Genomic DNA, 128,873 nt, shown 5'->3' with positions numbered 1-128,873 from the left:
ATAGATAAAAGTTGACATATTTTTTTATACCCCACCATACCATGAGGCATCCATGTCTTCATCACTGTAAACGACAAATGGTTGAGACTGATATCATTTAAAAGCTTACAAACAGGGCTGTCAGCCTATTCAATCATTTCTTGTCATTTTCTAACCATATATGTCAATTATCTAAAAACGTGTAAACTCAGATTTTTTTTTCATATTCAGATAGATTATGTAAAATAGGGTCTAAACTACAACCTGAGGTTCTTGTGTTGTGCCCACCATCGGTTGAGACACAACATGCTCTTGAATACAGGGTGGGTGTCATGTTTTGGCTGATAAATGTACTAAAATGGGAATAAAATTACATTTTCAACTTTCAAATGGTGCAAAAAGATAGTCGAAAGTCCACACATCAGAGAATTAAAATTGTATTTGTCACATGCGCCGAATACAACTGGTGTAGAACTTACAGTGAAATGCTTATTTACAAGCCCTTAACCAACATTGCAGTTAAGAAAAATACCTAAAAATGTTTTTATAAAAGTAACAAATAATTAAAGAGCAGCAGTAAAATAACAATAGAGAGGCTATATACAGGGGGTACCGGTACATAGTCAATGTGCGGGAGAACCGGTTAGTTGAGGTAATATGTACATGTAGGTAGAGTTATTAAAGTAGATAGTAACAGAGAGTAGCAGCAGTGTAAAAGGGAGGGGGGGGGGGGGGCGGCAATGCAACCATTTGATTAGATGTTCAGGAGTCTTTTTGGCCTATGACTAGGGTGGCTGGAGTCTTTGACAATTTTTAGGGCCTTCCTCTGACACTGCCTGGTATAGAGGTCCTGGATGGCAGGAAGCTTTTCCCCAGTGATGTACTGGGCCGTACACACTACCCTCTGTAGTGCCTTACAGTCGGAGGCCGAGCAGTTGCCAGACCAGGCAGTGATGCTCTTGATGGTGCAGCTGTAGAACCTTGAGGATCTGAGGATCCATGCCAAATCTTTTCAGACTCCTGAGGGGGAATAGGTTTTGTCGTGCCCTCTTCACGACTGTATTGTTGTGCTTGGACCACGTTAGTTTGTTGGTGATGTGGACACCAAGGAACTTGAAGCTCTCAACCTGCTCCACTACAGCTCCATCAATGAGAATGGTGGCGTGCTTGGTTCTCCTTTTTCTTGTAGTCCACAATCATCTCCTTTGTCTTGAATGGGAATATGTTTTTTAAATGATACTGTCAATCTTCCATAGGAAACCTATTGAAATCATAGAACTATAGATAATATAATAAAAATGTAAGTTTACATTCAACAGTAGGTGGACCGGTGACTATCTTTGTAGTAGTAATTAGAAGTAAAAATGTCAATTTAATTAAAATGTCAATGGTGTACCAGCTAAATTGCAGTGGTCTGAAGGGATATGTCAATTCTATGAATAATATTTCTATGATTGAAATGACACCCACCCTGTAGTCAAGAGCATGTTGTGTCTCAACGGATGGCGAGCACAACACAAGAACCTCAAACGTTTTGAGTTTGAATGCAGAAACTCAGATTTTTTCCCCCATAAATTGTAGTTTAGACCCTATTTTACATGATCTATATTTTCCGGTGATGAAGACATGGATGTTTCATGGTATGGTGACATACATGCATGAACATTTTTGTTGAAATCAAAAGGGATGCTGTCAAAAAGCGACTGAATTAAAATGGATTTACCCTAAGAAAAATACTTTGAAGCACTACATTTTTTTGCAGTGGGCTAAATCAGGGTCACAGAGTGTTCTTGGTAGTCTTAAACAAATCTACTTTGAAACCAAAGCATACACCTCACACACATTGGTTATGGTCTTTAAAAAAAAAAAAGACACCTGCACCATGTCAGATCTGGTTTAAATGTATTCAATTTTGAGTTTGCATCCCAATATTACACTTTATATACATCACAGAAGAGTGAAAAATAACAAAACCATTTGACATGGAAACATCGGGTTTTCAGCAGTTTTTTTATTTTTATAATGTTGATCACTTTACCATTTCAAAATGTTTTTAACACTTTTACTCCACTACATTCCTAAAGAAAATATGTACTTTTTACTCCCATACATTTTCCCTGACACCCAAAAGTACATTTCGGATGCGGAACAGGAAAGGAACGATTGGAGCAATTACAGAGCGATTTCAATGACAACAGAAACTATATTTGAATTCAACATTTTTTAAATTTGCATTAATTAAGATACTGAATTCAAATGCAATATTTTTACATTTGTAATGCACACATTTAATCATATAATTAATCAATTGAACTTGTATTTCATGATATGAAAAAGTAATTGAATGAATATTGCCTTCAGATTTAAAATTATATTACAACTTAATTGAATATTCGAATTCAATATTTATATATTCTGTTTCAATGTGGTGGATATTGCATTCATTGTCTGCATATCACGTTTGCAAACTATCAAATTTACCATAGCTTCACATATTCAACATGTCAAATGCATTTAGAATCAGTTTTAAAATTCAGTTCTCTTTCACATTTACTTGAGTCATTTTCTATTAAGGTATCTTTACTTTTATTCAAGTATGACAGTACAGACAAAGAGAAGGTGACAGAACCACTATCATCCCTGTGGCGAGGAACTATAGGCTAGTAAGGCTACAGATGAGTCAGGCACAACATTGACAGATGTGGGTGGCATGTGATTTCCCACACATATTTATAGGTCAGTGTCAGTGGGTTCCACAGGTACAAAAACATGACAGGGAGTTTTCTTCATGGTTTCATAAACCAGCTGGCAGCCACAGTGACTCAATCTGACTTTACATACATAGGGCATGGAAATAGCCAGTGTCATGCCCTGATCTGTTTCACCGGTCCTTGTGCTGGTCTCCACCACCTCCAGGTGTCGCCCATCTTCCCCATTATCCCCTGGGTACTTATACCTGTGTTCTCTGTTTGTCTGCTGCCAGGTCGTCTTGTTTGTCAAGAGAACCAGCGTTTTGTTTCTCAGCTCCTGATTTTCCCCAGTCTCTTTTCTCACCCTCCTGGTTTTGACCATTGCCTGTCCTGACTCTGAGCCCGTCTGCCTGCCCCTTACCCTGAGCCTGCCTGCCGTCCTGTACCTTGGCTCCCACTCTGGATTATCGACCCGTGCCTGCCTTGACCTGTCATTAAACATGGTTACTTCACACAGTCTGCACTTAGGTCTTACCTTGATTCCTGATACATAGGGTATGCAAATAGCCATAGGGTATGGAAATGCAGATGCGTGAAGTTGAACACTGTTGATTTCATAAACAGGACTGAAAGTAACTTTTAGAAAGTGGAGAGAGCGAAAGTGAGAGCGAGAGAAGGAGAGAGCGTTTGTTGGTAGATTTCTATGTAACTTTCCTGCTCTTGGTTTCTTGCTCCATGGGGCATCCCCAATCAACCTGTGCTTTTCTTGACATGCCACAGACGGTTTAGGTGCTTACCCAATGCAGGCAAAGTTCTCAGACAAGGCCTTCAATCATGTTAGCCTTTAAGTCTTTTCCCCATCTTCCTGAAATGCAGAAGTTCAGGCACTGCTGTTGTTGAAAGCAGAAACCTTCTGGCATCAATCTAATCATGTTCTATTCTGTTTCTGTTCTGTTTTAGATCATTGATCAGTTTCTGTCCAGTTTTAGATCATTGATCCGTTTCTGTCCAGTTTTAGATCATTGATGTCAATCTGTACAGCATCGTAGAATGTGTTCGGCTCAATATTGGTATATACACCAGCGGTCACCATTCCTGGTCAGGGAGAACTAACTGCTCAACAACAATCCGCTGTGTTAGAGGTGGGCTGGAAGAACCATCGTTTGACAGTAATGACATTTTATGCAGGGGAGTTTGACTGCCTATTCTTGGGCTTAACGAGATATGTTTTCATATACTGTAAATGGCATTGATATTTGAGAAACTATACTGAAATCAAGAGGAACACACTGGGAATAGAATCTCAGCCGTACTGTGACTATGTTAACTTATTGAAACAAGTCCTACTGAGACTGAAAGATGTCCTGCTGAGATTGAGGCTGTCCTATTATGGACATCGTACAGGTGAGAGAAAGGTAAGAATCTAAAGTCATTCTGACAGAGACAGGAAGTAAATTCTTACACTGTACTTTCTGTCGGTCAACAAGTTGTTTCATGACAAAGTGCATCTGGGAAGTCAAGTGTCTTCATGTTGGTGCGTCACAAGTCTTTGAAAGTGCGTAAATCAGAGAGATAAGTGGAGAGGGGGAGGGAGAGAGACAAGGATTTCATCATGGTTTCCGGATATTTTCTGACATTCATATTAGCCTCGGGCATAGTTGAAACACAGAGGTACTTGAATGGTGACATTGTTAGCTACATGTTGACTTTGTCTAACTCAGCCATCGATTGTCTCCCGTCACTGGTAGCAACCCCTGGTACGTCAATCATTTCTAACCAGGGCCCTTATTCATAAAGCTTCTCAGAGTAGAAGTGCTGATAGGATCAGGTTCCCTCTCTATGTAATCTTATTCATTATCTGAAAGGCGAAACTGATCCTAGATCAGCACTCCTGCTCTGCTTTATGAATACGAGTCCAGAGCTACAGCATAGGATTCAAATGGTTACATAAGCAAAAGGACACCACTGTTGTTTGACCTTTCCTTGAGGCTACAAGTAAAAACCCACATCACCTGATGTCAAATATATTGACTGGACATTGTGCTTTGTTACTGATGACAGTGCAGATGAAAGTCTCGCTATTTTACATCAATCAATGGTGTTGACATAATGTTGAGAAACTATTAACTCAAAGAATTCTCTATTTCAATGCCCTCTTATATAGGAAAAGGTTTATTACCAATGTAGTGTATACTGTAGGTGTTTTTATAGGACCAGACATGGGAGTCTGGTCTCAAATGTTATTGTATTTAAGCCATAGAAATGACATGTACAATGTATCCAATGCACCCCAAATCCCTAGTCTACCCCTTCATATACCCATATTTTCTTGATTTCGAACTGCAGGTCAAAGAAATAACCTTACAAGAAATAAAAGGACAGGTGAAAGCAAATTTCACCGTTTCTGCTTTCAGTCACCCTGTGTATTTTACATTAGAGCTAATGAAGAAGAGAACTGTGGATGACCACTCTAGTTGTGAACGACAGTGTGCTCTGAGCCTCTGCTCTGTCAGCAGCATCATGGGAATTTCCCTGCATTGTAAGTGTAACTACGTGGGAGGCTACTCCCCCGGTAAACTAGCCCTGGATTATTTTCTAAATTGATGAATGGTATTTAGATAGAGGTCAGTGGAGGCTGCTGAGGGGAGGACTGCTCATAATAATGGCTGGAATGGAGTCAATGGTGTTTCATACCATTCCATTGACTCCATTCCAGACATTATTATGAGCCATCCTCCACTCAGCAGCCTCCACTGATGGGGGTAGGCAAAAAGAGTGGAACAATGCAGTTCAGTGAACCATGACAGTTAAGTCATCCCTCACAAAAAGAGAAATGCGTGAAATTTAAATATTTGCCTGGAAATAGGCCCTTCTTCGAAAACTTGATAACTGTGTGCCATGTCACTGCAAGTTTAAATGAGCGATGGAAAATGCTGAGACGTCTACGCCTGGGTCATTAGTGCTATTCTAAACATTCTGAGACTTTGGAATAGACTTGGAGTAGCTGTTCTGTTTATTTGTTTTTACTATTACACATGGGAAATGAGAGGAGAGTTCTTCATTTGAATTAGTTCCACGTTTCTGAGTTAGATCAAAGTTAGAGTGGGCAATACGCTAATAATAAACTCTCAAAAGGAAACCTATTTCGATGCATAGCATGATCTTGATGGAAGACTCCAACACATAGCAGGCAGCCTGTAATAGATTGTGGCGATGGATGAGCAAATGTAATCTAATAACCACAAAATGGAAGAGCAGTAGTGATAAGTGCATAAACATAAAAGTGAATGAATAATTTAGATTCTTACCTCAGTGCTACGCCTTGTTTAAATGACAGCTCTGAAAGAAACATACACACACACATATATATATATATATATCTGAAAGAAACACACACATATATAATATATATATATAAATAAAACAGTTCAATGAGACATATGCTATTTTAGATATTAGAAAATATATATTTTCTCTGGTGGTCCAAGTCCATTTGTTCTATAGTTAGGTTAGATTATGTACCAAAACCACAAACCTTTCTCTTGAGGGAGATGGACAAATCTGTCCATGTTTATATACAAGCCGTTTGGGTCCGAAACGCCTTCCCCACTTTATTATCCAATAAGGCACTGTCACGATTTTCATTGAGGACCATAGTGCAAACATGCAAATATTCTTTGCATCTCTAAGCACATTAACCCTTTGTGCAGCTATACCATGTACTTGTTATACAATTTAAAACACATCAAATGTAATATGTACATTGTATGCATGCAATAATTAATTAAACAGCAGTGTGATGTATTAATAATAGTTTGTATCTCAATTCTTAGATTCTCAGCTTTGCTTCGATTCCTGGTATTCCATCACAGTATGGAATCATTGATGACTCCTTTGCTGACCGTAAAGAATGAATCTGTTGAGGGTGTTGTGTGTCTCTAGTGGATCCAAGTGACGCTCCATCTCCTGCAGCAGGATACACTGGTTGCAGTTCAGCCACTCTCCACTCCACACTAGAGTTTGCAGCTCAGGCCTGCCTGTGTCAAACCAACAGGGAATGAATTATTCAATGGGCTAACATAATTTTGCTCAAGTTTTGTTCACACATACAGTGAGCTCCAAAAGTATTGGGACAGTGGATTTTTTTGTTGTTGTTTTGGCTCTGTATGAAGTGCAGACTGCCAGCTTTAATTTGAGGGCATTTTGATCCATATCCGGTTAACCGTTTAGAAAGTACAGCACTTTTTGAGTGAGTGAGAAAGTTTGTTAAGCCTCTATCATACACCCCCCAAAAACGCTAACCTCTCCTGACATTGTAATGGTGAGAGGTTATCATGTTTTGGGGGTATGATATTTGCGTGTCTAACTTTGGGACCAAATACTAAACTTTTGCACTACTTCAATACACATAAGTGAATTTGTCCCAATACTTTTGGTCCCCTAAAATGGGGAAACGATGTACAAAATGTGCTGTAATTTCTAAACGGTTCACACGATATGGATCAAAATACCCTCAAATTAAAGCTGACAGTCTGCACTCACTTTAAATTCACAGTCATTGTATCATTTAAAATCCAAAGTGCTGGAGTACAGAGCCAAAACAACAAAAAAACATGTCACTGTCCCAATACTTTTTCTATGGGCCGAGATACTCATTGACCCATTCAAAGTCTGAGATAAGAAAAGAAAACTCTAATTAAAAGTTGCACCTAAGTTAGTGGGAGTGGTTGTGAGTTACCTTGTGATGTCAAATAATCTTTTCCAGACTGAATAGTATAGGTCCAGTTTTTCATAACGCAATAACCACCCCTAAAATGGAAAGATATGTGCATTATCACACAGACAGCTTCTACTGTAATTTTGTAAACAACACTGACGTTCTCCTATACTTTGAAAATGTTAGTCAGGGTAGAATAGTCCACGAGCATTGCAACGCCATATAGGCTGTAATTAAGCCTGTTGAACTGTGTACAACTGGGTCAAATCTGGGTCAGAAACAGACCAAGGACGTGTTCCAAATAATCCCTCTCTTCTTCCGTTTCTCATTACTGTTAAAAGAAACTCCCTTTAGCCCATGCATATCCAAATCCAATGCTTTTATATTCCTGGGGAGTAGTGAACAAGTGCACACTTCAGGAAGGAGAGATTATTGGGACATTGCCCAAGTGGGCTTCTCTGCCAGTATGATTGTGTGTCAGCTATCCTTGGTCTCTTACACGCGCATGGCTCAGGTCAACAGTAGTGCCTTATCAGAGGTCTCATTCAGGTGAAACACAGTGCTGTCCATCTGTCTAAACATCTGTACATCCGACTCCTTCACACCAGCCGCTGCAATGAAGTACCATTTGCCAAGATACTGTGAGCGAGAGAGAGAGAGAGAAAGGAAGGAAGAAAAGAGAGAAGGGCAGAATTATAGGAAAGAAAACATCTATTTTAAGACATTACTGACAAAAAAATGACCACCAGAGTGAGAAAACAGTGGGTGGGGAAAGTGTACGATGACAAGGGAAAGGCCAAGGCGATAAATGTGAAATAATTCAAAAACTACATCTGAAACTGAGAAACCATTTGTTGAGGTGCTGTCCATATCCAGCCATTACAGAAAAAATAAATGAATTGTGAAATCATGTGGATTTTCTGTAAACCATATACTGAATGCTTGTAAGACTCCAATTACAACACTTTCAAGTCAAACCACATATGGTGGGAAGTCTGTACAGCAAACTGCATTTTGTATGATGTTTGCAGGGCTCACTTGTAAAAGTGACTCATTGTCTGTTTTTACTCAAAGTTGACTCCTTGTACAGTGGGGCAAAAAAGTATTTAGTCAGCCACCAATTGTGCAAGTTCTCCCACTTAAAAAGATGAGAGGCTTGTAATTTTCATCATAGGTACACTTCAACTATGACAGACAAAATGAGAAAAAAAATGAGAAAAAAAATCCAGAAAATCACATTGTAGGATTTTTAATGAATTTATTTGCAAATGATGGTGGAAAATAAGTATTTGGTCAATAACAAAAGTTTATCTCAATACTTTGTTATATACCCTTCGTTGGCAATGACAGAGGTCAAACGTTTTCTGTAAGTCTTCACAAGGTTTTCACACACTGTTGCTGGTATTTTGGCCCATTCCTCCAAGCAGATCTCCTCTAGAGCAGTGATGTTTTTGGGCTGTTGCTGGGCAACACGGAATTTCAACTCCCTCCAAAGATTTTCTATGGGGTTGAGATCTGGAGACTGGCTAGGCCACTCCAGGACCTTGAAATGCTTCTTACGAAGCCACTGCTTCGTTGCCCGGGCGGTGTGTTTGGGATCATTGTCATGCTGAAAGACCCAGCCACGTTTCATCTTCAATGCCCTTGCTAATGGAAGGAGGTTTTCACTAAAATCTAACGATACATGGCCCCATTCATTCTTTCCTTTACACGGATCAGTCGTCCTGGTCCCTTTGCAGAAAAACAGCCCCAAAGCATGATGTTTCCACCCCCATGCTTCACAGTAGGTATGGTGTTCTTTGGATGCAACTCAGCATTCTTTGTCCTCCGAACACGACGAGTTGAGATTTTACCAAAAAGTTATATTTTGGCTTCATCTGACCATATGACATTCTCCCAATCTTCTTCTGGATCATCCAAATGCTCTCTAGCAAACTTCAGACGGGCCTGGACATGTACTGGCTTAAGCAGGGGGACACGTCTGGCACTGCAGGATTTGAGTCCCTGGAGGCGTAGTGCGTTACTGATGGTAGGCTTTGTTACTTTGGTCTCAGCTCTCTGCAGGTCATTCACTAGGTCTCCCCATGTGGTTCTGGGATTTTTGCTCACCATTCTTGTGATCATTTTGACCCCACGGGGTGAGATCTTGCGTGGAGCCCCAGATCGAGGAAGATTATCAGTGGTCTTGTATGTCTTCCATTTCCTAATAATTGCTCCCACAGTTGATTTCTTCAAACCAAGCTGCTTACCTATTGCAGATTCAGTCTTCCCAGCCTGGTGCAGGTCTACAATTTTGTTTCTGGTGTCCTTTGACAGCTCTTTGGTCTTGGCCATAGTGGAGTTTGGAGTGTGACTGTTTGAGGTTGTGGACAGGTGTCTTTTATACTGATAACAAGTTCAAACAGGTTCCATTAATACAGGTAACGAGTGGAGGACAGAGGAGCATCTTAAAGAAGAAGTTACAGGTCTGTGAGAGCCAGAAATCTTGCTTGTTTGTAGGTGACCAAATACTTATTTTCCACCATAATTTGCAAATAAATTCATTAAAAAATCCTACAATTTTCTGGATTTTTTTTCTCATTTTGTCTGTCATAGTTGAAGTGTACCTATGAAAAAAATTACAGGCCTCTCATCTTTTTAAGTGGGAGAACTTGCACAATTGGTGGCTGACTAAATACTTTTTTGCCCCACTGTATGTGTGTGTAACCCAATGACTCCCTTTAAAAATGAAGGTTAAATATAATAAAACTTAATTATGGGTCACATATTTTTTGTAAATAAATTAAAGACCAAAATAATATTTTGAGAATCATGAAGGGCTCATGAGGTTTTGATATATCATCGCTTGTGCATAGTAACCTAATTAATAGGTCAATAGTACTAAAAACAGATATCGCATCTGCATCTCTCTCTTACCTGTCGGGTATTGAGACTGCTTGTAGATAGGAAGACTGGTTGGGAGCAGGGGGTGAAGAGCTGACCCAACTACCCATTCACAAAGAGCAAGAATGAATACACTTCCTTGGCCTCTAACATACCTGAACTACTTCAAATCAACTTGTGGCCTAAAAGAAACCTGGTAATTGAGTGCTTTTTCTAGGCTTGATCTTTCTGTGTCCGGACTGAGCTTTAAACGTTTTAGGATTGTGGTAATCATAAACCACTTTTTTGTTAGCACAACTTTCCACCATCCCACATAGTCCAAAGGCCCACATACCAAAACGGTTTTGTACCATGGCTTATGAAGCGGGACCGAATAATGTCAATATTATTACCTATAAGTCTTTTTGGGTGGGTGGCCTTTAAAGTAAGAAGTGTTTAAGCTTTTACCCAATTTTAGGAAATAGGCCTGCTTCTACACCTATTCTCCTCACCCTCCATCAGCCCCCATGTTGGTGGATGGGTTTCAATATGACTGTCATTTCTGCAGTCTAGACTGGTAATGCACATCCCACAGGTTCTTGTTTTGTAAGACAGTATCACAGTGCTAGAGTAACTACCAAGCAGTGTCAATGTAATGAATTATCCTTGTTGTAAGCATTAGGGCCAGGAGTTTTCCTGAATATGTGAGCCTGAACAGGAAAAACCCCTGGCACAATACCACACGCAAACTCAACTTTTGGAGTGTTTCATAGGTAGACCTTCATAGGATGTCCTTGTTTTCTGATTTGTGAATAACAATATTGTGCATATTCATTTGACTCGTGTTAACGTTTTGAGGAGAACAAAGAGAACACTGCTTCCAATTGGTGTAGTCGGATCAACTTTTCAGGGGTTGTTTGTCTCTTAATGGAATATGCCTGACATTATTTAATTCTCTCTCTCTATACATACCAGCAACGTCACACCGATAAAGTTCAAAATTTAATGCTGAAAAGCACATCTGATCATTAGGCACAAACTGGTTGAATCAACATTGTTTCAACGTAACTTGTCAATGTAATCGTGACGTGGAACCTATGTGGAAAATACATTAGATATGAAAAAAAGTAATCAAGCTTAAACGGTTGTTCTGAGGGTGAAATTTCAACCACCGGATGATGTTATCATGGTCACTGTAGTGTTATGCTTTATGAGAAGAATCTTGAGGTGAATATCCCTTTGGTTGACTTTAATGAAACAATAAGTAACGTAACACAGGAGACTGTCTTCAATGTTACGACGGATGCACGCGGACCGACTTTCCCAATCACCTTTAATATGACGTCATGAGCATACCTGTGCCATGCACTATAATAAAATAGTTCCAATACAACACATCACGCTTTCAAGACATATGTTTCTAAAATGTCAACACAACACAATGTTTATAGTTCATCACTCTGTAATTAACTTGCCTCAACATATGAATTCATAAACAAACTGTTCTGTCTTTAAAGTTCAACAACTCATGAAACCAACTCATTTTCTGTCTTTAACATTCCATAAAAACAGTTGTTGTTTCTTCAACACTAACTATATATTACCCTACGGTGAGCTGGGTGGACTGCCAGTCACATTCATAGCTGCAGTGGGGTTCTTCTGTCACATTATGCAGGCTGTGCGTTATGCTCTCCGTATCTGTCTGGTGGTTTGACAACTGTACCACAAGAAGTCCTGTGTACTGGAGTCTTTGGTTCTGTGACAGGAGGTGGGCATCTGGAATAGGTAAGTGCAACTCCGTGTCACACTCTGGGTGTTCCTCTCCACCCTTTTGACAAGTCTCTGAAGCACTGCGGAGTGGTTTCAGGTGGCGCGGATTCCTGCGCAGCACTCCCGTATCTGTCGGGACCATGTATGACCTGGGTGTGTCACACTGTTGGAAGCACTGAAGCAGTCGAATTGACAATTGTTTAATATTCCAACAGGGGCAAGCAAAAGACAGGTCAAGGCAGGCAGGCAGGGGCCAGTAAACCAGAGGTGGGGCAACGGTACTGGACAGCAGGCAGGCACAGGGCAGGCAGAGGTCAACAATGCAGAGGTGGGACAAAGGTACAGGTCGGCAGGCAGGCTCAGGGGCTGGCAGAGTGGTCAGACAGGCTGGCTCAGAGTCAGGACAGGCAAGGGTCAAAACCAGGAGGGTGAGAAAAAGAGACTGGGAAAAGCAGGAGCTGACAACAAAACACACTGATTGACTTGACAAACAAGACAAACTGGCAACAGACAAACAGAGAACACAGGTATAAATACACAGGGGATAATGGGGAAGATGGGTGACACCTGGAGGGGGAGTGGAGACAAGCACAAAGACAGGTGAAACAGATCAGGGTGTGACAGTGCTGGAGTTCTGGAAGGGGTTCTGACTTTATACCTGTTGTTGTAGACACGCATGAAGCTCTGCTTTGCTCTATAGGTCGACACGTCTCACCTGCTGGAGGTCTGGCCACGCTGGTTGTAGGTTAACCTCCAGGGTGGGGACTGTGGTGCGGAGCTGTGCTGGGCTGTGGTGTTGCTCTGTAGGTCATGAGCCCTAGGAATGGGTCAGCCTGTTTCAGGATCCCTTTGGCTGTCTGCACTGCTCTCTCTGCTTCACCATTTGCTTGGGCGTAGGGAGGGTTGGTGGTAATGTGTCTGAAATCATAGTCCTTAGAGAATTGCGTGAAAGCTCTAGCTGAGAACTGTGGAGCAATGTCTGTAATTAGAATATTTGGGCATCCTAAACAGGCGAAGATGTTCTTCAGTTTAGCTCTTGTAGTTTCTCCTGACACGTCTTTGAGGTAAGATATTTCTAGATACATCTAGAAAAATACTCGTTTGTTTGCTTGTTGAGCTCACATATGTCAGCTGCTACTCTTTCCCATGGGCGACTGGGGAGTGGAGTGGTGATCAGAGGCTCCCTCCTCTGAGTAGGTTCGGACTCGTGGCAGTCTTTGCATGTACTGACTATTTCCTGACCATTTCCTGTTTTTACTTATTCAAGGCCACCACACACTACCTCTAGCTCGCTCCCGGCACTTCACAACGCCCTGATGGCTGTTGAGTATGCGCTTTAACATTTCAGTTCTCATATTTTGTGGTACTAATATTCTATCTCCATACAACATTAGTCCTTGTGTCATTGAGAGGTTCTGTCGGGGGGTGTAGTAGGCTTGCACCTTGTCTGGCACTTTGGCTGCATACTTAGGCCATCCTGTTGTCACATAGTGTTTCACCATCTGCAGCTCTGCATCTTGTTGCTTCTTGACGACGTCCAGCTTGTTGGTTGAGATAGGCCATGCTGTATGAACTGCATCCTTATGAACTGCATCCTTATAAGCCTCGATTTCACTGGTCAGCCCTGCGATATCTTGTGTAACGGCTGACTGGGGATGTCTGGAAAGGGTGTATGCTATAACAAGCCGTTTCCCCGGCACATACTTGGCTGTAGGGTTATAACACATCACGCGCATGAACCGTCTCTGAGGTCTTCACAGTTTATTAGTGGAATAAGAAGTTTGATCACTCTGCAGTGTGAATGTATCTAGGCCATACAGATATCTGGTAAACTTCTCATATGCCCAGTCACTCCTTTTCTATCTGTGCATGGCGCTTATTTGCATGTGTGAGAGTCCTGGAGCAATAAGCTACTGGCTTTAACTGTCCACCTTGTTTCTGTAGTAGGTCCATCCTAACCGATAACTACTGGCGTCTGCACTGACCATGGTAGGCTTTGTCATATCATAGTCAGGATCAAGGGAAAGATGAACCGAGCAAAGTACAGAGAGATCCTTAATGAAAACCTTCTCTAGAGTCCTCAGGACCTCCGAAGGTGAACATTCGCCCCAGTCTAACAGGGACAACACAGCCAAGACAACGCATGAGTGGTTTCGGGATAAGTCTCAGAATGTCCTTGAGTGGCCCAGTCAGTGCCCGGACTTGAACCCGATCGAAAATTTCTGGAGAGACCTGAAAATAGCTGTGCAGCAACGGTCCACATCCAACCTGACAGAGCTTGAGAGGATCTGCAGAGAAGAATGGGAGAAACTCACCAAATACAGGTGTGCCAAGCTTGTAGCGTCAGACCCAAGAAGAGTCAAAGCTGTAATCGCTACCAAAGTGCTTCAACAAAGGGTCTGAATACTTATGTAAATGTGATATTTCAGTTTTATTTTAATAAATTTGCTAACACGTCTAAAAATCAGTTTTTGCTTTGTCATTATGGGGTATTGTGTGTAGATTGGCTTTTTCCTCATCAATTTAAGAATAAGGCTGTAACATAACAAAATGTGGAAAGGTCAAGGGTTCTGAATACTTTCCGTATGTTAGATTCACATCTCTAAATAAAAGTTAAAGAACAGGATTCAGCCAGTGGCTCAAATGGAACTATCCAAGCTGTAGATAAATCTTCTTTAGGTTGTTGATATTTGGTTGCATTGTCAACCAAAAACAATTCAATACTGCTTTTGTAACAGTAAATAGCCTAAAGTTAAGGCGCTTACAAACTAACTTAACATTCAACCTTAAAATGAGTAACATTCCTGTCCACATTGAGGTTACTTTAACTTTAAATGTCTTATGTAGGTTAATCATAATAGGTGTTTATGTTCACGATAGCATGCATAAAATAGCATTCACAATTGCAGTAATAATCAGCGTAACATCTCAAACGGAATTGATCACTTGCCCCATGTCTTTTTTAATGTAATCTAAACTGCAATCCCAGGTCATTTGGTTCTGCTATTAGATCAAGCACAGTGATAACACAATCTGTTGTATAAATAAACAACATTTCTGACATTGTATTCCCATTTGAACTTTGCTGTGCTTTTAAAACCTGCTAGATGGTTAGGGGACCTGCATGGTTCTGGTACCGACCGACATTTTCGCTTATAAATCGATCTGTGGATACCGTAGATCGAAAATGGCTTCCACTGAGCAACAGCCATGGTTCACACCAACACATTAGTATTACTGAGCCTGTGTGACATCGCTTTTCGGACTGCTCATCAACTCCTGGCTGAACACCACATCACAGCAACTGAGCCACGGACAAAGCACATGCCTGCAGTCATTACATGCAACCAACATCCTAGCGCAGCAGGAGAAAATGATTTCATCACAGTAACGCATTCAGAGATTGAATTATTTTACATCAATGGCTATAAATCGAAGGCTTTAAACAAAAAAAACAATTTTTGGTCATAGATGGAGAATATTAATATGTTATGAAAGGTAAGTTCCTAACGAGTTCAGGAAGCCGAGCTAAAGCTCTGTGAGACGTTCACAGTGATTGGGGCAGACGTTTTGATCAAGAGAGACCTTCAGAAAACATGCCCATTTTCTCTAACACTAAACATACAAATATGCATTTCACAGTTAAAAGGAAGGTGAAATCTTAGTAATTTTATAATTTGATTATGCTATATTTATAAAGCATATAAGTCATTTCAAGCTATATTCATGCAGTTTTGTTGAGTAAGAAATACATCAAAAAATATTTTATTTGTATCATATTTGTACTGTGTACTTGAGCTTGTGTTCTCAAAAGTGACGACACCTCAACAACTTATAATATTTTTTTACCAGAAAGGTGGAATATTAACCTTTTTTTGATTATACAGTATTACTAGTTATTGTTTATGGCCCAGTCATGATGAATAATTACTTTTGGGGGTTAAGTCATGGGTGACAACTAAACCAATAATCTGACATTGTTTTCAAAATGGAATTAGGCTGTGCTCTTCAAATGGTTGAAAGCATAGTGATAACATATTGGAAATTCAACTAACCTTTGGCTGTCTTTTTGAGTGAGTGAATATAGGTCGTAATCTCATTGATCAACATCTCAACCAAATATTACCCAAGTTGAATTTTATTTTATTTATCCGTTATTTTACTAGGTAAGTTGACTGAGAACACGTTCTCATTTACATCAACGACCTGGGGAATACAGGGGAGAGGAGGGGGATGAATGAGCCAATTGTAAACTGGGGATTATTAGGTGCCCGTGATGGATTGAGTGCCAGATTGGGAATTTAGCCAGGACACCAGGGTTAACATCCCTAATCTTACGATAAGTGCCATGGGATCTTTAATGACCTCAGAGAGCCAGGACAACCGTTTAACATCCCATCCGAAAGACAGCACCCTACACAGGGCAGTGTCCCCAATCTCTGCCCTGGGGCATTGGGATATTTTTTAGAGTGTGCCTCCTACTGGCCTCCCAACACCAGCAGCATCTGGTCTCCCATCCAGGGACTGACTAGGACCAACCCTGCTTAGCTTCAGAAGCAAGCCAGCAAGGTGGTATGCTGCTGGCTATACCACGTGGTGTGCCCAGTGGGTAGGCTAAATGTGGTGTGCCCAGTGGGTAGGCTAAATGCTTAAATAATGATGCCCATACCATCATACGATGACAAAATCATACAAAAGTATTCACTGAAAGCCATGAGGTCATCTTTTTCCATGTTAGAAGAGGAAAATGACACATCTTGTAAAATTATACAACAATATCACTAGAGGCTGCTGAGGGGAGGACGGCTCATAATAATGGCTGGAATGTAGTGAATGGAATGGCATCAAACACATGGAAAACATGTGTTTGATGTGTCGATACCATTCCATTGATTCCATTCCAACCATTACTATGAGCACGTCCACCCCAATTAAGGTGCCAAGGGCCGCCGGTGAACCATATATTATATTCTGTTGCTCATTGATTACGGTGTATTTAGAGGACACTGGTGCTTCATCAATCTATCAGGTGATCTGCAAAGCAGCCAAACGGCTTACAGCAATTACATGATGGATACTCAAGTTCTGATGGTGTGCAGTTGTATAATAGGCTTACATCTGTGCATTACTGGCCTTGAAAGTCATGGAATAAGGGAATAGGAGAGTTATTCTATATATCACATATAGACAAAGATATCTGACTGTTTGCTGCGTTTCTGTTCTGTGTTGACAGATGCTCCGCTGCAGCTGTGTGCTGCTCCAGATAAAACTGTCTGGACTAATTTCATGTTTATTAGCATGTGGCCGTTTTGTATTGATTCCAGGAAACTCCACAGACAGCATTACTCACTGTACTCTGTCAGGGTCCTCTCATCCTGCAGAACTCAGCCCTGGTAGATCAGCCTGTTTGTCAACTGAAGTGGCAATGTTCTCCTTGAACTCTTTCACTGTCAACTGAGAAAAAGACACCGGTGTGAGGATTAGGCCTATATCCAGTATATGTAAGGCTACTGTAAAAGCGCTCCGTTGGATATGAGAACGTACCTGTCCGCCTACAGTGTAACTTCGACTCTGGGAGTCCAAAGTTTGACAGTCACCTCTATATCAGCACCTGGTTCCTCCATGGTTATGTTTACCCTGTGTGTCAAGTAACAGAGGCAATATAATAGAGTATCAAATCAATGCTGTCATGAATAGCATTATGTAAGGGTTAAGCAATGAGGGGCTAAACGCTAGCAGAACTAATCTTCCACAGAGTTGGGTATAGAGTCCTGAGCTGCGAACTGACCAAATTCACATAGAAATGTGAGTTATAGATCTGTTGTTCTCATTGAAAGCAAGTGTATGTGGTAAATATGTTCTATGTGCGCTATTTCTATGCTTCCGCTCTTAAGTTTGATTTTTGCATCTTTTACTCTCCGTTTAGTACACCAGCTTCAAACAGCTGAAAATACAATATGTTTGGTTATGGAAAATATACTTCACAGCAGTTTAGATGATACAATGATTCACGAAACTGTTTTGTCATTAAACTTAAATTAGGCAAACTATTAGAATTTTAGCAAACAGGAAATGGCAGTTATTTCTGCATAGTGCACCTTTAACACATTTGCCGCTAGAAATGTGTTCATTTGCAGGTAGAAAGAAATGTGTTCCACATCCACTGAAGTAGCAAGAAAATGTACTATATTGCTGTAGTAGTTGCCTTGGCAACCAAACCGAGTTACTAGTTAAGCTAACCAAGCCAACAGTCCGAAATTGCTAGTATGAAAATTCGAATTCAATAATGTTTTCAATTCGACATTTGCTATCAAAAATCAGCTCAAACGTAGAATATGTAAGAACGAACTATAAGCCATTGAATTCTACCATGCTGATGTACCCGTGCATGATATAAAATGCTCTTGAAGCCAATCATAAACGAATATAAAACAATATCCTTGTTATAATGTGGCTAATATAACTTTCATTGGGTAGTTAGCTAGCTACTGCCTAAACAAAGATACTATGTGGTCTAACGTTCATGGAAGCTGCCACAGCTATCTAGCGAAAATAGCTAGCTAGCTGAATGGCTAACATCCTTGCCTTGAAGCAAACACGGTCAAACAAAAACTTTTCATGTCAGCGTTCTCTTGATAGAAATCAATTTTAATTGTAGATGGAACTTATACAAAAGTAATGGTCCAATCAATTTCACACGAATATTGACAAAATACGACAGTGAAACTTGTAGCTAGGTATCTCACAGCTACGTTAGCTTTTAGCTAACGTTACCATTAGCTGTATGAAGTTAGCGAGCTATCTACCGACCACCTAGCTAGTTACTTACTTAATTACTTTATCGCTCCTATCTGTGAAGTTAAATCTTCCGATTTCACCAGTGTTTACCGATTATTCAGTGTGGCATGTAAAGCTAACTAGTTCCTCCTATGATGATAACAACTGCGGTTCAAGTAACGTGACATATGATTAGCTACCAGAACAGCTGTGACGTTTCAAACATACAGTAACAAATGGGACGTGCTCATCAAGTCAGTTCAACTTGTTTAGCTTATATCTGCTAAATGGATCTGCTAGCCAGATAGATAATATCCCCAGTACAGTTACAGTAGTAGATGAAGGTAAAGTGTGGATGTTTTTGTTAAACCAGGCCTGTATGAAAGTAGGGGAAACCAAGAGGTCCAAGACCTCATTAACAAGGTGAGACATGATTTCCTTTCTTTACAAGGCATCCCATCAAAGTGAACAGGGCTTCCAGTTCCAACAAAGGCCTGAGACCGCTGGGATTATCAATTCACAGCTATGTAGTGATTGAGAGAGGAAGAAGAGCCTGAGTGGGGCTTGGAACAGCAATTATATATTCATATTACTGGAAGTTGACAGTATAATAAAAGGGAAACAGAGGAAGAAGAGCCCGAGTGGGGCGTGAACCAGCAATCCTATGTTCATATTACTGGAAGGTGACAGTATAATAAAAGGGAAACAAAGTGCTCCTTTTTACATTTGTTTGAGTCTTGTTTGTTGTTTGAGAAATGCAAGATACGTATGGGGTTGAAAAGCAGAAAGATGTGCCTGTCCTATACAAAATACTATGCAAACAAAAATAGAATCTGTAATATTTTTTTTAACCTTTATTTAACTAGGCAAGTCAGTTAAGAACAAATTATTATTTTCAATGATGGCCTAGGAACAGTGGGTTAACTGCCTGTTCAGGGGCAGAAGGACAGATTTGTACCATGTCAGCTCGGGGGTTTGAACTTGCAACCTTCCGGTCCAACGCTCTAACCACTAGGCTACCCTGCCGCCCCTGGATGACTACCAGGAACTAGTTTAGAGAACTGAAATTGGGACTTGAACAGTGGCTCCTACAGCACAGGTGGGCATCTAATAGACACTGCCACAAAAAACAGCTCTGTGCAGAACCATACATTTAAAAACATCCTTGTGCATCCAGAGATCAGAGCTGCAATAGGGCAGGCCACAAAAAGCCTGGGCCTCTGGGCAGAGGCAGTACAACATACACAGGGGGTCAAAACCTGGGGTGTATTCATTAAACATGTTCTGTTTCAAAACGTTATACAACAGAAAACGTTTATTCGAAACAAAAAACGAGAGTTTCTATTGGACAGATTCTGGTATGTCCCGCCCCGTTTCGTTTGCTTCCGTTGGGTTCTTCAACGGTAAACCGTTTCCGTTGCAAGACGCAATGAATACACCCCTACTGCTCAGGGAAATCGGAAAATACATGAATGAAGTCACTTTGGACTTGGACTGAAATGCACCCTTCCATTCTGTTTGTTTTCCTCTGGATTTGGAGAGTGGCCTAGCCAGGAGCCCAACCCGATGTAACGTTAATGGATTCCAGTCTACTTGGAGAGTGAACTGATCAGAACATAGATATAGCCTAAACATAAGGTGGATGTAATATGGTAAACTACCTTGGTGGGTCTGTGACTGGAACCCGCTCCCCCTGTCTTTCTTCCTCGGACTCTTCGGTGTCGTAATCTCATGTCTTTTCCGATTGCCCTGACGTCTTGCAACGGTTTACCGTTTAAGAACCCAACGGAAGCAAACGAAACGGGGTGGGACATACCAGAATTTGTCCAATAGAAACTCTCGTTTTTTGTTTCGAATAAACGTTTTCTGTTGTATAACATTTTGAAACAGAACATGTTTAATGAATACACCCCAGGTTTTGACCCCCTGTGTATGTTGTACTGCCTCTGCCCAGAGGCCCAGGCTTTTTGTGGCACGCCCTATTGCAGCTCTGATCTCTGGATGCACAAGGATATTTTTAAATGTATGGTTCTGCACAGAGCTGGCTTTTGTGGCAGTGTCTATTAGATGCTCACCTGTGCTGAAGGAGCCACTGTTCAAGTCCCAATTTCAGTTCTCTAAACTAGTTCCTGGTAGTCATCCACCATATTACATACTAGAAAATGCTCTAGTGGTTAGTCTCTTGATTATAGTTTCTGTTCAATTAGGAGAAGAAGCCAGTATGCACACAGCAACAGGCTCTTCTCCCAGAAGTGTACCATGCCTATTTTGGCTTTAGCCAAAACATGCAAACTCAGACAGCATTTATTTATCAGCAGATTCTATTTTTGTTTGCATAGTATCCATTTTTTTTGTATAGGACAGGCACATCTTTCTGCTTTTCAACCCCTACTTATCTTGCATTTATCAAACAACAAACGAGAAAGGTAAAAAGGAACACTTTGTTTCCCTTTTATTATACTGTCACCTTCCAGTAATATGAACATAGGATTGCTGGTTCACGCCCCACTCGGGCTCTTCTTCCTCTGTTTCCCTTTTATTATACTGTCAACTTCCAGTAATATGAATATATAATTGCTGTTCCAAGCCCCACTCAGGCTCTTCTTCCTCTCTCAATCACTACATAGCTGTGAATTGATAATCCCAGCGGTCCCAGGCCTTTGTTGGAACTGGAAGCCCTGTTCACTTTGATGGGATGCCTTGTAAAGAAAGAGGAAATCATGTCTCACTTTGTTAATGAGGTCTTGGACCTCTTGGTTTCCCCTAATTTCATACAGGCCTGGTTTAACAAAAACATCCACACTTTACCTTCATCTACTACTGTAACTGTACTGGGGATATTATCTATCTGGCTAGCAGATCCATTTAGCAGATATAAGCTAAACAAGTTGAACTGACTTGATGAGCACGTCCCATTTGTTACTGTATGTTTGAAACGTCACAGCTGTTCTGGTAGCTAATCATATGTCACGTTACTTGAACCGCAGTTGCTATCATTATAGGAGGAACTAGTTAGCTTTACATGCCACACTGAATAATCGGTGAAGAATTGGCAAACATTCAGTTGAAATCGGAATATTTAATTTCACAGATAGGAGCTATCAAGTAAGTAAATAACTAGCTAGCTAACGTTAGCTGATTTCATACAGCTAATGGTAACGTTAGCTCAAGGCTAGCTCGCTAACTGCTGGCTAAAAGCTAGCGTAGATGTGAGATACCTAGCTACACGTTTCACTGTCGTTTTTTGTCAATATTCGTGAGAAATTGATTGGACCATCACATTTGTATAAGTTCCATCTACAGTTAATATCAAGAGAACGCGGACGTAAATGTTTTGTTTGACCGTGTTTGCTTCAAGGCAAGGATGTTAGCCATTCAGCTAGCTAGCCATTTTACCTAGATAACTATGGCAGCTTCCATGAGCGTTAACGTTAGACCACACAGTATCTTTGTTTAGGCAGTAGCTAGCTAACGTTAAAGTTAGCTATGTAATTGCCCAATTGAAATTATATTAGCCACATTATACCATGGATATTGTTGAATACTCGTTTCTGATTGGCTTCAAGAGCATTCTAGGCCGTACAGTATTCCCTATAACGCACGGCACATCAGCATGGTAGAATAGTAGCTGATTTTTGATAGTAAAAGTCGAATTGAAAATTTTTTATTCGATTTTCATAATAGCAATTTAGGACTGATGGCTTGGTTAGCTTAACTAGTAACTCTGTTGGTTTGGTTACCAAGGCAACTACTACAGCACTATAGTACATTTGCTTGCTACTTCAGTGGATGTGGAACACATTTCTACCTGCAAATTAACACATTTCTAGCGGCAAATGTGTTAAAGGTGCACTATGCAGAAATCACTGTGCCATTTCCTGTTTGCTAAAATTCTAATACGTTTGCCTAATTTAAGGTTAATGACGAAACCGTTGAGAATCATTCTCTCATCTAAACTGCTGTGAAATATATTTTCCATAACCAAGCATATTGTATTTCCCTCATTGATTAACCCTTACATAATGCTATTCATGACAGCATTGATATGATACTTTATTCTATTGCCTCTGTTACTTGACACACAGGGTAAGCGTAACCATGGAGGAACCAGGTGCTGATATAGAGGTGACTGTCAAAACTTTGGACTCCCAGAGCCGAAGTTACACTGTAGGCGGACAGGTACGTTCTCATATCCAACGGAGCGCTTTTACAGTAGCCTTACATATACTGGATATAGGCCTAATCCTCACACCGGTGTCTTTTTCTCAGTTGACAGTGAAAGAGTTCAAGGAGCACATTGCCACTTCAGTTGGGATTCCTGTGGACAAACAGAGGCTGATCTACCAGGGCAGAGTCCTGCAGGATGAGAGGACCCTGACAGAGTACAGTGAGTAATGCTGTCTGTGGAGTTGCCTGGAACCAATAGAAAACGGCCATATGCTAATAAACATGAAAATTAGTCCAGACAATTTTATCTGGAGCAGCACACAGCTGCAGTGATGCATCTGTCAACACAGAACAGAAACGCAGCAAACAGTCATATCTTTGTCTATATGTGATCTATAGAATAAGTCTTATTCACTTATTCCATGACTTTCAAGGCCAGTAATGCACAGATATTATACAACTGCACACCATCAGAACTTGAGTATCCATCATGTAATTGCTGTAAGCCGTTTGGCTGCTTTGCACATCACCTGATAGATTGATGAAGCACCAGTGTCCTCTAACATGAATAGAGATGATATTCCTTGCTCTCTGTTTCCTCTGTCTCAGACGTCGATGGAAAAGTCATCCACCTGGTGGAGCGGGCCCCCCCTCAGCCCTCCCAGCCAGGCTCGGGGTCAGGGGGAGCGGAGGCCGGAGCGCCACCCTCCTCTACCACCTCCCAGGGAACGTCCCAAGTGCCCCCACACGACCGCAACGCCAACAGCTATGTCATGCTGGGGACCTTCAACCTCCCCGTTAACGTCATGGACCCTCAGCAGATCCAGGTACAGCTTTTTTTGTGTGTGTGTGTTACCCTTTTTTGGATCAAATTTGTCTTGGTTCTATGGTTTATAATGATATCCTGAGCGCCTGGTGTGGATCAGCACTGATATCTAGCCTGTACTGTCTACTACACTCTTACTAGATGTCAGTCCAGCAAATGATGTCAGGTTTGGGTGAGAATGCTAGGAATGCCAGAGTCAGCACCAGCACCGGGGTAAGAAATCAAATATATGATTTATAACATAAAATCCATAAATGAGGATGTATACTATCTATCAATTTCTATATATACACACAATGCTATGAACAAACATGTTGAGTAGCTGTCAACTAATACTCTTGCTGTCACAGAGCAATGGGTCCATGAATGTGCACATTGATATGGACCAATCGGTGCAGAGTGAGCCCAGGCTGAGACTGCTATTGGCTGAGAACCTGCTGAGGGACACCACTGCTCTCATTGAGAGGATGGAGGTGAGGTGTTAAGTTATAAAGATTAGAACAACTAGGAATACCCACAGTACAGACCTATTTTTAATGAATACACTGGCTCAAACGTGAAACATAAGTATTTGGAGAAACTGTTACTTGAAGATATTCTTGGCAGTCTCAGGAAGCAGGTCTATTTGAGTTCGAAGTAATTCAATTAAGATGACTGAGCAACGTCCTCCCCTTGCCTGCTACCTTGTTGCTCCATCTCAGGATCAACCAAGCGGAACCTCAACCCAACCGGATTCTGCTGCTGCACCTCCTCCCTCTTCCTCCTCCTCCACTCCCTCTCCCTCCACCCAGCCCATGGACACATCTCCACCTTCATCTACTCCCCCTCCATCCTTCTCTTCCTCCACTCAAACAGAGGGAGCTGCCCAAGCTGGACCCAAGTAAGACATTATTGCTAACTATCGCTGTCCTGCATGTTTTTTTTGTTGCTCTATACTGAATAAAAAGGATGCTGGATTAATTCAAAAGTTATCAAACTGGGCATTTTAATGTGAATTAAGAAGAATAGGGCTTAATCCAGAACTTGAGACCTGCATGCAAAATGTTCACTTTCGCACAGAATCTCCCATTGACATCAGCACATGAGGCTTGACTTTAGACATCGTGGTTGTTATTAGAAGACCTGTGATGCATGTAAGGATAACTCATCCCCTCTCCCCTTGACAGTCACCCCAGCCCAGCAGAGCTGGTAGAGATGCTGTCAGAGCTGAGGAGGGTGGAGGAGAGGCTTCAGCCATTCGTCCAGAGAACACACTCTATCCTAGAGTCTGCTACCACTGCAGAATACGCCAACACCGTAAGCTTTTCACCACTGCATTCCTCATAACTTAGTGCTTTGTGGTTAGGTACAATTCACATGCACTGATCAGACATAGAAAGTAATGAGCGTTTGCTGTTTTGCCTTGTACTGTAGTTGGACTCTTACAATACTTGTCACTTTCCCCACATGACTACCTGAAAAAAATATCAAAACACACATTCTCAGAAAATGGCTTAAGCCCTTTTCTTGTCACACACAGGAAAGAGAGGAGGATCAGCGGATTCTCAACCTGGTGGGGGAGGCCCTCCGTCTCCTGGGCAATGCCCTGGTTGCCCTTAGTGACCTGCGCTGCAACCTGTTGAGTCCCGCCCCACGCCACTTACACGTGATCCGGCCAATGTCTCACTACACCTCCCCAGTGTCCATGCCTGGAGCCGTGCACCATCACATCCCACTACATGTTAGTTGGCGTTGTATCCCATTGTCAAACTTGTTTTGTTGTGACCTGGCAGACACTTACACCTATTACATTATTTCTGTCTTATGTACATTACCGGTCAAATGTTTTAGAACACCTACTCATTCAAGGGATTTTCTTTGTTTTTAGTATTTTTTACATTGTAGAATAATAGTGAAGACATCAAAACTCTGAAATAACACACATGGAATCATGTGGTAACCAAACATCCTTCACTCCTTAATTTTGGGGCGGCAGGGTAGCCTAGTGGTTAGCGTTGGACTAGTAACCGAAAGGTTGCAAGTTCAAATCCCCGAGCTGACAAGGTTCAAATCTGTCGTTCTGCCCCTGAACAGGCAGTTAGGCCGTCATTGAAAATAAGAATTTGCTCTTAACTGACTTGCCTAGTTAAATAAAGGTAAAATAAAAAACTCTGCAGCCCGACTCATCTCAAACCATCTCTATTTGGTTGAGGTCGGGGGATTGTGGAGGCCAGGTCATCTGATACAGCACTCCATCACTCTCCCTCTTGGTAAAGTAGCATTTACACAGCCTGGAGGTGTGTTGGGTCATTGTCCTGTTGAAAAACAAATTATAAATCCACTTAGCCCAAACCAGATGGGATGGTGTATCGCTGCAGAATGCTGTGGTAGCCATGCTGGTTAAGTGTGCCTTGAATTCTAAATAAATCACAGACAGTGTCACCAGCAAAGCACCCCCACACCATAACACCACCTCCTCCATTCTTTACATTGGGAAATACACATGCGGAGATCATCCGTTCAGCCACACCGCGTCTCACAAAGACACAACATCGCTCATGTTTCTTGGCCCAAGCAAGTCTCTTCGTATTATTGGTGTCCTTTAGTAGTGATTTCTTTGCAGGCCTCCTCTGAACAGTTGATGTTGAGATGTGTCTGTTACTTGAACTCTGAAGCATTTATTTGGGCTGCAATTTCTGAAGCTGGTAAATCTAATTAACTTATTCTCTGCAGAGGTAACTCTGGGTCTTCCTTTCCTGTGGCGGTCCTCATGAGAGCCAGTTTCATCATAGTGTTTGATGGTTTTTGCGACTGCACTTGAAGAAACTTTAAAAGTTCTTGACATTTTCCGTATTGACTGACCGTCATGTCTTAAAGTAATGATGGAAGGTCATTTTTCTGTGCTTATTTGAGCTGTTCTGTCCATAACATGAACTTGGTCTTTTACCAAATAGGGCTATCTTCTGTATACCACCCCTACCTTGTCACCACACAACTGATTGGCTCAAATGCATTCAGAAGGCAGGAAATCCCACAAATTAACTTTTAACAAGGCACACCTGTTAATTGAAATGCATTCCAGGTGACTACCTCATGAAGCTGGTTGGGAGAATGCCAAGTGTGTGCAAAGCTGTCATCAAGGCAAAGGGTGGAAACTTTGAAGAAACCCAAATATTAAATGTATTTTGATTTGTTTAACACTTCTTTTGGTTACTACATGATTCCATGTGTTATTTCATAGTTTTGATGTCTTCACTATTATTCTACAATGTCGGAAATTGTACAAATAAAGACCCTTGAATGAGTAGGTGTTCTAAATCTTCTGACCGGTAGTGTATTTAGTTACAGTTGGAGGTTTACATACACTTAGGTTGGAGTCATTAACTCGTTTTTCAACCACTCCACCAAATTCTTGTTAACAAACTATAGTTTTGGCAAGTCGGTTAGGACATCTACTTTGTGCATGACACAAGTAATTTTTCCAACAATTGTTGGATTAATTGTTGATTATTTCACTTATAATTCACTGTATCACAATTCCAGTGGGTCAGAAGTTTACATATACTAAGTTGTGTGCCTTTTAAACAACTTGGACAATTCCAGAAAATATCATGGCTTTAGAAGCTTCTGATAGGCTAATTGACATCATTTGAGTCAATTGGAGGTATACCTGTGGATGTATTTCAAGGCCCACCTTCAAACTCAGTGCCTCTTTGCTTGACATCATGGGGAAATCAGCCAAGACCTCAGAAAATAAACATTTGTAAACCACAAGACTGGTTCATCCTTGGGAGCGATTTCCAAACGCCTGAAGGTACCACGTTCATCAATAGTACGCAAGTCGAAACATGCAACCGCGCAGGAGTCATACCGCTCAGGAAGGAGACGCGTTCTGTCTCCTAGAGATGAACGTACTTTGGTGCGAAAAGTGCAAATCAATCCCAGAACAACAGCAAAGGTGAATATGCTGGAGGAAACCGATACAAAAGTATCTATATCCACAGTAAAACGAGTCCTATAACGACATAACCTGAAAGGCCGCTCAGCAAGGAAGAAGCCACTGCTCCAAAACCGCCAAAAAAAAGCCACTGCAACTGCACATGGGGACAAAGATTGTACTTTTTTGAGAAATGTCCTCTGGTCTGATGAAACAAAAATGGAACTGTTTGGCCATAATGACCATCGTTATGTTTGGAGGAAAAAGGGGGAGGCTTGCAAGCCGAAGAACACCATCCCAACCGTGAAGCACGGAAGTGACGGCATCATGTTGTGGGGCTGCTTTGCTGCAGGAGGGACTGGTGCACTTCACAAAATAGATGGCATCATGAGGGAGGACAATTATGTGGATATATTCAAGCAACATCTCAAGACATTAGTCAGGAAGTTAAAGCTTGGTCGCAAATGGGTCTTCCAAATGGACAATGACCCCAAGCATACTTCCAAAGTTGTGGAAAAGGACAACAAAGTCCAGGTATTGGAGTGGCCTTCACAAAGCCCTGGACAGAACTAAAAAAGTGTGTGTGAGCAAGGAGGCCTACAAACCTGACTCAGTTACACCAGCTCTGTCAGGGGAATGGGCCAAAATTCACCCAACTTATTGTGGGAAGCTTGTGGAAGGCTACCCAAACGTTTGACCCAAGTTAAACAATTTAAAGGCAATGGTTCCAATACTAATTGAGTGTATGTGAACTTCTGACCCACTGGGAATGTGATGAAAGAAATAAAAGCTGAAATAAATCATAACTCTCTACTATTATTCTGACATTTCACATTCTTAAAATAAAGTGATCCTAACTGACCTAAGGCAGGGAATTTTTACTGGGATTAAATGTCAGGAATTGTGAAAGACTGAGTTTAAATGTATTTGGATAAGGTGTATGTAAACTTTGGTTAGTTTTAACTTTATTTGATATCGTTTGCCAATGGAACACAGTACTTCAATGACATTTTGAAACTCATCTGCAGATGAACCTGGGAGCCACGGTCACAATGGCGTCCAATGGCAGACCAGCTACAGACGGACAGGCCCAGCCCAGTCAGACCCCCGGCCAGTCGGACCAGCCAGGTCAGGGACAGACTTCCCCCTCACAGCCTCTCCCGTCCAATCAGCAGGCTGGACAGGGACAGCCCGGCCCCCGGGTCATCAGGATCAGCCACCAGACAATGCCGGTGGTCATGATGCAGATGAACACGGACGGTGTGTTGTCCCCTACCCGCCACTGATTGAATGCTTTCCCACAACTTGTCCATCCGTTTCTCGTCCACAAATGGCCCATTGGAAGTGAATAGCTCTACCGTTGCATTTATTCTCTATTGCCAAATGGTGTTTTCTGAGAGAAAGTTTACTTTCTTTGACTGAAAGTCAGGTCCCTGTACTGCTCAAATCGATAGGTCTCGTTCAATTTTGGGTGTTATTTTTTAAGTGTTTGTTAAACCATAGTGTCCATTTGTTTTTACACACGGTTTACAGTTCAAACATTGTCTGTGTGTGTTTACAGACTCTGGTGTTCCTCAAGCAGCTGGACAGCCAAATGTTGCAGGAATGGGTCAGCCAGGTGAGTGTTGGTAACACTTCATGATGATGTTTTAGTACCTCTGGTTGTATCTCCGAATAACTGCGGACTAGAGTAAAGCCCCGTAAACCAGAGATCCTGAATCCAATATTAAAGGCACAAAGAAAGAAACCTTTTCTTATACTCTCTCCCCAGGCTTCCAGATGCCTCCCGGTGTTCAGATGAATCCAGACTTCATGCAGTCCATCGTGCAGCAGATCGCTCAGTACACCGAGGCTGTAGCTGCTGCCACCGGGGGCGCCATCCCTGGCCAACCCCCCCAGCCTACCCCCCCAGGCTCCACTGCTACCTCTTCCACAACCACCACCGGCCCTAACACCCCCACCACCACCCCCACAGCCCCCCCTCCGCCTTCTCCCGGGGCCCCCCAGGCCAGGGTGGTGTTCACCCGGCCCGCCTTTGCTCCCAGGATCCCTCCACCCGTCTTTGGCACCCGGGGGGCCACCATCAACCTGAGGACTAGTGTGCCGCCCATGATGGGTCAGCAACCAGGACAGGTGAGCATGTTTGTTATAGGGGGTTTGGTGCCCTATGGGTTTAGTGCAGGACTGAGATTAATGTCTTGTAGATTTCAGTCAAGTTTTGACAAGAAGTTGTCAGACTTGGAATTTCAGCAGGAGGCATTCGTGTTTGCTAGTCGTTGTGGGCATTTCCATCGACAGTACCAATTGTCTTAAGCTGTAGTGCTCTGAAATCTTAATGACATCGCCATGTTTGCATTATATGCTAACGTTAACTGTTGACCTATGACCTCTCCCCCACAGCCCTTCCCTCCTGCTGCCCTCAATCAGATGATCAGTGGACTGGTGGGACAACTGCTGATACCTGGACAGATGGGTATACACCCCACCTTTCAAACCTCTTATTTGTATTTTTTTTTTTAGGGGGTGGTGGGTGGTTTTACATAGTTACCAATCACACTAAAAGTGAATCCTCTGTTTGAAGTGTTAAGTGTACTGTTAGCCGACTCTAATTTTGTTCCATTCTTCCTTTCCCCCCCAGCTGGTCAAACAGCCACCTCCTCTGCCTCTCATACCTTCTCCTCATCCTCCTCCAACTCTTCTTCTTCCTCCTCATCCTCCTCTGGCCCTATCCCCGCTCCTGCTCCTGCCCCTGGCACCACTGTTCCCCCAGGCCAGCCCGGAGCCATCCCCACCATGCCCCAGGGAGCTCCGCCTGACCTGGCCCAGCTCCTGGGCTCTCTCCTGGGGACCGCAGGGGCAGTTCCTGGGGCCATGGGACCCTCCATCACTGTGACTATGCCTGGAGTGCCTGCCTTCGTCCAAGGAGTGTCTGACTTCATGCAGGTCAGTGTCTGGATCGGAGTTTGTTCCAAGGGTATTCTGTGGATTAGGACATATAGAGCCTGTTACAACAGAATGGTTGAAACCAAGATTACATAATCCCCCAGTTAACTGACGTGTTAGTTGTAAGAATACCTTAATGGCATCTTAACAACATATCTTTCATATGATAAATTTTTATTTTCTCCCTGTCCATCATCTCGCTCTCCATCTCAGGCCTCCGGACCAGTCTTCCCACCACCCCCCAACGGTGCCCCCCAGCCCCCTGCCTCTGGCACCCCCCCCCCTCCACCCGGGACCACCCCTAACCCTCCCACGGGGGACGGTGCCGGGGCCCAGGGAGAGGCCCTGAATCCGGAGTTGTTCACTGGGATTGTACAGGGGGTCCTGTCCACCATGATGGGCTCCCTGGGCTCTCCCCAGAGCAACACTGAGAGCATCGCCCAGTTCATCCAGAGGCTCTCTGAGACCAGCAACATCTTCACACCCGGCACAGGGGACGCCATGGGTAAGAGTTCCTGTCTTGTTTGCTTTATTTTTTCTCTCTGTCCCTTTTCTTGAACCTTGCTCTCTCTTCCTGTTTCTGTCTATGAAGTGTAATCTCTTTCTCCCACGTTCCCTCTTTTTCTCCCATGCTCTCTCTCTTCCTCAAATGTTTTTGTTCCATGTCCACACAGTTGTCTCTCTCCCTCAGGTTTCTTTGGAGACCTACTGACCCTGGTGTGTCAGAACTTCTCCATGGTGGACCTGGTCTTGCTGCTCCATGGCCAGAACCAGCCCCTGGGTCGCATCCAGACCCAGCTGTCTCAGTTCTTCACCCAGCACTATCTCAACGGGAGCGAGCCCACCGACCACAACATTGCTGTGAGTGGGCCACCGTCTATATAACCGCCTCTGTCACCGTTCATTACTGTCACCTGTCATTAGTGTCACTGCACATGGGGCAGCACAAGCTACTTGATGAGTCTCATTATCTCTCCCCCTCTCTCTCTTTGGTTCTTTTTCTTTGTTATTTTCACTGTGATCATAGGCTGCTGCTGATGGTCTCATCAATGAACTTGAGGAGTACATTACCGAGAGCTTTGTAAGTACCGTAGTTCACTTACGCTGCCCCCTTTTATAGTCCGTGGTCTTCAAATTGCTCAATAATACCAGTCACTTAAATTCTCCCCGTGGCCAGTTGGTCAGAGGTGAATCAGTTGCTCACATTTCTCTCTTTGTCTTGGTCCTTCAGTCTTCAGTGGCAGTGTTGGAGGGTGTCAACGTCACTCAGACCAACCTGTCCTTCTTCAGACATCAGTTAACGCGTATCGCCACACACATACTCCGCTGCACAGGTAACATTCTGTCTTCATTGTGCCAAATTATTTTACTTGACGCAATTCATCTGACCTGGCCTATGAATGTCTGTGCTTTTGTCACTTATTGCTGGGGTTTTTTCACCTCCTGCAGACAACACGTTTGGGCCGCAGCTGCTGCAGATGTGCAACCAGGGGCTGTTTGAGTGTCTGGCCCTTAACCTGTACTGTCTGAGAGGAGAGCAGAGTGCCCTCACTTCTGTCATCAACCACCGCATAGTTAGTACATGCACGCACACACACACAATGTTCCTTATGATATGATATACAACCTCCCACTCCATGTCTCTCCTCCTTCCATCCAGGTTCTCTCTGTCTGTCAGATGATTTATAATACTCTTTCTATAGATTTGAAAAAAAGAGCTAAATGGAGGTGAAATAGGTGTGTTGACCCCTCTCCTGTTACAGAGGACGTTGTCGGCTGACATGAACCCCAGCCTGGTGAACTGGCTGACCAGTATGCTGACCATGAGACTCCAGGTCATCCTGGAGCACATCCCCGTCACAGAGGACCAGATACTACATTATGCCGTCCACACACAGCAGGTAATTAACACACACACCATCTCGCAAACAGGTCATAGTGTTTAAAAAAATTATAATTTAAGCACACTGTTAGTGTTCTAGAAGGCTCATTTACTGGACTACTATCTAACAATGCACATGGATACCATCATTTCCTAATCAACTGTCAGTTACGATAGCTGTCATAGATTCCATTACCTCATTCCATTCAAGCAATATATGTTAAATGGTTTCTTTTCAAGGGGGAGGCTTCTAATGCACAGGAGCCTCAACGTGCCCAGATCATGGAGGTAAGGTTTTAAAATGTATTTGTAAAATTAATTATATTGTCCTCGATATACCTTGGTGTGTTGTTTCTTACCATAACTCTCTTTTCTCTATCACCATCCCACCTTAGATGGAGGCCACCCACTCCCCAGCCCCGGCCACCACAGCTGAGGAAGCCATGGCGTCGTCACAGGAGACTAGGGCAGAACCCAGGGAAACTGGAGCCACCGGAGGGGCTGCGCCATTGGGTGGCGCCATGGCAGCAGCTGAAGCCAGCGGGAGGGAGGAGCCTGGTAGAGAGACTGAGGCCTGGACTGCTGCCGTCCCTGCTGTAAGAACACTGTTCAGCTCTCTCCCACTACTTGTCCAATCTTTCTCTCGTCCACTTTAGTTTCTTTGCCATTCTCTGTCTTCCACTCTGTCCACATGCTGTTTACTCTTTAAAAAAATATATTTTATTTTATTTTTTTAACATACAGGCTTCTAGTTGAATTTATACTGAATTTTTGCAAAACTGTCATTGACTTGTAGTTTGGATACTTGGAGAAAGAAAATAAGAAAGAAAATTATCCAGCAATGGAAGTGTTTCGCCTAATCAGATCTGCATCCAAACCCATTCAAGTCTTAAAATCCAGTGTGCAGTTATATGGCTCTCGAGTGAGTTTAATTGTCTGTCTGTTATTCTGATCATGTCCGTCACTGTGTGATAGGAGTGGGTACCCATCATCAGACATGACCTGATCACCCAGAGGAAGATGAAGGCCCAGCCTCCCATGTCTGACGCCTATTTACATGGGATGCCTGCCAAACGCAGGAAGGTAAATAGAGGCCCTGTGAATGAAACTAACTTATGTGCAAAAGACAAGCCCTGATCTCACAGGTCTTCCGTTATAGGAGGCATCCTGCAAGCTTTGTTGGTAGAATGCTTCCAGGCCGTATTTGTAGTTGACCCTCCATGGCTAAAACATGGGAGACTTGCTATATCAGGGCTAACATAAACTCTGATCATTGTAGTATCAGCATGCTATGTTCAACATTGAGTGCAAGGGCTTATTGTTGCACTAAAAGTTGGATTAGGGTATGACCAGGGTGTGTGTTTTCAGACCGGACAAGGGGACGGCGCTCTTCTCTCCCTCTCCGACGCCGTTAGCAGGGCGGCCAGGACGGCCGGAGTCAGGCCAGTCACTTCCCCAGACAACCTGCAGGAGGAGCTTGACAGCCCTGAGCTCCAAGAGGCCTATGCAGAGCAGGTACAGTCCTCCACCAACACTCACTGACAGAAAAACAAGCTGTTTCATTCCATGGCTTCGCTTATTAATATTAGATGTCACACATAAGTTAAATGCAGTGGTGGAAAAGGTACCAAAAAGTACCCATTTTCTAGTCAAGATAACTTAATAGAAAATGACTCAAGTGAAAGTCACCCATTAAAATACTTGAGTAAAAGTCTTTGTTTTTAAATATAAATTCCTTATATATTTGGCAAACCAGACGGCACTATGTGTTTTTCATTTGCGGATAGCCAGGGGCACTCTCCAACACCCAGACATAATTTACAAACAAAGCATGTGTTTAGTGAGTCCACCAGATCAGAGGCAATAGAGTTGACCAGAGATGTTCTCTTGATAAGTGTGCGAATTGGACCATTTCTGTCCTGCTAAGCATTCAAAATCAAATGAGTACTTTTTGGTGTCAGGGAAAATGTATGGAGTAAAAAGTACATTATTTTCTTTAGGAATGTAGTGAAGTAGTTTGCTTTACTATTTATATTGAAGTGTTTTGCACCACTGTGATTTTCAATATTGAACGATGATAGCTGATGCATTTTATATATTGAACCACCTTTTTTGTAATTGCCACCTTTGTCCTCTGTATCAGGTGAAGAAAGACATAAAGAAGCGAGTGAGAGAGGACCCGGACTTCAGCTCTCAGCAGTTCCCCAACACACACAGAGCTTTTTCATCCGACTCATAACCCAAACACAACTTGTTTTGCAACCCGATTCAATTTAAAAACATAACCAACCTGTATACATCATCACCATCCTTCAGTTTTACTTTTGGATTGCTCAGTATCACAACTGAATGCAGTTAAACCTACCATTTTTTTGTTGTACCATAGACACCTTGCATCTCCTTTTGACTAATTTACTGATTTTATTTTTCCAGCGCCTGTTTTTCCCCCACCCTCCCCATGATGGAACACACCTGATTTGACAAGTTTGTTTGGACTTTATTTTATGGATGACTTTTACCGTAACATCTGCAATGCTCCGTTTTGTTTAGCATTACCATGTCAATATTATCGTGCCTATACATCTAACCTGTTTTGTGTTTTTCATTAGCTTCCCTGAAAATAGAAATGGCTTATTTCAAGAGTATGCTTTCATGGGATGAAAGTAAATGCTGTTTTGGTACATGAATGTAAGTGTGCTGAATAAATTACTTGGTACACAATGTTGTTTAATGGTGCTTGTGGAGAAACAATAAGTACCGGCCTTTGTTGTCTAGGCCAGTTATCAACATATTTGATTTTTTACATTACCCTAATAAAAACAGTTCTGTAAGAATGAGGTTTGTGCAATGGGCCTAATACATTATCACAGCATATTGGCTATATTGAACCTTTATTTTAACTAGGTGTGAGTTAAGAACAAATTCTTATTTTACAGTGACAGCCTACCCCAGCCAAACCCTCCCCTCCCCTATATGCCTGCCCTGACAATATTGTTCTTAGAACAGATATTTAATTTAAGCTTTGAATACAAAAATAGATCACCCATAGATTGGTGTAGCATTTGGAAGGCACCGCTGAGCATAGATTTAAATCATTTGCAAGTCATTTTTTAAAATTTTACTGGACTGATTGTACCTGCGTCTGATGGTCATGGTGCTTTCAAGAGACATGGGAACTTGGGAAAAAACTAGGTCAAATCATGACGCCAGTGATCTTCAGGTCGGAGGTCTAGAAAGATGTCAGTTTCTAAATTGGGATTCAGAGTTGGATGGCCGTTCAAAACGATCTTTCCCAGTCGGATCTATTTTTCCCCCCCGAGTTCCCAATGGTCTTGGACGCACTGAAGTCGGACATTTACGAGTAGTTTTGAACACGGCATTCATCTCGGCTGAAGTAGAGCGTAGCAGACGGTGGTCCACTCACTGTCCTTGCGCTCTCCTTTTCTTCTGGTGAGACTGACCCGAGGGGACACCGTCTTCCACCTGATGGCGAAACTCGAGTCCCACCACATCTAAATCGTTCACAAATTCGTGTTGTTCCTATGACCGGAGAAAGTTAAATATTTATAAATATTAAAAATAGACGACCTGCTAATAATAAAAAGCAGGGCTGTCGATCCACTTGGCTACTCATTCATCACAGCGGGAGTGGAAGCATGGAGAAGCGCGTTTCGTTTTGCAAATGTTGAATAAAGATTGTTGACATTGCCGAATCAAAAATGTCACATTAATTCAGTCATAAAACAGCAGATATTTGCTGTATTCTTTGACAGTCTCTGTAGTCATGGTTTTAAACGTTAAATCTTACGTCGGCTAGTATTAAACTGTCGTTGAAGCGCTATAAACGCCGTGATTTGAGCTATCCGATTGGCCAGCCCAATCGGAGAGCTGGCACCAGATCTCCCGGTCAGGTGGCGTTTCTCTTTTTAGACAAATGAAAACGGTTCGAAATGGGAACACTTTGCCTCCCTGTGCGCAGGGCTTCTGAAAAAGTGCACATACCAACATCACAACACAAAAAAAACTAAAAAGGAACACAAGCCATTATCACAGCTTTTATAGTTGGCTTTTCTACAGAAATGTTTGATGATCAACTATGAATGCCTTGAAGATCGACAGGTTGGTGACCAACGGTCATTTGCATGGTGAAGCATGTTACCACTGACAGCTTGTGGCACTATACACTAGCAACACATTACCATCACAGAACAGCTCACATTTGTTCCACATGTGCTAAGTTGATCATTCAAATATAAAAAGCCAGTTTGTTTAACTTTAACATTGTGTTAAGACTGATTTAGGTATGGTGATGCCTTCATGAACAGGTTGGGCAGCCTATAGAAGAACGAAAGGGAATACACAGTTGGGTCCTTGTTCCTATCCTGTTTGGAAGGCAGGAATGTAGCCTTAGGCGTAACTAACACAGCACCGAGTTACCTATTTTTACTTGGTCATAAGACTGCATTGCAACTCACTGTGCTCTGTATCTAATGTAGATCTCAGGGAGGGAGGGGGTTGGCCAAATTAGGAAAGGTAAGTCTAAGCAAACCCTAATGTTCGCTGGAGAACAGTTAAACTGTGATTTGGAGGAAGAAATGAAGTCACACTACACCAGTGCCAGTGAAGAAATCACAGACGTAAACTTTCTTCCTGAATCTAATTTTGAGAATTATATTTTTGGTTGTGACATTGAATGATAGCCTACACCAGATGTTTAGAAATAGGTTGTAATATGAACTGATACCAAATCAGTTTGTGTAATGCTTGAAGCTTTCAGATGAATAGGACAATATAGCTTAACTGTTTAAAAGTCAAAAAAAGCTTAATGTCTGGATTAGTACATCTCCTGTGTAGTGAGCGACTATTTAAAACTTTAGTAGGGCTGAATCTGAAAAAAAGGCTGAATCTGTTGGCATCCGTGTGACATCTAATACACTGCAACAAAGAGAGCACTGTGTAGGTACCCAAAGAAAGCCAGGTTTGAAACTGACAGCTTACCAGGAAACATTGCTCTCTGCCTTTACCCTATATCTGTGCTCTGTTTGCATAAGGTGTATGACATTTGCTCACGACTCCGATCAGTGACCTCAGTCTGATTAAACCTTAAAGTAACTGCTCTCAATTTCAGTGTCCATCACTCAAGATTCAAATTGATTGGAATTGTTTCACAAACTTTGTCAAAAAACAGCCAATAGTATTAGATATATCAACGCATAGTTATATTATCACAGCAATGAAAATATCCAAATAGGAAACATATAATAATCGTAAGATAAAAGTCACACAGGATCTAAATACAAATGCATGACAGTGCAAAGTTGAGTTTATGAACAAGCTAGTTATAGAAATGCACCAGAGTTTGGACGGGAATCCTTCTGATTTCTGTATCTGTGCGTTAGCCACACTCCCAGGATCTGAAATTAGATGGGGGAAAAAAAATAGCTGAATGTGATTCAATTAATACTAAAGCACAATATACTCTGTGTACAAAACATTAGAACACCTTCCTAGTATCTGTGTTGCATTTCCTTTTGCCCTCAAAAGCCACAATTCGTTAGGGAATGGACTTTACAAGGTGTGACGTGTTCCACAGCGATGCTGGCCCATGTTGACGACAATGTGTCAAGTTGACTGGATGTCCTGGTGGACCATTCTTGATACCCATGGGAAAGTGTTGAGCATGAAAACACCAGCAGCATTGCAGTTCTTGACACACTCAAACTGGTGAGCCTGGCACCTACTACCATACCCTGTTGAAATCTTGTCTTGCCCATTCTCCCTCTGAATGGCGCACATACACAATTCATGTATCAAGACTTGAAATCCTCCTTTAACCTGGCTCCTCCCTGTCATCTACACTGATTGAAGTGGATTTAACAAGTGACATCAATAAGGCATCATAGCGTTCACCTGGTCAGTCTCATGGAAAGAGCAGGTGTTCTTAATGTTTTGTACACTCAGTTGAGATCAATCGATTTAGAATCGTTGAATTCATTCCTGAAGTCAAAATCAAAAGTCTAAAATGTAGAGTGTGTTGATGACATAATATAAAAATGCAGACAGTAAAAGTCCCCACTACAAAGTGTTCTGTTTTCAGTTCCAATTACATAGGAATCCCACAGCCTTTTACTCTGTTACACAGCAAATGCCACCCATTGCCAGTGCATTGCTATGAGGCTACAGCAGGTTGCTAACCTCTGTGAAGCTGAAGAAGCATCCAATCCCACCCACAAAGCGTAAAACCTCCTCAGCATGACTTTGGATGATTGGACCACAAGGGTTGCAGGATAATGGGTTGGAGAAACAGTCCTGTAGTGTGAGGAAGCAAGTAGACAGGACAAAATTTAAGTAATGTGTCCATCACTCAAGACACTATCTGACAAACATGTTGCTGGTTGTTACTGCTAACAAGCAAGCGTCTTTACCGCGTCACAGGTGCCATTATAGTTCGGATGGAAGAAGCCACAGCAGTTTAGACTTTTCTCCACATCCTTCTGAGTGGCCTCGGACTTGTTCCAGCCCACCTCTAGAAGTTCTTTCTACAGTGGGGGAAATGGATGAAGCGGTGCAGGGAGATGAGGCTCTGGTCACAGAATTCAATCAGCATGTCATCAACCAGAGTGCTTCTTTGAGATCAACTGGAAATCATTCACACTTTCCATTTATGTTGTGCATTAGCCATTTGTCAACTAGCTAATACAGGACATAGAAGGAAAGTATGAATGATTTCCAGTATTTATTTAAGGTGTTCTACAGATTAAGTGGTCATGAGTCACATCATACATTGTCACGTACCTGCTGCTCTTTATTGATAGCCAGACATGCGGCAGACACTGACAGCTGAACCATGAACACCAGGAACAGGATAATCATGTACTGAGGCCAACTAAGGAAGCTCACATGTGACAACCAACTAGGCAACACTAGGCTGTGTATTTGAAAGAATTGTTCATAAAGTGAGAAAATAGCAGTTAAGTGTAGTCTGGATAGAGCAGTTAAAAACACATTGCGACTAAGATCCGACTAACAGTCCTCTGTGTTCGTTATCAATATGTCTTGTGCTGTAGTAGTTTGTATTCACTTAACTATGTAATGATATGTGGCATGAATAAAACACATTACAATTACACCCAACCCTGTGCAATCATATCACATCATGGTGATGAAAGGTGAACATATCTAGGATCAGCTTCCCTTCCCCCAATCCTAACCATTAGTTGGAAAAATGGAGAAAAAAAAAAACATGACCCAAGTTCTGTGTCTAGGGGCAACTTCACCCTACTCCTGATTGAAGGATACAAAGAACAGCAGGACCTGGTGGTGCTTCAGGGCACCACAGAGGCCCACGAAGGCCACAAATAACAGGAAGATGCCCACACCAATGATTCCAGCCACCACCCGAAAACTTGAGACCAGGCCAAACCATTTCCCCCAAGCAGCTACTCCAATCAGCAGCAAGCTCACCATCTGAAGACCAAGCACAATACAACGTCATGACAGAAATCCACTGGGAACGGAAAAGCACTCAAAAAGGACACTTGATGCTGATTTCTTTGATGTGGGCAAAGTAAACACCATCTCTTATTCAGGCTACCACCTTCAGGCTGATTAAAGTCTGTTTAGACATGTTTATATGAAATAAATACAGAATACAAGACATTTACAAAGTATCACATTGAGTATTTTGATTATATATATTAAATTGCAAGAACTGTATGACGATAATGTATCACACTTTACAGATATGGTTTAGACAAGTGGTTCCCAACCTTTTTCGGTTACTGTACCACCAACAAAATGTTGTTCTGCCCCGTGTAACCCTGAAGTAATCCCATAAATACATTTTCCCAGTAGGTTTATGGTATCATGAGGCTTCTTAAGTACCCCCAGTGGATCGGCCAAGTACCCCTGGTTGGGAACCAACACTGTCGACTTTGCATTAACTGAGAGACATTTGTGCAACTGTTTGGAATGTAGCCTACTATCATTTTGATTGGTGTCACAACGACTTAATTTGCACGACAGCCTTCTTGCCCTGGCTATATTATTCTTGGCTAGAATCATGTTGGCTTTTGCACTTATTATTATTATTGCACTCATTAAAAGCCTATCATCAAAAACAATACGGTCGCATATGGAAACATCTGTGCGTGGTACTTACAACATAAAGTATGTTCAGAGCGCATAGGGAATTCTTCGTGCAAACAAATCCTCCGCAAACCATTGTCGATATTCGTTTTTTATCCTCTCGAACAAAGCAATTCTCAGACTCAAACGTCTCCGAGTTGAAAAGTAATTAAGTCTTATCATAGAATGACCAACAGTGCCTGTGGCGTTTTACAGGTGGGTAGGATTGCAAGGAGGGCCCAGTCCAGGGAAATAGCTTTTCAACTTACCTGATTGGTCGTCTTGAAATTATGACTTCACATATGCAAATATTGCAAAAACAATTGCATGACGGCTGAGCCAAGTGATTACCAAGGTGCTATTTTAATCCTCAGATACTGTGTATGTTTATGTATTTATCATTTATTTAACTAGGTAAGTCAGCTAAAAACTAATTATTATTTACAATGACGGTCTACCCGGGTCAAACCCTAATCCGGACGACACTGGGGCAATTGTGCGCCGCCCAATGGGACTCCCAAACGCGGCCGGTTGTGATACAGCCTGGAATCGAATCAGGGTCTGTATTGACGTCTCTAGCACCGAGTGTCTTAGGCCGCTGCGCCACTAGGGAGGTTAACTTGGACTAGACTGCAATGTAAGACATTTCACATGAAATATTCCCGAACGAAAAATAGAGTGCAGTATGCTGCAAATACTGCATCCAAAAACTTTACTGCAATAATTTTGCAGTGTAACTGCAGTTAGAGTGCAGTTCAACTAGTTATTATGCAATTACTGCTTCAAAATACCACGGTGGACTGCAGTTACTGCACTTTTACTGCAGTTTCAAAACTGCAATCTTTTTTGTAGGGGTTTAACCTACAGTGATGATTAAAATGACTTTTGAAACAATGGGAGCATATAATGACTGGTTATGACACTAATGTATCTCTAACCTTTATCTTTTAATTTTGACATTGATAAACAACACTATTGCTTTTCAATAAAACACAGTATTTATTATTCAAGTTATGAAAGTGTGCTAGTGCTTATGGACAAATGTGATGAATTATACCCCACTAAAACATATTGAAGAACACCGACTGCTAGAGCAACAATGTATCAAATGTGTACAGTCTAAACGCTTCAACATATCAATAATTAACTTTCTAAACTTCTGTGGAATTGCTAACAAATGTTGAAAAAGGGGGGAGAATGGGCTTTGAAAGCAGTTCGTATTATGCTAAATAATTAAGGTGTTGCAATTTTGTATACTGCAATAATATCTGTGCATATTATTTACTTTCTGTGTTAATGTCTTCAACGGAAGAGAAACATTTGAATGAGTTAATATGAATTCCAATGCCCACCCCTGTACTGTAGAACGTGGTACAGTCTGACCACCAGTTTAACCCCAACAGCCAGCTAGCAAGACTCGCAAGCTTCAGAATGAAAACCAAACGTCGTGATAGTCTATAATTTAGTGTCACTCACAATTATCCATATTTGTCTTATTTAATTCACTGATTTTTATTTTTTTACACACAATTCTAGCCAAGATGTCAGCTCCGAAGAAGGGAGATCTATCTTCCACCGAGAGGGAATTGTTCGTAGTTATTGCTGCAGGTAAAGCGTCTTTACTTTAATGCTAATGCTAGCTAGCTAGACAATACGCTTGCTACTGTAGTCTAGATAATATATCTGAGATTGCTGTACCATTTTTCATTTAGCTAGTACGTAATGTAATGGGTTAAATTATGTTTCTAATGATGGTGGCTATATGGCTAACTTGATAGCTCAATCCAGCAAGTTGCATTGGAAGGAAACTTGCTAACTACTGTAGCTAGCTAGCCAAGCTAATACTACAGATAGTTATAACTCTGATAACGTTCGTACTGTACTAGAGGTTATGTTAGCTAGCTAGCCAGTTCATGAAATTGCTGAAACAGTTTTCTAGACAAGACAACTGTTGGTTGTTTCAAGCCTTGGTTAGCTTGAGGCAGTGTTCATGGCTTTCAATGCATTGATGCTTTTTCTCAGGAAATGTTCAAGAAGCCTCAAGATTATTGGGTTGCAAGGATGTCAGAGTCAACTGTTTGGATGAGGTAAAGGCAGATTTTTTTCAACGATATTCTATTATAACATTAGTTTTTAAGTTATTGATTTATGCTCTTCATAATTTGTCAGCAAACTGGACAGTAAGGAAATGACAGGCAGCATGTCTCTTTTTGTTTGATAACATTGCCTGTCTTCTCCTCAAGAGGCAGGCAGTGCAGTACAGGCACTCCACAGTTTAGCAAAGGCTATTTTCCATAATCTCATTGTCCTGTATTGTGCATTCTACAATGTTGTACAATGGAAAATATCTCTGCGTAGATTTAATTCCGCATCATTTGTCTGTAATAGGCTACTTAAATGATGCCTAAATTTACAATATACACTACTGACAGTTCTGTTTCTCCTCCTCAGAATGGGATGACTCCCCTCATGCACGCTGCATACAAGGGCAAGGCGGACATGTGCAAGCTGCTACTGCAACACGGGGCAGATGTGAACTGTAATGAACACGAGCATGGCTACACGGCACTGATGTTCGCTGGGCTATCAGGTAGACACATTTTCTCAAAGTTTGTATCGCTGAGAAAGGATATCCCTGTGTAGATCAGGGTGCACCATGGTGAATTTGTTGATTTGACTGTGTGCGTTAACTCTTTTCTCCCCGCCTTGCCATATAGGTAAGACTGATATCACCTGGATGATGTTAGATGCAGGAGCGGAGACCGATGTGGTCAACTCCGTCGGGCGAACAGCATCTCAGATGGCTGCGTTTGTCGGTATGTACAGTAAGGATTTTACACATAATAAAACATCAAATCACATTTTATTGGTCACATACACATGGTTAGCAGATGTTAATGCGAGTGTAGCGAAATGCTTGTGCTTCTAGTTCCGACCGTGCAGTAATATCTAACAAGTAATCTAACAATTTCACAACAACTACCTTATACACACAAGTGTAAAGGAATTAATAAGAATATGTACATGTAAATATATGGATGAGCGATGGCCGTGTGGCATAGGCAAGATGCAGTAGATGGTATAGAGTACTGTAGATACCCTACATTACTCATCTCATATGTATGTAAACATGATTATAAAGTGGCATTGTTTAAAGTGACTAGTGATAACATTTAACATTTTTATTATTAAAGTAGCTAGAGATTTGAGTCAGTATGTTGGCAGCAGCCACTCAATGTTAGTGATGGCTGTTTAACAGTCTGATGGGCTTGAGATAGAGGCTGTTTTTCAATCTCTCTGTCCTAGCTTTGATGCACCTGTACTGACCTCGCGTTCTGGATGATAGCGATTGAGATTGATTGAATATGTCTGTAAACACACCAGCCAGCTGGTCTGCGCATGCTCTGAGGACGCGGCTAGGGATGCCGTCTGGGCCGGCAGCCTTGCGAGGGTTAACACGTTTAAATGTTTTCCTCACGTTGGCTGCGGTGAAGGAGAGCTCGCAGGTTTTGGTTGTGTGCCTTGTCAGTGGCACTGTATTGTCCTCAAAGCGAGCAAAGAAGTTGTTTAGTTTGTCTGGGAGCAAGACGTCGGTGTCCGCGACGGGGCTGGTTTTCTTTTTGTAATCCGTGATTGACTGTAGACCTTGCCACATATGGACACCGATGGAAATGTGTTTGATGTCTGTGACGTATAATAAACTAGAATGACTCTGTATTGGCATTGCCCCCCTTTATTCTGATTGTGTTCATTAGGGCACATTCTGTTTGGAGCCTTATGAATGGAACCTCTGTCACAGTGAGACTTCGGTACTTGTTTCTCACCCAGGTGTATCTCCTCTCCCTCTCCCCAGGGCAACACGACTGTGTGACGGTGATCAACAACTTCTTCTCGCGGGCCAAGCTGGAGTATTACACCAAACGCCAGGGGCTGGAGAAGGAGCCCAAGCTGCCCCCCAAACTGACAGGGCCCCTCCACAAGATCATCATGAGCACCAACCTCAACCCCGTCAAGGTAAAATACCATCACTGCTGTCTCTGGGCCACATTATGGAATAGTGGTTTTGGAGTGAGATATTAGGTGATGCATAAAAGCAATGTGTACACCGGACCACTCAAGACCAGCAAGGATATCAGGAAAAAAAAGAAAGCAGACCTTTTCTGTGGGAGATCTGTAAAAGATAAAACACAAAGACCACCAATATAACCCTATCTGGGCATTATGTCACCTTTTATAAAGCATATCTTTTTGGGGAATAGTGGTTTATGTGGCAGTTGGCAATGCATCCTACATAGGGAGCTGTAATGTCATCCTTTATAGTGTATGAGACACCCCCCCCCCCCCCCCCCCCCCCCTTCTCTCTTTGTCTCTCCCAGATGGTGCTTCTGGTGAAGGAGAACCCGGTGCTGGCCGAGGCAGGGGCCCTGGAGAAGTGCCGGCGGGTGATGGAGCTGATCTGTGAGAAGTGTGTGAAGCAGCAGGACATGAACGAGGTGCTGGCCATGAAGATGCACTACATTAGCTGTGTGCTGCAGAAGTGTGCCTCCTTCCTCAAGGAGCACGACGACAAGCTGGAAGGACTCATCAAGAGGTGGGCGAGGGTTTTGGACTGTATGGGCTGGTTTCCCGGACATGTATAGAGTATACACATATGAACATGTAAATACATATGAGGCCGGTTTCCCGGACACTGTTATTACTATTTATTTTTTTATTAAACTGGACGGACAGAGGAAAGAGTCAATGGAAAAAGTTGGAAAGATGAGGAAGAAATTGGTATGAAATGCATATCTGGCTGCACTGATGATGTGTAGAAACACTCTGACATACTAAATATTTTTGATTGTTATATATACTGTATTGCAATGTATATAACCCCAGACGTCATTGCTGTCTCCATGCAGCTTGTTGAAGGGACGGGACAGTGACGGCTTTCCGCTGTTCCAGGAGAAGTTCATCAGAGAGTGCATCCGCAAGTTCCCCTACCGCGACGCCACACTGCTGCAGCAGCTGGTACGAAGTATCGCTCCCGTGGAGATCGTGAGTTCATCAGTCATCAATCAAATTGATTTATGAAGCCCCTTTTCCATTAGTAGTTGTCACAAAGGGCTTTTACATTCTCTCTCTCTCTATCTCGTGTGATGTCTGTGTATTTAGTAATGACTCATTTTGCAACGTCAGTTTGAGTGAAGCGCCACTCGTAATAGTTTCCTGTTGTGGGCTTAATAACCTTTTTAAGCTTTTATACTGTTAGGCCCGGTTTCCCGGACAATGATTAAGCTTAGTCATGGGCTAAAAAGCATGCTCAATGGGAATTCCCATGTTAAAATAGCTTTTTTAGTTTATGACTAGGCTTAATCTTTGACCCTTATTGTCATTTTCAATTGTTTGTACTGTACATCTTGTGTATATGTAACAGTATAACTATAGACCGTCCCCTCGCCCATACCCGGGCGCGAACCAGGGACCCTGTGCACACATCAACAACAGTCACCCACGAAGCATCGTTACCCATCACTCCACAAAAGCTGCGGCCCTTGCAGAGCAAGGGGAACCACTACTTCAAGGTCTCAGAGCAAGTGACGTCACCGATTGAAACGCTATTTAGCGCGCACCACCGCTAACTAAGCTAGCCATTTCACATCCGTTACACTCACCCCCCTTTTGACCTCCTCCTTTTCCGCAGCAACCAGTAATCCGGGTCACGGCACCAATGTAACAGTATAACTTTAGACCGTCCCCTCGCCCATACCTGGGCGCGAACCAGGGACCCTCTGCACACATCAACAACAGTCACCCACGAAGCATCGTTACCCATCACTCCACAAAAGCCGCGGCCCTTGCAGAGCAAGGGGAACCACTATTTCAAGGTCTCAGAGCAAGTGACGTCACCGATTGAAACGCTATTTAGCGCGCACCACCGCTAACTAAGCTAGCTGTTTCAAATCCGTTACATATATTTAGAATTGTCTTTCCCATTTCCCTTTTCTGTCCTGGTCAGGGTAATGATCCGACAGCCATCTCAGTTTTGACCCAGGCTATAACAGGACAGGTGGGCTTCATGGACGCAGAGTTCTGTACCACCTGTGGGGAGAAGGGAGCAGAGAAGAGATGCTCCATCTGTAAAATGGTAGGCACAATGCGCATTTCTACAGTATCTTATATCAATACAATCAAATGCTATATTCATATATCCACTGTCCTCATTCATAGACCTGCAATAGCAATGGTCAATCTGTCATTATGTATCCTTGCATCCGACGCATGGGCCTCTATTCTTCCACCAACACGTCCAACGCTTTTGTGTTCCAATAGGTGATATACTGTGCCCCAGCCTGCCAGAAAATGCACTGGTTCACCCATAAGAAGGTCTGCAAGCAGCTTCAGGAGCAGAGAGAAAAGCACGAGGCAGAGTCAGCCAAGCTGATGGAGCGACAGAGGAAAGGTATTGAAGAAATATTATTGGGCTGTACATTTTCATGTCACCTTGTTTATTAATGTGTATATGTCTCATTGTAATTTTAAGTGACCAAGGATTACATTAAACACCTACTGTACATTGATTACGAAAGGATTCTTGGTTTTGAATAGGACGCCTCCGCTTCAAACGTGGTAGTTAGCTTGAATAGTCTTTCCATTGCGTTGTGTTACAAGGCATCATGCTAACAGTGGGCTCCTTATGTGTTTCTCAGAGCAGAGCCAGGTGGTAGAGTCGGCAACAGGCTCCATGCAGGACCTCTCAGTGGGACCCAATGAAGACTCTCCGTCTTCCCCGTCCCCCTCTGACAACCAAGCAGACCCCCCTCCCCCCAGCCCTGTCTCCACCACTCCAGACACAGAGAACTGAAGGGGGGGCCTGTAAGTGACGTCCCACACAGGTGCACAATGCCTATACACCCTGCTGTCTCCCCTACTCCAGGTCTACACTGTTGTCCTAGAAGGTCTAAGGGAGGCCTGCCGTGTAAGGCCCAACAGTTAACCTGGGGATGAAGTAAGCAGGAGTTTCACATAAGCTTAAGGCCCAAACCCATGGGAAAGGATCCCTTATTTATTGATGATCTGACATTGTTTTCCATCAACGCAACATTATTGCACACAATGGAAGAAGGGTTAGGGTCACGAGTGTCTATGTTTTTTTATATATATATATATATGTGTGTGTGTGTGTGTGTGTGTGTATGTTTTTTGTTTTTTCATCATTCAATGTTAAATGTCTTTGTAGACTAATATAATTATGTTGATGGTTTTTGTTCAAGAATAATGGAAAGGGCTTCAGGGAGTGTGATGTAAAGAAGTAGTAGTAGATTTAATTGCTATTCTATTTGTTCATGTCCTTATAAAACAAATACTTCTGTGTCTAGTCATTTCCCTAGTTAATAGATAAAGGACATTGTTTCCAAACATACAGGAAAGTGGCTTGAATTGGCCAAGAACAACATTATTTTGAAGTGACTATAACCTCCTGAAAAAGCAACTTGGCAAATCCCTCTAACAATGTTGCTGTTTTGTTGAATACTGATGTTTCAAAGATGTCAAATGTCTGATTGTAATACAACAGAATAAACACCACAGTACTGTCTATGTGCTTTTGATCGTATGACAGAGTAGACTCGCCTGGGTATCAGTCTGTTTGTATCAGTGATCATGCCAATCTCTTGCCACTCCTTAACATGCCAAACACTGTTTCGTATGACACTGCGTTGACATGATAGCACAAACAGATCTGGGATCAGGCTAAGACTCCACTCACATGGGAAAGGTGCTTAACGTAGACCAGTGAGGATTCTGACTCCCAGAGTTCTTCCTCAAGTTCATCCTGTACTGTGTAACATTGAACTGGGGTGTCTGTTTGTAGTGTGGTAGTAATGAGGAAACTGTGATTCATTTGACAGGTTTAATTCAGCTAGAGCTCCCTCTACAGGCACAGCATCACACCACAGTGGTATGACCTTCAGGTGAGAATATCAATTGTATTTCCTCACGTCCTCCTCCTCTTCTCAAAGCATAGTGGAGCAGAAGAACTGAGGTTCCTCCCCTGGGATATTCTCTCCTTGACTTCTTCTCAAAATGCATTAGAGGAGAGGACATGAAGAATCTGTTAAATACAATTGAGATTCCCCCCTCGTGTTGCTGGAGCTGAACATGACAGTGAGGATGTTGGTCCCTGGCTGGTTCCATTCCCCTAGCTTTCTCTGTTTGGCGGTGGAAATTGTACTCTAGTCCACAGTGGAGAACTGCATGATGGATCTCTGCATAGCCCTGCGCACACTGGGATCTGCTGTCTCATCCAATGGGCTCCTCGGCAGAGATAAGCATCACAGAGAAGCACATATAAATAGACATTGAAAATATTCAATACTTTAGGAGTCATACATACAATTGTAACATTGTAGAATCTGTATCATGAGATAGTCACCCATATCCCTTATTTGTGACTTACTTCAAATGTTGTCTTGAGCCATAGTGACCTGTAAGTCAGATGAAAATTATCAAATTGACTGCATATTATCTCCATTTTCAAGTCCAATATATTCAAAAACCTGGTGAATTGCAATATAAGGTGAATGCTCGTCTCCTTTGGTACAGTACCATGTTTTACCTTGAGCAAGGTGTCATCCCTCCCCATAGATGCCAGTCTCTACTGGCAGAAGTCTCTGCCCACCTGCCAAATGTCAGTGACTGGGGGACACAATGGCGTTCTATACTAAACGGCTGTAATGAACTGTTCCTCTCCTGCTTCACCCCTTGTCAACCGGGCATCACTTTAGGTTCAACAAGGATCCCAGACTTGACACAGCTATGTGTTGTAACAGTTTCTCTAGTAAGTTGCTTATTTTCCAATTTTTGAAATATGATTTCAATATTTGTTGACATACCTCTTCTATCCAATAACTGCACTGAAGGCAAGTTATGGACCACATATTGACATGATATTGTTGTGAGTAGCGATTCAGGAAAAAAGCTGCAAAAGCTTTCATCTACAATACTGTATCAAATCCAAAGGAGGCTGGTGGGGGGAGATAAAAGAGGACGGGCTCATTGTAATGGCTGGAATGGAATTAATGGAATGGTATCAAACATATGGAATCCACATTTGACTCTGTTCCATTCCAACCATTAAAATTTGCCCGTCTTCTTATACCTCCACCCACCAGCCTCCACTGGTCCGATCTGTTTCTTCCTCACATAACCATGTCAAATGTGAAGGCCTTGGACTGTGCAGTATCAGTGGAATCCCTATTCGCTCACTGACAGTGTGGAGATGCTGCAAGTTCCTCAGCTCAGCCACGCAGTCCTCCAGCCTCTTCATCTGGTGTTTGTGCAGAAGAAGAACCCAATGACAGGTTAGGTGTCCCAGGGTGCCAAAGGATGGAAAACATACGGTAAAGACAGTAGCCTGAGTGCTAGCTTGTTTCTGCTCTCTTAACAACTCCATGTGAAATTGTCATGCCGAACTTGGCTTGACAATGACAGCAATGGACTTTGCAAGAGCACAAACAGATCTGGGAGCAGGCTATAAAGACAGGATAGGTATGTTGCTCTTGGGGATGGAAAACATAGATCCACAACAAGACAAACTCACACAGAGAACATGCAATGTTATAGCATATGCTTAGGAAAATACAGATTGTAACATTTACCTGAAATATATATTTTATTGTTTTGGAGATAAAGTTCGGTCATGCAACAGTTGAGGGAATGGTAGACGAGTTCGTTAATTTGAAACATTTACAGAGCATTATGAAGTGGATATGGGGAAATGATATTTTTCCTTTCTTGGCTATTCTGACATGATATGCCGAGTGTTTGAGTGTCACACATTCCCACATTTAATATAACTGTATTACAGTATCATTATCTGTTTGTGATGTTGGCTACAGTATCTTGTTGTTATTCAGCCATAAGTATCTCAGCATGGAGAACCTTTGACAAGTCTGGAATATTGACAAGTATAATATGATTTAGTTAATTTGCAAAAAAGCATTTTATGTAACATATTACTGGCATATACTGACATGATTGATATTTTCCAACTAATTATAATTGACAGGTCACATCACAGCCACAGCCTTGCAATGAATAGGGCCTCATTTGACATTCTCAAGTTATAGATTCCATAGCTAGAAGTTATGATAAGACTACTATTTGGCAAGGTAAAGTTGACAGACATCAATGCCCCTCCTGATTCCATACTTCGGGAGAGCATCATCAATGTCCTGTAAGTATATGCAGTACAGTTCTAAATATCATTACATCTTCAAAATACTTGAGCAATCTTTTAGGTAAGATAAATTAAGTATAGTAATTCAGACACACCTCCATGTCTATCACCCTATGAAGGACAAACCAAACCTGACCAACCGCCCTACTACAGTAGGTCTACCTGCAACCAGGAAACCCCTGTTTTCATTTTGAATCATAACAATCAAAGAAAGCTGTTCTCTTGTTCATCCTCAGATTGCACAGGTTTCAGAAATGTATTTATTCCCATGCTATTTGTTTTTTTGGGGGGTACAGGAAGCAATAATATATATATTTTGTTATGTGAGGCTAAATGATAACATTCATCATATGACATTATTAATCACGCTGCAATTCAATTCCTTCAACAATGGCAACAACTGGTCAGTAGATGGCATACTATCTCTACCCAGTGTATTGACTGTAGGGTGACAAAGGTTCAGAATGACAGGTTTTCCCTATATCGCATGCATTTATTTCATTACATTATCGTGGGCCTGTTATTGAACTGTGGCTCAAGTTCACAATTCTATTCTTCACAGTTCATTGGGATATTTCACAATTTTGACATAATTAATATCAATAATAATACACAATTGGGAAAATGAAATCAGTACCTTGAATCTGGTGGTTAAAGGCAACTCGAGAACAGCTCTGTCTAGAATAAGATACAAATCCATTGTCTGCATTTATAGACTGGGCTTCCTTGGGGATTCATAGTGAATTCTACGCACCCATTAACTTTTATTTATTGGCTTTGTTCCCATGTTATGCATTCCTTTTGTCCCTCTCTAGTCCCCCCGTCCCCCCTCCTATTACCACATGAGGGTCCTTCCTGCTAATACACACACTCCTGACATGTTAATAACTCACTCTGTGTGTGTGTGTGTGTGTGTGTGTGTGTGTGTGTGTGTGTGTGTGTGTGTGTGTGTGTGTGCTTGTTTGTGCATGCAGGACTGTGTGTGGGATTGTGTGCCTGTCCCTTTACTTCCCACAGGATTCTGTCACCTGATCTACTCCTATATGTCACCGTCTCCATGGTCTGGACACATACAGACGGTGCTGTCTCAGCTTTCTGCTCCTTTAGATGGGAGAAACATGACAGTGGCATATCGTACGAACTTCTGCATCATTCACCCCATCACCTAAAGGACTGTAGATGGGAAAGCCATCCATGTATTACTTGTCTCCTGGGATAAAATGGTGGTATTGTCTTTATTTTGTGGTCGAAAGTGAGGTAGGTGAAATACCTATTTAGTGAAATATGCCTTGTATGTAAGTAAAAAGAGACAAGGCCATCAGTTACAAAACCAACAATAGTATAAAAATATATTATGGCTTCACCTTTACATGTATTCAGGCAGATATGATATCACAAGATACAGTACATCTGATTTGCTTTCAATGCTTTGTGGTATTCTACACAGGAGGAAGGAGGCCCCTACATTTAAGGTTCATATGATAATGACACTGAACGAAAGTGTATCAGATTTCCTTCACATGAGCAACAATTAGTGTCTATGTGTGACACTTCTTCTTTCAAATCTGGAAGACAAGGCTGAAGTGAATGCTCCCACAGAAGTAATTATATCTCTCCTTGCCATGAGTGGCACACACACAAAGACTCCAGTTAGTCTAGGCACTCCAATCATTAGGTGTAAAAATGACAGGGGATTGAGAGATCGAGAGGAAGAGAACGACAGAGACCGAAAGCAAATTACACAGACCATATCCGCTTTCATTTTTTAATTAAGAGAGTAGATGAGACTGCATGTCAGAACATGGACGATGATTAAATGAGGGAATATAAAAAATAACATTTAACAGAAGAACATATTATTGCAGAGTGCAAAAGTGGAGGCTCTTCTAATATTTTGAATAGATTAAATGTGATGAATAGATTGCGATCTGAAGAAGCACAAATGACGCAATAGCTCTAAATCCCATCAATTGGAGAGACAGGAACAGGATCACTCCAGATGTTGTACAGGCACTGGCTCTGTAGCGCACAGACAAATGGGCGTGGTTATCCAGTTACGCCCAGCCTTCAGTCAAGAGACCCCATGATGTGCACCTGAGCGGTTGCCAAAACAAGACTCGGACAGGCCTATATAAAAACAAGCTCAGAACGTAGTATCTCTGCCGCAGACATCAGAGGCACAGAATCAATTTACATGACACGGGATCTGCTTATTCCCTACCTCCCCAGAAGCAATATGCACTTGAGCGCATGCAAGTCGTGCCACCTGCTATTCTTGTTTTGTATTCTTGTGAGGAGTTGCCAGGCGTTCAAGAATGATGCTACGGAGATCCTATACTCGCACGTGGGTACTCCTGTGCAGGATGCCCCGAGCAATGTCTCTTTAAATCGGGCAAGAAACGGCGGGAGAGGCGCGGGAAATACTGCTGGGAACGATAGAGTTGGTGAGTATTGTCCAGTTTTCTTTCTCAAAACAATGCGAAGTTGTGCTTTAAGGTTTTTAACTATTTTCCTTGGTTTTTAACTTTGTAAAAGTTTTTTAAAACTTCAAGACAAGTGCATAGACATATTTATTCCAGCACAAGCAGGTTTATAGAGGCTTCTACAATTAGGTTGTTGAGATTGGGTTCTCTAAATGATAAATTATAATATACTACAGTCTTAATGTAAAAAAATATAACTGCTAAAACTTCAACCAGCTGTTTTATATATACATAGTGGGCATATATATTATATATATATATATATATTTAAAGTTTTAGCAGTTATATTTTTTACATTAAGACTGTAGTATATTATAATTTATCATATATATATATATAATTACAATAGGTATGGATATATAATTACAATAGGCATGGATATATCATTACAATAGGCATGGATATGATCAGCAGCTAAGTAGTGACAGTATCAGATGCCCCCACTGAGTGAGACCAGGCAAAGCTTGGCACTATGATCTTCAATACACACACACACACACACACACACACACACACACACACACTCCTGGCAGGCGTCCAAGCAGGGCAGTAGAGATGAGTCACCCAGGGCAGCCAGGCTAGTGTTTGGGGAGTGATCGTGTGTCAGCGCCACTGAATGGAGGTGTGTTCCTATACACAGGAAGTCTGTGATTCTGGCGCTCTTTGACTTGAGCTTTCTAAGGACCCCAAGTATGAAGGAGAGAAAGGGAGCCTCTCCTCTCTTCATTCATCAAACTCTGTCATAGAGAAGGGGGCACATTGTCACAGAGGTGTATGGCAGTCTGTGAATGGTGCCCTGGCTTGGATTACAGGGTGAGTGAGGAGCTGTAGCCTGGAGCAGAACATTGCTGGTTGACCGCTGATAATCCTATAGGAAAGCCAGGTCCATTGACATAGCTCAGAACACTAAAGCCCTTCCTCTCATGCAAGAGCAATGCACCATTTCCTCTCTACAAGCCAGTAATCGGTATAGGCTTATAGTCTGTGCCAAAAACCTCAAAATTAACCAAATAGACGGCTGTGTTTGTAAAGTTTTCCGATCGAAAACCCTTTATGTTTGCTGCAGTAGAATTTTAAAGTGAAACCAAATAGTTTTGGGCCACAAAAGGACATTTTAATCTTCACTAGATGTTCAAAGTTGTTTGATTCTCATCGTTTTTCTGTTTCTCTCTTTCATAGACCAGAGAAGCCAAGTTGGTTGTAGAGAGCTGAGGTCCACCAAGTACATCTCTGATGGCCAATGCACAAGCATCAACCCCATAAAGGAGCTAGTATGTGCTGGTGAGTGCCTCCCCGCTCAGATGCTTCCCAACTGGATCGGCGGCGGCTATGGCAGAAAGTTCTGGAGTCGGAGGAACAGTCAGGACTGGCGCTGCGTCAACGACAAGACGCGCACCCAACGCATCCAGCTGCAGTGTCAGGACGGCAGCACAAGAACATACAAAATCACTGTGGTCACCTCGTGCAAGTGTAAGAGGTACTCCCGGCAACACAACGAGTCGAGCCATATGAAGTTTGAGGAGCCTGCCTTGCCTCAGCCCCAGCATCTCCACAGGCACAAAGCCAAAGCCAAAAGGAGGCTAGGGAAGATCAAGCTAAACGAGAATTGGCATGAAGCAGAGCCCTAAGGCAGGATTGCAGAATGCCTCAGTGACTGTGGTCTTGGATTATCTTTTATTGGGACTGGCTTGTTATGAGGAGGACCACTGAAAGTGACTTTGTAAAAGCGAATGGCATTGGTTGCTTGCTACATCTGAGGACCAATGAGCACCATTGAATCATTAGCTAATAAGATGAAATGAACCTAAATGGGGTCATCATGACCAATAGAACTGTCTGGAACTCTAAGATAATTCGCATCATTCAAGTTCTTGTATGACAATGTAAACCTGCACTTCACTCCCTTATACAAACACAGTTTTACAGCCAATATAATGTAAAAAAATAAGCTTTGCATGAAAAGGGGTTTCCCATCACAAAAGCACCACAAATACACAATGTAAATATGTGTACATATATAGTATGATATCACATGTCCTCTGAAGTATGGTAACATATGTATAAACGTTTTCTATAAGATGTATATGATGTAATATATATGTTGTATTGCTATTCATTTGATAAACCTTTTTAACATGCATCGTACACATTTAGCAAGAAGCTGTCATTGCTCAAATTTTCATTTGAAAAAAAAAAAGAATAAATGTTAAAACAAATTTCACCTTATTGTATGTTGATTCTTACATTAGAGATCTAATTTGCCACTTTTTCCCCCCTGCAATTATTTTATGGCCTAAGGGCCGTTTTCAAGTTCTTATTTCATTGATGTAAATCCATGTTCTGTGGTAGGCTACTTACACATAGTAATTTAGTTTTAATCATAACTTGGGTGGCAGCGCATGTCGACCACCTACAACTATGTAGGCCTACCCCCAAATTGTTCTATGGACCATTAGATGGTATTTCAGTGTTGAAGCATGTAGGTCAAGTCATCCCATATAGTATAAACCTACACATACAATTCTCACACTAGTTATACTTCTGCACCAGATCAAGCAAGCTTGAATAAATAAATTAATATAGCAGGTAGCCTGGCGGTGAAGAGCGTTGGGCCAGTAACTGAAATGTTGCTGGTTCGAAACCCTGAGCCGACTAGATGAAAAATCTGTCACTGTGCCCTTGGGGAAGACACTTAACCCTAATTGCTCTGGATAAGAGCATCTGCTAAATGACCAAAATGTAAATGTATGCAAAATTGCATCAAGCAGTCAAAATTAAAAAGGCATGAAAGCATGCAGGATTAGCAAAATTGTCACAAATAACCACAAATACATAGATATGATAGGGGATATTAAAATCTTGGGACATCAGCAAAGACCCCACAGATAACATCAGTGACGTGGAGCTGGTATTGACAGCGCGCATGTGCAGCACTGTGGCTACAATGTAGCAGGATACAAATCGAATCAATCACTGGTCTACGCGACTCCGCCCATAAAGGAATGAATGAAACTGTATATGGGGATACCGATAGGACGTATTCGTGACCTCAGATGTTAGTCCGTTTTAACTTCAAATCACTCAATTGCCCTGAAGCACGTAAAAGGATACGGGCGACATGGACAGGCCTGTTGAACCAGGACATTTCTCAGCATGCGAAGCCCGGTTGGACAAGCACATTGCGGGACGTTGCAGCGTGGATTTCCCGGTAGCTGTGGTTCTTCCAGCCGGTGGCAGTGGAGAAAGAACCGGGCTACTGACACCCAAACAGTTCTGCACGTTTCTCAACAGACCTCTGATAAGCTACACAATTCAAACTTTCGAGAGGTAACACTTGACGTGTCGAATGTTTGCATGCAAAAACACATGTCCCGTTTGGACGTTTGGAATACTGTAGTTTTATGGCCCTGCCCCTTAATCTTGTCACTGCGCAAGAGAGTAGCCACATGTAAACAAACCATTTCACTGGGGGTTTTAAGCTCTTTTATGTTATCGTTGAATAAATGTATGGTTTTGTAATGTCTCATTACATTTAATAGATCTTTACTGAATCCATCAGGTCACACATTACACTTTTGAGTCTTTCTACAAGTTCCAACAACGTCCAAAATACCCTACTTGTTCTTGATACCGCCAGGTATATTTGTTTCATACTGTGGAATTCTGTTGAAATAATGTATGCAAATAATTGCACCCAAATGTGTTATGCATGGTAATATAACAAGTAATGAAACAAATATACTCAACAAGAATGACATGTTCTAACCACAATGTGAAAGCTGTTGACTTATGACTATACACACTGTTTCTTTGACAGAGTGCCATGGATCCAAAGCATCGTTGTGGTGGTTGCCAAGGAGAGCTTAGATTTGATGATGGACATTATCCATCGCTTCCACCACAGAAATGTCCTAGTGGTACATGGCGGATCTACTCGCCACAGATCTATCTTCAATGGGGTCCGAGCCCTCAGTGAGGGAGAGGGTGGTACGGACCGCGTCAAACCAAAGGTGGTCATCATCCATGATGCAGTGCGGCCCTTTGTGGAAGAGGACTTCCTCCTCAAGATAACAATGGCTGCCAAAGAACAAGGGGTTTGTACATATTCAAAGTCCTCTATCTCTTCCTACGCAACACAGTCAGTGGAGCTCAGACGGAGCGATTCATTGCTCTCAACTGTAGCCATGTATACCTACTGTAAGCCATGACAAATTAAAACCACATTGGCTGATATTAGTGGCTAAGAAATACATTGATATGTTTAGATGGTGATTTATATTTTAGTAGCTGTGACATGATATTGTTGAAGGCTGGTCACAAAAGTGAGAAGTGTGAGCAGGAGCTCTTTGACGTGTGTGTGTGTGTGTGTGTGCGTGTGCGCGCGTGTGTGTGTGTGTGTGTGTGTGTGTGTGTGTGTGTGTGTGTGTGTGTGTGTGTGTGTGTGTGTGTGTGTGTGTGTGTGTGTGTGTGTGTGTGTGTGACTCTCAAAGCCAGCAGTCTGGTCTTCATTAACTTGCCAGTATCCCCGATCATGATAAAATGTCAGTCCGAAGAGCATGAGATTCATTTTGATTTTAATAACATGTGTAACACATGTTTGCTTTCATTCTATTTACTAGTCATTTTGCCCCCCCTTATCTCATTGACCATACTTGTTCTTGGCACAATGGGGATTTTCATCCTCAATCATGTCATGGTCACAAGAAAATACTATCTCAGGAATGTTGCTTATGAAGAACTTCAATTGTACAGGAAAAGCATTGTGTGCACAAGCTGTTGTTTAGCTGGGATTTATTGTTGTTATCCAGCCATGGTTAGAACAAGTGTGGTAAGCCTCAAGGCACAATAGGATCGGAACCATTTGATACATTTTGGATTGATGTGTGTATTTGCCATAAGGAAGAAAGACATATTCCGCTCCATTTATTATTTTGCAGGCTGCTGGGGCTATCCGACCTCTGGTTTCCACAGTGATTGCTACCACATTGGAGGGCTACCTGGACCATTCTCTGGAGAGAACCATGTACAGAGCCAGTGAGATGCCCCAGGGATTCATCTATGATGTCATCTACCAGGCTTATCAGAGGGTAGGTACTTCTAGGCAATTCTTGTACACAAAACATCACTTGTCGTCTACCCAAGGTCTAGTTAATAAAAACTGGTTGCTTGATTTTGGGGCTATGTAAAAAAAAAATACATACCCCCGTGAACCCAGCCTGATCTCGCGATAACTCACATTCTGTTTCAATTAAACAGAACGTGAGTGCACCGGTCAGTCTGTTTGACCTGGCTAAAAATGACTGTTTACTGTGTACATTTGAATTAGGGATGTGACTGATAAAACAACAAACTATTGAATGATTTTCTTAAATAGAAATATGCCACCAAGGATGCACCTTGAAACAAAGTTCAAACCTAGCCTTGTACAGTATTTAGTTCTCATGTTTACATAATGTTTTTGTGAAGTTTCTTCACCTCTGGTCAGGGAAATTGAGAACTTTGGATGTCTGCAAAACCTTTTTCCATGTCGATCACTAGTCATGTCCTGCAGGTTTTGAATGTTCCCTCTCAATGTCAAATAATTGCTTTAAAAGGTCCCTCGAATCCCATAAAATGACCGTCGGAGAGAGATTTATGCTTGAGAAATAATTAACCCCAGCAATGCGACTAGATGACAAAAGACTTTATGATTCTCATACATCACACTCAGTCTTTACAGTCGTCCATTGTTCACCAGATGTGCTGGAAGCTGCAGGGTTTCAAGCTGAAGAGTTTGTGGTGTGGGTGCCATCATTTTCACTGCGGCGTGAATATGTCTGGGAAAGAAATGACACATTAATATACTCTGGCACTGTGCAGCATATCACTCTGTCGAACAAAAGAAAAATACCTCTTGGCTTTGGTAAAGGTAACGTAAAAATAACATTGAAGTAACGTGGTTACTACAGGTCTAACAGTCTGTGATTCATTTATTTTTTAATTAACATGTGAGATGATTTTAACGTCCCAGAATACTTGCAAAATAATAAGGGAAATTTTCACCTTTGGGTGATATCTCATGAAAACTAGAACAATATTTTTTTTCACAACATTTAATCATAGGTTCCTTTGGAGGAAGGTTTGTTGACATATATTACACTTTTTTATTTTCAAGCATATTTCAAAAATAATTAATTGAAGTTGGAATATTTGGAATTTTGGCCTTACCCAGGCCTCCTTTTAAGATTCCATAGTGATTCACCTGAAAGTGCTACAAAACATTGGTGTTATATGAAGCTTTACAGCTTGCTCTGCACTATGAGTAGTATTTTGATTTCAATAACAATTTTCTTACAATGATTAATGAATATGTAAAAATATAAACATGCACAGTGTTTGGATTCGTTACTTGGAAAAGCAATCAATTACTTATTACTCAGTTTTTTTTTTTTTATGCTGTCCATTCAGCACGAAGCTCCACTGTAGGCCAATCAGATGAGCGAAGGTGTAGATTTTCCTTTGGTACTTTTTGCCGTTGTTTGGTCGATTTCATTAGACTTAAATACTGTAGGTCCTTGATGATAAGTAATCCCTTTGATTATATGCCTTTTATTTCAATGCATTATTATGTGCAGGATTGACCTGACATAGTTTGCATTCGCGCTGCGGTCAGTTAATGCAGGGTTATTGCAACTTTGAGGTCGGCATTTGAGGTCGGCCTCGTTGTGACTTGATAGCCTACATATTAAAGACATTTAAAAAAGGCTATGTACTGTTAGATTTATCAAGACATCATTTCGTTGTGATAAAATACACTTTTTTCCATTTTGAATTGCATTTGTCAGATGTCGATTGTTTATATGGAAATTATGTTGGAACATATTAAATATTTATGTTTTATATTTGTTTTATCATAATGAGTAAAAATGTCTATTTCACACATTTTTAGTGGAACAATACGATATAAGGTGAGTAATGGTTAAATGGGACACAGAGAAAAGTGACTTAAGCTTTCTAATAGATATCCTAATCAACAATCAATACCTGTGAGGAAGTACAGTTGAAGTCGGAAGTTTACATACACTTTAGCCAAATACATTTAAACCCAGTTTTTCAACAATTCCTGACATTTATTCCTAGTAAAAAAATCCCTGTCTTTGGTCAGTTAGGATCACCACTTTATTTTATGAATGGGAAATGTCAGAATAATAGTAGAGAGAATTATTTATTTCAGCTTTTATTTCCTTCATCACATTCCCAGTGGGTCAGAAGTTTACATATACTCAATTAGTATTTGGTACCATTGCCTTTTAAATTGTTTAACTTCTGTCAAACATTTCGGGTAGCCTTCCACAAGCTTCCCACAATAAGTTGGGTGAATTTTGGCCCATTCTTCCTGACATAGCTGGTGTAACTGAGTCAGGTTTGTAGGCCTCCTTGCCTACAAAGGAGGCCTTCAGTTCTGCCCCCAATTTGTCTATAGGATTGAGGTCAGGGCTTTGTGATGGCCACTCCAATACCTTGACTTTGTTGTCCTTAAGCCATTTTGCCACAACTTTGGAAGTATGCATGGGGTCATTGTCCATTTGGAAGATCCATATGCGACCAAGCTTTAACTTCCGGACTGTTGTCTGGAGATGTTGCTTCAATATATCCACATCATTTTCCTCCCTCATGATGCCATCTATTTTGTGAAGTGTACCAGTCCCTCCTGCAGCAAAGCACCCCCACAACATGATGCTGCCACGCCCATGTTTCACGGTTGTGATGGTGTTCTTCGGCTTGCAAGCCTCCCCCTTTTTCCTCCAAACATAAGGATGGACATTATGGCCAAACAGTTCTATTTTTGTTTCATCAGACCAGAGGACATTTCTCTAAAAAGTACAGTCTTTGTCCCCATGTGTAGTTGCAGACCGTAGTCTGTTTTTTATGGTGGTTTTGGAGCAGTGGCTTCCTCCTGGCTGAGCGGCCTTTCAGGTTATGTCGATATAGGACTCGTTTTACTGTGGATATAGATACTTTTGTACCTGTTTCCTCCAGCATCTTCACAAGGTCATTTGCTGATGTTCTGGGATTGATTTGCACTTTTCACACCAAAGTATTAAAAGATAAAAAGCAGACATTGAATATCTCTTTGAGCATGGTGAAGTTATTAATTACACTTTGGATGGTGTATCAATTCACCCAGTCACTACACAGATACAGGCATCCTTTTAGCTCAGTTGCCGGAGAGGAAGAAAACCACTCTAGGATTTCAACATGAGGCCAATAATGACTTTAAAACAGTTAGAGTTTAATGGCTGTGATAGGAGAAAACTGAGGATGGATCAACAACATTCTTCATTCAAAGACTCCATCATGGACACTCTTACTGACAGTTGTGGCTGCTTTGCATGATGTATTGTTGTCTCTACCCTCTTGCCTTTGTGCTGTTGTCTGTACCCAATAATGTTTGTACCCTGTTTTGTGCTGCTACCATGTTGTGCTGCTGCCATGTTGTGTTGCTACCATGTTGTCATGTGGTGTTGCTACCATGCTGTGTTGTCATGTGTTGTTGCCATGCTATGTTGTCTTAGGTCTCTCTCTTTATGTAGTGTTGTGGTGTCTCTCTTGTTGTGATGTGTGTTTTGTCCTATGTATATATTTTTGTTTTATCCCAGCCACTGTCCCCACGGGAGGACTTTTGCTTTTTGGTAGGCTGTCATCGTAAATAAGAATTTGTTCTTAACTGACTTGCCTAGTTAAATACATAAAACATGTAATAATAATAATTGTAGTTAATCCACAATACTAACCTAATTGACAGAGTGAAAACGAGGAAGCCTCTACCAAATACAAAACATGCATCCTATTTACAACAAGGCACTAAAGTAATACTGCAAAAATGTGCCAAAGCAAATAACTTTTTATCCTGAAATACAACATGTTATGTTTGGGGCAAATCCAATACAACACATTACCGAGTACCTCTTTTCCATATTTTTTAGCGTAGTGGTGGCTGCATCATGTTATGGGTATGCTTGTAATCTGTAAGGACTGAGGAGTTTTCAGGTTAAAAAAGAGAAACGGAATGGAGCTCGGCACAGGCAAAAACCTGGTTCAGTATGCTTTCCACCAGACACTGGGAGATAAATTCACCTTTCAGCAGGATAATAACCTAAAACACAAGGCCAAAAGCTACGCTGGAGTTGCTTACCAAGAAGACAGTAAATGGTCTTGAGTGGCCGAGTTACAGTTTTGATTTAAATCTGCTTGAAAATATATGGCAAGACTTAAATGGTTGTCTAGCAATGATCATCAACCAATTTGACAGAGCTTGAAGAATTTTGATAAGTATAATGGGCAAATGTTGAACAACCCAGGTGTTGAAAGCTCTTAGATACAGCTGTAATCAATGCCAAATGGGATTCTAATGTGTTGACTCAGGGTGTAGAATACTTATCTAATCAAGATATATTAGTGTTTTTCCTTTTTTCTTTTACAAATGGTAGAATATTTCTTCTACTTTGACATTGCAGAGTATTTTGTGTGGATTATTAATGTTCCACAAAAATACCTAAAGTGTTTTAATACATTTAATTTGTATGAATAATTTATGTTTATCACGAATATATATTATTTACTCTCTCAATTATCCTCCTTTTACAATAAATAATTAACTGTCCCACTTTGCCAATCAAGGTGGCCCAATTTGCCAGTATTGGATGCGTTACTTGAAAAAGTAACTTATAGTATTACAATATTTTAACACGGTAACTTGTTATATTACTGATACAAGTAATGCGTTAGTGTAATGCAATACTTTTGTAACGCTTACCCCAACACATCATTTTTTTTGATTTGCTACATTTTTCATATTTCTGAACATAATATACTCCACAGGCATTTCAAAGTTCCAGAGTGGGATCTCTTCTACTGTTTGCGTTATGATCCAATTTGTAAGCATTACAAACAGTGAATGTGAAAATCGATTCAAAACAGTTGCCCTCTGCTGGTGATTTGCAGGATGTGCAATGATACAAGTAAAAGGATGGTTGTGATTGGTTACATTGCCTACTATGACAATTTCTCTGTATACAATTGTCCATAACATCAAAACTAGCAGAGATCCCACTTTGGAACTTTGATATGCCTGTAGAGTATATTATGTTCAATAATATATTGAAACATTTGTCAAATCGAAAATGATATATTCTCTATATTCATGTTTCCATTTTTAAATATTCATTAATGTAAGAAAATCATTATTCAAATCAAATTATTAGTCATATTACAGAACCAGCGGCAAAGCTTCAAATGAAACACATTTTTCTTTGTAGCACCTACAGATGAAACATTATGCTTGGGTAAGGCCAAAATGTCACATGTTCCAACTTCAATTAATTATTTCTCAATTGTGCTTGAAGATACAAAGATCAACAACCCTTCCTCCAAAGAACCCTTCTATGGATTAAATGTTGTGAAAATCCTTCCAATATTCTTTTCTTCTTCTAGATTTGTGAGGAATCAGCCCTTTGACCAAAACCATAAACGTGTAGATTCTTATCTTAAAACACAGGCTTAGAACGTTTATGTTGTAATAATTTCTGTCCATCACAAATCCATCACTGCAAAAATTCACCATATTTATTTTTCAAACAGCCCAGATACTTCAGAGCTCTGCTATTTGAACCTTGGCTCGATTTAGATGGTGATGCAGATACCAGTGTTTTGAAGGACGTAGGAAGACTTGACTAAGAGCCGAAGTATGGGTCCAATTGGAGCCCAATTTGTCTGCAGTTATTTTGGTTCCTGGCACATACACCTTTTAGATTTCCAGGGAGCCCTGTTGGTTTTGGCTTTAACTCTCTCTGAAAATGAGAGCAGGATGCAAGAGAAGCAGAGTGTCAAGGCCAGTCAAGTAGCATTTCACCGAAAATGAAGGCAAATTTGTAGTGATGTAAGTGTATTTGTGAAAATGAGAGGCTCTGGCACGATGGGGAGTGCCCCACCCCCTCTCCACTTGTGTCCATCAAAGTTGGGAAAGTGTAAGGTGTCTGTCAAATTAGCACTGTAGGACATATTTCCCCCAAAACCTGCGTGAGCCTCACATTTGTAGTTTGACATGCATTGAGCCTGGCAGAACTCTGGGCTGAAAAGACAAAGGGGAGACACTCTATCCTGTCCCCAGTGCACGCCTTTGTACCGGGAGAAAATGCTACAGGTTCAATTACCACAGGACGCAGTCATATTTCTCCTGTAATTTCTCCCTTCAGTTCCAGGGTCCTGAGAAAAATAATCCTGATAAAATATTGCCTGCATATTATCTCAGGTAGCATGAGTTACTTTGATTTAGACTTTGTAGTCAACCACAATATCTTAAAAGGCATGAGCTCATTGCTTATATCAAATGTTCAATGCAATGCGATCTACAGCAACGGCAATCTGATTCCAATGTGTTCTCACTGCACTGGGCCACAGTGTTAGGAACTCAACTCTCTTCTGATTTGGGGTGGCAGGTAGCCTAGTGGTTAAGAGCGTTGGGCCAATAACCGAAACGTCACTAGTTAGAGTTCCCGAGCCAACTAGGTGAAATATCTGTTTAGATGTAACTATGGTCGATGTGAGTTTGTGACTTATCCTTTGTTTGTCCCCAGAAGACTTGCTCAACTCTGTTTATGAAATGGGGAACTAACTCAGTTTGTTATGCATCGTCAACAATCCCACGTTTCTTGTGTCCTGTCCTCATAGTGCAGTGAGTCGGACTTTGAGTTTGGTACCGAGTGCCTTCATCTGGCTCTGCAGTACTGTGGCACCAATGCCAAGCTCATCGAGGGCCCGCCAACCCTGTGGAAGGTGAGCCAGCCTGGGACACTAACTCAGTTTGGGACAATGCCTTTAAGCCTAAATTAGGCTGTTGTCTTAGCTCTGATTGTATGCTTATTACTAGTTTGTTATACAGGGACAAGTACAGATTTGAATTCATACATTGTGTATTGTATGTAATATTATTTGATATGATGACTGAAAGTGGTTTTGATAGCATTTAACTAAGCCAGTAATGGGGTAAGGCCTATGAATCTAAATATATTTTCACAAAAATGAACATAGCTTTTTAGAGCAGGTGTGATGCTAAAATGTTGTTAAACTAAGTTGTATTTGTCCTGTAGGTGACCTACAAACGAGATCTGGCTGCAGCAGAGTCCATTGTCAAAGGTATGTGACTGTATCTGTATATATTTTCATACACAACTTATACTGTTAAGTGCAATATTTACATGATCGTCGTTTACCTCCGACAGAAAAACCACATACTTTATAGACCTAATGTACGTTAGCACTATTTTCTGTACAACAGTTTTTTTTGTCCTGTGTTAGACAATGCCAGTTTAGAATGGAATTGAGTGATGTCGACGAGAAATAGAATAGTCTTTTATTGTTCTCCCAGGAAGATATTCTATGAAGTCTTGTTTAGGTTTGTCAGAAAGTAAGGGAGGGTGTTTGCAGTCTGTGATGTGAACGCCGTCCATACAAGTCAGGGCACGGTAGAGCCATCGTGGTCTCTACACAGTCAGGGAAACATTCATAAAGTCATCAGTCCTACTCTTTACCTCTGTATGCACCTGGGCCGACCAACTGGATTATGACATATTGAGCATAGTAATTATACCAAGAGAGCTTTGTGTGTGAATGAATTCATTGTTAGTGTGTGTTTGGAGCGTATGCAAGAATACATCTTTGTGTGTGTATGTCTTTGGCACATCACTTCCCCACGTAAATCAAGTTGGATCCCGAGTGGTGACGATTTAAATGAATTATCACAATGTTTAAAGATTATTATCATTGCTAAGTAACGGAGATTTGGAGCAAAAGTGGTCAAAGTACACTTTCTTTTTCAGAGACTCTCTCCCAGTCGGCCTGTGTTGTCACAGGTGGCTCTGCACAGGCTACAGAGCTGGCCAACGCTCTGCAGAGGAGCATGAGCGCTTTGGACATGGTATGGTGATGATTATGATGATGATGATGATGATTATGATTACAATTACAATGTTTGTGAGATTTTTACATTCGATCATCACATTGATGTTTCTTCCACCCCTCCGACAACCCCCCTCTCCCAGACCATGTGAGCTCCGCTTGGGTGGGCCCTGGTTAGACTTGCCATCTGCTGTTAGACGTATATTGGAGCTTGTCTGAAGGCTTCCACACCCTCCTCCCTCCATCCCCCCTCTGCCTCTCCACCTCCCGGCATGACGGAAAGCAGATGGCAGTCATGTAGTTCATGCCATGGGAATTATCAGATTAATTGAGTGTTCAGCGATGACTCTTCACTACCGCCCTTCGCCCGTCATGTTGACTGGCTCCCTATTTCCCCATACTGTCCCTGTAAGACATGTCTCCCATTCATTCTCAGTCATGGTGAAGGGGTCACAGGTTGCCATATCGTCCCCACAAATCACATTGCACTTCTCCATTCTCATACGTTTTAAAACGGACACCCCCGGCCTCCCACCGTACCGTCCCCACATTGCCACCGAGAGTCTCTTCCTTCCTACGTATATCGGAAAGTGTGTATACATCCTCCCGCAGTAGTTGATAACAGAGGGGGGAAATGCATGGCAGGTGAAATGTTTTGGTGATACAGGGAAAGCACAGACAGCTCATCCTCCTGTGAAGCAGTGCCAAGCTCTTCATCAGGCAGTACGTGTCAAACAGGCAGCGGATCTAGCTGTCGTGGTGCATGGCAGACCCCTGAGATGTACTGTATGGGATCCTAGGAACCGAAGGCTTTGGCTTTGATTGGAACCATCGTTCCCTGCACTCGGGTGGCCGGTAGGGTTGTGTTGTGGTGCACGCGTGTCTGGGACCAGATACATCCTTCCCAGGGGTTTGAGGGAGATGAAAGGAGAGAAAATGGAGGAGGCAGAATTAGGTTTGTGATCAATGCCGTTAATGAATCTAATACAGGGGATAAGGGAGGTAGAGCCTGAACTGTCCTGGAGCTTGGAGGCGAGCAGATAGTGTGTGTGTGCAGGTGGAGGATTTTGCAGCGTGTGTGTTATTGTGGGTAGAATATGATTAGGGGATTCTCCTAGCATGATGAATATGGATGTGATCCCATAATCATAGTGGAAGATACAAAATATACATTAAATTGTTTTAATATGTAATATATTATAAACAATGTTCTCGTTAGCACTTTTAATTCTTGTTCTGTACATGTTGCTCAAATAAAATGTTTGTTTTTTTAGGTTTATAAAAGTATTTTCCTCAATAACCCCAGATCACTTGTCCTTTAAAATACATTCCCAGACGTTATTCAAGCAAATAGCTTTTATAGCTATAGTTCATTATTCTTTTGATTAATAAGTAAACCTATTAGTGTCACATTTATTTCAGTCTCCTGAGACTAAGGAATTGGAATTTAACCACTAAAACCACTAAATTCTGACAATGCATTAGAGCTGCAACTGAAACATCTGCCTCTTTTTTAATTTTTAATTTAGGCTCGGAGTCAATTTGTGTCGGAGCCCAATCTAATATACATTAATGTCATGATAGGAAGGGAGGATCTGATGAAGGGAGAACACCTCCATCCCCTCCTTATCTCTAACATTTTGAGCTTAGTATACGATAGTATTTCATATTCACTCAATATTAAATACAATCTTGGAGAACATGAATTATATCACTCCTTTTTCCAAAATATGAACCTTGACCTAGTAGATATTTAGTCATGGACACAGCCAGATAGAGGAACAGCTCGGGCTGGACCGGGACAAAGCTCACTGAACTACACTTTCATCACTATATTCAAATCATGTCTATCCTTTCTCTTTGTCTGAGTTTCTCAGCATTTCAAACAAGCAGCTCATAGTTTGAAAAAGTAATAGGTAACACTTTATTTTATAGCCTTATAGGACTTGCTATTTATATGGTTTTTCTAGGAAACAATGTGGTAACATCTTACCACTTTCTGAATTGAAACTCATAGTTTGGGGCAGTTCTCTTTTTTTCCTCTGGCAGCCTGGAACTTGATTTCTGCCTCGGTCACGGACTCTCTGGTGTGTCCTGTAGTTGGTCCTTGACCTCCTGTCTCTTGAACAAACATCCCATTCCAGAATTTCATGCCCAACTAACCTTGTTTAAATCATGTCAGAAAATGTAATCTTGCAAATCTACATTTCTGACTGATGGTTTTCCCTCCGAACCCACAGGCGACTTATCTTTCTGGACCAAATAACCCTCCACATGTTTCCCGTAACCATTTAGATTTCCAACTGTCATTGTTATTCTAAACGGTTCAAATTGTACAAGTCCCAGTCAGTGACAAACACAGAGCGTGGATGTTTGTTTCTGTGTTTATTTCCACTTGTGTATGAAATGTTAGACAGGACCAGGGAAGAATTACTGGGAAGACAGAAGAGATAGACATGAAATGGACACACAGCTTCATTCTATTTGTATTCAAGGGCTAAATTTGTTGAAATATACTCAGCTAAAATGTGGTTACAATTGCAGTGAACAAAAAATGCTTTTATTATTTTGTACTGCACTGAATTTTGATTTGATTTACAGTGTAATGAAATTGAACTTGGCTCGTCCACAATTCTCTCTCCAGGCTTCTTTGTACCCTTTATCATTCTGCCAGCTCAGAGAGACAACGAGATCCCAGCAGTGGTTCCCTGTCTCTTTCATTTGTTCTAATGAGCCATCCAGCCTTGGAGAGAATTTAGCTTAAGATCAATGGTGTTCAACTCTAGTCCTGGAGCTACGTAATGCATGCTGGTTTTGTCCTTGCTTTCTAATCAGGGACTCATTTATTATTGGGTAACCAGGTGTGTGGACTGAGACGTTCTGGCTGAAATTAATTGATTAAGTGCCAGGGAGAAATGAATACCAGCATGGAAATCCCTCCGGGACTGTAGTTGAGCTCCCCTACATTCCAATGGAATTTAACAGCATTAACTAACATCATTATTTGGGTTTATTTCACTTTTTAATGTAGTATTTCTGTAAAATGTTTCTTTGTGTCTTTCTTCAAGGAGGTGGATGTGATCTCAGACTTGATGGGAGACGATGCCAAATCTCTGTCAAAAGAGTGGAACTTTATTCGAGTTTCTGTAAGTTCACACTTCAGGAGTTTACGAAAACATAATATAACTAAGCCTGTTTCAAAATGATGGATATCGTTTGTTATTCCTGTTATGTTTGTTATTACCACGTTGGAAATGGAAGGTTATGCACGTTAATTTTTTTTCTGTTCAGATAGACAACTCAACAATATTCCACTCTTTTCTGACACTTGCTTTTCATTTTCTATCCATAGGTCAACAGTTCTTGCTTTTCTGAAGTTGGAAAAATGCTGAGTGCATTGGAGGAGGCAGACCGAGCACTCCTGCATCCAGTGGTCATTATTTGGGTGAGTTGAGTTCACATGGGGATGTATGTGTAAATAGAGCCTCATATGAATTGAGTTGCCTTACCAACACTCGTTCTGGTACTGGAAATTAGACTGTCTTCAGTCCTCTATGCTTGGGGCTCTTTACCCCTTACTGATCACTTTGCTTTATGGTGAGTTGGCCATGTTGCTTTAAGGATGGACTGTACGCTTGCGAAGGCCAAGAAACGCTCTGATCTTTGAGTATCCCAGTAGCAATCGCACACATTCAGAACAAGGTGAGTTAGCAGTGTTAACAGAGAACATTGTGTATATGGGTGTTGTCTGTGCTTAGTGGACTTAGTGGACGTTTATCATGTCTCATTCAGGTTTCCCACACTGTGAATGAACTTGCGCTGGGTGTTTTCTAAAGCACACGTCTGGTCCAGGCAGGCTCTAGTTTCCTCAAGGTACATGTACTACATGGCCAGGCAACCCTTTTCCGCTTGTAAAAAGGTTCACTTTGCAGTCTACCTCTGGTCCCTCCGACAAAACTATGTTGCTGTTTAGAAACCCTATACCCCCCCCCCCTGAGAGCACTTCACTCCTTTCACTTACCGTTTGGCTCGTTTCAGATGTCAATATCAACCACAGAGCAACATTAACTCTTGACAGCCCAAGTAGAACCCCCCCCCCCCTGCAAATTGATCTAATTGGAACCCAAAATAAACATTTACGTTATGAAGGTCCTGTTTACTTTTTGTGATTTTTACCTTTTCACCCCGGCAACAGCACAACTGCCAAAACAAAGTGAGGAGAAAAAGGTGCACTGGGCTTGGGGAAGTTGCATTCTGGAATTTTCTCTAAGCGAGTCTTTACGTCTTCAAAACAACTCGGTTTTAATCATTGCAAATGTCATGCAGGATAACTTGATTAAACCGCCTGCCTTGATTTGTGTTGCAAGGCCTTGTTAGGTCTTCAGTGAACCTCTGTGCACGCAAGTGTACACACACACACACAGCTCCAATCTAGTGGTGTGGAGCTAGGTTCCAGGCTGCATTAGGGTGGGAGCAACACTCTCCACCACACCAGAGTAAATGCATCTGTGTCTGAGCTTTCCCCACAGCTCTTACTGTGGACCAGATGCCCTTTTCACAGGTAGAGAACCCTAGGACCCCCCCCACATCCAGCACTTTATTAAAAATACATTTACTCCCGGCCTAAGTTGATTTCATGGCAGTTTAAGGATGTCCTACATTAAACATCGGCATCATGGGAAGGCTTAATTCCAAACAGAGTTAGTGAGGTGAGAGGCTGAATTCAAAACAAGAGTTGGCTCACCGAGCGATCTCAGAATTTCCCCGTCTTAAGCGAGGACGCAAAATCAACAGTGAGGGATATCTGAGTGGCGTTCGATGGCACATGTTGTTCTTTCTTGAGGGCTTAGTCCAGCGTTTCCCAAACTCGGTTCTCGAGATCCCAAGGGGTGCATATTTTGTTTATACCCTAACAATAAAAAGCTGATTTCAAATGATCAAAAGTTGATGATTAGTTAATTATTTGAATCAGCTGTGTAGTGCTAGGGCAAAAAAACAAAACGTGCACCTCTTGGGGCCCTGAGGACCGAGGTTTAGGAAACCTTGGCTTAGTCTGTAGCATTAAACAATGACCTGGCAATCAGAGTGCGAGATAATCGAGTTTCACAGAGTGCATGGCAATTGATTTAGTATGTGCCTGGTAATGATCTCGTCTACACTTAAGCCAAACTGGCACCTTCTGCAGCAAAACAAATCAATAATATCACTTATTTGAATTGGAACAGATGTTGATAGATGACAAGTGACTTACTTTACTTATTCAAGAAATACTTGACTTAGTCATATAATGATGTATAATAGAAGGTTTATAACAGATGCATTAACACATTTGACATTGAGCTTACAACACACATCCTGTATATGAAGACATAAATGGAGTGAATTCACCCTGTCGAGCCGTCAGTCAACAGCCCAATTAGAAATCTTAAGTTTTGCAGCAGCAGTGTAGATGCTTTCACATCCCATGCATGACACACTAAGTGACTCGTCTGTGCTGGTTAATGCTGTCTTAAGATGGGCCCATCTATCTACATTAACACCGTGAGGCCTTTCCACCTGAACCAGAGGCATTACTACCTCCCAGAGTCCTATCCGACGTGTGTTTACCCCGAATACCACAACACACTCCTCCAACATCCCTCCCAAACTAGGATCTTAAATAAACATGCTTGTTCATTCGCAGCACGTCTTTCTTAGGAGTGTTTTGAACAATGTGCTTTAATTGATCCAAAGGTTTAATCATTCTCTAAGTCTCTGTAAGAGAGTGTCATTATTGGCAGGAGATGCATGTCTGACTGGGTGTGGCGTGGCTTCTTTTAATAGGTTTATTTGAACGTGTCGGAGGACGGTTTGTCCGCCAGCGAGCCGATGGGAGGAGAGCCGGCGGCCATGATGGAGCTCGCCACAGGAGCCAAGCTCGGAAATATTTTAGTCTATGGCATCCAGCTTCATCACTCAAAGGTATGCCCCCTTGTTTTGTTATTGTTTTTCAATTTGCCTGGTCTTACATCCTGCTCAAATGGATTTAGAGCCCCCCCTGGAATGCTTGTTTTAAAAAAGTCTAACATAACACAATGAGAACTGTGTAGGTCCTTGTTCCAGAGTCTTGCCTCTTCGTGCATTTGGACTTGAGGCTAATTATTCTGTCTGTGTTAGATGTTGGACGTGTGTGTTTGTTCTTGTGCTTACTTGTGTGGAATATAACCTTTTAACCTTTCCATCCAGACAGATATTCTGTTTTGTTTTTAATCAAAGAAACATGCAAGGGATAAAGATGTCCTCCAAGTGTGAAAAAGCCATGCTACACTTACACACACATTGGTTCAAGTGTTTGCGCTACCGCATACATACCTCAGCTGTGTCTGATGGGAAGGCTCTGCTCTGGATGGTGTTTGAGGTTCCCCATTGGCCTGTCAAAAGTTCACTGGAGTTGTCAGGGTTGATGTGGTTGACCTGAAATGTGTTTCTGTCGGGAATTTACATGATTATATGAACGTGAAACACTCCTAACATGGGATTAGAGATGGCGGGATATGTGTTACTGAAGCGATTGGATTACTGCTGGCTTGTGGCTACGTTGCGCTCACCCACAACAGTACGTCGCAACAGCTGGAAAGGATACAGAAAAGCCAGATGTTCTCACAATAGAAACCCCCCCCCCTCCAAAAAAACCAACAACAATACAAATAATTATATAATAGTTGCAATCTTGTTTGTGCAACAATTGATATACATGCCAGTGAGCATTGTGTTTGTTATAGATTGAGCTATTTGGACAAATGACAGCTTCAATTTCCTGGCAGCAATAACACATCACAAACCAATGGCAGTACCTCACTGTTCAGGGCAGATCGAGAGAGGTTTCAGCCATCTCTTTTGATTTTAGCCGTGTCAGCATTAGCTAGGAGGGATTCAACCTGAGTAATGGAGTGAAGATGGATTTCCATTTTTTTTGGAGTGTCGACAACATGCGGCGGTCGGTCTTTGACGTCAACGTGTCATCTTATTAAAACAAGGTGCTTTGCATTCTTTACGGGGAAGCGTGTGATGCACCTACTTCACATGCGAGTTTGATTGCGCTATCAGTTGTTTCTGTCTTTGGTCTGCGATTCCCAGCATGCCAGAGTCTTCCACTGACCTATGGAGAGTGATGCTCTTAATTAGTCATTCCTGTACCAGTTTTATGAGAAAATGCTTATCGTTATCAGATAGTGGAACACCGACTAAGACCTTGCATAAATCACTGTGATATGTTTTCTGTTATATTGAGGATAATTCTTCCCAGATGGGCTTATTCATACTTGTCAAAAAGGGTTTCCAATACTCCCTATTTCAGTCCACCTGGCCTCCAGATATGTACAAATATATCTATGTTAATGCACATCTCCAACTTAAACTCATTGCTTCTGTGTTATTTCATTTTCATATCACCCAAAGGGCTGGACAGTATTTAATGAATTGTAATTTAATACAATATCCCAAATGTACTTAAGGCCCTGTTCAATCAGACATTGTAACTCCGTGACTGGGAAACCTAACCAAGATTGCATGTAGAGTTCCTATACTGTACATTACATAGAGCAAACCTTAGGTTACCATTGTGTGAAAACAAATTGACATGCATTGATCTATGACTGTTAGCCAAGCACTCACTGACACATTCACACTGTAATTATAACAAAAATTGAAAGTCAGTGATTGTTTTGTTGAGTGTTTTTCTCTCTAAACGAAATGTTAAATAGCAATGTTGTTTTTGGTGTTCTTGAATTCCCCTGTTTAGAGATGGAATTCTTTAGTTAGTCATGTAGAGGGATTCTTGTTGTAAGAACTCGATAAGGATCAGTAAACCTACTCTCTGTATTTGCCAGTCTCAAATATCATATTGAAAACAGTCGTTCTTATTGTTGGAGACTCGCCTGATTTCCCTTTTGACATTTGTAAGTATAGATTTTGTCATGTTTAATTTCCTTGTATGCCAAGACATTTGGCCATTCTATGGGACTGCTGCAATAATTCCACTGTGGAGAACGCGGGGTGAAATGTCACCCAAGAATCTAATCGAATGTGATGAGATTTGTTATTTTAAACCTTCACTGACTGGAATGAAACACATTATCTTGCTTATAATATACACTATTGGTCAAAAGTTTTAGAACACCTACTCATTCAAGGGATTTTATTTTTAATATTTTCTACATGGTAGAATAATAGTGAAGACATTAAAACTATGAAATAACACATGGAATCATGTAGTAACCAAAAAAGTTTTAAACAGATTCTTCAAATAACCACCCTTAGCCTTGATGACAGCTTTGCAGACTCTTGGCATTCTCTCAACAAGCTTCACCTGGAATACTTTTCCAACAGTCTTCAAGGAGTTCCCACATATGCTGAGCACTTGTTGGCTGCTTTTCCTTCACTCTGCGGTCCGACTCATCCCAAACCATCCCAATTTGGTTGAGGTCGGGAATTAGGGGAGGCCAGGTTGGAACCAAAAATCTCAAATTTGGACTCCAGACCAAAGAACAAATTTCCACCGATCAAATGTCCATTGCTCGTGCTTCTTGGCCCAAGCAAGTCTCTTCTTATTATTAGTGTCCTTTATTAATGGTTTCTTTGCAGCAATCGGCCACGAAGGCCTGATTCACAGTCTCCTCTGAACAGTTGATGTGTCTGTTACTTGAACTCTGTGAAGCATTTATTTGGGCTGCAATTTCTGAGGCTGGTAACTCTAATGAACTTATTCTCTGCAGAAGAGGTAACTCTTGAGTCTTTCTTTCCTGTGGCAGTCCTCATGAGAGCCAGTTTCATCATAGCGCTTGATGGTTTTTGCGACTTGAAGAAACTTTCAAAGTTCTTGAAATTTTCGGTTTTGACTGACCTTCATATCTTAAAGTGATGGACTGTCATTTCTCTTTGCTTATTTGCGCTGGAATTGGTATTTTACCAAATAGGGCTATCTTCTGTATACCCCCCCCCCCCCCCACCTTGTCAAAACACAATTGATTGGCTGAAATGCATTAAGAAGGAAAGAAATTCCACAAATTAACTTTTAAGAAGGCACACCTGTTAATTGAAATGCATTCCAGGTGACTACTCATGAAGCTGGTTAAGAGAATGCCAAGAGTGTGCACAGCTGTCACCAAGACAAAGAAGAATCTCAAATATGAAATATATTTTGATTTGTTTACTGCATGATTCCATATGTGTTATTTCACAGTTTTGATTCCTTCACTATTATTCAACAATGTATAAAATAGTACAAAAATTAAGAAAAACCCTTAAATGAGTAGGTGTTCTAAAACTTTTGACCGGTAGTGTAGATCCCCTACTGCAGCAAGTGAAAGTTGCAAGTGAAATTACCTGATGGTGTCTGGTGATAGTGAAGTACATTTTCACTATTGCTTCATTGTATACTCTGCAACCTGAATGCCATGTAGTATATTTATCAGGACCAGTAATGGAGTGTTTTAACTGATATCTTATTGGGAGACAGTTTTGTTGCATTAGGAGACTATGTCTTTGATATTACATGCGGGGTCCCGCAGGGATCTATTGTTGACCCCTTGCGTTTCTTCATATCCCCCCAAAACTAAATGTTCATGTTGTTTCTCTGTTTTTGCTCAGTATTGACTTTGTCCTTAGAGAGGAGGAGAAGGAGAAATATAGTGTAGTCTACGTCTGAGGTAATGTGACCCCAAAATTACCTGCTTAACAGCATACAGCTCTTGTTCCCCCCTAAGTGTTTTCACACTTGGTGTTAAATGAATGGTTGTTCTCAACCACAGTAAGTAGGGATAGAGACGAACAATATTGGAGATAATTGAAATGCTTCTGTTATGTGTCATACTGGGGGAATACAAGACACACCCTGAAGTCAGTACAGGATAATGGAGAACTGAATGTCTGGGGTTGAGTTATATTTATCTACAGTAGAATGGATTGCCACAGTACACTTTTGCACATATTAATGGAAATTTTAGTAGTATTTTAGCTTTAAAGATGAATAAATGTGTGCCATTTTAAGTGTATACAAATTATGAATTTCTTCATCCCCAACTCATTGGCCTTCAGAAAATGTATTTTGGACCCAAAGTTGATCTACTTAAAGGAGCCATGACTGTGGTTTCATGTTATTCAAGGCAACACCCACAGCTGGAACGCAGCGTGGCTGAACCATTCCTATGTTTACCTAAGGTAAAGATTTCTCCCAAGCTGAACAAATGGAGTCACGGACAATGAACTGCCGCCTTTGTGGAAAGATCTGTGATCAAAGCCCCTCCACAGACCTGTTGCGATGGTGTTATTCTACCTGACCAAAGATGCACACCTGACATGTGTGCCATGATGTGTGAACACTGAACACTCAGACCATTTAAGCCGTTGGCTGAAGTTGTCGGTGGTGAGAGTTGGGAGACGCTCTAGTGCAGTAAACCGATCTGACGGTGTGAAAACTGATCGTATCCCCTATCAATGGCTGCCGCGGCGATAGGAAGTGTCACCGGATCCCCCCCAGCGCAGGGTCTTGGAAAACTGTCACCGCATGAAAAGAGGGTTGTCACAGTGATATATGGGCGCTCTAATCCCCGCAGTGAGAGCCCTGATGTTTACCCGCCCCGCATTTCCTTCTCAAAGATCCCAGACCAGGAATACCTTAAACCTGAGAAGAGATTAGCCCCTGGAAAAGAAGAAAAAAATAAAGAGAAAAGCGAGAGAAAGAAAAAAGGAAAGGCTTTATAGGTCTATTCTCTTCCCTGTTTAGGTCCACCGTCCGCATGGCAGGCAGGCGAAACTGTACACCCTTCTCATAATCATACCTGGACGTGCACCTTCACCGAGGTCACAGGGGATCATGGGACGACTACCGCCACTGTGGTTTCGGGCACGCTCCCAATCACCCTCAACCACAGCTCAACAATTCTCCTGGGCTAAGATGCCACGTGTATTTGTGGTAACTGAGATGTGTTATAGATCTTGAGTAGCACCCTTCAAGAGTACTTTCATATGGGTGGCAGGTAGCCTAGCGGTTGGAGAATTGGGCTAGTAACCAAAAGGTTGCTTGTTTGAGTCCTCGATCCGAAAGGTGAAAAATCTGTCGATCTGTCCATGAGCAAGGCACTTAATTGCTTAATACCCTAATTGCTCCAGGGTCGTCATGAATAATGGCTGAACCCTGGCTGTGACCCCAGTCTACGAGGGTGTCTAAGGAGGAGTTGGGATATGCAAAAAACACATTTCCATTTCAAACCTCACACTGGTACAGGTTACCTACTTGTACATACAGTGAAACAGGACAAATGTAAGCACTATTTTATCTTTGTTAGAGAAGGACCTACACTGACACGGTGAGAATGCAAGGAATGAGGTAAACTGTAATTTAAAACAGTAATTCAAATACGTATAGTTAGTTCGCTCTGTTGATTTGAAATCTGTCTTGTACCAGGGTTTGGAAAAAGTGTACTGTATAATTTGAGGCACTGCATAGGAAAAGTGCACGGCTGAATGAACCGTAGATAAAGTGAATCAAGTGCTTGCAAAAACTCAACCCCAATGTGAAAACTGTTTTGCGTCACTCCAATAACATATCCGACAGCGCTGACAGATTTGGCCAATCTTCTGTAGATCTTCTAATGGTTAGCATCAGATTTATGTTCCAATATGCAGCCACTCATTCACACAGTATTTTTCCCCTGTCATAAGCCTAATTTGTTCTCTTTTGTTTTCTCATAATGATGTCTGTAACTGTTATTGTGGATCCCTGGGGAAACCAAGATAAGAACCCCCCTGGGTGAGTCTCCAATGGCACTCTTTCCTCTATAGTGCACCAGGGCCCATAGGGCCTTGGGAAGATGTGGACCCAGGAGACTTGCAGGATATCAAGCTTGATCTTTTGTGCCCAGAGTGCGCCAGATGTGTGTTGGTATGTGTGAAACTCAACCGCAGGAGTTTGGCTAGGGAGGACTTAGACATACCAAAAGCACTGTTTACTCAGCTTTGATTTGGGCGATTTTTAAATAGACCAGCAATGTGTTTTCTCAGTGATAGGACTTGACTTAGATGTCCCAATCGGGGAAACGGCATTCCAACTACGGGAACTATTACAAACAAAAGGATATGTTCTTTTATAGTGGATTAATACATTCCAGGTCTCTCTAAATTAGTTTGTAAACATATACTCAGGCAAAGAACGCCAAAGTGTATTCATATGTGAATTTACTTTACCACTAGCTTTGTGCGCTGTGACCACCCACAGTATTGACCACCCACAGTATTGGCGGATAGAGTTAACACGTCTTTATAATGTTGTGTGAGAGAGATGGCACTGGAAGGATTACACTTTTGCTTTACATGTTCCTTTTTAAGGCTTCTTTGAGAAGTGTTCACCTTTCAGATGTGTGCTTGTGTCTTCATTGGGGGCAAGACCTCACTGTGATATGGTATTGTGTGTTTTGGGCTGTGGAAAATCCTCACAGTAAACCTTGAATGTGATTACAATGTCAGAACATCTTACCTACAGATGCTGTATCTTTGAAGGTGATGAGAATGGAGTCCAATTCCAAACGTTTAGATTTGATTGAAATCAGTGATGCGTCTGTCTCAAACACCTATTTTTTTTTTTTGTGAAGTGTTTTGATGTCAATTTCACGGCCCATTGCCTGCCCACTCAGTCTCACACTCATCATCTGGTAGGCCGCACGGCCTGCACATCCCCTCGTTGTTTAATCTGTGAGATGCCGTTGTTTTGACAGAAATATAGAAACACATTGTTGCACCGGTGTTTGTATGCCTGGCTTATGGGAGATATGTCTGCGATTACATTCTACCTCCGTGTTTGGAGTGGAAGTGAGGACGCTAAGCCGTGACCAGGATGTACTGGGTTTAAGTCCAGGGTGTGTCATGTCTGGGGTGTCAGTGAGCAAAATACCAGTACCTGTATTTGACCTAAGATGTCCTACGATACAGACCGTGTCATGTTTATCTGTAATATGGGGACTTTCTACTATCATAACCAAATGAGGTGTGTGTGTCTGTGTATGTATGTATGTGGGTGGGTGGGTGTTTGTGTGGGTGGAGGTTGGTATGTCCCAGTGCATACATCCTCCCCATGTCTTCATGCCTTTATAACTGAAGAGTCATTGTCCTGGTTACTGTTTAGAGGTATGTCTGCCGGTGGGCCAAATTCAAGTCATCACTCACTCACTCGAGCTTGTTGAAATAACACAGCATTCATTCTGAAAAGACCCTATGGAAACACAGACTTCCTTTTTCTTTTCTTTGCTGAAATGCTCTGTGTCCCATTTTGACTGGGTTTGTTGTTTGGTTAGTCAAAGGGAAGTCTATACATACCGTGGTTGTCAGAATATTTTGGAAACCCCTTTTCAAAGTGAGTTTTCTCGCTGTACTGTGAGCAGCTTGTGCAACAGCAATTGTTGTGTCAGTGGGGTCTAAGAAGCAGCTATGTATCAATGCAAGTGCGGTTTTCCTTGTCTGGAAAGTCTGAGGAGACTCGCAAAAGTTCCACACAAGTGGTGGAGGATCAACATCGACGCACTTAAGAATTCTCATACAGTACGTGTCGTTTTCAAATGAAGTGCAGCAGACGTTCTGGCACCTTGCCACATTCAACGCCTCACCCTAAAATCATTGACCAGCGGGCTGTCACATTTCTTGACCTCCAGACCCTTTGGCCTGAATCACTAATCCCAAGTCAATGGTTTAACTGTTGAGTTGGATCCTCCTAATTTAGCATGGCCCAAACAGTAGCCTTGTAGGCTGTACTTTGGATGAAATTACTCCAAATCTTGGGTGTTAGGTTTGGGCTCATATCAAGTCTCTGAACCAGACATTAACCAGACCTGCTATCCCCCTCTGTCTGTTTAGCCCCTAGCTATCGCCTCCCCATAGAATTAGAGGGGAGGGGGGTGGTGGGTCCTCAATACCAAGAAAAGGACATGCTGTCAGAAGGATGAAACACAATCCTTTTAAACCAAAGGGGGGGGTGGGTGTGTGTGCGCGCGTCCCCAGTCATATTGTACCAACGGGACTCACCTCATAGGTCATTTGGGGAGAGCTTCTTATACAACTTTTTCTTATTTTAGCCTACTATTTTAGACGATAATAAACAAGAACCAAATGTTTCAGCGTTTTTAGCAAGGCGGATCTGCTCATGGAAGAGTTTGAAACAGCCCACAGAAACTGATACTGCCCTCGTGGCTAACGGTACAACAAGCAAAGAAGAACATTACAATGCGCCCCAAACATTTTGTCATGCAGTATGTCTCAACAGGCCGTTCTGGACGATTTCTTCGCTGGGTAGTGTGATTCTAACAACTCTTTCCAGGACACTTGGCCCGGCGCTACTGAAAGCGTTTCCATGAGCTGTTTTTACTGAGGACTCCAGCTCCATTGGCAATCCATGAAGGGAACTGAAGTGGGAGCCCTCGGTAGCTAGTCCTCGGGGCTTGAGATCTCAAAATGACAGAGGTGTGCAAATTGTCACTGTTAAAACTCCTAATTGCTAAAACCCAAAGCTTCAAAGAGCCCCTTCATGTGTGGCGGTGGACTGCTATACACAGCTCTGCTTCCATGATGGAAAGGTTGATCCCATCTGTGGCATTTTTAAAAGTGAAGTTAGCTAGTACTCAAAGGATTGCTTATTGTGTGGTCTGCTGATGTTTTCTCCTCTTTCAAAGAGGTATAGTCTTACTCCTGTCAAAATCCTCCTCTTAAACAGTACGTAAAAATAGATTCCGTAATGATTTGTAGTTCCATTCTGTAAACGTGTGGTTTCAGTTTGGAATAACAAGGCTAGTGTGTGTGTGTGTGTGTCTGTGTCCGTGCTCACGAGAGAGCATTCGTGTTTATCCAATATGTCACTAACTTTTGATACCTATTCTAAGTAAATTTGTCGATGCCCTTTTAAGTGAACATGTCCATGTAGAAGGAACAGGTATTAGGTATTAAAATATGAGGTGTGGATGATTTGCTGTAGAGGAGTAACTTTTATATGAGTGTAACTGTATGCTCTACTCTTGGGTTACATATGGCATATACTGTTTAACTTGTGACACTTCCCACTAATATGTACAAATTATGGACTTTTGTCAGGGAGATTTTCTATGTGAAAGTCCATGGCAGACTGTCATGAGAAAGTGGAAAGTGAGGTTACCCCATGTGTAATATCGGTGAAATATATTATATTTATATTCCGTTATCAAAGTGCTCTGTGGTTTTAGTCTAATGCTGCATATGTCAAGCTCATTTGGGTTAATTTCGTATTCCCTAGGTTAATATGAAATGTCCCAAAAAATTGACCTACCCTTGTTGTGAGAGCACTAGGTCTCATACATGTGTTGGGACTTTTCATTGTATCCCACAACACAGGTGGGCACTATACCTAGTGTGTATACGTATTTATTGGTACATATTTAGATCAGGCATTTGACAAGCATCGATTACAGTGCAATCATTACATGTATACTGTTTCAGCCAATCAGCATCCAGAATCCAAAGTACCTGTTTTATAATACTTACTTCTTCTCCAAGTCAGGTGTCTTTCTATTCCACATGTCTCAGCACTTCTCTATGCCTCAGAGATACTGGAGGCCCATTTGTGTGTGGTGTTGCACCCCAACCAACTGTTTTCCCCATCCATATTAAACCTCTGGAAGACATGGTGAGACTGAGAGCCAATGGAAAACCACCTCTGCCCTGGAGGACATTTTATTGGGTCTGACTAGATGGTGCTAGAGACATGGAGAAATGACCCCCCCCCCCCCCCCCCCCCCGTTTCAGATTCCCTCTCTCTCAGCAAGTGAATCAAATCAAATGTTATTCGTCACATGCTTCGTAAACAATAGGTGTAGACTAACAGTAAAATGCTTACTTACAGGCCCTTCCGAATATAAATAGTGACACGAGGAATAAATACACAGTGAATAACAATTACGAGTAAAAATAACATGGCTATATACAGGGAGTGGAAAATAACATGACTATATACTGGGACCTGTTGAGTGTGCGTGTGTGACTTGAGTGCATGTGTTTGTAACAATGGGCCAGATAGGGCCTCATTAGTGAGAGGAGTTTATGCATCCTGGAGTGCCAGCAGTGGAAAGAAGCGAAGAGGGGAGCACTGAACAGACAGACACTCTGCCAATGACAGGACAGTTTAGTGGGTGAGCTAGGGTCAGGAGAGGTACCCGCCATGTCTGTCAAGCCCATCCAGAGTAATTTGAGTGAGCTGCCATTATTTATGACTCGGTTTCCTCTTTCTGTCATCGGATAGGCCTACATTTCAATCTGAAACCAGTTATACAGTGCATTCAGAAAGTATTTAGACCACTTCACTTTTTCCACATTTTGTAACGTTACAGCCTTATTCTAAAATGGATTAAACTGTTTTTCCCCCTCATCAATCTACACAGAATACCCCACAAGGACAAAGCAAAAACAGTTAAAAATAAAATTGTATTACAAATAAAAAAACTGATCACATTTAAATAGGTATTCAGACCCTTTACTCTGTTGAAGCACTTTTGGCAGTGATTTCAACCTTGAGTCTTGGGTATGTCGCTAGAAGCTTGACACACCTGTATTTGGGGAGTTTCTCCCATAGATCCTCTCAAGCTCTGTCAAGTTGGATGGGGAGCGTCGCTGCACAGCTATTTTCCGGTCTCTTCAGAGATGTTCGATCGGGTTCAAGTCCAGGCTCTTGCTTGGCCGCTCAAGGACATTCAGAAACTTGTCCCGAAGCCGCTCACGCATTGTCTTGGCTGTGTGCTTAGGGTTGTTGTCATGTTGGAAGGTGAACCTTCACCCCAGTCTGAGGTCCTGAGTCCTCTGGAGCAGGTTTGCATCAAGGATCTCTGTCTACTCTTTCACTCGTTCCTGACTAGTCTTCCAGTCCCTACTGCTGAAAAACATCCCCACAGCATGATGCTGCCACCACCATGCTTCACCGTAGAGATGGTGCCAGGTTTCCTCCAGACGTGACGCTTGGCATTCAGGCCAAAGAGTTCAATCTTGGTTTCATCAGACCAGAGAATTTTTTTTTCCCATGATTTGAGAGTCCGTTAGGTGCCTTTTGGCAATCTCCAAGCGGGCTGTCATGCCTTTTACTGAGGAGTGGCTTTCGTCTGGCCACTCTACCATAGGCCTGATTGGTGGAGTGCTGCAGAGATGATTGTCCTTCTGGAAGGTTCTCCCATCTCCACAGAGGATCTCTGTCAGAGTGACCATCGGGTTCTTAGTCACCTCCCTGACCAGGCCTTTCTCCCCCAATTGCTCAAGTTGGCAACAGCCAGCGACAGTTGTCTGCTCAAAGCTGTAGTGACTTCAAAGGGACTCAATTCTTGCTCATGTACTAGAGAGCGACTAGTTGATTTAATAATGCGTTGTTATGAAGTATTTCCCAAGTGGAAAAATTGAACACAAAGGTTTAGACAGGGCTTTAAATGTTAATCCTCCTTGGTGATCTCCAGTTGCTTTCTCTTGATTCCTCTCTTTTTTGTATTCCTTTCTTTTTTTATTTTCCAGCAGTTAGACTTGTCATGCTGCGCCTATAACCAAACAGACCTTGTTAAGGGGAGTGATCATTAGCTTGGTGGTTAGGGCTGGGATTGTAGCTGTCGCAAATGAGCCCATGACATGACACTATACGCTTAATGCTTTCCTGGACTTTCCCTTAGACAATGCACTTGGGTGGTAAATAATGGACTAATTAGCATTTATCATACTCATAGTCCACTAATGCCTCAAACACATGGAACATTCTGGAATCGATTCCGTGTGATGAACTGATAGCCATGGCCTTTATCAATAAGCTATTTTTCTGAATTAGATTGAAGACCGAGAGAGAGAGAAAATAATGTATTAGTGATTTACTTATGGTGCAAATAAAGGGGAAGAGTTGCAATCAGGTTTCCTAGAATGCTTTGATTTCTCGCAAAGCTTTGGCTCCCAATCGCTGACAAACTAACGTGTATTTCTCTTATGGTGGAATATCCAGTCAACGTTGGGGTAAAAAAGTACATTTGCTGCCATACTCTGTTGACTGCTCACAGATGTATTGGCCCCCATCCTCATTGCCCAACCTGGTCTCAGAGCATTTCTTCTTATTCTGTATGTAAATCTAAGACACTCCATTTAGTATGTTATGTTTCGTATGTATTAATTGGTGGATGTCCATCATCCATTTCGTATGTTATGAATTACAATTCGTATTATATATATTACGTGTTTGCTAAACGTACAATAGGTTACGAATTTGCAAAATGTATGATATGTTACGAATTCTAACTAGGTGGCTACTGTAGCTAGCTGGCTAACTTTAGATGGGTTAGGGTTAAGTTTAGGAGTTAGGTTAAAGGGTTAGGGGAAGGGTTAAAGGAGTTAAGGTTAGGGGAAGAATTTGCTAAAATTATTAGGGGAAGGGTTAGCTAACATGCTAATTAGTTGCTAAGTAGCTAAAATTGTCCGTGACGAGATTCGAACTCGTGACCTTTGGGTTGCTAGACGTTTGCGTTATATCACCCCCATCCTCCCAGACCAACCACCCTACTTTAGTTTTGACCTTAATTAAGTAACCATCTGTCTTATGTAGCCATACCAAACCAAACAGATCTTACTAATTGAGTCCAACGGAATTACGTTTACTATGTTACGTCTAGTCTTTGAAACCAGGCTGCATTGCCAAGTACAAGTAATTAAAGGGATACATCAGGATTTTGGCAATGAAGCCCTTTATCTACTTCCCCAGAGTCAGATGAACTCATGGATACCATTTTTATATCTGTGTGCAGTTTGATGCAAACTGCTAGCAAGCTAATAGATACCATAGACCTCCAGTCATTGCGCTAACGCTAGTTAGCTTTCTCTCGTGAAATTGTCTCCAACTTCCTTCATACTGAATGCAGAGACATAAAAATGGTGTCCATGAGTACATCCACCAACAATCTGTTGTTCTGCCCCTGAACAAGGCAGTTAACCCACTGTTCCTAGGCCGTCATTGTAAATAAGAATTTGTTCTTAACTGACTTGCCTAGTTAAATAAAGGTAAAAATCTGAAGTAGATAAAGTGCTTAATTGCCAAAATCCCGAAGTATTCCTTTAAATAAAATAGCAATGACTTTGGTACATCTTAAAGAAAAGCAGGAGAGCCTCATTTTTTTTCATTCCCTGCGCTTTTCTGATTTCTTAAAACCATGGCCAAATGTAAATAGAAAAACCATATTAGGCGAACACAGGAAAAGCTGAAATGAAATACTCCTGGAACCTGCTCAAACCTGCCATATTTTGACTCCATTATGCTTTAATCAATAGATCATTGCTGATCCGTCTAGCAGCAGTTGTAGCCTCGGAACCCCTTTTGGTGTGGAAAATGCTTGTCATCTGACTCCCCAACACTGGTTCTGATTAGGGAGTTACTCCAGGAGTTCTGGATCCCAGTGCTCAGTCACATTAACCACGGTCAGGCCTAATTCCACGCTCACCGCTCTGAGCACTCTCATACCTCACCACGTACATTCCCCTGCACCCCTACATGTCTTTTAGGTCTGGTCACTGATAACGTTTCATCTGAATAATACCCAGGAAGGGCTGAATTAGAAATGTTTCTTATTACAATAATTACAACATTCCAATTACACATCATTCCACTGGGAGATGAGTGCAGAAACGAACTCCTTGTGACTCTGAGTCTGTCCTAATATGGACGCCGTAGCAATAGATTAAGCACTATAGGTTCACAAACGAGTAGTCACTAACAATCATTCAAATAAATTCAAACGTGAAGAAAGTAAGTATTTTAATGAAATCTCATTTCATCACCGTTTCCAATGCTTTGTGACTAGGATGATATTCAAACCCACGAGGTCCAATGTGAAATTGACCAGGCTGAATAGAGTAGAGTACATGCCAAGAGATCCCCCTCAGATCTCAGATCAGTGGTGGAACAGGACGGCAGCACCATAGTTCTCTAAAACACTGCTGGGTCTGAAAGACAGAAACCAGACTTATCCCAACGTTGAGGCCTCATCAAGCAACTACTAACCCAAACCGGGAGTCACTCACTGATGTCCGGAATGGAGAAGGGAGTGAAAGACGATTACGAAAGGCATTCGCAGGCAGCCTGAAAAAAACACAAGGCACAGAGGAATCACGAAAGCAAATGACCACAACATTAGAGAGTCTGCCTTTTAAAAGCAGTGGGACCCTAGTCGGTTAGATCAGACACACACATTCTGTCTGTAGTTGAGCGTGTGGTTTGCTGCAGATCTGTCCAATATCATGCACTGTAAACTGTAAAGAATGCCCTCGCCTGGGCTTACGAGTGCAACGGGACCTGTAATTCAGAAAAGCACTTTTGAAAAAAAAAATCATAGAGGTTTAATTTTGAAGTGCGCTCTTTTCAAATTGCTTCCGTCTGTTGATTGAACTCGCTATCGAATCACATGTGGACAACGATCATTTCCCCACCCACCCTGCAAATGGGAATTCTTAACAAAATTTGATTTAGGAGAATTCAAATGTTTGTTTGGCCAATGTTATGGACATGCGGTAGGCATTACAACACCGGAGAATGTGAGAAGGGCTGCTTTTCCAGAGAGGAATCCTCCTAAGAGGCAATGGACTCGACATGGGACGTCCTGTGTAAGTCGTGGTATCTGTCAATCACAAGGCTTCTGGTGTGATCCCAGCAGATTGTGTGTGTCTGAACACCCATGGGTATACTTGGTGGATTGTACTGTTTTTGTCTGTTCTAAAGGAGCTCAAAGGGCTGTGTATTGTATTTGAACAGTCAAACTTGTGTGAAGGAGATCCTCCCCACTGTGATTGGTTTGATAGATCAGGATATGCAGCAGCACAGTATGTCTGTCTGTGGATCAGATTATGCAGACGATCCAAACACCATCTTTTTGTGTCTTTGCACTCAGGATCCTCACAGTGTCTCTCTGTCTGTATGTGGATGCTGCAGGAAGCTACACTTTGGGGGCGGTCAGTGGAGAAGGTGGCCCAGATGTCATGTGCTCTGATCCGGGACAGAAGCCCTGCCCTTACAGGACAGCTGCTCCAGGCGTGAGCCAACCCGGAAGAGCAGATCACTTTGTACAGCCTCGCCTCGGACCACCTTTATCACTACCCACCTACGGATTGGCCACAAGGTGTGTGTTTGAGAAACACTCCAAGCCTTCAAACTCTGTATGTCGTGAACTGCACTAGAAAAAGGAACAGTGTGATGGATAGGGAAGAGTTTAACATGAGACAGGGGTGTGTATGGAGACAGTTCGCTATGCAAGTGTGTGTGACTGTCTATAGTCCTATGGTCTGAGACTTCAAACAGTACTGTGTTTCATTCACATGAATAAATACTACAGTTTACTATAGAATACTACAGTACTTACTATATAATTGTGTAGTAAACTCTATAATATACTACACACTGTAGTATCCTTCGATCATGTGTAGTCCTTACTATAGAATGCTGTAGTATGCAGTAGAATACTATAGTAAATAATACAGTAATGTCAGCAAAAACACTATATTAAATACTACAATATTTAATTGGCATATACCGTGCCCATTACCCTCCCCCATATCCCAATTTGTGCCACCTATAATTGTGTGTCCCTACAGGTTATAGAAAAGAGCAGAAGCTCTGAACTATCCGTTCAGACCCCAGTCCTACCTACCTACAGGTTATGGAAAATTAGCTCTTTTAGTGTTTCCCCAATAGATTTCCTAAAGGAAAAAAGCCTCCACTTCTATGTTAAAGATAATAAAACAAGAACACTATAGTAAATACTACAGTAATGTCTGCAAAAACACTACAGTAAATACTACAATCTTCAAAAACACTTGCATTAATTACTATAGTATATACTACACTTTTTATTTTATGACGGTCTTTATACTATAGTTAACTGTAAATGCTACAGGTTACTATAGTAAACACAGTCTGCAAAAACACTACACTTAATACTATAGTATATATACCATAGCATACTATAGTTTTTAAAATGTGGGATGGTCTCTAGATCACTGGATAAAGGTGCTGCTGAATGGAGGAGAGGAGTTGACATCTACTGTATACATGTGTGATTTTTGTACTGCCATGTTTGAGTGGAGGTATAAAATGTTTGCTTTCATTAAAATGACTTTTCTTTTCATTTTAGCCATCACATAAATTGTCTTAGTATAATCAAAACAATGTCCACACCATTGAGGGTTCGCAGACCACCTCGGACATCTCACTCTCTCTTTGGTTTCATTACTGCATTGACCATTTTGTAGAGAATCTTCCCTATGGCATTATAATAACACAACCCCTACGATTATATATTCCATTCAAATGGACACAGTAGCACAGACCTTACATCAGTGTTTCTGATAAATATACAGAACATGAAAGGGACGAGTGTAATTGCTTTGTCTGAGACCCCACACATCAGTTGAGCCCATAATGAAGCAGCTTAGTCCAATTGAAGCTCCAACTTCCTCACAGTAATTCCCTGGAGCTGCATGGACTAATCATACACAGTAAGAGGGAGCCCAAGGCAATAGTCTATCATCCTACTGTAAGTCTTTAAGTGAGGCATAGTACAAAGGTATACAGAACCCAGGTTAGTAGTGTAACATTGTTTATCCGTCCTCTGTCAGCCATCACTCACACCTGTGTGTGTGTGTGTGTGCAAGTGTGCAAACGTGTAGGATACATTAGGTGTGTGCTTGTGAAAGTGTGTGTGTTGTAAGTGTGCTTGTGATTACATGTGTGTTTGTGAAAGAGAGAGAATCCCAGAGAGAGAACAAGGATTCCCTCAGGTTAGTGTTTTTCTCACAGGAGTGGAAGAAAGTCTCAACATCAATGGACTTTTTGCTCTTGATCCCTTAACATTCCACAGCAGACCGTACCGAGGTGGAGAGCGATTGGTTTTGTTGTTTCTTTGTATACGTCGTTTACACTTCCAGGGCGGATCCGATATCCAACATTTTACATCCTCCAAAATGTAGTGGAATTCCCACTGTTGAAGGAAGCTGCCTCAGGGAGAGTCAGGATCACTCCACTGCATGCTTCCAGACATGAGAGGGAATGTCTTAACATTTGTTTACCTTGTTTCAGTTTTCAGAGGGAAGGTTTTATCATAATATGAGATGACATGTCTTGGTGTTCAAAATTTTCTGCATGTGATTTGCACATCATTCAGTTCATCAGTTGGTTGTCTGAGGACTAGACACAGATCAGAAAATGTTGTGTACTCGGATTTACATTATCGTTCATCTCTGACAATATAGGGACACCTGGTGGATAATCATGGTACAGCAGGAGCTCTTTAGAGTTGTAGTTTGTTCATTCTCCACAAGGGACTCTCATTGAGCTCACTTCCATGGTGGTATTTGCTGTATCACAGCGTTTCCCAACCCTGGTCCTTGAATACCCCCAACAGTACACATTTTCATTGTAGCCCTGGACAAACGCACCTCATTCAACTCATTGAGGCTTGATGATTAGTTGACAAGTTGAATCAGGTGTGCTTGTCCAGGATTACAATAAAAATGTGTACTGCTCTCATCGCGCTCTAGTGCCTCCTTGTGGTGGGACGGGCGCCTGCAGCCTGACTTCGGTTGTCAGTTGAACGGTGTTTCATCCGACACATTGGTGCAGCTGGCTTCCGGGTTAAGCGAACAGGTGTTAAGAAGCGCGTCTTGGTGGGTCATGTTTCGGGGGACGCATGACTCGACCTTCGCCTCTTTTGAGCCCATTGGGGAGTTGCATTGACGATACAAGCTCGTAATCACAAAAGTGGGGAGAAAAAGGGGATTAAAATGAAATAATAAGAAGTGTACTGTTGGGGGTACTGGAGGACCAGGGTTGGAAAGCACTGCTGTAGCACACCATGATATGCAGAGTCACAATACATTTAGTGTAAAAACAGTTGTTCAGGCAATAAACATATTTTTTATTTTATAAAAGAAGTGTGATCACTGATCTTCATCTCTTTTGTTTGTTAAAAAAAAGGTTATTTGGTAACCAGTGTTTCTGATCTAGACACCTTGGCTTACCCTCTCCTCCTTTAGCCTCATGGTTCCAGCCTCGTGGCCAGGGTTGGGGAGTAATGGATTAGGCCTAATGAAATCCATAGGCCTAATGGACACATGTTCATACCTGTACACTTTTGATAGACTTAAAGGGGCAATATGTAGTTGCTACATCTATTTTTGGACTTATAAATTATATATACAGAACCAGTCAAAAGTTTGGACACAGCTACTCATTCAAGGGTTTTTATTTTTTACTGTTTTCTACATTGTAGAATAATAGTGAAGACATCAAAACTATGAAATAACACACAAGGAATCATGTAATAACCAAAAAAGTGTTAAACAGTGTTATATTTTAGATTCTTCAAGGTAGCCACCCTTTGCCCTAATGAAAGCTTTGCACACTTGGCAAAGCATGCCATTCAATGAATGCAGCATTTATTTTTCAACTCGAATCAATGAGCCCAATCAGTCCTCCATGACAACAAAATCATAAACAACAGAGTAGGGCTGGCTAATAAGTCCTTACTTTTGGGGTCATGCTCAGGTAAAACAATTAGGCTAATCTATACTTATATCCAAGTCCTATTCTTGTAGATCAGGGGTATAACATTTATTGGAATGACTGGAATTCTGATAGACTTTGGTTTTTATGGTAAAGATATAATTTAATGGTATATGTAGTAGAAAGGTTATGGGTTAGTTATGTAGGCTTCTTCTAACCTAACCTAGAGTAAAATGTAACATCCATTATGGCCAGCTATGTAAACTTTAACATTGATTTATCCTGCAATAGATGTCTTTCAATTGGTAACATACATTTTTGCCTTCTTCTAATGCCTCTTAAGGGGAAAGTAAAAGTAACAGAATGTAATCAGATTACATTACTGAGTTAGGGTAATCCAAAAGTTACGTTACTGATTACAATTTTGGACAAGTAACTTGGAGCTGTAATGGATTACGTTTAGAAAGTAACCTACGCAACCCTGCTCATGGTCTACCAGAGTGCGTCTGACTGAAATCACTGTCATAGACATTTGTTATGTCTGAGCAGACCTAGTTTAACTCTAGACAGATATGGAGACCATGCCACCACATCGCAGAGCTAGGCTGATTTTTCACTGTTATTCACTGTTTTACAGAGCTGAATAGGCGAGCAAACACAGTTCCAACTAAATGGGGGTCTGTAGATCTGCCAGGCCCAGACAGTCAGTCATCACCCTCACCAGACAGGTTTGATTATGGCCTTGGTGCTTCCCAGGAGGCCCCGAGGCGTGTGCTCGCGCGTGTGTGCGTGTTAGTGTTTCCTCTAAACTTGGATCACTACTTGGATCACTTAGTTTAGGAACTCTGGGCCAAAGGGTCCCTTAGAACACAAAGCAGCAGCGAATACACCCACAGACTAGAAAACCGTTCTTCCTGGATACTGAAAAACAAATATATCAAGGGTCAAAAGAGCAGTCAAAGCGAAGAGGATACCGTATACAGACGGGATGCACAGGTCAGGGCGTGGAGGAGATATGGTGCCAAGTACAACAGTGTTATTTACAGTCAGGAGGGGAGGTATTTAGCAAACTGAACCCCGGTCAGGGTGTGTAGGAGATATTATGCTAAGTACAACAGTGTTATTGACAGTCCTGAGGTGAGGTATTTAGTGAGCTGAACACAGGTCAGTTCTGTTGAGTGCCTCTTATGATGTCATTACAATTCTAGATCCTCACTCAAGCTATTATGAGAGGCACAAAGCATAGCTTTGCTGAACAATCTGAATTTAAAATATATATTAAGAAAATGTACTAGGTCTGTATTAGCGGACCAATTTAACCATCGGGAGCACGGTCAAGAATACACCAAGGTTCAGCATTTTTGCATACGTCAATACTGCCATCTAGTGGAGTGAAGTGTGAATTATAATCGAGGAGATTGAGGTAGTTTATCCGAACTTGTTATAATTAGAGCAATCACCAGAGCTTGGGCCAACCAATCCAAACAGTATCTGTCTTCATTCAGCACCAGTGCATGGTTGTCTCAGGGTCGGTTTTATACACACAATGACCACAGTTATGGGATCAACTATATTGGGGTATACAAGACTGACGTGGAGGGTTACATTTGCCAGTATACAACACATTCATCAAAATCAACCAGATAAAGTAGAAAATGATTGACGTGAGATGAAAGTGAAATGAGTGTGGGGAAGGACTATAAACTGAGTACTGATGATGTAAATGGTTAACACAAAGAGCAGACAGAGTAACACAACTTACAGTGGGTAAAATGCTCCACTTTTGTCTTATGCTCATTTGCACCTAGAGAGAACATATTGAACAGAGAAGAGATACAGAGAATCTCGCCGTGAGTGTGAGTGAGGGAGACACTCACACACACTACATCTGGAATGTAGACATTCACACCCTATGGACCACATTACCTTTTACTCAAACAGCCATGTGTTTTACAGCTACACACACATTTACAAATATTGCACCTTCCTCCAATACCTCCTCAAAACGCTCCTTTCCACTTCTCACGTCTCCAAATTCTGTTGGTAACACTCCTTTGTCTCACCCCTCTCTCTGTTGCTCTCTAAATAAATGTTGAATAATATTTTTCTTCAGGGATTTTTCTGTCCCTTTTAAAGCATTGTCTTTTCTTTCTTTCCTTCCTTCCCTCACTCCTTCCAGCCCTCACTCCCTCCATCCCTCACTCCCCCCATCCCTCACTCCCTCCCTCCATCCCTCACTCCCTCCATCCTACACTCCCTGACTCACTCTCTCCCTCACTCACTCCCTCCAATCCCTCACTCACTCCCTCCTTCCCTCACTCCCTCCATCCCTCACTCTCCCTTATGTCCTATATGGTCTCTGCTTTTCACCACATAAATTTGTTCCACATTCTCTCTCGCAGAGCTGTCACTGGTCCACACATGCAGTGAGCTTTATAGATGAGAATCAGCAGGGTATCAATCTCTGATGGGTTCCTATGAAACTGGAGGAAACAGAGACTCAGGCAGATGGTGTTAAAGTACTGTCTGACATCAGCCCCATTCCTGGCCTGTCCCATTCCCCACTGTGCTCAACACACATGGCCTTGGGTAGGTCCAGGAGTTTCACCTGACCACATGACATGACCAGGAAAGATTCTTGGCCCTAGTTATAGCCTGGCCTCAGTGGAGGCTGCTGAAGGGAGGACAGCTCATAATAATGGCTGGAATGGAGTAATGTAATGGCATCAAACACATGGAAACCATTTGTTTGATGTATTTGATACCATTACACCTACTCGGCTCCAGCCATTACCACGTGCCACCAACCTCCTGTGCCTGGCCTGCATGTCCCATCTCCCACTGTGTTCAATTCACATGGCCATGTGTGTAAAGCCAGGTGTGAACTAACAAGGAAAGATTCTGGGCCCCAGTTACAGCCTAAACCAGTGTTTCCCAGACTTCTCCTTGAGTACCCAGAGGCAGTTCCACTTATTTCATTTATTCCAGCAATAGCACACCTGATTCAAATAGTCAACTAACCATCAAGCCCATCATTAGCTGAATCAGGTGTGCTATTGCTGGACTACATCAAACATGTGGAACCAGCTTGGTGTACAGTACTCGAGGAGAGGTTTTGGAAACAAACCTGATCCAAGCACATCCAAAAGACTCCATCAGCAGTAACAAGGTCCAAATCCAGCCGACATAGCAGCCCCATGCCGAGATCCTAGGGTGGGCTTGGTTAAGTAGAACGAAGTGGTCTAAATTGGGCTCGGTGATTATCCGTCATTACGATTACCTCTGCAGGCCGGCCCTATCGCTCATCATGGCTGATTATTTGTATTTGGAAGGGTAGAAGTGCTCTGTCGTAGGTGGAGAGTGCGAGTCGTGTGTGGAGGGGGATGTGGTGATGAACTTTACAAATGGGGATGTCCCTCTTATGTAAACTAAACAGCTGAGAAACCAAACAGAGGGAAGAGGTCTAGGGGATAGACTGGGATTAGGATGGAGCTCTACAGTTAACTCACTCATGTGTGCTGTGTGTCATGGACTCCAGACTAAACCACTCAGTTACAAATGGTCTTGCTGTAACTGCTATTCGTATATATGGGGTAGTAGGAGGGTCTAAATGGACTGAATGTCTGGTAAAGTACATCACTTAGAAACAATTACATTTTTTACTGAATCCCATTTTGATGTGCGGTCTGATCTGTGCAATGATTTGTGTGTGTGGGGGTGTGGGGGGCAGGCAGAGGGAGAGAGAGACAGAAAGAGAGAGCAGGGATGGAGAGAGAGAGAAAGGGAGAGCAGGGACGGAGAGAGAGAAAGGGAGAGCTGTTCGTTGGAAGCAGCTGTGCACCTGGCACTGGTTTTACCTGTGAGCTTTCTTTCACGGCAGGAGCTCCATCGCTCTGACGGCCATGTTGCAAATCTGTATGCAATATAGAGGATGGAATATCAACATATTTCAGGGAATCTTCCCTCCTCTAAGGAAGCAGTCATCTTTGTTTCTTTCCTCCTCAACTCCTTGGATGCCTCTCAACCAAGGACACCTTCAGTGAGAGTCGAGTTAACACACACACACACACACACACACACACACACACACACACACCTATGCAAACTCCCAGTCACACTTTTAATTCCCATTGGTACAGAACTGAGAACATTAGAGAAGAATGTGCCTCCAGGGCCTGAGCATATTCCCGATTGCAGTGCTGTGAAATTGTAACCTCTGTAACCATTTCCCAGATGAAACCCCCAAGCCTAAAGCGACACACTTTGTTATCATATCATAGCATCGTGACTTGCATTATGTTTTGGGAAGAAATGACTAATAACACACAGTTTCAGCCATCCATCCAGCCACCCCGCTGTGCAGCGGAACGTCTTCGGAGAGCTCCTCTCTCAGTGGTCTACATGGAAAACGCTCTCCCTTTGGCAGCTCCCAGCGTCTCCCCGAAATGATTTACGACTCTGAATCAGTCATACTGTTCACTTCCTGTTCACTTCCTCCGAGGGAAGTCTCCAGACGTCCCATTTAGATAGACAGCTCTGGGGTGGGATTGAATGTATGCCTTGTTGGTGCATGTATCTCATTGCGTGAATGTTTTGTATCGTTTAAACCCACAATAGTTTACTAATGAATCAACTTCAAGCAGTTGATGAGCCATTGATATTTATTATATTTTCTATTTAGCTTTTGGATAATGTATTTGAGCAATTGTTTTTATATATTGTAGAGCCATGACTTCTCATGCTTGTTCTAGGAGCTTGGCCACTGTTATATACAATGTATCATTCCATAATGCCACCATGTTGTTTTTCTTGCTGAGTAGACAACTTCAGATAATTCCATAACTTGGCGCAAGACGAGAGTTCCAGTGGCTGTACTTCAGAGACTCGCATCCAGACCGACAGCCTCATTCCTCCTCTTTCCCTTATTCTTTACAAATGAAGTCTGGGCCTCTGAGTAGCAGCGGCATGCTCGGGTGACATTTATTGATCTGCAACAGTCCCTGCGCTTCTAATTGGCTGTTTTGGAGTTGACCCGGGTGGTGATGGTTCTCTCAGCTGCGGCCCAAATGTCTTCCCGGCCACAGCAGCGCAGCCTGTGGTGCTTCTGGTCGGGTGTGCACTTTTCATAGAACCTGGGCCGTAAATCTCAATTGCTCTCGCACTTTTAACATCTCCATTACCCTGGCTGTTTTGTCAGCACACCATTGGGTGTAACAGAATCCTGTCTAACCGACATTTAAGTCATTTCCTACCCTTAAGTCCAGATATTATGGTGCCGCGGCCAGCAAAGGTACTGTAGCGGGTTGGCGGATTGGAGGATGGAGCCCAGGCAGCAGAATGGCAAAATGGGGACCCGGTTATAATCTAATTAAAGGGAGAGAGAGGGAAAGAGGCCCCAGAGGCACACAGGCCTGGCCAGCGCCAGGAGTGTTCCCCCAAACTGCACCGCAAAATACAATGTGGTAATGTCTCAAGGCCTAACTCTTCCGGAGAAGAGAAAAAAAGGACCCTTTCCTGCTGCAGACGCTGACGGCCACATCCCAAGCTCTGACATCAGAGAGGGAGCGAGAGAGAGAGGGAAAGAGAGAGAGAGAGAGAGAGAAGGAAGAGAGACAGAGGGAGAGAGAGAGAGTGAAAGAGGGAGAGAGAAAAAGAAGGGCAGAAAGAGAGGCAGAGGGACCAGAGATGATTTATGCCCTGCTGTGCAGACACCGAGATAAATCTGGGGACTTACACAGACAGGCAGGCCATAAAGAACAGGATCAGCCCAGACGCTTTCCTTTTTTAAACCCCAAATGAGCTAACTTCTCCTAACTTCTCCTCCCTCGACGTCAAAGCTAATGGTTTTGTTTTATGTCACTACAGGCCTTTTATGATATTGTTTCCATTCTGAGGGGTGGGGGGAGGACTTACTCTATAGTTGGATGATATATGGGGCTCCTTTCTCTCCTGGAGCTCATCTGGGGAGCTCCACAGTTAATTATTAGGCCTGCCGTCGTGAGCACTTTGTTAACCGTGTGTGGGCAGGCTTGTTAAAAGTGCTACTAATTTGAGGGGTAGAAGTTATAGAAGGTATCGCTTCACGCCCCTCTTTGCCAACAGATTACTTTAGCCCACGGGTTAGATGTCAGTCGCCACTCACACATGCGCACACGCACGCACGCATGTACACATGCACGTGCGCACACATGCTAAGACACACACACACTTGCATGCAGGTCTGCATGCACACACAGGGACTTCCAGGTGGCAAAGGGCTATGATACACTTCACTCATTCAGTTCACGCCGAGATCAATTTCACTGAGGCGATTCCACTTGCACGTGTCTGGTGTGCACCTTTTACAAGGGAGAGAGATCAGTTTCAGTCACTGCTAGAAACGGCAGCTTCCTCCCCTCTCCTCTTAGTGAACCTGGTGTTGACTGTTAAAATGACCGTGAACTGTGACCTTTGATAGCTGCTGCGGACGCACGGGTTCAGACCAGGAACCACTTTACAAGGGCACATTTCATCATTTGAAAAGTGCCTGTTGTTTTCTATGTGTACATTGAATTTCAATTCAAGAGGTGAACTGACTGAATTAGAAATGGAATGGACCCCATCCCTGCATAAATTAGCATAAATGTCCATTGAAAATGACTCATTTGTGAAGTAAGGTATCAACAAGCCTTTCAATACACACAGAGGGTGGCCTGTGAGACTCCCTCTCCAGTTGACCCAAACCTCGCCGCCTCCTCACCATTCCTACATTTCTGACTAATTTCCCCCCATGTGATTAAAGCCACCAGATGCTCTGGCGAAACTCGTAAATGACCAAACCCATAAACTCACAGCTCTATTTCTCCAACAGCTCTTTCTTGTGGAGAGCGCCAAGAATGTCAGCCGGCATCTCCCTTCAGCACGAGATGCCACAAGTACGAATTTTGAACAAAGTGTTTACAGTAGAATGCTACGCTGATGTGATCGAGATGTATTACCTGTTTACTCTACCAGCGCTGCTGGAGCATTTGTTAGTCAGATTTCTGATCATGTTGATTATCACGCGCCACCGCAAAATGGGGCCCACATGTAAACACGCCACATACACGCTGGATCAGGGTGTGTGTGTAAACGCCTGTGTGTGTGGGGGGTTGTGTGTGTGTACCGGTCTCTGTGTGAAAACCAGAGTGTGTGTGTGTGTGTGTGTGTGTGAAAGTCTGTGTGTTTGCATGTGCGAGTCTGTGTGTATATTCCAGCCTGTTTGCCTGCTGTGTGTTCTAACTCCAGCCTTCTGTGTAGTGTAATTAGCACGTAGTAATCAGCTCTATAAAAGGTCAATCTGGTTTAAGGTAAACAGAAGGGGGTTGTATGATACAGTCGATTAAGAAAGAAAATGGTGCTTGGTGCAGTGTTTGATCAGCAGGCCCTCAGCAGAACACAGTTATTTACACGACTTACCACAACTATGGCAGTGTCGCTCAGTGTTAGGCATTCTAATGCCAGGCCATCTTTTAATAGGGTTTATTTATCGAGGAGAAAGGGAAATGATGTGTTGATTGCTGAACAACAAGACTGATGTGAGTGAACATGAGTGATGTGTGAGAATGTTCCTGTAAATGTTTGGTGTTCTTTCATCTTGAATTGAGAGATGTGTGTTACCTCAATAACTGTGCTGGGGTATATTGTACCTGTGGGAAAAGTAGTTCCATGTCTGTCAAACGTGTTTCGAGGATTTCAAAGCTCATGCTTTTTTTAAAATTCCATAAATATACAATGTATATGTTGTATAAACAAATATATTCAAATTATGCTGAAGTTGAAGTTAAAGCAGTTACTATAAGTGACATTGAGACAGTATGTATAAAAGCCGTATAGGCCTAAAGGAGCTAACAAGTGTAGGGGGACAGATATAAACATTACAACCCACAGTCCATCGTTATGCTGGCCAACAGTGATGACTGAATAGGGGGGATTTTATCACACTTGATCTGTGACTTCTCTGGCAGTGCATGGTGCTTTGGTGCATCAGTGTGGGTCATTCAGTGTCAACAACTATCATTCGTAAACTTAAAGAGCTGGGGGAGACACTGAGGAAGCACTGAGTCAAAACTAGTCGAAGGAGAGGAGTTTATTTCTTCAAAGAGGTGTGAGGAATTTGTTAAGACAATGTGTGATTCAGGAACAGTCAGCGACAGGGCCGGCTCTAGGCATAAGCAACATATGCCGTCGCTTAGGGACCCCGGCCGTTACAGGGCCCCTGACTCAACTTACTGTAGACAGCTAGAATTGTAGTGGCGAAAGAAACGCACACCTATTTAGACGAGGTGCTGGCTAGCGGGGAAGAACACATTAAAAAGAAAAGGAGAGCCACACCCTCTAGGAACTCAGATGCAATAACCAATGTTTTGACAGACAAGCTGTCTTCATCAGGGTACAGAATCGTAGAACACACGAAGTGCAAGTTCAAAATTTGCTTGTGCATCAGCGGTTTTTCTTCAGTTTTTTTCAGTCATTAGTCTCAGCGGGGACATCAATAACCTAATGTTCCAGTTTTCAGGGGAAATGGAAGAGAGGGCCTGAGTGAGAGTGACTAACAAAATCAACGGGGGCCCCCCTGGAGGTCAGGGCCCCTTGGCACGTGCCCGGTCGTATTCGGCCATGATTACTATAACGTTTTTTCACATTAAAAAGACGTGACTCCATCTTAACTCCTCCTCCGCATTTACTGGATTGGTTGAACAGTGCAGAAGAGAACCTTCCCGACAGTTAAAAGAATTCTCGTCAAGACCATACATGATGTAGGGGATCTAGTTTCAGGCATTTATTTTACGCCTGCTACGTTAGGTTAGTCCGTCACTGGCAGTCACTCAATTAGCCATGTCAGCAAACAATTTTTAGTTTGGTAAGTTAGTCTAGTCAGTTAGTCTAGCCAGTTATCTAAACTTGTTGCAATCATAGCTGAATACTGCCCGGGCATGCAGGGCACGTGTCCAGGGCCACTGATCTCCAGGGGACCCTACTCTCACTCAGATATCATTAACATGGCATACGCAAGTCATGGCAAAATGTGTAGAACTGCAGAAAACTTGCTTTAAAATGGCAAAAATGTCTCACTGCCTCCCTGGCAAAATGTGTAGAATTGCTGGAAATGAACTTGAAAACTAAATGTTATCTCGCCTCAGTCAAGAAGGGGGCAGCAAAAACAATATTGCCCGCTTGGTGGGGGGATTTCTCACTTAGGGCCCCCAAAAGGCTAGAGCCAATCCTGGTCAGGGAAATAGTCCCAAAAGTTTAAAAAACATTAAACATTTTCACATTTATGAACTAAGTGTTTTAATTCATTGCTTACAGTATGAATGATTGATTTACCATTGTTTTCTAATAGCCCCATACAAACAATTCTAGGAGAACTAATGTGGATATTAATTCATAGATAAAACAAAACTATGTAGGCTACAATGTTTTTGCATTTTGGAGAGAAGAAACACACTTTTAAAAGAATAGTATCAAATCCTATACTGTCCCATCCCACGCTTCTTCCTGAGTGAAGTTGTTCTGTCCTCTCTCCCAGATTGACAACATCCCTATTGTTCCCTATTGGATGACTAATAGCTGCAACTTTCACGCCACAGGGAGTTTTCAATTCCTTCTTGAGTCTGTAAAACTCCCCCACTCATCTTCTTTAAATCTGCACACCCTTTCTTTCTGTTCCAGCTTCATACATCCTGCACTTCCCATCTCTCTTTACTTTTGTTTTTTTCTCTCTCTCTCTCTCTCTCTCTCTCTCTCTCTCTCTCTCTCTCTCTCTCTCTCTCTCAATTTTCCATCACAGTGTTGCTGTGACATTGGTTCCTTTGCAGGTCTCCCTCAGTGCTTCTGTTTGGGCAAATGGATTATTGGTCACAGGAAGTCCCTCCCCCTCCTCCTCTGTCTTATAATGAAGCCCTAGGGAGGTCTGGAAAGCCCTGGAACTGATGCAGTTCTCCTTCCTGTACTGACCCCCTCCTCCCCTTCACTCTTCAGTCCCAACGAGCTAGCCCGATTAAACCCCCAACCTCCCTCCCAGCTCCTGCACACTGCACTGTCACCCGACGACCATAAACAAGAGATAGAATATAGGGCCATATCTTACTATACGTTTCTCTTCAACAGATGTCATTTGATTTTACATGTTGAAGGATATGTAGGAATTTGTATTTAATGTTCAACTAATACATAAAGAGTAAAACATGTTTTATTTCCAGGGTTATTTAAGCTACTGAATGATCTAAATTTCTCAGATAGACGCAGGACTTTCTCATACCAAATCACAAAACAATAAAACATCAGAGACTTTTACAATCTGAGACTGTTTTGGACGATTTCCAAACGAGCCTCCATAACACCACCTACACAAGGGCTGCCCAACCCTCTTCCTGGAGATATACTGTCCTGTAGGTTTTCAGTCCAACCCTAATTTAGCATATCTGATTCAGCTAGTTAAAGTCTGGTTGAGCAGGTAATTAGTAGAATCAGGTGTGTTAAATTAGGGATGGACTGAAAACCCACAGGACGGTAGATCTCCAGGAGGAGGGTTAGACTGTAAACCTACAGGACTGTAGGTCTCCAGGAAGAGGGCTGGACTGTAAAACCCACAGGACGGTAGATCTCCAGGAAGAGGTTTGGTCAGTTCTGACCTATACTGTCTAAGCCAGTGGTCCTCAAGCCTCTGCTTGGGGACCCCCCTGACGTATCACAATTTTGTTGCAACTCTGAACTAGCTCACTTGATTCACCTATTCAAGGGATTCATGTTTGTTGACAAGTTGAGTCAGGTGTGCTAGCTGGGGGGTACCCGGTTGGGGGTCCCCGAGGAGAGGTTTGAGAACCACTGCTCTAAGCCCTCACTATTAGAGTTAGGAGCGATTTCATTTCAGACACCCTTACAGTATGTCTCAATATCCTCCTATTGTCCCAGACGGCTGGTCTTCGTCATCTCCACACCATGTGGACTCAGTAAACGGGTGAAGCCAGCTACTAGATGCTCCTGATTGGGAAGACATGGGATTGTTCTGGAGGGAAGAAGGGAAATGCTTGGGAACTCCACTTCCCAGCGTGAGAGGAGACAGAGAAGATAATGGCTCCCCGGGGACCAGCCAATGACCTCACTGAGTGCAAAATATGCAGAGGCCACAGAGTTCCTATTGGGCCGCTGCTAAATCTGACTGACACCGGGCAGCAATAACCCTTGACTTCAGATCTGCTCTGCACACGCTAATAATAGATGAATAAAATGTCAAAAAAAATATGTCTGACCTTCAAAAAAAATTCACTTGGCAAAATCTGAATATGTCAAAATATGGACATTTAACCATTGTAATTATGTCACTTTCAGCTTCACAGGTGACATACTATGGTTAATACAGTATGTCAACATTCTGACATATTTCTAATGACAACCTGTAGTTGTAGCCATTCTTTTCAAATGTTTTGGAGTCTGATTAGGGATGGGTAAAAAAAAAAACGTTGATACTTTCCCATCTGGTACATTGTACAGTGTATGATAATTACCAAAAATAAAACTATAATGATGATTGTGATTACCATTTCTGATTGCTATTAGTATCGTATTCCTCTCCAGATGCTTGTGTAATGGAAGTGAGATCAGCATAACCCCATCGGCTCCAGAGGTCAAGTATGCGTTAGCATTACTCATAGCTATAGGTTAGTTGGGATCACTTGAAGCGTGACTGTAGCTATATTCCTCCCCCCCTCTCACACCTTCCCTCGCTTCAACACTTACCAGTAGAGGTCAGCGTTCACATAACATCGCATACCTCTCCACCATGAGAGGGTTGAGAGTTCTAGGTCATTGTGTTGTTTAAACCACTTGGAAACATCACCGATCACCAACAATTCAATAGATTTGATAGTTTGATTGGACCTGCCACTGACAGGGTGGTATGGTATGGCAATGGACTGAGAACAGATCAATGGTGAAGACTGGAGAGCTAGAATAAGGTGCTAGGTCTTGCTAATGAAGTTCTACAAACACTTTGACACGTTGTGTGTTAGTCAGAGGTTTGAGTCTGTGACTAGCGGGAGAATCTGGCGCTCTGGGAATATGCCAGAGACCCCCAGGAACCTAAAGAGAGAATGAAGCAGTTAAATCACAAAACGTTGACTTCACTCTTCTGAATTATTTGTTTTGTTGGAACAGCATGTTGTACTGGACGATCAGAGCGATGCTGAATGCTGTTTTCAAGCTGCTGGAGTGAATGAGATTTGTGCAGGTCAGGAACAAATTGTGAAACAAGCCAAGGGTGAGGCAATCACAAAAACACTAAGGCCTAATGGCACCGAAGGCATCATTCACAGATTGGAGTCTGGATCAACTCAATGCCTTCTGGCACCCATTCACATCTGAAGTATGAAGCCTTCTAGGACTCACTAAGTGTGTGTGTGTGGTGTGGGGGGGGGGGGGGGGCAACATGGTGGAGGGCATTTACAAATGTAGCTAAGAGGAAAGAGGCTTAGCGCTGTAGTAATGCATATGGAACCTGCCAACCTGGGACTTTGGGTTTTGCTGGTTGTACCAGGTCCAGATCTCAATGGAGTTTTAGTGGGTGACCCTGAGCTGTTTGAGGTGTGGTCTGCCTGGTGCTAGGCTCTGCTCAGTGTCACACGAGTCTGCAGCCGTGCAGCCAGCCGGGCTCTGTCGCCCTGCTCTGAGAACCTAGCAGGACCCTCACGCTATCCACAGCTCCAAGCAGCACCATAGATGGTGATGTCCCCCCTGCTGTCTATAATTGTTGAATCGATAGAAAAATGGCCACCTCACTATTATTGCCTTAATTTCTCTGTAGTACGGGGATATAGGCATAAATCAGAATTTGTTAGCTGGATTTTGATTTTAGATGTTAATTATAGCCTCTGAAAAACTAGATTAATTCAACTATAACCAGGATCTCTAGCAGAGAGAGAGGTTAAGCTGCAATGAATTTGTATAAAAAACAAAAAACATTAGAAGATTTGTTGGATTTTTATTAAGCGATCGTTATCTTGGTGGCAGGTTTAAAAAATCATAGTCATCATAGTTATCATTCAGTTTCTAACAGGATATGAGATGAAATGTATTTACACAATGTAATCAAAAGTAATAAAAACAAAGCTATGTTACATTTCATTATATTTTATCCGGAGCGACCTTCATTCAGTATATTTGACAGTTCATATTTACAGTATGCGAGATATTACCTTTACTATGCAAGGTCATTCAGTAATAAACATTAGCTTTATTGTACAGTACTTACTCAAAAGAGAAAATATACAGCATATTCAAGTGCAACCAACATCCCACAAAATGAAACAAGACCATTGCAATCCTACTCAACATAACAACTTACACCGAGTGTACAAAACATTAGAACTGCAACGCTGCTGGGTTTTTAACGCTCAACATTTCCCCGTGGTGTCAAGAATGGTCCACCATCCAAAGGACACCCAGATAACTTTACATAACTGTGGGAAGCTTTAGAGTCAACATGGGCCAGCATCCCTGTGGAACGCTTTCGACACCTTGTAGAGTCCAGGCCTCGACGAATTGAGGCTGTTCTGAGGGAAAAAAGGGGATGCAAATCAATATTTGGAAAGTGTTCCTAATGTTTTGTACACTCAATGTACGCTTGAAAACAACCGCAGCTGAAAATACTGCATAAATAAGTTCATAAATAATCATGTAAAAAAAGTCTAACTCTATATTTATAAGGCATAGATGACAAGATAGGTTTTTGACTTGGTTTGGTTTGAATTAACTGAGACCTCTTTTTACTTCTATAGATCTCCACTCAAATGCTGAGTGTAAAAAGACAACAGTTAGTGCCTCACAGCACCATATATCAAGTACATCGTTTTCACGTCCACATGTATTTTACTGACAACGGTCATAAATCTAAGCTGAAATTCAAAGTAAAACAAGCAGCGATGAACATTTCCATGCCACAGTCACCGGGACTGTCCACACACAATCATTTAAACATTTAAACAGGACTAGCCTTTAAATGGCTAACTTTATTGTGAGGAATTTTTTTTACGGTCAAGAAATGCATGCATTTCATTTGTACTTTCAATTATCTTGTCTTTGGGTTTTGAGAAACAATCTATATAAAACATATGTATAGTATAGCTTAATTATGTTAATTATATAGCTTAAATATTTGACTAACAGTTGTTTTGTGAAGTAGGATATGAAAAAGCTTGGTGTATAAATACTACAGCAGAGACCACGTGAAAAACAAGATGTATCATTGAGATTAAAATTATATTAAGTTGGATTCAAACAATTTTACCAACCAAATATTGTTGTCTTTTATAGCTGTCGAATAATTGATTAAATTAAGTAATTAACAACCTCGTTAATATTCAATTAGCCTATGGACATTAAAGAATCATCATAATTATAATTATATCCATATAATAATTATGGCTGTGTATAAATTGCAGTCCCTCCTAATCAGTTCTTAAATAGGGATGACAAATCAGGTTTGAAAAATCATAATCAGTGATTTTCACATTAAAACGTATCCAACTTGCCACGAATGAGAAAACAACTATCAGTATACACCCTTTATAGTTCTCTCCCTATATTTATATTCATGTATTCATTTGGGATGTATTGGATTACTGTTTGTTGTATTAACAAACATACAAGTGTGAGCCTGCTTGTGCTTAATGCTTCATATTCCAAGGTTTAAACCAGATTACATATGTGTATATTTATGCATCCTGATTGAAAGTCTTTAGACTGTATTATCAAAAACTCGTTGTCTTTCAGAAATACTCAGGCCCTTTTGACAGTGATCATGGACACTTCTTAAAGGGCATAATATATTATATTCTTGTGGAGATATACTTCAAGGCTTTCTGACTAAAGCATAACATTAAAACTCAGGAAGGTAATCAAGTGAAAAGAAAGAGCTCGTGGTGATAGCCAGGCCTCAGTTACACATTAGATTTGTAATGTTAAGCACCAAACGCATAACTCTTCTTCAATCAAGTACATTTCATTAGAAATATTCAGTTAGTATGGTCAGTTATACCCAAGCACTAAATTGCCACATCAATTTGTAGTATGTAAGACAAAACAGATACCAAAAAAACTGCAAAATAACTTGACAAAAGCTTTTTTTTTTTTTTTTACATTTCTTCTACTGATTAGATTTTGGGGACCCATCAGATCTACAGTCAGACCAAGGACTTCATTTTATTTTTCTGCTAAAGATAAGAATATACTTTGTTAACCCCCCCCCCCCCCTCAAAATTGATTGTGTAACAGTTTGCCTCCTCTTCTGAGGAGGAGTATGAAGGATCGGATCAATATGCAGCGTGGTACGTGTCCATGTTAATATTTATTTAAACTGAACACAAAATAAAATAACAAGAGAACGAGCAAAAACGAAACAGTTCTGTCTGGTGCAGACACAGAGACAGAAAACATAGAATGCCCACCCCAACTCACGCCCTGACCAAACTAAAATAGAGACATAAAAAAGTAATTAAGGTCAGGACGTGACAGATTGCACCAGCCAATACATACAACACCAATAACTGCACAATTAATACACACAGACTGAAAGCACTATACTATAATTTCGCAGTGTTTTTTTGTTTGTTACACATCATCCTCTATGTCTATAACCACATTGGTCTGAAGTATTGGGCCTGTCTGACTGACTGACAGGGACAGGTTGGATGAGTAGCAGCACTGTGCCATCCTGGTCTTGCTCTATCTGCCCGTCACGGCTAAAGCCTCATCAAACACGTTCCAAATTGGAGCCATTCCCCCAGCTTAAACTGTATCACTGACCCATCTAATGTCTACAGCACTGTGCCATCCTGGTCTTGCTCTATCTGCCCGTCACGGCTAAAGCCTCATCAAACACGTTCCAAATTGGAGCCATTCCCCCAGCTTAAACTGTATCACTGACCCAGGGCTCCTAGTCACAGCAGAAAATCTGGGGATTGCCCCATCGCCCCTCTACCATCCCCACCTGTAGGGGGTTTTGACTCATATCACGGCGGCTCAACAGGAATAGGATTCACTGAGACACTCTCACCACAGGGTACTAATGCTGCGAACAGAATGTCCAGAGAGTGAAACCACATGTGTATTAATACCAGAAGAAAAGCTGAATAAACATCTAGCTTTCCTATACTGCTAATAGCCTTAATTTGAAAGGTAAACAGTAGAAGGTTCAAGCTCACCTAAGGAGTTTGTAGACACGGTGCTGCTCACTTCGAAAGGCACGGTAGGAATGGGAAGAACGATAGCGCCCAAGTTACTGCCTCCTCTCTATCTGCTAAAGTCATTTTCTTTCAAAGTGTAATTAATTTCCTTTCTCAGGCAGGCCTGCATACATGTGGCGCAGCTGGCTGTAGTAGCATAGTCTCTGAAGCCCTGGTGTGTGTAGTACTGACCATGATGCCGAAGCAATAAGCATTAGCCGTACATCAGGTGAACACATGCAGTTATTGGAATATCTTGTTTGATCGAAAAAGGTTGGATTGTTTTATTTTGCTAATTTAATTGTCTAATGCCATTTGGTCTGTAAATGTGTAATTTGTAAATTCATTAGCCACTTATAATTTCTAATTCTAGCCGTACGATTTGAATAAACTTATCTGTATGTTGAATATAACGGTATAATGTTTTGTGTGTACGCAAAGAATTGTTTCCAATTTTGCACACAGAAATTCAGAAGTTGAACAGCAATTTGTTTACAATATCAAAATTAGACTTAAATCTGAATGTAGGCTTATTTGTGTTTTATCACCCCTTCCTGCTACTAAATGTAAATCATCAATGATTGGATTCAGGTTTCATCCTATACAATTTAATATATTTAGATGTGCATATGTTAGATACAACCAACTATTGTAGAGCTAAACAAGTTATGCATATATCTGATTATGACAAACTTGATATTTTTAATTATTTCAATCTGTCTCACTGAAATAGGAAATAAGATAAGATCCTTCTCCTCTAGGTATTTTCATGCTACATTAACTCCTACTGGTTACATTGCACTCTATAGTATGTAGTAGTATCATCCTTTTATTTTTTTATTTTACTCTGGCAAGTCAGTTAAGAACAAATTCTTATTTTCAATGATGGCCTAGGAACAGTGGGTTAACTGCCTGTTCAGGGGCAGAACGACAGATTTGTACCTTGTCAGCTCTGGGATTTAAACTTGCAACCTTCTGTTTACTAGCCCAATGCTCTAACCACTAGGCTACCCTGCCACCCCTCTCTGTAAAGATAATATAGTATCTTTATATTTAGCTATTATAGAAAAGTTTGTTTATATATATATATATATATATATACACTTTATATATATATATATAGTACCAGTCAAAAGTTTGAACACACATACTCATTCAAGGGTTTTTCTTAATTTTTACTATTTTTTACATTGTAGAATAATAGTGAAGACCTCAAAACTAGGAAATAGCACGTCATATCATGTAGAAATAGCACTACATATCATGTAGTAACCAAAAAAGTGTTAAACAAATCAAAATATATTTTATATTTGAGATTCTTCAAAGTAACCATCCTTTGCCTTGATGACAGCTTTGCACAATCTGTGCATTCTCTCAGCCAGCTTCATGAGGTAGTCAAATCAAATGTATTTATATAGCCTTTCGTACATCAGCTGATATCTCAAAGTGCTGTACAGAAACCCAGCCTAAAACCCCAAACAGCAAGCAATGCAGGTATAGAAAGAAGCACGGTGGCTAGGAAAAACTCCCTAGAAAGGCCAAAACCTAGGAAGAAACCTAGAGAGGAACCAGGCTATGTGGGGTGGCCAGTCCTCTTCTGGCTGTGCCAGGTGGAGATTATAACAGAACATAGCCAAGATGTTCAAATGTTCATAAATGACCAGCATGGTCAAATAATAATAATCACAGGCAGAACAGTTGAAACTGGAGCAGCAGCACAGCCAGGTGGACTGGGGACAGCAAGGAGTCATCATGCCAGGTAGTCCTGAGGCATGGTCCTAGGGCTCAGGTCCTCCGAGAGAGAGAAAGAAAGAGAGAAAGAGAGAATTCGAGAGAGCATACTTAAATTCACACAGGACACCGGATAGGACAGGAGAAGTACTCCAAATATAACAAACTGACCCTAGCCCCCGACTCATGAACTACTGCAGCATAAATACTGGAGGCTGAGACAGGAGGGGTCAGGAGACACTGTGGCCCCATCCGATGATACCGCCGGACAGGGCCAAACAGGAAGGATATAACCTCACCTGGAATACTTTTCCAACATTCTTGAAAGAGTTCCCACATATGCTGAGCAGTAGTTGGCTGCTTTTCCTTCACTCTGCGGTCCAACTCATACCAAACCATCTCAATTTGGTTGATTATGGAGGTCGGTTGATTATGGATGCCAGGTCATCTGATGCAGCAGTCCATCACTCTCCTTTTTGGTCAAATAGCCCTTACACAGCCTGGAGGTGTGTTTTGGGTCATTGTCCTGTTGAAAAATAAATGATAGTCCCACTAAGCGCAAACCAGATCGGATGGAGTATCGCTGCAGAATTCTGTGGTAGCCATGCTGGTTAAGTGTGCCTTGAAATCTAAATAAATCACTGACAGTGTCACCAGCAAAGCACCCCCACATCATCACACCTCCTCCTCCATGCTTCACGGTGGGAACCACACATGCGGAGATCATCTGTTAACCTACTTTGCATCTTATAAAGACACGACGGTTGGAACCAGAAATGGACTCATCAGACCAAAGGACAGATTTACACCGGTCTAATGTCCATTGCTCGTGTTTCTTGGCCCTAGCAAGTCTCTTCTTATTATTGGTGTCCTTTAGTAGTGTTTGTTTTTTTAGCAATTCGACCATGATGGCCTGATTCACACAGTCTCCTCTGAACAGTTGATGTTGAGATGTGTCTGTTACTTGAACTCTGTGAAGCATTTATTTTGTCTGCAATTTCTGAGACTGGTAACTCTAATGGACTTATCCTTTACAGCAGAGGTAACTCTGGGTCTTCCTTTCCTGTGGCGGTCCTCATGAGAACCAGTTTCATCATAGCGCTTGATGGTTTTTGCGACTGCACTTGAAAAAACGTTCAAAGTTCTTTAAATTTTCCAGATTGACTCACCTTCATGTCTTAAAGTGATGATAGACTGTCCTTTCTCTTTGTTTATTTGAGCTGTTCTTGCCATAATATGGACTTGGACTTTTAGAAAATAGTGCTATCTTCTGTCTACCACCCCTACCTTTTCACAACACCGATTGTCACAACTGATTGGCTCAAACACAATAAGAAGGAAAGAAATTCCAACAAGGCACACCTGTGACTACCTCATGAAGCTGGTTGAGAAAATGCCAAGAGTGCCCAAAGCTGTCATCAAGTCAAAGATAATGTATATTTTGATTTGTTTAACACTTTTTTGGTTACTACTTGATTCTATATGTGTAATTTCATAGTTTTGATGTCTTCAGTATTCTTCTACAATGTAGAAAATAGTAAAAATAAAGAAAAACCCTTGAATGATGAGTAGGTGTGTCCAAACTTTTGACTGGTACTGTATATATATATATATATGGTAAGGCATTTTTTTGGTGTTTACAAACTACCCATACAGAGGTACAGTATACTAGTATGAGATAGCATTGGAAAGGAAGCAAAGCAACACGTGCTTCAACATAACTAACCTCACAACGATATCAACAAAGGTAAGACAATACATAACGAGCTATCCCTTGACACCAACCCCCTATCTCATGTCTGTTGAGGTGCAAATGGTTCAACCCTAACACATAACACCATCATCATCTCAAACATTATGGACTATTTTCTAATAAGAAAAGGGGCCACTAGAAGTTAAGATAGCCGAAGTCGAAAAATAAATGGCCTTCTTTCCTGAGACACCAGCCATTTTAATAGTGCTGATTTATTGTGCCATGTTTTTTGGAGGGCGATCATATGCATGTGGTCAGTAGTACGCAGTCTGTGACCCAGCCTCCCTCTCACGTTACAGCCTATTTATAACGTTCCCTCAGCCAGCTCCTCTCTTACTGCAGTTCCTTGGAACCACCTTTCTCTCCACTCCACAGGTCTCCAGTCTCCTCTCCTGTCATCTGAGAATCTCTCCGGCAGTTTATCTAGGGTTCACTGTTTATCCTGCGCAGCCTGGCAACTGTCCGCATGCCCAGGATTATTACTGGAGCACCCTTTCAACACACACACAACTTTTTTTATCGAACTCTTATCAAGGAGACAAATTTGGGGTAAGCTAAGGAAAGAGCACAAGTAGTGGATTTTGGATATTCTGTCTTTTGTTTGACCCCTTTTTTAAACTTAGTTGGCTTACTTTTTTGTTACCTTTCATTTTTTGTCCCCCTCTCCCTCCCGTCCTTATCTTTCTGGAGGGCTGTGTGTTTGCATGCAATGGATCACACACTCTTTGGCTGCCTCCGCAGCCCCCATGCCACTGTGCAGGCCCTGCACCCTGCCTTCACCCAGTCTCCGCTGACTCTCCACGGACGCACGGACCACGTCTCCTACCCTGACCTGGCCTCTTCCACTGCCACCTCCTCTCCTTCGGCCTGCATCATCTCTGGCTATCCCGGTGACGAGGGCCTGTTCGGTGGGCATCACCATCATCACCGCGGGCATCACCCGGCACAGCAACAGCAGCATCACCCGCCTCAGCACCAGGCCGGCTGGCACATTCCACAGATGCCCTCTCCTGGCAGTGCGAACTCCCGCCACAACATCTGCCATCCCCACCCCCACTCTCACTTGACCCAGGATAGTGCCCTCGCACCCCCAGACCTAGGCACCCCTGGCAGGAACAGTCTCTGTACCAGCACCCCCAACCTGGGCAGCAGCACCCCCATGGGGGCCAACTGTGTGCCTGCAGACTTTGGAAGACAGACACTGTCACCTGCTGAGGCAGAGAAGAGAAATGGCAAGAGGAAAAGTGACAGCTCAGGTAAGACGAGAGGAAAGATCGACTTTTGGGTTGACATTTATTTTTATCTGTCTTCTTCCTTCTTCTTTGGGCTGCATGTAGAAATGGGTTGAGTATAATGTTACACAAAGTAAGTGGGAAACTAAAGCTACACATCTTTATCTCATTAATAAATTGTCATACAGTTGAAATACAAAAAATACACTTGCAGTCATTTATTCAAGACGGGTATAATTTAACTGTACCTTAACGTAATGTTTTGAAAAGAGATTAAGAGTTTAATTTTGGTGTGGTTTCAAGAACGACATCATCACTCATACTTCTAAGGCTTTCCGTGGAAACGGAGTGGTGGAGTTTTATGCTTCACTGACAGAAAATGTGGTATAATATTGTTTGAAAAGAGGTTTGTGAATGTTGGCTGACATGAACATCGGCAATTACAGTATGTTGACTAACGGGGAGATCAAAGTCCAGACGATAACTGTGTGGGCATTAGACTTGTGCCATGTTTTGGTCTAAATCCCATCTGTTTCATTTCAACGCATTTTAGGTGGCAGAAAATAAGGCTGACTGGAAAATATGAATGTCATGGATTGTAAAAGACTACACCAGTGCTTCGAATGACACTAAACACCCGAGAGGATTTAGGCTTCTCTTACTGTGGAGTGCGCTTAGTTCCAGGATTATTGTTGATGCAGTCATTTTAATAAAAGAGACTGAGAAGTTGAATCAATAAATATATTCAATTAAAATATGTGAGTTACAGTAGCATTATGTTAAACAGTTTAGTAGTTTAGTAGATTTACAGTTTAGTAGATTTGTTGCAATGTTAATAGTCTTTAAACAAAACATTTTATTTAAAGAAAAACATACCTTTCAAACGTCCAAAGAAACCTACTCTCTATTTCCTACAAATTTGTTCAATGGTCCTAAATTTTTTTATGAAGTGTACAACCAACCATGAACATTTTTACTGCTAATGTTTTCGTGCTTCACTAAAAAAACATTTACTACACCTATTTTCTGTCAATAATATTAAGATCACATTGTCAATCACTGTGGAGCAGTTATTAATATGCAACATAAAAAAAAGGTTTTGCCAGCATTTCAAGAACACACGTGTAGAGTAATTTATGGTCTAATTGAAAATATGCATTTTGCATTGATAAGGTTTGGAATAATGACTTACTTACCTCAAGTAGATACTGTACAGGCGTGACTTGTGACCTTGGATTTCATAGTCATTGAGATTTTCTGCGTTTGTGAAAAGGACCATGAACTTTATACACAGAAAGTATAGAAATATCGACAAAATATAAACAATACAAATATGGTAATTTATTACGTTAAGTTAACTGGAACATACATTTCTACATTATTACATAGCCTAGCAGTGTCTTTATAACTCTGAATATACCAATATCTCTTTAATATATCAACTTTTTACTATTCAACCTTTTAATCGATGTGAAACACTTTGTAGGTGTTAAAGCGTTTTTTTTAAAGGGAAGATTTTGTTGTCAACGTCTTAGTAGGAACTGATCAGTTTTCCATGGAAAGTGTATCTGCCGTCCTACCTGAAATGTCATCCTGCAGAACTGGGCCTAGACCTCTGTCTGTTTAAACACCCTCAGTGTGGGTCACCTGGCTGTGGTTCTGTACACACCACTTGAACACTTGGCTGATATTTTCCCTATGTGGTTAGTGCCCTGTTTCGCTTGACTCACACAGGATACTGTTGGCCACTTCAGTCATGGATCCCTTCTGACACATGACTCATTCTAACAGATGATGGAACATTTTCACAAAATCACAGGGACTTAAACTAGTTAAGTGTGCAATTAAATGTGTATTCTTTCTGTTTGAAATTAATGGACAGTATAGAGACAGAGGGCATATAAAATAGAGGTTTATTACAACCCTATTTTAAAAAATAGTTACCAAAATAAGAACTCATGGTATTTGGATGTAGAGGAATATCAAAAAGATGCATAGAAATGATTAACACACCTGACTTATAGAATCGTTCAGATGTTGGGAATGTTATTTTGTATTATTATACAAATCATTGTACAAGTAGCAGCACCACGCTGGAATTGCCAGAAAAACGACACACAGTTACTAAGCTAAGAGAGCGCAACTTCGAAGGCAGTCACTACTATTTATAACACTGCTCTTGTTTTGACCATACTAACCTCTCCTATATTCATACATTTAGAACTCCATCCTCTATTTCCTGTTCTCCTTGGTCAAATCATTTGGAAACTAACACTTGGCCCTCAAGCTCCATTTCAATTCCATACTTCCAATGGTTATTGCAGCCTCATTACGTGGGCCTTACATTCTCTTCACGCTAACACCAATCATGCTGATTATTGAGCGTAGTTAGCTTATCCAATCAGCTGTCCAAATAACACTGTGTTGCCAATTCGATGAGAAAGCCCTGATTTGGTTTCACCATCTGGATTGAAACCTGAGTAAAATCCGCCTGTGAAACTTTACATTGGATACGAAAACAATAATAAAACACTTGAACCCAGATTTCCATGCAGAACACTCTCCTGGTCAAGAAACGCAAATCATTTTGTGTGATTTTTTTCCTAAAGGTGGACTGCAGGGTATACACTGTCATGTGACGAGTGGTCCAGCTGGTATTTGGGTGTCTGGTTTCTGTGAAACCTGCTAATTTTAAGGGTTCCAGCTGGAGGGAATATGGCCGTGCCGTTTGGTGTAACCTGGGCTGGCCGATCGGGTATACTGGAGCTCTGAGGGAGCGAGGGGTCAACCTGGCAGATTTGAAAGTTTGGGAACACTTTAGCCTGCAGGTATAGTGCTTTATACATGATGTTATGCACATGTACATACTGTCTTACAATAAGTCCTATAATGTTATGTGTCACAATGTCTCAACATTTTTACTGACTCAACAACTGCTGGTTTTTAGTCAGGATCATTATATAATTATATGACATTGGTAGCGGGTCATCATACAGAAGAATGGAAAGTTACACAGAAAGTTCAAACAGAAAGTCTCATGTCAAGTCTCCTACTGTGTATTATAACTGAATTATATTGCAGTATACATGTAGGCTTTAAGTAAAGTGTAACCAAAACTTCTTACGAAAGTGTTAAGATTTTAAACATGAAGTAAAAGTAATTGCTTTTATCCTATTTTGTTATTGTGGAGTGTATTTTTGAGTGCTGCTGTAGCAAGTGATGCTCAGGGACTAACTCAGGCATAGCTTTGCGATTCTCGGTATTACCGCTGAGGATATTTTGGTAGATCTAGCATTACAATATTCTACGTCACAATGGAATTGTGTTTGCCGTAGATAAGATTCCTCAACCAAATCTACAAAATGTTTGGCCAATGAACTGAAAATGTAACACTAAAAGGAATGAAAAGCATCATCATTTCATTTTGCAGTCTCTCTGTCAGAAACGTTGGCAGGGACACTAACATTATTTTTTAAAGGTTTCCCTGATCTGGCTTCAGACCATTTGGGAGCCCTAAAACTACCCAGTGTCTGGGCTCTGTATTTTCCTCCCATTATTCCCTTTTGTGTGGAGAGATGAAGGTTCCAGCAAGGACCTAATTGCTGTGGTGTAGTGGCTGTGTCGTAAAACCTTGGGACTCTTTTTAAATCGGCTTTGCGCTGGTCTCCAGCAGCTGGCCATGTTATTCTTTATTCTTACACAATGTCTGTGTTTACCAGAGAGTAAATTCATCTAAGAGGTATGTTTGAATGAGGCCCGCTCTCTGGCACACCGACAGTGAAATTACCCTGGTGAAATTACAGACATGTGGAGATGGAAGGTTACCAGCTATAGGACATTTGCTATTCACCATACAATGACACACAGAATTTCAGCTACTTTACCACACTGTAAGAAAAGTCTTATCATTTATGTGGGAATAACTAGACAATGTATTTGCAGTGTATTCCTGTCTTGGATGCCAGTTACGCAGTATGACATATCACCATGTGCTTGGAATTTTCCTTTCCCCCCCCCCACAATATCAATGATGAATGGCTTTTTGCAAACACAAGTTGTGTAACTTTCCATTCTTCTATATTTTCTATGACACAAAAAGAGATGGGCAATGGATTTCTTTAAAGAAGAGTGAGAAAAAGAGAAAGAAAACGTTTTTTATGTGAGAAAATATTTTGAAAGAGACACTTTTTCAGTAAGAACTTCAAGAAGTGTCTCGGAGTGTCTCCTGTGACGTGGCGGAGTGAGTGACTCCCATGACTGGTGGTGTATCTGGCCTGGTCCTGGCCTGTAAACTCCCAGCCTATTTACAGTTTGGATTTGGGACCGCCTGTTGGGATTAACACAGACTGCAGAACAGAACCGCAGATTAATTAGCATGCAATCGCTGTTGCCTTGAAGTGCAATGTGCAACTGAAGCATATCCAAACGGCCCAACCACAAAGTCTGGTCACAATAGGAACGTTTGGGAACCAAATTAACAAAACATGTTCCTTCTGAGAAACAGTCCAACATTTTTTTTTTAAAGTAACAATATCTTCTCCTGAGGTTGAAACAAAATGGGAATGACAAGTAGGTTTTTAATCCACATTGGTTGGATAAATAAATCCTTTAAATCTCAATAAAACAATTTCCTCCTGTCACTCCAGTGAATCATCAGGTGGTAGACTTGCATATCTTTGGGGGAAAAGGATCTGCATTGCTTCATGTTCATCTGGGGAATCGTAACAGTTTGTCCTTATGTGCATGATGTCATAATCATAATCATAGATCAAAACCAGACTGACATACATGCTACTCTCCCTGTAGTCCATCTCATAGTCTAGCCACTCTTAGTAAGTTCAAAAGTTTGACGATATTGTTCAAAATCAAACAACACCAATCTAAACGAGAGATCGGACAAATACTCCTTTTCAAATTGTTGTGAGTTGGCAGCTTGTTAGTCATAAAGAGGAGACGCTTATAAAAGGGAGGTAAATAAACTGAGGAAACATATTTTCACACATCCTGCAGAGCTGTTTCGTTGCATGTTAAAACTACGAGGGTAGCAGCCGATTCCATTAACAGTAAGACAAATGAACTCCATATTGGAAAGAGTAGGAGCCAACCCATTGTGTGTGTGAGAGCACAGCTGCCAGAAACAGGCACATGTGTAGACGCTTCTGGGTCCTCCCAGCCACTTACAGTGTGCGTAAACAATGCCGCTACAATAAAAGGTGATTGGCATCTCCCATTGTTTCTCATACCTGACTCCTTCCCTCCTCTGCCTGTATTTGTGTCTCTGGCTTGCACCTGCCATATAATACTCATTTTATCATTATTTTCTTTGAGTATAAATCTCCCCGACTGGAAAGAAAAAATGTGTGCCGTGTTTGATTTCAGAGTCCCAAGACGGGAATTACAAGTCAGATGTGAGCAGCAAACCCAGGAAGGAGCGGACGGCGTTCACCAAGGAGCAGATCCGTGAGCTGGAGGCCGAGTTTGCCCATCACAACTATCTGACGAGACTGAGGCGCTACGAGATAGCAGTCAACCTCGATCTCACAGAGAGACAAGTATGTAATGTCACCACTCTAACCTCATTCTACCACATGTTCCTTTGGGTTACAACATATTGACCCCATAACGCATGAATGCCTGGTGGTGGGAAAAGTCTACCTCACTCAGACCATACAGAGGCTTTCGGAGATACCTTGTTTTCCTAACTTTAGAACTGTTGTGCTCCAGCTGTGACTGTGAAGAGGGACTATCATATTCCAGATATGTGGGTCTATTCTTTCAGTCAGCCTACAGTCAAGTAATGGAGACAGGCACAAAGGCAGGAGGTGCTGTGTAGCAAGTCACTTCCTGTTTCGCCCAGCTAGGACAAATTAGTCTCCGAGCGTAGGCAGAGGGGCTGCTGTAAACACAGTCACATGAAATAAATAAGAGAAGAGAAATTGCGGGGAAGGAAACATCGTACAGTGTTCTGTAACACCTATTTGGGGTGTCAGAGAGAAGCGATATGTCACATGTGGCATACATCTGACCGTAGGTTGTTTGTTATATACAGTAGATATTAAAAGGATAGAACAGACTGGTTCCTGACAGTATATGTTTCTTACGTAACATTGGAGACTCAAAACCTCAACCTGGAGTTTTCAATTTTTTTTCGAAAAAGTGCTTCAATGTAATACTTCTAAAAGTAATTTCAAATGCCCAAATATAACCATAAACTAAGATAAAAAATATTATGCCTACCATCTAAACGTTAATGTAACAATAAATAATTGCCACACTTTACATTACCCTTAACACAGTGAATATCATTGAATATCATATCACTTATTGCGTTAAGTATTTATGTAATTACCCCATAACAGCCTAGTAATTACTTACAGTTTTGGAGCACTTATATTGCACTTAGAACATCCAATATTGTTCTTATACCAAAATCAAATTCATAACCAACTCTTAGAGAACCTACCTGTTATTCCAGAGGCAACATGATCCCTTAGGCATCACATGACTCAGACAGGCCTGTCTCTTACCTTCAGTAACATGGAAACTCATATCTAGGTACAAATATGACTGCAAAACAGCCCATACAAACCAGTCATAATAACATTATAAGTAATTGAGTCATTAGCCCACTGATGATAGCATTAGTAGAAATAGCATGTACTATACAGCAGCCATGTGACAACAAACTCGGTAACCTACGCCTTGCCTTACTGCACTATCAATAACAGGAGAGAAAAGTGCAAGCTTGCAGATGTATTTTAAGGTAGATCCATTTACACTAATGACAGTAGAAAATCTGGGTGGCCATGTTTGGAACCCTGCCCGTCAACCTAATAGTGATTTTCTAACTACGAAACTCAATGGGACTGGATTCAATGACACATTGACAAATGGGAAATTGTTCTCTGAAATAAAAATACCTTTGAGTGATATATCACAAACAGGTATATTAGATAACATAGCAACAAATAGCAACAAAATTCATCCATCCCCATTGAGCTATAGGCTGTATTTAGGTGACAAAGGCTTCAGTTCACATGTGCTCTTCTGACGTGCTATCATATGGACCAAAGAATTATCAATAACCACAACTGATGTGATTATCAGCATGGCATGTATAGCTGAAGGTTTAAGACAAACGTTGTGTGTAAAATCAAGTGACTTCCTGCCCATGTGACCCAGCTAGGCCTCATAGCATGACACTCCCCAAAATAAACCAAAGGAGAGAAAGAGAGACTCATCCAGAACCCAGTCAGTGTTGACTCTCACGTCTACTCGGACCCAATCTTCTACGTAAGCAACAGCCTAATCATCATTCTGGGAGACGTAAATACTGGAGGAGTTGTCGAGTCAGGGAAAAGAGGAAGCAGCGTCTTGATGACAGGGAATGTGACAGTACATCAGCACATAATCACTGCTACAGTATAGAAATAGCTGCCAAACCTTTACAGCAGCTCCTGTATCAGGTTTCAGGCTTACCATTTGATCAATATCCAGATCTTTTAATAGGACTCTACTATGCTAACACAGCTATGCAAAATTATCCCCTAATGCCAAACGCCATTTTGCTGTTCTTTTCAGAATAACTCAACTTGTCTTTTGTGGTTGTTCCACAGGTAAAGGTGTGGTTTCAGAACAGGAGGATGAAGTGGAAACGAGTAAAAGGAGGTCAACAGGGGGCTGTAGCAAGGGAAAAAGAACTGGTGAACGTGAAAAAGGGGACATTGCTGCCATCCGAATTCTCCGGCATAGCGGCTCTTCATCACTCCACAGACTCCCTGGCCAATAAAAACAGTCATGACAGCGACCAGAGTTCCGAGCATGCTCACTTATGATGCACAGCAGCAGGCCACGCCTACTCAAAGTGGGCTCAGCCTAACATCTCAGGAACGTCCTTAAAAGGACATGGTGTCTGGTCATCGTTAGCAAAGTTCAACGATGCTAAATAAATGTGTACAAATGTACAAAGAAATTACGTGTGTTACTTGATCTAAGAAGATGCATGTTAGGACGTTGCTTAAACCAAACTAAGATCACCAATACGTTTCAAGAACTGCGAACCCAACGCAGGAATATGAGATATTGCAAAAGGTCAATGCACATTAAGCATATGTTACGAACGTGCCTCCACTTAACGCTCTGCTTTTGGAAGCAGAACATATTCTTAGAATATTAGGACAAATTCAGAATTGGCCGAATTGTTATGAACATTCCATGTTGTGTGTCTTGCATTGAAAAAGTGGCAAGTTCATGCTTTTGATTTGCACTGTTGAACACTTGCCTCAATTGGTTTCTACTGTATGTCATAGAAATTGCGATGTAATCAAATTATTGATTAAATCAAGTGTGCAGGAGAATCAAATTTCAGCTAATTTACAATATACTCTGAACTTTATTATCTGTATTTTTCTTACCTTCGCTATAGCAATCATTTCTAATACACACTATACCACTCACACAGTAATAAACATTTCTGATGTTCCTTAGTGGCCATTTTCTTCTACCCTGACTGATATTTGTAAACAAAACTGAATATTGCATGAACAGAGGTTCTGCTGATGTAAGGGGTGCGTACTGGTGGGAGAGAAGTCAGACGCAGGAGAGAAAAAAAACGGCGCAGTTTAATAATAAAACCCACCGGAAAACAGAACAATCAATAAATGGGTACAAAACCCGATGCACACCAGACATAACGTGCACAAGCACTTACAATAAACAATACCGGACAAGGACATGGGGGGAACAGAGGGTTAAATACACAACATGTAATTGATGGAATTGAAACTAGGTGTGTGGGAAGACAAGACAAAACAAATGGAAAATGAAAGGTGGATCGGTGAAGGGCGATCCGGACGAAAACGGTGGAACTCCTTCAGCATTAAATGGTCCAACACGTCCTCGACCGGAACCCAGCACCTCTCCTCCGGACCGTACCCCTCCCACTCCACGATATACTGAAGGCCCCTCGCCCGACGCCTCGAATCCAGTATGGAACGAACGGAGTACGCCGGGGCCCCCTCGATGTCCAGAGGGAGCGGAGGGACCTCCCGCACCTCAGACTCCTGGAGCGGACCAGCCACCACCGGCCTGAGGAGAGACACATGGAACGAGGGGTTAATACGGTAATCGGGTGGAAGCTTTAACCTATAACAAACCTTGTTCACTCTCCTCAGGACTTTAAATGGCCCACAAACCGCGGACCCAGCTTCCTTCATGACAGGTCGAGGAGCAGGTTTCGGGCCGAGAGCCAAACCCGGTCCCCAGGTGTGAACACCGGGGCCTCACTATGGTGGTGGTCTGCGTTCTGCTTTTGGCGCAGCACGGCCCGCTGGAGGTGAACACGGACGCGCCTGAACCAGTCGTCCACTGCAGGAGCCTCGGTCTGACTCTGATGCCAAGCTGCCAGTACCGGCTGGTACCCTAGTACGCATTGGAAGGGAGAGAGGTTAGTGGAGGAGTGGCGAAGCGAGTTCTGTGCCATCTCGGCCCAGGGCACGAACGCATCCTGGTTTACTCTCTCCACCTGCCCATTACTCTCGGGGTGAAACCCTGAAGTAAGGCTGATCGAGATCCCCAGACGTTCCATGAACGCCTTCCAGACCCTAGACGTGAATTGGGGACCTCGATCAGACACTATATCCTCAGGCACCCCGTAGTGCCGGAAGACGTGTGTTAACAAGGCCTCCGCAGTTTGTAGGGCCGTAGGGAGACCGGGAAGAGGGAGGAGACGACAGGACTTCGAGAACCGATCCACAACGACCAGGATCGCGGTTTTACCCTGTGAAGGGGGTAGATCGGTTAGAAATTGGTGCAACCAAGGCCGTTGTGGAACGGGTAAGGGGTGTAACTTCCCTCTGGGCAGGTACCTAGGAGCCTTACACTGGGCACACACCGAGCAGGAGGAAACATAAACCCTCACGTCCTTAGCCAAGGTAGTCCACCAGTAACTCCCGCTCAAACAGCGCACTGTCCGACCGATCCCAGGATGACCAGAGGAGGGTGATGTGTGGGCCCAATAGATCAACCGGTCATGAACAGCAGACGGGACGTACAGACGCCAAGCAGGACACTGGACGGGAGCGTGCTCTGCACATAACGCCTGCTCAATGTCCGCGTTCAGCTCCCACACTCCCGGTGCCACCAGGCAGGAGGCGGGGAGAATGGGAGTGGGATCCATGGGCCGCTCCTCTGTGTCATACAGCCGGGACAATGCGTCTGCCTTCATGTTCTGGGAGCCTGGTCTGTAGGAAAGGGTAAACACAAAACGGGTGAAAAACATGGCCCCAACAGCTCCCGGTCCCCCACATCATAGTTACGCTCCGGGCTGAGCTTCTTTGAGAGGAAGACACAGGGGCGGAGCTTCGGTGGCGTACTCGAGCGCTGAGAGAGCATAGCTCCTATCCCAGCCTAGGACGCGTCCACCTCCACTATGAATGCCAAAGAGGGATCCGTATGGGCCAGCACGGGAGACGAGGTAAACAGAGCCCTCAGGTGACTAAAAGCCCTGTCCAACGGGTCTTCAACAGAGAGGTAATGGGAGCCGCTACCGGACCAAAACTCAGGATGAACGTCAGGTAGTAGTTGGCAAACCCTAAGAACCGCTGCACCTCCTTTACCGTGGTGGGAGTCGGCCAATTACGCACGGCTGAAATGCGGTCACTCTCCATCTCCACCCCTGAGGTGGAAATGCGGTACCCTTGGAAGGAGACAGACTGCTGGAAGAACAGGCACTTCTCATCCTTGATGTTCAGGTCATGCTCCAACAGGCGACCAAGCACTCTGCCTGAAAATCTCGTCTACAAAGGCCTGGAAGACTGATGGCGCATTCATCAACCCGTACGGCATGACAAGGTACTCATAGTGCCCTGAGGGGGCACTGAAAGCCGTCTTCCACTCGTCTCCCTCCTGGATACGCACCAGGTTGTAAGCTCTCCTGAGATCTAGTTTGGTGAAGAAACGCGCCCTGTGAAATGACTCAATCGCTGTGGCTATGAGCGGTAGCGGGTAACTATACCTCACTGTGATCTGGTTCAGTCCCCGATAGTCAATACACGGGCGCAGACCTCCCTCTTTCTTCACAAAAAAGAAACTCGAGGAGGCGGGTGAAGTGGATGACCGAATGTACCCCTGACGCAGGGATTCAGAGACATATGTTTCGATAGCCCCCGTCTCCGCCTGTGAGAGGGGATTACACGTGACTCCTGGTAAGTGCAGCGTCTACCAGGAGATTTATTGCGCAATCGCCCCGTCGACCACGGGAAACGCAGAGGTGGTTATTGTGTCAACTCGGCAAAAACACCTCCCCGAGCACTCTCGCGACCACCCCGTGAGAGCCCTCTGTGGCCAAGAAACAGTGGGGTCATGACAAACTAACCTGGGTAGGCCTAGCACCACGAGACATGCAGGAGAGTCAATAAGGAAGAGACTAATTCTCTCCTTGTGACCCTCCTGCATCACCATGCCCAGAGGAGCGGTGGCCTCCCTGATCAACCCTGACCCTAATGGTTGACTAACTAAGGCGTGAACGGGGAAAGGCACAGCCATGGGAACAATGGGGATCCCTAAACTATGGGCGAATGATCTATCTATAAAATTCCCAGCCGCGCCTGAATCGACGAGCGCCTTATGCTGGGAATGCGGGGAAAACTCGATACCCAGAGGAACCAACCCGGCACGGACCGGCAGTGTGACCTCTGCGACCACAGATGGTGCACAAGCTGGAATCCCCTCCGGTCTCCCTGCGCACCGCCCCTTCCAGCTCCATGGGTATCGGAGAGGGGGTGCGGGGGGATGGAACCAACAGATCACGATCTGAATGTCCGCAGGCAGCCAGCAGGTTATCCAGCCGGACGGACAGGTCCACCAGCTGGTCGAACGTGAGGGTGGTGTGTCTGCAGACCAAGTCCTGACGGATGTCCTCGCGCAGACTGCAGCGATAATGGTCGATCAGGGCCCTGTCGTTCCATCCCGCGCTGGCAGCCAGGGTTCGAAACTCCAGGGCGAACTCCTGGGCGCTCCTCGTCCCCTGCCTCAGATGGAATAGGCGTTCACATGCCGCTCTACCCTCGGGCGGGTGGTCAAAAACTGCCTGGAATTGGCGGGTGAACTCCTCAAACTGGTCTATCTCCCTCTCTCCACACGGCATTCACCCACTCCAGGGCTTTCCCGGTGAGGCACGAGACGAGGGCGCACACCCCCTCTCGGCCCGAAGGAGCCAGGTGGACGGTTGCCAGGTATAAATCCAGTTGCAAGAGGAACCCCTGGCAGTTCGCAGCCATCCCAATGTATTCCTGGGGAAGGGAGAGACGAATCCCACTGGGACCACGTAGTGGAGACCCCGGCTGTGCTGGTGGAGGTGCTGGGAGAACTCCCTGTCTCTCCCAGCGGTCCATTGTCTGGACAACGCGGTCCATGGCGGTGCCAAGATGGTGGAGCATTGCTGCGTGCTCCCGGACGCGCTCCTCCACCCCTATACCCGGGGTACCTGCTCCTGCTGACTCCATAAGTTTGGTCCGGTATTCTGTAAGGGGTGCGTACTGGCGGCAGAGAAGTCAGACGCAGGAGAGAAAAAACTGTTTCCAACGGCACAGTTTAATAATAAAACCCACCGGAAAACAGAACAATCAATAAATGGGTACAAAACCCGACGCACACCAGACATAACGTGCACAAGCACTTACAATAAACAATACAGGACAAGGACATGGGGGGAACAGAGTGTTAAATACACAACATGTAATTGATGGAATTGAAACCAGGTGTGTGGGAAGACAAGACATAACAAATGGAAAATGAAAGGTGGCTCGGCGATGGCTAGAAGACCGGTGACGTCGACTGCCAAACGTTGCCCGAACAAGGAGAGGGACCGACTTCGGAGGAAGTCGTGATAACTGAAATGCTTCTCAGATCAAATAAATTAAACCAGAGGTAAATGGAATTCTCGTTGGGTTGAATAACGTCATGATGCCTTCCATCCACATGAATCCAGGGTAATGTATGACTATGCTGTGAACTGAGATGACATGAATTAAACATTAGCCAACTGTTGATGGGGTGCATGCCTAATTCACCTTTTCCTCAGGGCAGGGTAGGGACTTCTGCCAAAGCCCCACAGGAAAACCTGCGAAAGGATCATATTCTATTACAATTTCATTGAATAATTTCAAGACTTGATCTCCTCTTTCACCACAATGAGTGTGCATTCTAATTTGGAGCTAGAACAGTATTTTGGAGACCGAACTTTTTAGTGCAAGCTAGCAATAAAGTGTAGTTTTGACCAAAAGCTAACTGTGTGGTAAACATGATGAAACAGTATGAATCAATTACAATCATACTGTACCTATTAAAGGCACAGTGCAGTCAAAATTCTGTTTTTACTTTGTTTTCTATCATATTGTGCAGCAGCTGATGAAACTAACAGTGTAAAAGTGTAATGAAATTTGGTCAGTGTTATTTCCTGATAGTTGCTGGTTGAAAATACAATCTATACAGACCTTCCAATCCAGCCTTTCTTAACGTATGGTTTGCGACCCACTGTTAGTTGTGTGTTGCGATGTGTCAGAGTAAATGTATAATTATTTAATTCATTTCTGGAATTGATTTGGCCAAGTGTGCTCTCTGCTTAGAAGCGGTCTCTGCTCAGTTTGGCAGCTGCGTTAGTGTGAGAGGGAGATGCCTGCAGTGTTGCCAACTAATTTTCAGGGGAAGTTGCTAGAGGCAGGTCGATTTGTTGCTAAAGGACGTTGTGATGTCATTGTGTGATGACGTCAGTACGTAGAATACACAATAACGTTACTCAAATTGACTGGCCATCTCGGCCAAAAATATGATTTGACATTTTTTTGCTTAGATTTGTTTGTTTATTATATATTTTTATTTGTAAAAGTAATATAAACACAACACATTTTATATGATCACATATTTATTTTTAAACACAACACATTGAATTATTGAACAATTATATTTTATTTTTAACTAGTAAACCTACACATTCTGAACAATTTGCAGTTATCCACTTTTTTAACCAACTGTGGTAATGTAGACTGCCTTGTATGGTTTTGATTTATTTATATGCTTTGCTGTAGCACAATGTTTTTTGATGTCAGTACGCACAGTATGCCCGACAATCATCCCCAATTACTGGCTTCAGACACCCTTTAAATTCAGGTACAGACTCCCACTTTTCTGTACTTCTGGCTGTACAATTTTGATTGAGACATGTTGATTGATGTTGTAAGTTCTGTTCAAGATCAAACACTTGTGACCAACTATATTCATTGGGTTTGTCTCGTCGAACGCATACTACTGCTGCTGCAGTCAGCCAACATTTGCTGAAATTGCTGCTGGCCTGCTGCTGCCTGTGCACGAGCTGAGCGCCTGCTGACATCACTCACAATGCACTTTTGCAGCCAGGTACGTGTGTTATGACTGAGTGTGTGACAGAGAAAATCGTTTTTGTCTCATTTAGAGGGGAAATGCGTGCATTTTAGCGTTTGACTCACTTTTCAAAAGTTGATAAAAGTTCCAAATACATTTTTAAAAGAAGCTAAAATTGTTGCTAGGTGCTGTTTGAAAAAAAAGTTGCCAGGGTACTCTGAAAAGTTGCTAAATCTAGCAACAAAATTGCTAAATTGGCATCACTGGATGCCTGTGTGCTTCACGGTTTACCTGATCTTTTTTTCTGCAAGATTACTCCGCGACACACGCGATGCAGCAGATGATGCGCTGTCTGCCACTGACTTGTCATTCACACTCGCCGCTGTCATCAAATGGATTAATGCTAGCCACAAGTTTTGACTGAGCTCAGCGATGAGTTTCTCTTTCATAGAAATCTATAACGAGGAGCGCCCACAATGTGTTTTGTGCGGGGAAGTGCTAAGTAATGAAATGACACATCCTGACCAAACATCCACTGCATGATGGTAAACCCAACGAGTTCTTTCAGAACAGGGCAGCATGCTTCAAGAAACTGCTTTGACAGTGGAAAAGTAAGTCAGCTAGCAAGGCATTGTTGTCATTTTATAACAGAAATAAGGGAGTACTAACTAACTCTCATAGTAGTAGATGTGAGCTTCTCTTTCAAACAATCCCCTGGCCTTGTACACAGCTAATAGCTATTACTCGCCAAAGTAAGCTAGCTACTGGTAGTGCAACCCTAGTAACAGTACAAATGAAGATGAAAAATGATCAGGCCTACTGTACATCTTACTGTAGAAATTATTGCAGAAAACTGGTCTAGGTTGGAACTGTTGCTGTTAAAATACAATCATAATTGTTATTCTTAACTGGAATAAACTGATTGGAGCAAGATGCTTTTTGAGCCAAACACAGTTCTGGGCTGCTCATCAACAACAGGAAGCGGTCTCCTGCCGTCACGCCCTGGCCATAGAGGCTTTTATTCTCTATTTTGGTTAGGCCAGGGTGTGACTAGGGTGGGCATTCTATGTTCATTTTCTATGTTTTGTATTTCATTTGTTGTTTGTGGTTCTCAATCAGAGGCAGCTGTCTATCGTTGTCTCTGATTGAGAACCATTCTTAGGTAGCTTTTTCCCACATGGGTTTTGTGGGTAGTTGATTTCTGTTTAGTGTTTTTCACCTTTCAGGACTGTTTCGGTTATTCCCTTTTGTTATTTTTGTATTTAGTTTTCAGTGTCAATAAACAAACATGAACACGTACCATGCTGCGCTTTGGTCCTCACCTTCTCCCACCAACAGCCGTTACACCTGCCTGACTGAGAAAGCAGTAGATGTTCTGGTCCAGTTTGGCACCACATACCTATGCGAGTCAGGGTTCTCAATTCTGACATACTTTAAAAACAAGTACAGAAAGAGTTTCAAGGCTGAGCATGACCTCATTGTTGTACTGTCAGGAACGGAGCCCAGAATAGACTCTCAATAGGACTGTGTGTGTGTGTGTGTGTGTGTGTGTGTGTGTGTGTGTGTGTGTGTGTGTGTGTGTGTGTGTGTGTGTGTGTGTGTGTGGTGTGTTTTCTGGTCTACATCTGTGTGATGTGATCAATCAGTTTATTCCAGTTCAAAATAAAAATACATGTATTGTATTTTAACAGCAACAGTTCCAACCTAAACTTTCTTTCAACAATCATTTCTACAGCAAGATAGGCCTGATCATTTTTCATCTGTACTGATACTTAGGGTTGCACTATCAAAACGCCTGTGTGTGTGTTCTCTTGTTCGTCAGTGCGATGTGATCAATCAGTTTATTCCAGTTCAGAATGAAAATGATTTATTGTATTCCAACTTAGACAGATATGTAAGAGTGTTTTTAATGGGGGAAAATAAACATTAATATATGTTTATATGGATATTTAATTTAATTGTTATGTTTTTGTCTATATTGCATTTGTTTTAGGCATAAGGGCAATGAAATGTACCAATATTTATGTATAGTTGCATATTATCCTAAGCTTGGGTCCCAGGAAAACAGAATTTGCTGAAAACGTTTAAGAACCCCTATTCTAATCAGCAGGTTTACATGGGCGGGAGTTTTGGTTAGTACGTTGGTTAATAGACCAATAGCAAAGAGCATCCCAAACCTTTCCCAACAACAGCTATTTTGTTAAAAATGGCTGCATTGGGCCTTTAAATTAAATGCGCAAGCCTTTTTTTACAATGAGGATTTCTAAAATTGATAACTGTTCCCAGTTTGTACACCAAATGTCACCCATCTCTCCATTATCTTCTTTATGCGCAGTTGATTATTTAATGCTCTCTGCCTTCTTTTCATGTCAAGTGATGCAACATTCTCCTTTTTCGAAATAGTCTCTCCTCTCCAGCAAGAAAAAAGTTAACTTTGAAAGTTTACATATTTAACATCAATTGATAGGCTAATTACATGTCATGTGAATTAATAGGGCTTCACTATTCGATACCTAACAATTATCCATGACCTGCAAATCAATGGAATGTAAGTGTAAAGACAGACCACAGACAAAATGGTCGGACAATGTCATAGCTGGTTTCTTCATAATATACATGAAAGACCACCACACTTATTTGTTATCTTTTCATTTCTGGAGTTGATACTATGGTAAGATTTAATTGCAGCTGAAGGCATT

At 42.2% G+C, this 128,873-nt stretch overlaps 7 protein-coding genes across 12 annotated transcripts; 5 read left to right on the top strand and 2 right to left on the bottom strand.

Annotated features, from left to right (window-relative positions):
- Positions 1-21,721: 21,721 nt before the first annotated feature.
- Positions 21,722-35,367, top strand: LOC139365977 (BCL2 associated athanogene 6). Of its 2 annotated transcripts, none has more exons than XM_071103049.1 (25): positions 21,722-21,900; positions 22,881-22,974; positions 23,065-23,182; positions 23,572-23,789; positions 23,930-24,001; positions 24,139-24,261; positions 24,490-24,668; positions 24,955-25,084; positions 25,308-25,508; positions 28,733-28,964; positions 29,266-29,322; positions 29,476-29,837; positions 30,105-30,177; positions 30,343-30,647; positions 30,861-31,152; positions 31,339-31,508; positions 31,675-31,728; positions 31,879-31,981; positions 32,097-32,221; positions 32,411-32,548; positions 32,770-32,817; positions 32,925-33,125; positions 33,505-33,612; positions 33,898-34,044; positions 34,673-35,367. In XM_071103049.1, exons 2-25 carry the CDS (start codon positions 22,894-22,896, stop codon positions 34,766-34,768), a joined length of 3,633 nt encoding a protein of 1,210 aa, XP_070959150.1. In that variant the 5' UTR covers positions 21,722-21,900; positions 22,881-22,893; the 3' UTR covers positions 34,769-35,367. The 2 variants fall into 2 exon arrangements, with proteins under 2 accessions (XP_070959150.1, XP_070959156.1); XM_071103055.1 differs by having other exon boundaries at positions 21,726-21,900; positions 28,733-28,832; positions 34,673-35,364.
- A 1,204-nt stretch (positions 35,368-36,571) lies between these two features.
- LOC139365966 (tetraspanin-13-like) lies at positions 36,572-40,878 on the bottom strand. The gene is made up of 6 exons (XM_071103037.1): positions 40,691-40,878; positions 39,829-39,996; positions 39,325-39,405; positions 38,955-39,068; positions 38,725-38,838; positions 36,572-37,943 (listed from the first exon to the last, which is right to left on the bottom strand). Exons 1-6 carry the CDS (start codon positions 40,751-40,753, stop codon positions 37,869-37,871), a joined length of 615 nt encoding a protein of 204 aa, XP_070959138.1. The 5' UTR covers positions 40,754-40,878; the 3' UTR covers positions 36,572-37,868.
- On the top strand, positions 36,575-48,263 carry LOC139365947 (ankyrin repeat and MYND domain containing 2a). Of its 3 annotated transcripts, none has more exons than XM_071103018.1 (11): positions 36,575-36,648; positions 42,193-42,264; positions 42,679-42,743; positions 43,108-43,246; positions 43,374-43,472; positions 44,510-44,670; positions 45,033-45,247; positions 45,561-45,696; positions 46,658-46,786; positions 46,972-47,101; positions 47,349-48,263. In XM_071103018.1, exons 2-11 carry the CDS (start codon positions 42,198-42,200, stop codon positions 47,501-47,503), a joined length of 1,296 nt encoding a protein of 431 aa, XP_070959119.1. In that variant the 5' UTR covers positions 36,575-36,648; positions 42,193-42,197; the 3' UTR covers positions 47,504-48,263. The 3 variants fall into 3 exon arrangements, with proteins under 3 accessions (XP_070959119.1, XP_070959126.1, XP_070959111.1); XM_071103025.1 differs by lacking the exon at positions 36,575-36,648 and adding an exon at positions 38,192-38,253; XM_071103010.1 differs by lacking the exon at positions 36,575-36,648 and having other exon boundaries at positions 42,037-42,264.
- LOC139377088 (leucine-rich repeat-containing protein 72) lies at positions 47,600-50,979 on the bottom strand. The gene is given in 10 exon segments (XM_071120130.1): positions 47,600-47,636; positions 48,763-48,954; positions 49,097-49,124; positions 49,533-49,583; positions 49,894-50,015; positions 50,294-50,378; positions 50,543-50,582; positions 50,584-50,606; positions 50,789-50,873; positions 50,974-50,979. Coding segments are annotated over 10 exon segments (669 nt in total).
- A 2,066-nt stretch (positions 50,980-53,045) lies between these two features.
- LOC139365936 (sclerostin domain-containing protein 1-like) lies at positions 53,046-55,565 on the top strand. The gene is made up of 2 exons (XM_071102997.1): positions 53,046-53,322; positions 54,541-55,565. The coding sequence occupies exons 1-2, from the start codon at positions 53,073-53,075 to the stop codon at positions 54,987-54,989; spliced, it is 699 nt and encodes a 232-aa protein (XP_070959098.1). The 5' UTR covers positions 53,046-53,072; the 3' UTR covers positions 54,990-55,565.
- A 698-nt stretch (positions 55,566-56,263) lies between these two features.
- On the top strand, positions 56,264-88,035 carry LOC139365920 (CDP-L-ribitol pyrophosphorylase A). 2 transcript variants are annotated; one of them, XM_071102982.1, is made up of 10 exons: positions 56,264-56,688; positions 57,179-57,455; positions 58,299-58,448; positions 65,071-65,175; positions 65,490-65,535; positions 66,219-66,316; positions 69,366-69,443; positions 69,650-69,742; positions 72,121-72,258; positions 87,275-88,035. In XM_071102982.1, the coding sequence occupies exons 1-10, from the start codon at positions 56,480-56,482 to the stop codon at positions 87,377-87,379; spliced, it is 1,299 nt and encodes a 432-aa protein (XP_070959083.1). In that variant the 5' UTR covers positions 56,264-56,479; the 3' UTR covers positions 87,380-88,035. The 2 variants fall into 2 exon arrangements, with proteins under 2 accessions (XP_070959083.1, XP_070959090.1); XM_071102989.1 differs by having other exon boundaries at positions 56,275-56,688; positions 87,234-88,035.
- Positions 88,036-110,901: 22,866 nt separating this feature from the next.
- LOC139365905 (mesenchyme homeobox 2a) lies at positions 110,902-120,280 on the top strand. Of its 2 annotated transcripts, XM_071102972.1 has the most exons (4): positions 110,902-111,115; positions 111,257-111,822; positions 117,178-117,350; positions 119,415-120,280. In XM_071102972.1, the coding sequence occupies exons 1-4, from the start codon at positions 111,033-111,035 to the stop codon at positions 119,631-119,633; spliced, it is 1,041 nt and encodes a 346-aa protein (XP_070959073.1). In that variant the 5' UTR covers positions 110,902-111,032; the 3' UTR covers positions 119,634-120,280. The 2 variants fall into 2 exon arrangements, with proteins under 2 accessions (XP_070959073.1, XP_070959067.1); XM_071102966.1 differs by having other exon boundaries at positions 110,922-111,822.
- Positions 120,281-128,873: the final 8,593 nt, after the last annotated feature.

Source organism: Oncorhynchus clarkii, chromosome 2, assembly GCF_045791955.1.
Source record: "Oncorhynchus clarkii lewisi isolate Uvic-CL-2024 chromosome 2, UVic_Ocla_1.0, whole genome shotgun sequence".
Lineage (NCBI taxonomy): Eukaryota > Metazoa > Chordata > Actinopteri > Salmoniformes > Salmonidae > Oncorhynchus > Oncorhynchus clarkii.
Note: the sequence above shows the minus strand (reverse complement) of the source record. Positions and strands in the feature narration are given on the sequence as shown.

Excerpts from the sequence above, each read along its gene's own strand:
- LOC139365905 (XM_071102972.1), top strand. The coding sequence starts at position 111,033 with ATGCCCAGGATTATTACTGGAGCACCCTTTCAACACACACACAACTTT. Across the intron at positions 111,116-111,256 it reads ATCAAGGAGACAAATTTGGG|GGCTGTGTGTTTGCATGCAA; the intron begins GTAAGCTAAGGA and ends ATCTTTCTGGAG. Across the intron at positions 111,823-117,177 it reads GAGGAAAAGTGACAGCTCAG|AGTCCCAAGACGGGAATTAC; the intron begins GTAAGACGAGAG and ends GTTTGATTTCAG.
- LOC139365920 (XM_071102982.1), top strand. The coding sequence starts at position 56,480 with ATGGACAGGCCTGTTGAACCAGGACATTTCTCAGCATGCGAAGCCCGG. Across the intron at positions 57,456-58,298 it reads TGGCTGCCAAAGAACAAGGG|GCTGCTGGGGCTATCCGACC; the intron begins GTTTGTACATAT and ends ATTATTTTGCAG. Across the intron at positions 69,444-69,649 it reads GGAACTTTATTCGAGTTTCT|GTCAACAGTTCTTGCTTTTC; the intron begins GTAAGTTCACAC and ends TTCTATCCATAG.
- LOC139365947 (XM_071103018.1), top strand. The coding sequence starts at position 42,198 with ATGTCAGCTCCGAAGAAGGGAGATCTATCTTCCACCGAGAGGGAATTG. Across the intron at positions 42,265-42,678 it reads GTTCGTAGTTATTGCTGCAG|GAAATGTTCAAGAAGCCTCA; the intron begins GTAAAGCGTCTT and ends GCTTTTTCTCAG. Across the intron at positions 42,744-43,107 it reads GAGTCAACTGTTTGGATGAG|AATGGGATGACTCCCCTCAT; the intron begins GTAAAGGCAGAT and ends TCTCCTCCTCAG.
- LOC139365936 (XM_071102997.1), top strand. The coding sequence starts at position 53,073 with ATGACACGGGATCTGCTTATTCCCTACCTCCCCAGAAGCAATATGCAC. Across the intron at positions 53,323-54,540 it reads TGCTGGGAACGATAGAGTTG|ACCAGAGAAGCCAAGTTGGT; the intron begins GTGAGTATTGTC and ends TCTCTTTCATAG.
- LOC139365966 (XM_071103037.1), bottom strand. The coding sequence starts at position 40,753 with ATGGTTTGCGGAGGATTTGTTTGCACGAAGAATTCCCTATGCGCTCTG. Across the intron at positions 39,069-39,324 it reads CTATCAATAAAGAGCAGCAG|AAAGAACTTCTAGAGGTGGG; the intron begins GTACGTGACAAT and ends CCCCCACTGTAG. Across the intron at positions 37,944-38,724 it reads GCTTCTTCAGCTTCACAGAG|ATCCTGGGAGTGTGGCTAAC; the intron begins GTTAGCAACCTG and ends ATCTAATTTCAG.
- LOC139365977 (XM_071103049.1), top strand. The coding sequence starts at position 22,894 with ATGGAGGAACCAGGTGCTGATATAGAGGTGACTGTCAAAACTTTGGAC. Across the intron at positions 30,178-30,342 it reads GCTGATACCTGGACAGATGG|CTGGTCAAACAGCCACCTCC; the intron begins GTATACACCCCA and ends TTTCCCCCCCAG. Across the intron at positions 31,729-31,878 it reads AGTACATTACCGAGAGCTTT|TCTTCAGTGGCAGTGTTGGA; the intron begins GTAAGTACCGTA and ends TTGGTCCTTCAG.